This window comes from Amia ocellicauda, chromosome 3 (assembly GCF_036373705.1).
Source record: "Amia ocellicauda isolate fAmiCal2 chromosome 3, fAmiCal2.hap1, whole genome shotgun sequence".
Classification (NCBI taxonomy): Eukaryota; Metazoa; Chordata; class Actinopteri; order Amiiformes; family Amiidae; genus Amia; species Amia ocellicauda.
This window is the reverse complement of record NC_089852.1, coordinates 30,190,233-30,312,408: the sequence shown is the minus strand read 5'-3', so window position 1 is coordinate 30,312,408 and position 122,176 is coordinate 30,190,233. Positions and strand designations below refer to the sequence as shown.

Below are 122,176 nucleotides of genomic sequence, written 5' to 3'. Positions count from 1 at the left end.
TGGGTGCCTTTCGATCTCACTCCAAAGCCCCCCGATGAACGGCCACCTATGCAGAGCAACCTGGAAGCAACGAGCTGCTGCGATCTGAGATCTGCTGAGCTGCTGACATTGCAGCAGCTCCTTGCTTCCAGGACATCTGGACACGAAGGGGTATCTGACAGCATGTGTGCCTGAGCTGTGCCCTTATAGGATCCCTGAGGGGTGGGGGTCTGGGCTGGGGGGGATCCAGCAGTCAGGGAGTGACTTTATTCCTCACAGTGTTGGAAAAGAAGAGGGGAATGACTGAGGGAGTCTTAAAAACCCAATGTACCTGCTTGTGCTTCCTTCCACAACACTCTCCTGTTTCTGACAGTTAACAAGCAGCATTGCTCACAAAGACTGGCTTTTGTTTATGATATTCTATTATAAAATTAAATTGTTCAAAGTTGGGGACACCAGTAGCGGTCCAAGTCACCCCTTCAGTTTGGAAGTGCTGCGTTATCAGTTTCTTTGAATACATTAAACAATCATCTCACCACATCCACTCAGATCCTGGCTAGTGTACCGAGATCAGAGGATGAAAGCCCGGCTCAATGTCAGAAGCTTCGTGACTCCAGAACCCCATTGTTATGGAGAGGCCAGCTCACTCCCCCTTGGGGTTCGCCGCTCCTCTGTGGTTCTCCCCAGCTGGGAGGGAGTCTGAGCCTGGAGAGCCCGCCCCCCTTCAACCTGAGCCTGGCCGAGGATCTCCTTGTTGACAGTGAGGAGGGACGGCTCCTCTACCACACTGAGCTCGCAGGAGAGACACAAAGAGACGTGTCTGTCTGAGGGGAGCTGTGCCGAAATGGATGCATCCTCCTCTCTGTAGAACTGGAGTTCCTTGGCTCCCCGTCCCGGCCGTGTTCTTCCACCTCACTGATGCCAAACAATGACCGTATTCATGTGCTGAAGTGGTCCTTTGATAGCAGTGTATTGTGTGTGTGTGTGTGTGTGTGTGTGAAATATTCAATTGTCTCTGCAGCCAGGAGGAGGTGGAGGAGGAGGGGGAGGGCTGAAGGAGCATCCCATATCAAAATTCACGCAGCTGCGTTCTTTTCTGCATGTGTGTGTGGCGCTGCAGTGCGTCCAGTGCGCAGCTGGGACGTGCTTGTGACTGCGAGTGCGTTTACAGACAGCGCTGCCATGCTCTCTTGCTCCTCTTCTCTGTCTGCATGCAGGCAGTCTCAGCTGGGGGTAGTGGGGGGCACTGGCAGCGAGCTCCTCCAGAACTAGGTCACACACCGCCAAATCTGACCCCTTGTCATGCTGAGGCAATGTAAAATTAATCAAAATCATCCCACATTTTCAATGAACCATTTGAGGAAATTAAGCATGCATTAGAGCAGTGCCCCCCCACAATATATATTTCAGGGTTTAATGAGATCCCAGTGCTGAGCAGGATGGCAGGAGAAGCAGTCAGACACTTGATTTGATTTTCATTCAGGGGCAATGCTCTTTCACAGCACAGTGATTCCAGGACAGATTTCAATACCTCCGCTGGTGAATGTGCACAGAATGCAAAATCACCACCTGAACTGGGATTCTCCATTCTTGCACTGAACAGGAATCCGATCTCTCCCTAGTCTGCAGAGTGGAGTAAGGAGGTGGGGGGCTGCAGGGCCTCAGTAATGCTAGGTAGGCTAGGCAGAAGCCTGTCCCTAACAGAGACCCACTTCCCATTCCTGGCTGTGAATTTCTCAAATTCTGCATCTTTGTGAAGTGTTATCTTGCAGGCACCTATAAAAGCAGCTATTCTGTAGCCTAGGAGCTGTAGAGATCGATCTCTCTCAACCCCCATATAGTAATTACCTTCATAGACCCCGGGCTGACTGTCTCGGCTGTGATGAGCTGTGCTGATCTTCCTGGATTAGGCTGTCATGGCGGGGGGGCAACAGTAATGAAGACGTGAAGGGATTAACGACCCCCCTCTGCGTTTCGATCAGTGCAGAGCGGCAGCTTCAGTGGGGTCAGTCAGGGCTGGAATTAGGGTCTAGTTACTGTGTGGTGTTGTGAGTCTATAGTTACTGTAATACTTTTCAGTAAATATTTTTCTTGCTTTGTTAGGGGTTTTTTTTTCTTCCCCCACCCATCAAAAAAGGCTGTCCTGTGACAATTCATCACCATTTTTATTCCTCTCAACATTTTCAGTTGACAGTTTGTTCAACCTGAAATAAAGACAGAAAGAGAAAGAAAACAAGTAAAGGATGCAGAACAGTTTGGCTGCACTCCACACCGAGTTTCATCCCACGCACACAGTCCTGTAGAGCGAGGCAGGTCAGTGCCCCTGTGGGCGGGGGGGTACCACCACCCCCCAAAATCAGTCCTGCGTTGTAAGCCACGTGAGCCAGAGTAACAGGATACAGGATCTTACCATTGCCTGCGTCGCCCTGTGTCCCAAGGCTGCCTGCCTGCCTGCCCTTTGACATCCCTATTCGAGGGATGGCTGACAACACCGTGATCCCCCGTGACAGACATGTTCTTGGCATTGGCAATAGAGGAAAAGCAGGCCTGCACATTCACTGGTGTGCTGTGTAAAGACTTTGACAAAAAGATTGTTTCGTTGTACCTCCTTAGAGCCGCTGATTCCTTTTCCTGTGTGGGATTGTAGTTGTCGCAGTTCATAGGTCATACATGTGGCCGTGTACAGGTGGAAAACGCACTTCAGGTTGACCAAGGCATCATAATAAGGCAAAGCACTCCTAGTCCCTGACATATCTCTGTAGGATTTGGATTTTAATGCGCAATTCAAAACTCAAATTCAAGTGAAGCTTTTACTGTTGACAGACCAGTGCCGGTGCAGCACGAAACTGAGAAATGACCCCTGGCCAGCAGCTGCACATCTGGTGGCGGCAGCAACTGCGGGTCAGACAGGTAGTGAGGCAGCTGCAGATCGGTCTGGCTCGCTCAGTCAGACGGTGGTTTAGGTGACTCCTGGACCAGCCACAGGCCTTTCAGATCCACTTTGACTCCCAGGCCTCTCCAGTGTGGGGAAGAGTAATGCTACAATCTAAGAACATTAGAACAGATATGCACAAACAACAGAGGGGCCTCAGGGCTCCACGAGAAACACATACGAAGGCCACGTCTGTGAAGCACTATCCCTGGTCCTGTTAAGACCACTGGAGCGTCACATAGTGAAATAAGCAGCTAAAAGTTTAAGCACCGATCAGTTAAAACGCTGTTAATCAGACCTGCCTGGTCAATTATTAATGGGCCATCAGGCCGGGCTGATTCAATGCAGCTGTAGGAGATCGAATGTCAGAGCAACTTAATACTTTTGACTTTATTTTCTTCTAATTGGATAAAGTCTGCTAAATAAATTATTATTATTAATATCAGACCTGACAATCGTAGAAGTTTCCTGTCCAAACAGGAAGGGCATCGAGCCAGCCACAGCAGTGAGGCCCACTCGCTTGTTCAAGTCCACACCTCGAGGGAGGGCCAGAGCACGCCTGGTTATTCAGCCCACCCTGAGCTCTTAATTAGCTAATTGATTCACTTAACTGAAGCACTGCAACCCTCTCTCTTCCCCAGGTATTGATTTAAAGAGCTGTAGAAGATGTAGGTACTGATTTAAAGAGCGGTATAAGACCCTGCTGCAGGCCAGCCCCCTGTGGCGCATCAGCAGTACAATTATAGACCACCCCAAGTTCATTACCCACCTGTTCACCCTCCACCACCCTCCAGACTCAAATGGACGGGTTTGTTTGGTTTTGAACTACAAATTAAAACTGCTTAAACGCAAGAATGTAGAAACTTCCTTTAAACACAGATGTGCACATAATAATAATAAAAAATTACATTCTTCCAAGAAATCACATCTATGAAGCATTTAAAGCAACCTCAAAAAACAATGACAAAAACAACAAAACACAAAAATAGCACTTTTACAGCTATGGGCAGACATGGTGACAAGGGGAAGGCCGCACGAGTGGTATCCTAGGAGCCTGCTTTCATCCCGACCCCCCTGCACCCCCGGCCTGACTGGCACAGGACTCGCTCACTGCATCTCTCGAATGGCACACTGCTCCACTCCTGCAGTTGGGGAGGGGTGGGGTGTCACGTCTTCTTCCGAGCCACGTCGTCAAGGTTAGTTTACTGGTTTTCAAGAAGATATGGACCCTCCCACTCCTATCAATGACACCGACACTCGTCTGACTCTCAGTGGGCGGCTCTGTCCCCTCAGACACTTGGGAACAAAATTCCTCTCCTCACCCTTTTCTTTTTTGGTGCCTGCAAGGTCCTGTGCAGTGGACAGTTGACACAGGGCCAGGAGGACTCCGTGAGCAGCACTGTTATTACACAGACAGCCGCCAGACTGCTGCCACCCGCTGGACCGACTCTGCACACGCAACGCCCGGAAGCCATGAACGCCACAGTAAATGTAACGATTATCACATCAAGTATAAAACACAGAACTGCAAATTCATCCTGCCTCATGGTGTGCCAGCTGAGCACACAGGGTACCTGCAAATGAGACGGGGTGAGTTTTACTCCTGGCAGAGCCTGCGCACCGCTCCTGGCGTGCTACGAGATGCCTCGGTGCCAAATCGCTGCTTGCGTGTTTAAAATTTTCCTTTTTTTTTTTTTTTTTTGCATATTCTAATTTATTAATTGAATATATACATATAGATTTAAACTGCTCTAAGTGCAATCGATAGATTAGCTCATTCATTCACTCATTCCTGCTAATAATGGTTCAGTAACAAAGTGATTTCTGTGGTATAAACACTTCCACCCCGCTGCAGAAAGCCTCCCTCAGGATTGCACGCCGTGGCTGACAGACCTCCCTGCATCCCCCTCCCTACCGCCCACTCCATCCTGGGGTGTCCAGTGTGCGTCTGTCCTCAGTGAGGGGGTCCGGGCAGCCCCAGCAGTGCGGACCACTAGCAGGTCATCTTTGCCACCCCGAGCTCCAGGCTGACCAGCTGGGGCTCCTGCTTCGCAAAGGGCTGCTGGAGCTCACTGTAGCCGTTCTCCGAGCTGCTGCTGCCCTCCACTGTCCGCTCGCCCCCGCTGCCCGGCAGCCCGCCCTGGCCCCGGCGCTCCCCCGCCTCCTCGCCCTCCTCCTGCTCCTCCTTGCGGCTCAGCGGGGCGTCCAGGATTAGGGACTGCGGCCGGGCCAGGGGGTCGCTCTCCCGCGGGATGCTGTTCCCGTCCCCGGGCAGGCTGCTGAAGTCCAGCTGCTGCAGCTTCTGTGGAGCGAAAGCGGGATCAGAGTAGAAGGGGTTCGTGGGCCAAGTCTGTGTGCCCAGTAACAAACACCACCTGATGCTGTGTGCAGAGGCAGAGCAACGACAAAAACAAAACGTGTGTGTGTCTGTCACTGAGCACGACAGAGGTGCAGCTCCTTCTGACCCCTGACCTCCTGGTGGCTTTGCAAAACATAGATATGTACACTTATAAGCCCAGTGCTACAAGTACTGTATATAAGTAAAAACTAAATGTACCGCAGGAAACCGATACTCACAGCCTGCAGTGCCCTGGCTGTGCTTTCCAGCTCCTGGCTCTTCTCTCTCAGGGCCAACACCGTGTTCAGCACAGACTGGCGGGGGTGCATGGTCCGGTCGAACTGGTGGTACAGGTTCCTCCACAGCCTGGATCACACAGTACAGAGAGCAGAGAGAGGCCAGTTAGCGTCCATTCAACACAACGCCCACTCCCCTGCCCAGAGCTGCGCCATGCCAAGCAGGATTAACCCTCTCCCTCCCTTAGCCAGGCAGTCGGGACGGTCTCTATCTACAGGTGTGCACATTTAGATGACTCAGCGAGAGACGGGGAAAGTGAGAGAAGGAGAGACGGCAAGAGAGATGGGGAGAGAGGGAGAGACCGAGACCGAAGCAGAAGAGGGGGGGACAGAGACCGAGGCAGAGATGGGGACAGTCAGCGGCGAAGGGCTTACTTGAAGTGGAAGGGCAGGGTGCTGGGCTCCAGGACGGGGTGCGTCTCTGCGTACCCAGGGCAGTAGAAGGGGTTCAGGTAGTGGCTCTGGTCGTCCAGGAGGGCGGGCCACAGGGAGTGCGTCTTCTCCTTCAGCCTGCAGAGAGCAAGACCAATCAGACTCAACACCCTCAGTCCAGCTGCACCGAGACAGAGCAGGACAACCCTCCCGACATCACTGGCCAGCGCTGGAGCCCCCCGCCTACATCTATCCGTCATCCGGAGTCGGGGAGCACCAGGCTCAAGACCTGTTGTAGACCTGATGAGGTAGGACTCCAACACAAGCTCTTTCCCGGTCCCTCTCTCTCTCTGTAGTTCCTCGTCCCACTAACTCCCTCTCTTCCCCCCCCTCCCCATGGCATCACTCACTGCAGCTCCTCCCGCTCTCTCTGGCAGTTGCCCAGGAAGTTGCCGTACTGGCAGGAGTGCACGTGCTCGTGGATCTGGATGAGGAACCACTCGTTGTACTGGAAGGCCTGAGGAAACTGCTCGGTCAGCTGCCACACGCACTCCAGGAACTGCGTGAACACTGGGGACACCTCCTTAGGGTCCCCGTCCAGCTGGTCACACCTGGGGTGGAGGAAGAGAGAGGGAGAGAGAAAGAAGAGGGTGAGAGAGAGAGATAGGGGAGTTAATGGGGAACAAGAGAGGAGGGAAAGGTTTACACTTAACAACCCAGTGCACTCTCCATGTCCCAGACCTTTAACAGGCTTGAGAGAATATAGGATCACGATTTACCACACGTCCTAAATACGTTACTAAGAGTTACGAAGGAGCTGGAGTCAAACCCAAGCAATCCAGCAGGGCGTTCTGGGGAGACCACAGACAAGTACCCTGATCCTTCAATTTCAGGATCTTTTAATCGATCTTTTTTTCTCCTCTCTTGGTTCACCCATTGCTGTTTGCACACCAGCCTCCCATTCGGAGCCGTCGGCGCGGGGACACCCTACCTGTCGGCGAACTTGTGTCCGAACGAGATCCAGTCCTTTTCGATCAACACCTGAGAGGGGCACAGACAGAAGGAGAGTAAGGATTTAGTAATAGGGCAGATATAGTAAGGGCAGCTAATCCTGTGTGTGATTCAGCTGTTCAGAAGAATTCAAAATGCACTGCAATAGGACAGCTGTGAGAAATTAAATCAAGAACAAATACTGCTACTAAATGCTTCTACTAACACTACTGCAACTACTACTATTCATATTAGTAGTACTACTACTAATATCATCATTATTATCAACTCTTTTATCCGAGTGAGAGTAGTAGAGGCGCAGGGACGTACCATGAAGCCCTTAAGTGTGCGGTAGTAAGGGTCCATCAGCAGAGCCCCCAGGGAGCACACCTGCGCCGTGCGATCCCAGCCATCCGAGCAGTGCACCAGCACACTGGCCCCCTCCACGGTCACTGCCTGCAACACACACACACACACACACACACACTGTCACTGCCTGCAAAACACACACACACACACACACACTCACCGCCTGCAACACTGCCTGCAACACACTTCACACACTGTCACTGCCTGCAACACACCACACTCACATACACCCCATCCCTGCCTGTCACACACGTACTGTGTGAGCACTATACAGTAGGCCCTGAAACACAGGGAGCTGAAGAGAATGCAGCCAATAATGTGAGAACAGGGCCTTCAGTGAAAAGCCACCCATAAAGGAGATCAGGCTTCTACAGAGCCACGCTGCCCCCTGCAGGCCAGTCAGCACTGAAGCCAAGCATGGGACAAACTTTGTCAAGAATCTTGTCAGGGAAGATAAAGGACGCCTGGGCAGCACAGGTCCACACACACGGACCACCTCTGCTCTACTCGGCCATCAGGGCCAGACTGCTGCACTGATAGAGCCACTGGCCTCCTGCATCAGACGGAGGGGACTTACTTTAGTCAGGACCATGGCTGCATCCAGGACAGCTTTGACATGCCGCAGCCAGCCCGAGCTTTCCAGCCCCAGCAGGTAGTCAGTCACAGACAGGGCCCTGCTGCCCAGCACTGCGGAGCACAAGAGCCACAGACACACAGGGCTGTCACTGACACTCACCGCAGCCCGAATCCCCTCCCACTGACTGACTGATGCTCTGGCTGACTGACTTACCGATATGCTGATTGAGACATCGACTATATACTGAAGGACTGACTGCTACACTGCCTGACTGACTGACACTTGCTCGCTCCACTTCCAGGGCTCATCCCAGCTGATCTGTGTGTATCACTGTGTTGTTGTGATGCAATGTTTAATAATGCTTTTCTTTAAATTGCTGTGGCACAACTACTAATTTTGTCCAACCCTTTTGGAACTTTCAATTTAGAATTAGGAGTTTGGTATTTACAATCCGGCCCCGAGTTCAGCACTGAGTCACTGACCTTCCAGGAGCTTCTGCAGGCTGGCCCTCATGACGTGGATGTTCTCAATGCCCACGAACTGGAAGCGGATGTTGGAATAGTTGTCCTCGTTCTCGTACCCTTTACCTGCCGCCCTGTTGGCCAGCGCGTTGAGCTGCGGCCAAAAGCAAAGACAGCGTAACCTCTCTGCACAGTCGGCTGATGCAACACAACACATCACAGCAGAATACACTAAAGCACAACACAGCAGAGGTCAGCACAAGCAGGCTGATAGGATCCATTTATTTTATTTTCAACGGTTTCTTAATACAGATCACACACACTGATAAGCAGGTAGTAGTGTGTTTGTGTGTCTCCTGACTGAGACAACAGCCACGGGCAAGCTGCCATTGCACCAGGGTGACTGTGCTCTTGGTTCAGAGCAAAATGGGTCACAGAAAACAGGGACGCCTCTGTCTCTCTCTCCCCCTCCTTCCCCCTCTCTCCGAGATGGCAGCGATAATGTATTGTAGCATCCAGACACCCACTGTGTATGTACTAACCCCTCCCTAAAATCTCCCTCTTCCTCGCTCTCTCATTCTCTCTCTCTCTGAACTCTCTTGTCTCACTGATCTCTTTTGTCTCTCTGATGTCTCTCTGTCTCCCTCTCATATAACAGTCACCAGTGTCAGTGGGTGTGTGCATCACAAGGCACCCTAACTGTACCCCCCAATGGAAGTCTATATAATGACATGAACCAGTTCCTGGGGTCTGGACTAAAACTGAACTGAATCCATCATCATAGATTGCATTAGGACTGCGGTGGAAGATTTCCAATTGCATTTCATGGGAAACTGGCTGCAGCTGCTGCTGGCTCTGGACTCAGGTAGTCTGTAATGATAGGAGGCCAGCCTGCAGCCTTCACTCTCAATGTGCAGGACAGTCACCGGTCAGTCCAGGCATCCTAATGACAAAGTTTCCAGACGTTTGCTTTGTTGGAAATAACCCAACAGAAGCCCTGAGTGAGGGAAGTGATTCGAGGCCAAGAAAGAACAAAGCTGTGTGAAACCCTCAGACGGGCAGCCAGTGTTAATTTTGGCAGATTTTAGATTTAGTCTTACTCTTTTGACTAACATGATTATCAGTTTTAGTTACATTTTAGTAATTTCATATTTCATTAGTTTTAGTTGATATTAGTTGACGAAAACTCCTGTCATTTCAGTCTAGTTTTACTTCATTATTACCATTATGCCTGATGCCAGATGTTTACATCAATTAATGGATGGATGCAAAACAAACATATTGATTGACACAGCTATTGTAAACTTCATGGTCACATTTTTTAAGTCTGAAGTCTGTGAAAATGTGTGTAATAAAAAGTTCTATTACAGTATAGAAGCATATAGTGGACTTTATTCAAATGCATATGTAATCCCACAGTTGCATTTTCCATTTATGCACATGTTATTTAGGTTTATGGCTTTTGCATGAACATTTCATGTTCAAAGACTTGCCCCGCTGATACACAAAATATTGCATGTTTAAAGCGATATTAAAAGCATAAGCATATTGTTAAGCCCTACTGTAGCCAAGTGTGAATTACACTTCATGCTGTAAGCGCTAAACTTTACTTATAAGTTAACCAATTAGATTCTAACTTTATTAATTACAAGACCTGCACTTACCAGTCCTGTATACAAAAGAACAGGCGTTTAACTTCTCGTTAAGCCCAATACAGTAAACCACACCAAGCACGTTCAACGTTTAGCGAAACACAGGCTTGTGTACATTCGGGTAGCATCTGTTGAGCAGATTTTTGCGGTTCTGCCCAGATCTGCAGAATCCCACCGATCCTATTGGTTCAGCATTGCAGATCTGCACAGTATTGCGATAAGCATTTAAACTAACAAAAACACAACACAACACACACACCCTCTACCCTCACTATCACAGAAGGAGTGAGGGACAGAGCTGCAGCGAGGCCATGGCCATGTGCACACCTACCTTGGGCCGGGTGTCCATCACGTACATGAAGCGGCTGTTGGGGTTAGTCTTGCTGATGGCCTGCAGCATGTGCTCGTCCTCCAGACACCGGGCACTGAAGCCGGACAGGGGCTGGCTGCACCGACACACCGCCGCCTGGCAGAGAGAGGGGGCGCCACAGTCACGGCTCGTTACTTTCTTTTTTTTACAGCTACAGCTGCTGCTGCGTGATGTGTCAAGTCCACTATACGCCTCATATTAATAAGCAAACACTTTCCTGCACAGCTCCCTGCATTGTACACTCAGGTCTGTTTATCCTGAAAATCAGGGGCTGTTGGAATGTGTGTGTGAGCCTGACTGACAGGATTTTTTAATTGTGTGGTGATGTGCGGAAGAAAATAATGCAGGATATAAGGAGGATATAAGACGCCATGCCTGAATGAGGACAAACACGCTGCCTGACAAAACCGTGATGTGGCTTCGCCCTGAATGTCCCGGCGGCAGGAGCCATTAGGCAATAACACAACAAATCTGATAAGGAATAGTTTTGATGCTATAAAAAAAAAAAAAAAAGGATTGTGCGGACTCTGTCTTCAGCTGACTCACTGGGCTGACTCACTGGGCTGACTCACTGGGCTCCAGGAACAGCCGGGTGAGGGCCCAGCAGCAATCTGTACAAATTGAGGTGGGCCCAGCAGGAGCTCCCACCGAGTGCTCTGCTTTCTTTTTCATGTACCCCAGAGGACACGGCTAGGTAGCAGATAAAACACAATCTGGTGGTGAAAACCAAGGTGGGCCACCAAACAACAGACTGTCAGCGGCTTAAGATCAATACACGTGGAGGCGGCGGCTCAGCCTGGCGGGCACGGCCAACAGCAGTGGGAGAAAGGCTGGCAGCCGCATCCCAAATCCCAAACACAGCCCGGTTCCACCGCTGCCAGCTGGAGAGTCTAATCTAGAGCCCACTAGGCCGACCACCACGGTTGGAAAACTCAACGGTGGCAGTGCTGCACTCTCTATTTATATTCTCATTTCATTCTTTTTTTTACCTTCTTCTCCTGGTAGAAATAGGAAAGCACCGGGAAGCGCCCTTTGCTCCTAAATTTCGAGCTTCCCACGATGATGGGCTTGCTGGCCGAGATGGGCACGTACAGGTCTTGCGGATACGTCTCGCAGATCTGTGTGAAAAACAGAAAAGAAGAGTCACAGCACAGTGGGAACGCCACCTCAGCACAGCTTTGGCGAGGAGATTCCAGTGCATCAGGGTCATTGGAAGAGAAATACATTAATCAGTTTCAAGTAGTCTGCTCTCTCCTGCTGCATGTCCCTCCGGGCCAATAGGCCAGAAGAGCAGATGCAGAGCAACTCACGACAAGAGTGAAGTCCATCGCCCTGGCTGCCTTCCCTCTGATGTACACAATCGATGGCATACAGGGACTCAGCAGGGACAAACCTCGCTTCAGTCCCAGGGAGCGATAAACTCCAAGCTGTTACGTGTAACTACTGTGAGTAGTTATTGTGAGGCACGGCGGGGGAAGGGAGGATGGATGCAGCGGTGCATTTGTGGAACGCTGCGTCTCGCATTGATATCAGGACTGTGAACCACACCACCAACCCCTGCAGTGGCCCTGTGTGTCTCAGACTCCTCACCACCCCCACCTTGTAACCCCTGTTGGCATCTGTCAGCTGCCAGTGGTCGCAAGGCACCCCCATCCGCTCGAACTCCGATGCCAGGTCGATGAGCTGCCAGCCCTCCTCTCGCTGCTGCTCTTTCTGCTTGGGGTTGTAGGAGAAAGCGTAGAGATGGTTGAAGGACACTGGAAAACACACACACAGACAGAAACACACAGTCAGTAAACGCAGAAACAGTCTGTAGAAGTCACGCCAGGGCGCGCAAAGAGCTTGTGAACGCAAACCCGAAAACCACCTCCTGACATCACAGAACAAAAATAAACAACTTAAAAATGCTGTCCTTCCCATTCCAGCTGTGCTTCCAGAAAACCAGTTTTCATCTCCACACTGCCAGTGCTCCCAGCATGCCTTCTAACCAGTGCCACGCTGTGTCCGCTGTTCAGAGGTGGGCACAACCAGAACAGAAACAGAAAAGCAAACAATGTACCCCCTCTGCCCGTACCCGAGTTTGGGGGTTTAACTACCTTGACCCTGACCCCCACCCCATCCCCAGGACCTGGTCAGGGACCCTGGTACACCCCACGGATCGCCCTCCAGCCCCACCTGGGCGCAGCAGGCGCAGCAGTGAGCTGTAGACATCATGGCAGTCCCTCTCCCGCGGCACCACGAACTGCACCACCCGGAAGTTACGGCACTGGATGAGCAGGGGGCAGCCGCTCGTGGTCAGGGACAGCTTCTCCACTGAGGCAATGTGGTGGTGCAGGATCTGAAGGACAGAGAGAGAGAGAGAGAGAGAGAGATAAAGACAAAGACTCTGGGCCGGCCTAGTCCTGGCCTCCCAGGAAAGGGTTAAGCAGCCCAGCGTGTCTGATTGGTATTCAGCGCTGGCTGGAGACGCGGCCTACAGCCTCTCCATTCACAAGAGCTGGGCCCTGTCCCTGGGGTTTCCACGGTTACCCCACAGCAGCCGTCACATCTCCATTAGCCCCCACTGGGAGGAGCGCTCGGCACAAAGGCTGACTGCCGAGGGCCACGACACACACTGCCCGCCCTGTGAGCGCTAACCTCTGCATGGCAGCGAACCCTGGCAGTGAAGTCTGGCTCTACAGCGGGCATGAGGCTTCGTTACAAACGCTGCACAATGTGTGAACATGGTGAAGCGTTTTAAAAAAAACACCACCAACAACAACCTGCATACCTTTGTGTCCTTACATGTAAAGCATTGACATATATATTGATTGTACTGTACACTGGTATGTCTCTGCTGACAAAGGTGTCTTCAAAATGAATGAATAATTTATTATTATTAATAATAATAGTAGTAGATTCTTACCCATATCTCCTGCGCGTTGTTGTCACTGGCCTCTATGAAGAGCAGGTGGGTGGCAGTGAGGTACAGCGTTCCCGAGGTGAACTTGTTACTGAAGCGGTCCAACAGCTTCACCTGCTCCACCTGAAACACAACCGCACAGCACGGCCGGCCGTCACACAACCGCACAGCACGGCCGGCCGACACACAACCGCACAGCACGGCCGGCCGACACACAACCGCACAGCACGGCCTGCTGAACAGTGCTCTCTGAAAAAGGTTTCCATGGCATCACTGATTAATTGACGTATCACTGCCAGACAGCATCCCAACGCCCCGACCCCGTGTAGGAAGCTGCAGGCACTGCCCTACCTTCCTCACTGACTATGATCAGAAAGCATCAGCCAACAACAGCTGAGCGGCCCACCCTTGTCTTGGTAATTAATGACATCTAAGCAGATAAGGGGGCAATTTTATTATTGTAATTGTTATTGAGTAAATGAGAGGAGGACTCCAGGTTGTTTGGTTTTCTTCCCCCAGTACAATATCACTGCTGACCAACAGTGTGGGTTATTTTGGCTCATCAGTGGAATTCCTCCTCCCGCCCATCTCCTCTGGTTTTGTGGCTGCACATTTCCTGAGAGAGTGTCCTCTCGCAGAACAGGGCGACTGGAATGAGTGTCAGCCACAGACAAATACAACCAGCTCTGTAGCCCAGCAACAGGTCTGCAGCTCGGCAACAAGAGCGAGAGCAGCACGCACACAAACAAACAAACAGGCACACTGACACATACAGGCCGACCAGTTTGGCAGAACAGAACAATATGTCAGCTGAGAAATGCCAATCTGTCAAGCGCATTGCGCAGTAAAAGGCAGCCCTACAGCCTGGTTTAGTCCACTGTCTCTGTCTGTGCAGGCCAAGCTCTCATTCCAGCAAATTAAGTATATGCTGGTCCGTCCATCCCCATTTGCACAGAAAGATTACCTCCATCCTAATGGACCCTAAGTGATCATGCAGTGTAAGGGGAAGCTTTTAATGAGGAACATGAAACCAGGAGCAGCAAGCCACTGCTCCCAGAGAGGTTTATTATTTTGATTGGCAGCACTGTCCACAGATGGTCACAGAAGGAGGGTTAGGATGTGCTGCAGTTCCTGATGTCAGCAGATGACGCCACTTTCATGACTGCGTCTGCCCGGAGTCAGGAGTCAAAATAAGCTCAGCGGGATCTACAGCTGCCTGGGTGTTCGGTGTCCCCCAGGTGTTTTGCACTGTCAGAAAACAGACATGCTTTCCGGAAACACAAAGTGAAGAGAAAGTGAGCGGCCACAGAGAAGGCGGTGAACTCGAATGAGATGTTTTGATATGCCTGCTGGGGAGTTGGTGGCTGCTCTGTGGTGGGAGGTGTGCTTGCCTGACCCGTGCACCACCACACCCCGTGCTTTTAAAACTGCGTGTGCTCAGTACTGCACGCCAATATGATACGAGTGTGATGCACAAGAAACGAACCCGATCTTTGAAGGCGGCGGCGGGTGGGCTGACGGGTTCTACGAATGACGTCATCACGTTCCGAGCCACCGCTGCATGGGCGCTGTTCAGAGCTGTGGGCTTTTCTGACTGCAAACAGTGTTGCAAAACCAGGCCAACACCCCATGTGCTCTGGCTGGACTCTCTGGCCTTTTGTTATCCTGCTTCTTTCTCTTAGATTTAGTGCAGCTTAGTCTGTAGTTGACAATATATCATCAAATATAAGTATATGTTAAAAAATGCAAACTTACTACAGAGTTCGAATAAAGACTGCAGCCAAACGAAGACTAGTAATAGTAATAATAATAATAATAATAATAATAATAATAATGATAATAATAATAATAATAATAGTAGTTCAACGTCGTTAGGATTGGCACTTAACTATAATGCCTGTGAATATCCCGACAATATCATGACAACCACTAGAAAGTATATGCATGCATATATTCATACATACATACATACATACATACATACATACATACATACATACATACATACATACATAAATAAACTCCCCGGATCTATCGCCAAACGGCTCCAGTGCGGAGCAGCAGGTCTGTTTTTTCCACGGCTCATCCAAGCCCTGATCCCAGCCCTGATCCCAGCCCGGTTCCCGTCCGTACCTTCGGCGTCCGGATGTAGTCCATGCTCGGTTTCACGGCAGACGATGCGAATCAGCACAGGGTGACAAGCAGACAAGCCAGTCGCTTGGTTCCGGATGGTCCGAAGTGTACATATGCCACCTAATGATAACATACAGCTCCCACCACCTCCTTCTGCTATCCAGCTCTCTGCCGTGCTGGAGACTTCCTGCTTTGACGTCTCAGGAGAAAAGAAAAAACATGCCGCTAGGCACGCTGGGAGTTGTAGTTTTGTTAGGAAAACTTAAGTACTCAGTGCTGCGGGGATTTGTAACCCTGCAGCAAGTCTAAATAAAAGCAAACAGACAAGGCAGGTGCATCACACATTAACCTCCATTTCACTGCAATATGCTTTTTTGCACTGTATGCTCAGATTCTGTAACAGATTTTTTATAGATTCCACTAATAATATCAATCATAAAAATAACGGATTATACAGTGGAAATAGCCCCTATGACTAATTAAGCCGTTATAAAATCATAACTCCTTTATGCAAATACAAGCCCCAAAGGGAAAGAGAGATACTTATATGGGGTAGTATGTTGGTGTTTATGTGTGCATGTTCGCTAATATTGCTTTATTTATGTATTGTGTTGTACTGTATTGTCTTTACATCATGTGTTCCGAGCACTAGTGCGCTGTGATGTTACACTGCTGCTGTAATCGATCCGATGAAAAATAAAATAGACGAATGGTTCACGAACTGCAGCCCGCTCATGATAGGTCCTCCAGTATCCCAGCATGCCCCACCGGAAGTAGCTGTCGGCGCGGATACGCATAGTAACACTGTGGTTGCGTCCAGATTCGCCTTTTTTTTGTTTTTGTTTTCTCTCTCTTGTGAAATAAACATGTTTGCGTTTAGGTTAGCGCGTAGATAGCACACCGCGGCCTAGCTCTCCTCTCTTTCCCCGCAGAGAAGTCATCGCCGTGGGTTTTATCTCTGCCGAGTCTGTAAACGTGCACAGCCCCCCGGCCGGCGCCAAACCAATGTGGGCCTCCACGCCGCGGCCCGCATCGACTGTGAATCAGCCTGGCTGCTAATTTCGGTTATTTATTATTATTAAGGTTTGTTAGACATAGCTGCAATGTCCGGGTTTAACTTCGGAGCCGGAGCCGGAGCCGGAGCCTTGGGGGCGACTACAGCAGGGGGAGGGTTTTCCTTCGGAGCCACGACCAGGTAAGACGAGTTATCAAGTTCACTGTGTCGCTGTGAAGACCAGTATATTATAAATGCTAGATGTACCAGGACTGGCGATTCAGATCATTAAAAGTGTAGCAGAGTTACCGTTTACATTGGAGCTGCGTGGGTTATCCATCGCTGCGTATTATGGAAATACAGATTAATCGCACAATGCATCTCTGCAGTACTGAATTGAATAGACCAAAACCTACGATACGAAAATGCCTGTGCAATATCTGTATACTTCTGTGTGTTGCTCAGTCGGAGATCAGGGAAGCGTAGTGCGATGGTTATGTAGTATTGCCTACGTAGTGAAGTTGTCAGCCTGTCAGCACCCAAGCCGGAGGCAGAAGATGCTTGTTGTCCTGCAATGACGTGTGTCCAGGGAGCGACAGTGTCCACGCTTCTCCGTCTGCCGGACATCTGTGTCCAGTGTTGTTGCAAGCGGGGATTTTCTCAAACGTTGTGCATGATGTGTAAAGTTGTCAGCCTGTCTTGGCTGTGTATACGGTGGTCACGGTTTGTCATTGCCACAGTGCTACCTGTGGACAGTGGTCTTCCTTTACTGTGAGATATACCCACAGAATACTGACTATACTATATTGACATTGTCCCACCGCACTTCTGAATATGTGGCCCCACAGCTCTAACATAACCTGTGCAGCAGGTAACGGTACAGTTTCACATCTACAGGCCAACTTGTATCCAGCATGATACAATAAATCACTTATTTTATGATCCAATACTAAAAAAGATAAATATAATAAGGGTAAATGTTTATTCACTTCAGCTATGCACACGGGGGCTACACAACTAGTACAAAACCACACATTTTAAGGAGAAATTAAAAAAATGCACATATATTCCTTTGATGTATGGACAACACCTTATTCGGTTTATTTTCTATATTTAAAAGCATAATGCACGGACAGGTTTTCACATAGCATCTTAAAACGTTCACAACTGTTGAGTATTTTCACAAGACATCAGAGTTTTTGGATGTGTATTTAAAAGAAAAAATGCCAAGTAATTACCCAGGTGTTGATAACTTGCACGTATAACAAAGGAAGAGGTCTATACCTTCATTTCAAACATAGAATAAAAATCAACTTAAATTATTTAATCGTGATGAAAAATTAGTCAAACTCGTCGCATCCCATTTGAACAGCTTGCTGTTAAAGCACTCTTTAGTCTTGCTCTTTATTTGCTGTGTATTGCACACATTTTTGTTACTCCTCAGCAAGACACCTAATTGTTTTATTTATTGATATAGAAGTTTGCTGTGACAGTCTCCCTGTTGTCTTCCTGATGCTACTCTGTTGCAGTATTATACATTAGTTGTACAGGCTGTTTTTCCATTTTGTGGCTTAGTGTTACAGCTGTAGCAGGTACTGTTCTCCCTCTATCACAGTCTGTTTCACTGCCTCGATCACTCAGCATAGTCTGGGGCCTGGTGAGGACACAGGCCTGGCGCTCTTAGAGTGACTTGATTCCTGTAGCTATGCAGATGTGGTTATTTACTGATAAAGGGAGTGTGACTTCTCTGGTTGGGTTGTGTAATCATGTGGTTTCCGCCTGTGTTAGAGTGAGGGATACTAGATTGCAGTTAGGTGCTTCAGATCTTGTGTTTTCTCGTGTATTGTGTCTTGAGTGTGTGCATATGAAATCTGGTAGCTATCTTTTGCTGTGCATGCATTGATGGTGTTTATTATTTCTGTGCATGGTGTGAGCTCTGTGCTCTACTGCTTCTGTCTGTGCACGTTTCTCTCTATGTGGTCCCGCCTCTGTGTCCCCTCTGTGCAGGTGCCTGTCTCTGTCTGGTCCCTTCTGTGTCCTCTCTGCGTCCTCATGTTCTCACTCTCCATCTCATATTTCCTCTGGCACTGAATCTGGATGTTTATCTTTCTGTTGCAGTAACCCTGCGGCCACTGGTGGCTTCGCCATGGGAGGTATGGGCACAGGCACAGCTGTGGGCACTGCCACCACCACCACCACCTCCTCGCTGGGCCTGGGGGGCAGCCTCTTCGCACAGAAACCCACTGGCTTCTCCTTTGGGACCCCTACCGGCGGTAAGCCTCTCCTGTGAAACACAATTAGGAGGCTCCATTAATGCAGGTCCTGAGTCCTGTCAGTTCCCCCTGTGTGTGGTCTGTCTGTCTGCTAACTGAGAGTTTCTCTTGCAGGAACAGCAGCAGCAGCAGCCCCAGCCACAGGCCTGACGCTGGGTGAGTTCTCCTGTTGCCCATTTCTGTTGTTCGTTTTTAAAGGTTGGGCTCACGTGAAGTGTGAGGAATTGTTCATTCGTGCAGGATGATGCTGACTAATTGTTAACAGACATTTGGGGATATTCACCATTGCTAAAACTGGGGGAAAATAAAAGTCAAGCAGATTTAAAAATGCATGTATATGTTCAATGTTTTGCTGAAAATAGTATGATTGTACAATGTGTGCGGTTCTGCCTCGGCACTCTGCCTTGCCTGCACTGCCGGGCCGATGCAAACTCTCAGTTCTGACCAAGGCACTCTGCTCCCGACTGTCTGCAGGGGCTCCTGCCGCAGCAACCACCGCCTCCACCACTGGCTTCGCCCTGGGCTTCAACAAACCCGCTGCCTCTGCCACACCCTTCTCCCTCCCGGCATCCTCTGCCTCTGGGGGCCTCACTCTGGGGGCCACCCTTGCCTCCACAGCTCCTCAGGCCGGTACGCTGCCCCCTTTCCCCCTCAGCCACCCAGACTTGGGCCAGGCTGCTGTAAACACCCCCACCAGTGGACTAATGCAGACGCAAATTTATTATTATTAGGCCTAGTTTGTTTTCTGTACTTGATAGTTTGGCTTTTGGATTTTAATGTGGTTTAGCTGCAGTCAGTTTATTGCCTTGTCTGCCTGTCTTGTGCTGAGCGGCTCATGCTGTGCCTGCAGGTTCTACTGGCTTTGCCCTGAATCTGGGCAGTGCCATTGCTACGTCTGCTCCCGCCTCCACAGGCCTGACGCTGGGCTCCACGCTGACGGGGCTCGGCTCCACGCTGACGGGGCTCGGCTCCAGCCTGTTCCAAAACACAGCCGCTACAGGTCAGCATGGCCCGCCTTCGCCTCTACCTCTGTCCGTCTCTTCACAGTATGTGTATATGTATTCCTCCCCATTATACCACTTGCAAGAAAGTAAATGAGTGTGTTCTTGCAGGGCTGGGCCAGGCCTCCCAGGGTCTGTGGCTGGGCACTCTGGGCACCGTCACCACCAGCAATCCCACATCCTCTGCCAGCCTTGGCCTTGGGGGTGTCGACTTCAGCACGTCTTCTGAGAAGAAGAGTAAGAATCTTCCTCCTCCTCCTTCCAATCACTGCAGGTTTAAGTGTGTCTTATAAGGAGAAACATGTCCTGAGACCCTCTATGTGCACTGAACTTTGTCTGCTTTTAGAATAAACAGCGCCTTTATACGGGCGATACATTTTAATGACTGCAATTAAGTCTTGAAAGGAAAAATGTAAATGCTGATCTGCTTTTGTTATTTATCTTCTAAATAGGTGATAAGTCATCCGGCGCAAGACCTGAGTAAGTCAAACTCTTATTTTTGCCCACAGATTCCAGTGTTGCTCTGTCCTGGAAGGCTTGTTTTTAGTCTGAGACAGTGAGAGATGCTGTCATTGTAGCTCAGGTTGCTAGGATTGAGTAAATAATGCATGTTTGAGAGAGCAAAGATATTGGGAAAGATGCAGGGAGAGAGAGAGCGACTATTGTTGTAACAGAGCAGGGTGAGCATAGCTGACCACCTGCTTGTTCTGTTTTCCTTCCTGATCAGGGACAGTAAAGCCTTGAAGGATGAGAATCTTCCTCCAGTGATCTGTCAGGATGTGGACAACTTCCAGTAAGTGCTCGTGCCTGTTTTTTTTCCTTGTTGTATAGCAGGAATCGGGTGCTGCAGCATCTCCCATCCTCCGCGTTTCATCTGGGAGATTGACATGACTTTCTAGTACAGATGGGTGGGGGGTGGGCAACTAAATTGGATCACACTGAAACTAATCCTCTTTGACATTCAGAATCGCAGCGTCTCTCTTCTAAATGTAGTCCCCAGGCCGGCGTGTTTAACTCTTCTCTCTCTGCTCCCACTCCAGGAAGTTTGTGAAGGAGCAGAAGCAGCTGCAGGAGGAGATCAGCCGCATGTCCTCCAAGGCCATGCTGAAGGTGCAGGACGACATCAAGAGTCTGAAGCAGCTGCTGTCCGTGTCCGCCAGCGGGCTGCAGAGGAACGCGCTGGCCATCGACAAGCTGAAGGTGGAGACCGCCCAGGAGCTGAAGAACGCGGATATTGCGCTGCGCACACAGAAGACCCCCCCGGGCCTGCAGCACGAGAACTCGGCACCCACAGAGTGAGTGCGTCCGTATGTCCGTCTGTCCCGAGAGCACCGGTGTCGCTCTTCTGGTTCTCGGTTGGCTTGTTTTGTTTTTGTTTCAGTTTTTTGACTGACCTGCATTCCCTCTGACCTCCTCGCCAGTTACTTCCGGGGGCTGGTGGAGCAGTTTGAGCTGCAGCTGCAACAGTACCGTCAGCAGATCGAGGAGCTGGAGAACCACCTCACAACTCAGGCCAGCAGCTCCCACATCACACCTCAAGGTACCCCCCCCCCCCCCCCCACCTCATCCTGTTGTCCTGCACACCGGCCCCCTCAGCACAGGCCCAGTCTCTTTTTGTTATTCCAGCCAGGCAAGAGGTGCAGCTCTCTCTCCTCCCCTTTCCCTGGCTCCCTGTCAGAGAAGGCATGAGTGTCAGTGTTGCCTGAGGCTGTAGCATATCGTTGTTTTTGTTGCCATTGTACACATTCTGTGTGAGGGAATCACATCGGCCAACATGCTGTTCTCTGCGGTGTGAAGAGGGCCTGTGTTCTTGAGTTCCCAGGCTGTTTCCACACCTCTGCTCTCTGTGCCTCCGCAGATCTGTCCATGGCCATGCAGAAGCTGTATCAGACCTTCGTGGCTCTAGCTGCGCAACTGCAGTCGGTGCACGAGAATGTAAAGGTGAGTGAGACAGCGCTGACGTCTCCAGCTCTGCTCTGTTTAGCTGTCTTTGGGTGTCTGTGTGTTTAAGTAATTTCTGTACGTTGTTGTGGTGGTGTGTTGGTCTAGGGGTTGTGTCTGTCTGAGTGTGTGCTGAGCTGCCTGGTCTCCCTCTAAGTGGCACCGCTGTCCTCTCCTCTCCTCTCCTCCCCTCAGAACCTGAAGCACCAGTACCTGGGCTACAGGAAGGCCTTCCTGGAGGACTCAACGGACGTGTTCGAGTCCAAGCGGGCGGCCAATAAAAAGTGGGAGAGCGGCCCGCGCGTCACCACCGGACCCACGCCCTTCAGCAGCGTTCCGAACGCAGCGGCTGTAGCCATGGCTGCCACACTAACTCAGCAGCAACAGCCCGCTTCAGGTCTGAACGCATTCAAGTTCTAGATGGTTGCCGAGTCTGTGAGTAAGAGGCATAGTCAAACAGAACAAAACGAACAAGCAAACACAAACCATGCAGCTCTGCTTGAGTCAGCTGCACCCTACAGACCTCCCCCTGTATTTTCTGCTTTTCCTCTTTTCTTTAAAGTTTCTGTGATGGAAGTGAAGGGCTTGCTTTCTCTGTTTTCTTGAGTTAGTTCTTTCCCTTTCCCTCTCCCACTTCCCTTCTCCCTCTCACTCCCCCTCTCCCACTCCTCTGGCTGAGCCACTGGCAACCTGTCATAGTTTATTTTTATTTCCTTTATTATTTTTCCCCGCCTGTTGCCTATTCCTTTAGGATGCCTCTGCGCTGCCCGGCCTGAGTCTCGGGGCCCCTGTATTGAACACAACGTGCCGTGTCTTTGGTGCTTTTGGGCACGCCTAGTCCTGCGAGATGCCAGGTGCTGATGCACTGTAGGAGACCTGGTGCAGGGTAGGGACCCCAGGGCCACATTGAGGAGGAGACCTGCCAAAGCCCTGGCTTGTGCATGGCTACCCCTAGATTCCCAAATCAGTCATGGAGGTGGATGTCCAAATTGACTGATTCAGAGGGTTTTTTTTAATATATGTAGTTTTGCCTGCTGTGCACACCTGTACCCCCCTCACTGCCCACATGGGCCTTAGACGTATCTACTTGAGTTTTCACTAAAATTGTTATTTTTGTTATTTATTTTTTTCCTATGGAAATGCACTAATGGACAAACCCCAGAATGCGCAGTTTTGTCCAATCTGATAGCAGTATTGGCCAGGAAGACCGGGACATTTGTCTGCTGTGAGGTGGGTCCCGGGCACGGGGCTGTGTTCTGCTGTACTGCATCACCTCCCCCCTTGCTGCTCCGCACTCTGCACCCCGAATCCCCCTCTCAGTATTACATGCCAGCTGCTCTTCCCGTCACTCCTGGACTATCCTAGCTTCACTGTGTAGAGCTACTTTTTGCAACTCAAGCAGTCGCTGGGCGTTGAGCGACAGGGCGTTGAGAGCAGCGCATTTGTTCTCGATGTGGGACGTGCAGGGGTCTGAAGGCGTGGGCCAGGAACTCCTCCACAGGGAGGTGGACTGAGCAATAATGACTTATTACTTGACCTGAGCTTCTCTGTTGTCGAAAGCGAGACTCTACCCATGTAATGTGACCGGCTAGGAGAATTACAAGACTATGCACAATGCAGTTGTACTGGACAAATTGTGTAGCATATCATCATTTCAGCCACGGCACTTCATTGATCAGAATAGGAGTGGAAGACTAAAAAATAAAATTTAAAAATCCACTAATAATAATAATAGTAATAATGGGGCAAAGAAAACCCTCATAGTTTTAGGCTGTGATTATTTCCAAATTATAACCCAGGACACGGTGGTGTATTTTTTCTTCTAATGTGTGTAGAGAGAAGAAACCTCCAACACAGTCAACAGCCTCCGAGTCCAGGTTTGTGATTTGCGATTTCCAGGCCTTGTTGGGCCTCTTATTGAATCCCAGCCCGTCTGTTTACCTACTATAGTATGTAGCACACACTAGGATTTGAATTTTTGTATTATATTTTTTATTTGCACCTAAGAATTTAAAATGTACAGTATTGTACCTTACCAGGAGAGTGATCTTTTTACTCGTGCCATAAGTTCTGTATTATTTTGGTGCCCAGTGCGAGGGAGTGAAACGCTAAGTGCCAAGTGAGCACATCTCTCTGAGCTGGTGCTGGAGTTTGAATAATTGTGTTCATTTAGTACAATGAAGCAGCACTTACTGCAGCATCTGCACAGAAGGTATAACATTGTGAAAGCTGCCTGTAATTGTAAACCATTTATTTTCTCTTTTCTTCATGATTTTAATCCAGAAGAATCCCTTATCGTTCCTTAACCGAGAGGTGCTCTGGCAGTTTCTATCAGGAATATTAACTTTTTTTAAAACAAATGAGATGTTTATTCTCATATTGAAGAAAAGTGTTAGTTTGAAGTATCAGTCTGATTTAATGTAATCAGAAGAATATGAAATTAACCTTGCTTTTAGTGTTGGTAAGATGCGTATTTTTAAAAGTATTAAATCTTTCTTCTCAGACTTTAAAGACTTCACTGCTGTACTGTGAACTTTGAAAACAGTTGGGTTGAACATTTGAAATCTTAGCTGAAGGGTTGTTTTAAATCAGTTGCTGTTGGTTTGTTTCAATATGCAATCAGTAACATTTCTGGTGTAAGCATGACTTCCTAAATACATTCATTTTACCACAGCCTTTACGGAAAGTTTTTTGACAACTTTGTTTTTATGCCTACATTAATATATTTAGCAAATTATTATTTTTTGAAAAGGTTTTTAAGGTTGGAGGACAAATCTGCAGTAGAGTGCTGTTTAACTGAGCAGAGGGGGTATTTCCCAGGTCTGCTGAAGCTCTCGTCGTTCAACCTCCCTACTGACAGATTCAATCTATTATTATTACTATTACTACTACTACTATTATTATTGCTTGAATAATCATTCCTGCTCCAGCGATCGTTGCCATGGTGGATCAGGACAGTTGTTAATGGCATGTCCTGGGGCCTGCTGTTTGTGTGATTGATTGTAATGGGCAGCTGCTAGTAAAAGTCACTTAATGCATTAAGCTCAAATAAAAAACACACAAATGAATGTATTGGTTGAGTAAAGGGCCGAGGCCACAGTGTGGTGTGTAGCCCACAGTGTTTACAGCCAGAATCTCCGAGTGGAATGAACGGCTGCTTTTAAACCCCGACTGCGTCATCCATTCCCTGAAACTGGACTCGCTGAGAGCGTTCCTTTTGTTAGAATACAGCACACAGATCTGTACAGAGTGTTTTATCGTTTGCAGTGAAATTAGCAGTATTGAATGCATTTTTAAATCCATAGGATTGTGTGTCAGATGAATAAGTGTCCATTTATTTAGGTTGTTGCTGCTGCTTCTAAATTTAGTATTTATTTTCACTGGAGGAGAGCGTGAGCGCAGCAGTGTATGGCTGGCTCAGGTCAGGAGTTGGGCCGTGTGTTGTGCATGGCTTCTTAAACTGCTTCAGTCATGCCAGTCACAGGGCCCTGATATGAGGGAGAGGATGTCTTCACACTGTCTTTTTGCGGTGTAACCATATTAGAAGCACAGGGCTTGCAAGCCACTGTGGGAAGCCTGTCTCTGCTAACAAATCTGTGCTGTGTGTGTCGTCCTGCAGTCCGAGTCTGTATTAGTCCTTAGGCGAGGGGATGCAGGACAGGATGGAGACAGCTTTCGGGGCTGTTGCCTCTCGCATAGGTTTTCCCGCTTGCCCGGTTTCCTCTGGGTGAGTGTAAGTATTTCGGTGCTCATTCCTTTTCATGCACCCTTCTGTGAAGGACCGTCCTGTGGATATTCTCTCTTTCAGGCTAGCTTCCCTCCCCGTTTGCATTGTACACACTGCCCTGCGGCTTCTGACACGTGTGTGTATGTGTGTGCGCGTGCATACCCTGCAGATCACACAGTATGCGTGTTAGTTCGGTGCCTGTGTGACATTTCAAATGAAAATGGGTACTCCTCTGTGATTCTCTTTACAAAAACCCAGCAGAGAGGGGGGCAATCTTTTCTTGGCTTTGGAAAATCACAGGGGGCTGCATTTCTACGGTCAGCCTTTTAAAATTCCTTTACTGAAAAAATAAGGAAATAGCGAGTGTTGTAGCTATTGTTAGCTGTGGAATTATCTTCGCTCTTTCCCCACCCCATCCCGCCCATTTTCTATAGACCCTTTAAAGAGAATTTTTTTATTAAACCAAAAATATAATTGTGAGATCTGACAGCCAAGCTTTGAGTCATCCCTGCTGCGCGGCACCACTTCAGAAAGGTGTGCTATGCATACATGGGTCAGAGCCCTGGTCGCCCGTTCTGTGTCTTCTGACAAAAAAGAGGCTGCTGTCCTCCTGTCTGTGAGCGCAGGCCTGCCAGTGCAGTGACTGGGTTCTGATCCTGCTACGTTGCTTGCCTCTCTGTTTGCTTTGTTTATACTTTCATATCAGTAATGACAGCAAGGTACTGATTTTGAATTGCTGTATGCAAGTTGCATTGCACTGATCTATGGGAGCTGTCCCCTGTCAGTTCAGTTTAACCAACACTAGGCGTCTCAGTCAGCACTTGCTTCTGATGGGGAAGCAATGGTTGGTCAGATGAAACCGCAGTGTTTTTTGAATGAGCCTTTTCAGCTCATCGGTTCCCTGTGAGTGGCTCCACTCTGATCGCTCCTCCATATGGAAATCAAGTGTCATTTCTCAAGGGCCTGGAAGTGCCCTTGGCTCCGCAGGTCAGAGCAGTGCTGGGCTCTGAGATCTAGCAGTATCTAGCCTCCAGTACTCGAGTCTGTATGTCAAGACTAAGATACTACTGAGCCACAATGTACTATGGGTTTAATAGTTATGCATCTGTACAGTGACTCGTGAGGTTTAAATGCCTTTGAATCCTTACCTTAGTGTACATACAGAAAAGCGTAGTGACCAGGCAGAGGTATTTTATTTAAATTTAGTTTTTATATTTTTAATGGAGATGCAAAGTCTCTACAGCGTGCGAGTCTTCTCATTCCCCGGTGTGGGCAGGGTGTAGCAGGCGCCGGTCTTCATTCCCCAGTGTGGGCAGGGCGTGTCGGGTGAGCTCTGTGTATGGGATGCAATGTGTTGTGCTGTTTGCACTGGTATCTGATGCCAGGAGAGTGGAGGCCCTTGCCGTCTGTGTGGTTTCTGCTGCGTTTCCCCAGCTGTACCGTTCATGGCAGCGAAGTCCGATTTTATAGTTTTAGATTCCGTTTCATGTCAGAAAAAATGCACAAAGTGCGATGAATGATCTCAGAGGGCCACCCTCAAAGATTTTTTTTTTGTTGTTGCAGTTTTTCTAGAGTGCTGAAAGGGGAAGAGAAGTATGTACAGGGTTTAATTTAATTGGAGGCTCAGGTTTTTATAGACCGTTTAGTACAGTCATCTTTTCTTTTTTAAGAAACAAAAGACTCCCACTGGCATAGATGTTTTAATTTAATTTTAATTATTTTTCAATGCCTTCTTCCAACAGGGGGTTTCTTCAAAATACAGAATCCAATTTTAGATTAAATTCAGTGTCAAGGCCAAATAGCTATACAGTGTCCACCAGACCGTTGTGCCTCTGTGTGTTTGAAGATGAACAGTACTGAGACCAGGATCGATTTACAGAATCCTAAACTGAGGGGGGGTGGATTTTATTTTATTGGTTTTAATTCCCCCCTAAAATAGTTTTCATGGAACAAAAATCCCAATCCAAATGCGGATGTCTTGTCAGATCTGGTAGACACTGTTTGTGTAGACGAGTGTGACTGTATTAACCCTGTGCTTGTTGATGCATAGCTAAGGTGTGCCTTTAAACAAGCATATAACGAGATTGTTTGTAACTCAGTTTTGGCACAATTTCAGCTTCCAAAAACCTCCTGAATCACTGAACAATTAAAACATGTAATACAGTAGTAGAACATAGAATTTAACACAAGTTTTGTCTCAAGCTGTCTGTCATGTTTCATGTAATTTAAATTGACAATAAATCGATTAAAGAAAGCCATTGTCTTGTTTCTTTTTGACTCAAATTATTATTTTTTTATTTTTGCTAAATTGGATGAAAAAAATCTATTTGATGCAACTTAGTGTAGCTCGAGTTGCAGTCTTTAATTAATTAATTAATTAATGCATGAGTTTAATTCTGTTGGTTTCTGGTCCCTGTCATGCAGCAGCGGACCTTGACACAAACGTATTAAACTTATCTTTGACGTTCTGGCAAAAGGGGCTTTGATGAAAAACATGCAGGAGCTTAAAGCTGCTCTTAATTGTGTCTTTATATAGACTCCCCTCACCTCTCTGAAGACACGGCATAATCATACTAGGAGATTAGAAATAAATCAGCCCCCTTTTTCTGTCATTCCGCTGAACGCCAGGCACACTTCAGCGCTGTGCGTTGCGTTGGACCGCAGTGCCGGCGATGCATAGATAAAAAAACGTGACACAGATGCACACGCACAAAAGCCGATCGGTAAACGCCACAGAGAAAGTGCCAGTCTCATTATATGAAGTTTAAAGGTCGCCCTGTGTCTGTGTGGTCCCCAGTGCTGCCTGGCGCTGTGAGCGTTTGTGTGCTGGTCTCCAAGACGGGAGAGTGAGCCTGCTTTTCTGCTCTCTCTGTCCCAGGCTCGCAGCCCGCCCTGGGAGTTAGTTTTGCAGCTCCTTTTGGCTCAGCTTTGGGCACGGTCTTGCAGTCAAATGACTTCGGAGGTACTTTTTATCTTTCTTACGGTCTGTTCTTTATGCTCCCGATTTCTCTGTTCTGTGGTTGCGGTTGTTGTCGTCGTTGTTGTTGTTGCTGTTGTTAGTGGTGGTGTTGTGGATTTAAACAATACATCTACAGCAGTTTACCCCCCATACTCCCCTTACAAGTAATTCATTACAGAAGGTCTCGTCTCCCCAGTAATTGACGTTTTTCTGCACATTGCTTCCCATGTGTGAGGGAGGAGTGTTCCTTGTAACAGCTGCATCCATAAGCACCTGATAGAGCAGCTGCTTTAAACTACTCCCATAGTGTGTGTGTGTATGTGAGCATGCATGTACATGTATATTTATTTGTGTATGTGTGTGCATGTACATATATAATTATGTCAGTGTGACAGTGAGCGAGTGTGTTGACTGTGCTGCCTTCCTTGACTCGGCCCTTCCTGTCTGTCAGAGCTGTCCTCTGTGCGGTCCCTAGCGGGGGCTGTTTACTGACAGCTTTCCCCTCACCCACTGCAGCTCTGAGAGCAGGCCAGAGCCCAGAAACAAGGGGAACAGGCCGGCTCCCCCTCGGACGAGTAGGGTCTGCTAACAAAGCTGCTCCAGTGCACTGGGACGCTTACCAATACAAACAAGCAACTAAATGTACACCCCTAATGAGGACATTGTTTTAAGTGTCAGGGCCTTCCTCCTCTCCAGTTTTTGAAATCATAGAATCTGAAAAATCAGTTGTGCAGAATTGGTACGTTAATCAGCCGCTGACTGAAATCGAATCAAATTAAAAATCCGGCAGTCCCACAGCCTTGTAGGGGGTGCTGTTGGAGGGGTGTGCTGACGGCCCGCTGATGGTGCAGTGAGCGGAGCGGGTCTCTGTTCGCAGCTTTGGTGGTCTTGCCCGTTAGAGCGTAATTGAAGAGATGTGGGCTTCTGACAGCTCATTTCGCACAGCCCTGCACGTGAGCACCGGTGAGGTAGAGTCTCCGCAGGGAAATCACAGTGCCTAGCGCTCCGTGACCGGCGCTCTGGGATCGAGCGCCGCAGGGGGGGGGGGGAGACGGGGCCGGATGTTTAACACTGAGCGCTGCAGGGCCAGGCAGACGGTGTGAATCGCTCCACTGCGCTGCAGCTCCCCCGTCTCCTGTCCCTTCTCTACAGACCCTCTTTACAGAGAGAAAACGGGTGTGTTGGCAGTGCGAGTGTGTGCAGTGAGTGTTTCAGCGTGTTTGGGTGTGTGTAGATGTGGAGTGTGTCGTTTAACGGCCCTCTGTCTCTGCAGCGTTTGGCGGGGCCCCAGGCTTTGGAGTGGCCGGCGCGGGAGGGTCGTCCTTTGGTTTCGCTACAACCAACAAACCAACTGGGGGCAGCCTCAGCGCAGGTCAGACCAACTCCACACTCTCCCAGTCTCTCGGCCTCTCTCTCTCTCTGTCTCTGTCTCACTCGGTCCCGCTGTCCGTGGCTCTCTGATCCTCTCGCTCTCTCTCCTCTCTCCTCCCCATCTCTCTTAGTCAGGGTCGGAGATCAGCTGTAGTTCAGTCCAGATGTTCGCTTTGCAGATACTGTAAATATCTCTGGGGACACCACTGTAAACGAGCGATGTGCAGCTTGTATGGTACTTTCCGATAAATACAATTTAAATGGATGCTTTCCTGAGGAAACTTGATAGGTTCTCTTGCGTTGTGTTTGTTGTGTTTGTTGTGTGTGTTGTTTGTTGTTGGTGAGTGACTCTGTCTCTGTCTCCCCCGCTCTCCTAGGCTTCGGCAGCTCCAGCACCTCTGGGTTTAACTTCAGTAACCCCGGCATCACGGCCTCGGCGGGACTGACCTTCGGGGTGTCCAACACACCGGCCACGGGGTTCGGTGCGGGAGGGCCACTGCTGCAGCTCAAGAAGCCCCCCGCAGGCAACAAGAGGGGCAAGAGATAGAGCCCCTGGGGTAACTGGGGAAAAGGATAAAGCAGGGGGCTGAAGGCCAACCCCACGTTGTTACTGTTGAAGATATCTATTTTTATATTGGGGGTGCTGGGGAGGGGGGGCTGCACGATTTGGATCAGGTTTAGTGTAGTTCTTGGTTATTTTTTTTTTTGTATGTTTTTTCTTTTAATGTAATGTTCATTTTGTTTCTGTTAGTTTATTGTTAATATTATTTGGGGAATCTCTGCTGCAGATCCAGAGCTGGCTGCCAGGGACTTCACTGGCCTGTTATCTGGTTAATGGCGTAAAGGGTGCAAGTGTTTCAGTTTTGCCCGTTGTCGTTTTTTCTTCTCAATGGCTAACATCACACTTCTTTTTGGACAATTAATTTGTTGTTTCAAGGGGGTCAAGAAATCATGGAATATTCCCTAACATCAGTTTTGTTTTTGTGTTTGCTGGATGGCCCAAAGATCCAAAATCGTGAGTAGTGCCACAGGGGGGAGAGCTAAAGTGAATATTGTTATTTTCGCGCTGCACTTTTGTCTCGACGCAGGTAGTGTTGTAGCGAGAGCCTCTTGGTCTGTGTGTCGTAGTCCTGGGTGTGAGGTGTTGAGGTATCTGTTAGTTTTGTTTTTCTGAGTTTCTGTATTGTGAATCCCTCCCTCCTTTCTAAATGGAATAGTGTAAGAAAAAGGAAAGATTTTTCTTTTTCGTTTGTTTTTCTAAAATGTCTGTTTTTTTGTTTTGTTACCAAACTAAATAAAACATTTTGCTATACTTGTACCAGAATTTGTGTGTAAACATGTATTTTCCAACTTGAAAGAGCAAAGAAATTTAATAATAAAAAATAAGTGAAATTCATTTTCCAGATTGTTCGTCCGTCTGTTCCGTCTCTCTGGTTCTATCCATTTGTTCTGTCTGTGTTCTATCCATCTGTCTGTTCTGTCTGTCTTCTGTCTCATCTGTCTGTCTGTGTTCTATGTTGTCTGTGTTCTCTCTCTTATATCTGTGTTTCGTCTGTTTTCTATCTGTCTGTTCCGCCTGTGTTCTGTCTGTGTTCTGTCTCATCTGTCTGTCTGTGTTCTGTGTCTGTCTGTGTGCTCTATGGCATCAGCTGTATTTGTGTATGTGAGTCACTTCCTCCAGTGACCTGCAGAAAGGTTTACAGATGTAATTATTATTATGTGCTCCAGAGCTGGGAGGCTGCTTGTCTCTTCCCCAATTAATGTAGATTACTTCAAATTAGTAATCAAGCACACAGGTGAACTGGATAGCAGAAGCCTCAGAGGTACTGAATAGAACAAAGTCTAGATGGGCCAATCAAAACCTTTCATTTATGCATCTGAAACAGCTGCTGAACAGCGCACGGCCTGCTGGCAGGGTGGGTGATGCCCTGACGGTCAGCTGCCTGTAGGAAGCATTCCACTTTTCCCAGGGTGATTCATTCTGTCAAGGGGAAGACGAAGCACAAAGAGGTCAGGGGTCAGCCAGAAGCTTGAAGCTGGGGAACCCTCGCTGTCCACTACGGCCACAGTCCGGTCTCTCTCTACATCCCTGCCTTGCTCTAAATTGGTTAATTGGTTAGTGTTAGCTAGGAAACTGTCAATTAATTAATTGAGTCGTGGTCCTTTCGTGTCATTCTCTAACCAGGCTGCAGAGTTGTGTATTGCCGCCAGAGGGCGCATTACACAAGCAATGTACTGTATTTCACTGGACCTGGACTCGGACCTCAGTAGACCCAGTTTACTCGAAGCAGTTTTAAAACAGGACCATTTTTTTTTCTTTTTTTTTAAATACGATATTCCCTCTAGGCCAGTGCAGCCCAAACCCAGCCCTCGATGCCCCCTTTCCAACAGGTGTTATAGGTAGCCGTTTAATCGTCAGTTTCTTAACACCTGGAGCTATTTCACTGTGATCAATTAAGCAGGTGATTAGTGAAAGGACGTTATTTCGAGATGTGGCATAAAGAAAATGAACTTCCCTCTTCAGCCCTCAATAACCAGGATTCCCTTAATTGAACAAGTTAATTTGCTTAATTGATCAATCATTTCCATGTGGTCCCAGTCTGTTAAAATTAGCACCAAAACTTACTGGATAGGGCTCTCCAGGACTGTCTCGGCACCTCTTCTCTAGGCGATCAGTTATATATAACAAAATTGTTTTGCACCTTCGGCATGTTTACAGTAACGCAGCATTTCTTCCTGGCGTCTAGTTGCAGTTGGTTGTGTTTTCCAGCAGGTGGCGCTGGCCGCTATGCGATGGGCAGTCCAGGTGTTCCCAGAGCTCGCTGATCGGGATAAGGAAGAGCAGACAATAAAGAAACGCGTTTAACATCGTGGTGGTTTTTGACGCCAATGTCTTTTCAAGATGTGAGCGTGTTGGACACATTTTCCTTCAATTAACTTAAAAATGAATATATAATCATGCTATTATTATTATTTATTGCAGCGAGGCCCTGGGGCCAACCCTCCGTCCTTACAGTAATGATGGCGCACAGGAGAAGGGCCATCTTTACAGGTGATCTCTGCACACCAAGCCCTCTCCCTGCTCAGCGCTAAGCTGCATCGGAGCCCTTGGCCCGGGGTCTGTGCGTGGTGTGCGGTGATGCGAGTCCTGTGTACGCATGGGTCCCCGGGGGCCGCCCTGAGCGCCGTGAGGGAGTGGGGGTCCTCCTCCTCTTAACTAAGCCCCTCGGCTGCCCTGCGTGCTCTCACAACGGGGCTCATTAGCGCACCACTGCAGGCCGGACCCCAGCCGAGCTAGAGGTGTGCAGCAGCAGCGGGTCGCATCACTGCGCAAGTGCAGCGCTGCCTGAAGCGCTCGGTTGAAAAGCGGAGCCCGGGCTCTCGCCAGCCACAGCGGCAGGGGGAGGGAGAGAGGCAGCGCTGCGCCAGGAGCCGGACACAGCAGAGGACCCGCGGCCGGGAGAGGGACGTTGATCCGCGGATGAGAGCTGGCTGTTGCTGTGCCAGAGCTGCGCTGATCCTCCGTGTGGGATCGGGCTTTCTCTTTCCACGAGTGGGCATCTCGCACTCCTCATGTGGATTAAACTACAGACGGGTTGCTTGGCTTGATGGAGACGAATGGGACGTGAACTGGGCTCGGCCGGTGCAGGGTGGGCACTGCGGACCCTCGGATGAAGTTCCGCTCAGAAGTGCGTCTCTCAGGCTCAGTGGCACCGGGAATTAAAATAGCAATACAACCTAAAACCACGCAGGGCATGTCTGACACGGGGGGAAATAATGAGCTGTCAGCAATCGCGGAGTCTCAGCCTCACCTTCTCTCCCCAGTCTGACTGTGGGGTCCCATTTACACACCGCATTTTAAATACAGGCGACAGATTACCATTGTAGTGGCGCTCCTTCTGCGTGTATCGGCGGCCTGCGGGGATTGTGACAAATGCCAGGACGGCACACACCTCCTACTTGACACTTGAACAAAACCATTGCGCTTCTGCAACCGAACAAGCGCGCAGAAGAGCCGGACACAGTGCGGCAGCGGGACAGGCGGCGCAGGGATGGGGGCTGAAAGTTTCCCGTTGCTGGTGGCGCTGATGGTCACCCTGCTGCTCACCATTATGGACGTGAAGGCGAACGGCGAGTATTGCCACGGCTGGCAGGACGGGCAGGGCGCCTGGCGAGAGGGCTTCCAGTGCCCGGAGCGCTTCGACGGCCAGGACGCCACCATCTGCTGCGGGAAGTGCGCCCTGCGGTACTGCTGCGCCAGCACGGAGGCGCGTCTGGACCAGGGCTCCTGCGACAACGACAGGCAGCTCCCCGGACCCGGCTCGGACAGCCCGGACAGCCCGGACAGCGCCGCAGGTAGGACCACCCCGCCTCCCTCCACACACACACTGTATAGTGTCTTCATCCAGGACAGATACTTTCACTAAGTGACACCAATAATACATGTGTGCGCATACTGCTACACACCGTGAAATACTGTAGCCTATGGTTTATGTCTCACACACACACATGATATGAACTTCTTAAAAGCTCTCTTTGCTTATGACTGACTCCAATCCGGAGAGCAGCGTGCCTGGCAGAGAGATGCCCAGCTCCCACTCACTCCTTGCCACTTCTATATGTATAATGTGATTTTAACTTTTTATTATTCTCCAGCTGCTCTAGGGACATCGTTATCTCCGTGCACGCCTGTCGCCTATAAAATGTTTAAATTGCGAATTCACCAAGTGCGCAAAGCCGGGTTGCGCTATAAATAGTCGGTCATGAATGCGAGCGGCGCCTGCTAAGAGCCCCGGCCGTCCCCAGGAGGCAGCCTTTGTCTGACAGGTCCCGCGGGTGGCAGCTCTGCGTTTAGGAAAGCGCCCCCGCACGCCCGCCTCGTCTGCAGCCTGTGGTCTGGTGTGCTCCAGAGAGCTGAAACAGCAACGTGCTGGGTTTGCATGAGTTGTGTAGGGCACGGCCATTGTGCTAATGACTAAAATGCGTGTCTACATGTCTATGGAGTAACATGCACCACGTTTGTCTAAGTTTGCTGCCACGTTGTCTGGGATTGCTGTTCATTCAAGTTTTCTCACACTTGGCTTTTCAGACGCATGCATTCAGCACAGGCACGAAAATGTGGCGGCTGGCATCTCCAGTTTGTAGAGAAACTAATTTTAACTGTGTGTGTGTGTGTGTGTAGCCTGTTGCTCCCCACACCCCACACAGGCGCACACGGATATTAAAACTCACCAATACTGAGGTGCTGAGGTCTGTATTGCTCAGCGCTATGCTCCATAAAGCAGTGGATTATGCAAACTGGAAAATGTGTAACCAGGCCGAAGGGAACAATAAAGCAAAAGTAATTCATGGAGTTACTCATTGTGTAGCTAAGGGTGGAATGTGTCTCGGTGCTTTGAATCACCAAGGTCCTGTTAGAGTTTCACACGTTACTGCCGGCGGGTCAAGAGCTGGCACTCCCTGCACATGGCCCTCAATGACGGGCGCCTGAATATTTTGGGAGGTGCGAGAGCTCAGTTTACCGTCCACAGAAAGTGACCCAGTCCGGAACAGACCGCTCACTGCAGAGACAGGGCGCCCGTTGGGGAGCAGAGTCTTCAGTGGGTCTCCAGCCCGGCCCCAGAGCCCTGACTGATACAGCTGTGGGGCCCAGCACTGGTCTTGATCTCCAGCTCTCTTTAAATCATCAGACGCTGACCACATTTTACAGCCCTGGTCATTTTGACCAATTTAGCCCACAAACTGAATCAAGTCAATAATTAACAGGTTCAGATAAATCAGAAAACAGAAATCACTGTTTTGCTCTCAAGGACCACAATTGGCCAGCCCTGTTATAAACGCTTCATTCTGATCAATTAAACATTTTATTTTTTGTAAAATCAGTCTCCCCCCCCCCCACTCAGTCTCCCGCTGATTGATTATCTCTCTGGCTGGGAGCACCGGCCCCCACACATTCCTCCCCCCACTCCATCCACACCCCAGCCATTCTGCTGCTCCGTTTCCTTGTGTTTCATGGACGTGTGGAAATAAAAAACAAGAAAGTAGCCAAGCAGACAAATGTCAGTTTAGATTGATAATAATGGATAAAATAACAATTAAACAATAATAAAATACTCCATGAACAAAGGCGCTCTTAGGGAGTCCAGTTCCGGGAAATGCATGATGCAGTCGGGGTTTAAAAGAAGCCGTTGGTTTCCACTGGGAGACTTCTGTTGTGTGGTCACTGTGGGCTCCACACCGCGCTGTGGTCAACATGCATTAACAGTGACTTTTACTAGTTGCTGCTCATTAAAATCAATCACACAAACGGCAGGCCCCAGGACATGCCATTAACAACTGTCCTGAGCAACCATGGCACCGAGCTCAAGCAATAATAATAATAAAATCGCTGTTGCGTAATTAGTTATTTTCTGTCTTTTCTAGTCACGGAGTCCCCCAGCTCCTCTGTGCTGCCATGGTCATTAATCTATTAACTTTCTTCAAATGCTGAAATATTATCACGGTGAAACCACGAACTCCCCATTGTCCTCCGCTTGCAGGGAAGGGCAGGAATGTTTAGACTGTAACAGAATATCCTATCTTTTCTGCAGGGGGTGGATGGGAAAATAAGTTTGCGTGTATCACTTCTCGGAGAGGCTGCATCCAGTCAGTCAGGCGTTGCAGCAGCAGTAGTCTCAAGGCCGTGTCCGTTGTCATCTGGCTGCTCTGTGTCTCTGAGAGAGAGAGGGAGAGGTGTTTTGGTGGAGAAAGCGTGTTCTGACCCAGAGCAAAAATCACATGACTGATCAGTAAGGAGGGATAAAAAAATGACCAAAACAAAGTAATTCGCAGTACAATGTTGCTACGGGCCGCCTGCTGGTTTTGGTACTCGGTGCCGACGCACTCGGGTTCAGAGGCGAGAGAGGCTGCTGCTGTTGGGATCATTTTCACCTTCAGAAAATCACCCCACTCCCCTGCCCTGGGGCCCCGGTGGCACGGAGAGGGACCCGCCCTGTGCAGTAACGGGGGTTTCAGGAGCAAACCGCACGCTCTGTGTGTCAGTACTTCACCGGCCTGCTATTTTTAAACCCAGCATGTTGGAGGGTCTTCTGTCTGCGCTGCAGCCCCCCCTCCCCCACGCAACACCTCTTATCTGCTCTTATCGCCCTGCTGGCGGCTCACCCGTGTGAACGAGACGCGGTTGGGCTTCATGAGGAATTCTGGGATTGCTATTGTGGCACCTTGGTCCTCAGTGAGCTGCGAGCTGTCAGCAGCTGTGGAGTCGCCTGCACCGTCTCTGAAGGAGAAGGGTCTGTGCTTGTATTGCAGTCCTTATACTGTATATAATCATATATATATACCTATAGTTATATAGTAATCGTAAATTAATTAGAAAACTGATTCCACAGGGCTGGACTGCACTAATCTCTTTGCCTCCATCGCCTTCCTTTCCCCCTCTCCACAGTGCCCATCTACGTGCCCTTCTTGATCGTGGGCTCTGTGTTCGTGGCGTTCATCATCCTTGGGTCCCTGGTGGCCGTCTGCTGCTGCCGCTGCCTGCGCCCCAAACAGGAGCCGCAGTCAGGCCGGGCACTGGGGGGTGGCGGTGCTGGAGGGGGCGGCGGGGGTCCGCGTCTGATGGAGACCATCCCCATGATCGCCAGCACCTCCCGGGGCTCCTCCTCGCGCCAGTCCAGCACGGCCACCAGCTCCAGCTCCAGCGCCACCTCCGCCGCCCGGCCCCCCATGCTGCGCACGCAGGCCAACTGCTGCCTGCCCCCCGACGCGGGCCTGAGCAACGTCTACGTCAACATGCCCACCAACTTCTCCGTGCTGAACTGCCAGCAGGCCACGCAGATCATGCCTCACCAGGGCCAGTTCCTGCACCCACAGTACCTGGGGTACGCCGTGCACCACGAGCCCATGTCCATGACCCCTGCGCCCGCCTTCCTGGATGGCTCACAGGCCGGATACAGGCCCCTGCAGTCCCCCTTCCCCCCCAACACACACCCTGAACAGAAGTTCCCTGCCGTCACTGTGTGAGACTGAGGGGGGAACGGGCGACGGAGAGGAAAGACAATGGAATTTAAAATATATATATCTCTATAAAAAGCAGCAACTTGGTGTGTTTTGTAAAAATAAACAGGAGAGCTGGAGGGGCTGCTGGGGAGAGCGGGGCGGCAGTGATACAGTGGCGGAGCTCAGCTACGAAACATACGGACAAACACAAATAGGAAAAGACATCTTCACTTCTACACTGTTGGAGGACTGAGTGCTGCTCAGGATAAGAAGGAGCTTGAAGCCCTGAGCTGGCAGTGTGGGGCAGGACTCTTGTGTCTCTTCTAAATTCTCAATTTTACTTTATTTTGTATTTTTCTGTTGCTGTTCATGCGCTCTCCCGTAGCCTGCTGTTCTGTGTGGTGCTCTGATCTGTCCAGCGACCAGGTGGAAATACGATAATTGGTGCATCTGGCTTTGTCACAGGGAGACGGGCGGCACCCAGCGCCCTGCAGAGACCTGCAGCCTGTGGGAGTTTGGGGAGAGTGGGGTGCAGTGTGACAGATTGTGTGGGGAGACGATCTATCTTTTGTGGGCTGTGTGCACTGGTGGTCAGGTCTCCGTTCATTAGCGCCCTTACACACACCTGTAAAGAGGTCACAGTGTGGCGCGGCAGCAGGGCACGGCCAACATTCATTTCGGGCTTCAAAGCTTTCCGGTCAAGATCAACAATTCAGTAACGCAGTCTGTCAGAATTAGAGTGCATACATATACACAATAAATATCCCGGGTGATGTTGGCCTCCACTAGCCCTTGCATATTTCTCCTGTCAACACGGGCTATTAAAATGTTGACTTATGTATGAGAACAGCAGTGCAGTAAATCTCATTTATAGATTTCTCTTCCTGTAGGCACCTGCTGCCGTCCCATCAGCACGGCCGTGCAAGAGTGACCTTCATTGTGCATGTAGGGGCATCAACAGGTGGAGGAGAGTTTCCAAACTGGCTGCTGTTATTGGAAAACCAAAGAGTGCGTCTTGTGTCTGTGTGAGCTGGGCAGTGCGTCTGCTGATAATGCCGTTAAACAAAACCAAACCATGAGTAAAGACATAATGAAATGTATATATTAAGGGTTTGTATTTATTTTAAACTTGAACAGGATTTTCTTGAGACAGGAAACACACGGGGTAATAATTTCGTTTTCAGTGATACAACCTGGGGGATTTCTGTAAGAACCGGATCCCTTTGCTCTGTGTGTCTGCATCCAGGCCGAGAAAATAATCTCCTGAATGGAACATTAATTATAATCATATGTTTCCTCAGTGGAAACAATTGGCTGTGTGTGCGCGACACAGCGCCGCGTAACGTCTAACGCAGGTGCTTGGGGATGTGAAAACCAGCCGCTGCTCGGGTCCGGCGCTCCCCTGAACATGAAACAGTGTCGGGCGGATTGTGACGCAATGGTGACACCTCCTTCATCTGGCTGTAATTGCAAGGGAGCGCTCAACCCCATTGCGCTTGTAGGCCAGCACCTCTGTCTTAACACGCACACGCACACGCCTAAAAACGTTATAACCATGTGCCACACAAAAGAAGGAGGGCCCAGACTCCTGCTGTGATTGGCACACCTCTGTGGCAAACTGACAACTGACAACGTGCTGCACCTCAGATTTCATTCCTTATCTTTAAAATGTGAAAGTATTTTTAGGTTTCCAGAATGTAATTCTTAATTTCGTTTTTTTTTTTTAAAGAATAGAAAATCCAAACCTCAGGCAGCTAATAGACCAGCCCGGCTCACCCTGCCCAACTCCTGTTGCCTTGACCAGTGCCCGGTCCTGCAGAGCCACAGGTCCTCGGGTTTCATCGCTCTAAAGCAGCCGATTATGATCACTGTAAGGTTGGCTAATCAAGCCAATAACAGCTCCAGTTAAGTCATTGAGCGCTGGGAAGGAATGTAAACAAGGAAGACACTGTGTCTCTGCAGGACAAGGGCTGCTGCAGCTGGGATAATGTCAGGCTGCTGTTCCAAGCTTCTTGGCATTGTACATGTCTGGTCAAAAGGATGTGAAACTGCATTACATCGCCCTGAACCAGCGCATTGCCCCCCCAGTGGAGCGAAATTCTGGGAAATTCAGGGCATACAATCTCGAATGTTTACTTGCACAGACAATAAATATTGAAGCTTTAATTGTGTAGGAATGTAATTTGCAGCTGTAAAAAGTTTTCTTTCTTTTTTCTACAGATCTGTTGAAAGTGTTTTTTAAGTGTAAGATATGTCACTGTTATATGATGTTTCAGCTGGCGACAGTTCTAACCCCCCCAGAACGAACAGAGGTTTATATAAGAGATACAAATGTTTTTCATAATAAATATGCTATGGTGTGGAATTGCTGTGTGCGTATTGTTCAGTGTTGTTCACAACTGTCAATCGATGTGCACCATGTGACAAACGTATTTATTTACAAACTTATTTTTAATACCAGCTTCGGCGCCAAGTGCACTTTCTTAAAAAAAAAAAACTGGCTTGGTTATATATTTTAATATGTTTCCAGTTGAATGCGTGTCATGTCGAATGTTTTTCTTCTCCCTGCCAAATCTTTAGTCCTGGCAAAGGGACTCATTCTCACAGTGCGCACGTATTAAGAACAAAGAGACACAATTGGGGGAAAAAAAAAACATTCAACGACACACTGAAAAGCATTTAAAACATTCAGCTGAAACGCTCAATGCTCTTCTGAGATATCTGGGGACGGCTCAGTTGGGCCCGGCTCTTGGCACAGACCTTTCAAGGCAGCGGGCCTTGACATAATCGAGACGAACACAAAAAGGCTGCTGTGATGAATATCTTCAAGGTAAATCAATAGGTGTAGAGTGTCAGGTTCTGCGCTCAGGAGGAGCCCGATTCAGGACAGGAATGTGGCCCTTGGTTCTGTGAACAATAACGCCAAACAACACAACAAAACATTCGGGAACAAAGACATTAGCAAACAGGCATGATTATACCCCACTTCGAGATTCTTCAAGATAAATATCTCCTCAAGGCTCCTTCGGTATGTCACTATTGTGAAATTATTCATGCTTTTCTTTCTTTCGGTTCTTCTTTAAGAACAATATGTTCTGTCTATTGGAGTAAGGCGAGATGCTTTCCCATCCCCAGTAGTGGCGGTTGTGGGGCTCCTCCTCCGACGGCACGTTGACCTGGTGCGCGCCGGCCTCTCTGATCTCCGCTCGCACGCGGTGGGAACCAGGGCCCCTTTCTTCGGCTGCCCGAGTGAAAGTTTGCCATCGCGATTCTGCGCGTCCCCCCAGATGCGGACGCTCAAGGCCTGCTGCTGAATGCCGGCCACAAAAGGTTATTGTAAACACTGGGCTCTTTCATGCTGAAGGTCCCCCTGGTTTGTCACTCGCGGCAATTAAAATGTTCACTGCCTGTTCCGTGGGGCCAGCACTTGAAGGAAAGATTCACTTGAACAGATTTGTCCTGGGCTAATGAATTGTTTTCATTCACTTGGGACAAGATTCCCCGCTGAGCATTTATTCATCTGGAGGTGGTGGGGGATGGAGGGGGGGTTGCTGCTGGAAGTCAGAGCACCTCAGAGGAGAGAGAGATCTGTCTGTCCAATCACAAAAGAGGACTGCAGTTTGTGTGTGTGTGTGTGTGTGTGTGTGTTTTTTTTGGGGTGGGGGTGGGGGGGGGGGTGGGTCTGTTGAAGTGCCAAAGAAGGACGCTGCAAACACAAGCAACTGCAATGTGCAGGGGGGGGTGATAAGGGACCGAGGCAGAAGGTATTTGGTTTCACCATTCCTACAAAATCGTTGATCTCTGTGTGAAAGCCTGTTTGTGTGCCTGGAAGTTAAATACATGTGGATAGTTCTATAATCCTTTATTATATAACTGGGACTGAAAAGTAAGAAGGGAGTTGAAACCTCTCCAGTATAGACCAACGCTCCACAGGCACCAGTACGGATAAATCTGCCCTCCAAGCTGAACGGCCAATTTCAATAAATAAATCAATATCTCAGAGTCTAAGAATTTGCATGTCAGCTATTGTTGCCAAACCAAAGCAAATCAATTGTTGGTGCGCAGCCTGGGCTGAGGCTCCTGAAACCTGTGGAGTCCGGGCCTGTCCTCCTACTCACTGTTGCGACTGGCGGACTTTATAAAGATAGAAAGTAAGAAAAAGACAGACCGCTAGAGAGACAGAGGGACGATAAAAAACACAGACCTTAGAATATTGGAAGTTGTTGTTTTCTAGGTCCTCGAACCCTAACCCTGGACTGAGCTTTACACTTCAGTTCTTGGCTGGACCGGCCCAGCTGCTGCCCACACAGTCTCACGCAGGGCTGCAGAGAAACACACCGTCCTCGAAAAGCACAGGAGACCCTCTGTGAAATCCAGGACCATGAAAGAGGCTCTTTCTGTCTTTTCCTTTTTCCAATTCACGATTTTCAGGGATAAATGATCCTTCTGGAGCTATTATATTAATACATATATGTGTGTGTGTGTGTAAATGTTCCAGAAGGCAAACGCAGTAAATCAGCAGACTCTCATTGTGGCGTTGTACATCTCTTTATTACAGGCTTTTTGCATTCACCCCTCCCCCGCCATATCTGGTGAAGTCTACTTGTCTCGCCAGCTCCACTTCACTCCACCTTGGCTACACTGCTCTCTCGCCACGTTTCCATTCGCGTTTCGGATACACGGTAACAAAAATATATATATTAAAAAAAAAAATGCAAACAAATTGAATAGAGATGAACACATTCACAAGAAATAACACAAAACAACAAGTTACCCAAGGAGGTGCTTATCACCGGCACAGGAGTGCATGCTCCACACCACATACAAGGAATCTCAACACAACCCACTGAGCACACCCTTGAGTGGATGTTGTGGTTTATTCATGCATTGAGCGGCTCTCTCTGGCCTCACGCACACACAGAACCCTATCTCTCTGGGCTCTCATGGGCAACACGATATCAATATCATAACATCTTGGATTTTTTATAGCGCCTTTTGTCCCAATGGAGCCCCAAGAAGTAGTATTCTATTCCTTCTGCAGTTTGATGTAGTCCGCAGACCATAAGCCAAGCTAAACTAAACACTGGGTGCGCACAGATTTCTTGTGTGGGAGTTTAATTTAAAATAACGCACCTCTGTGACAAATTCTGTTGTAAAATATTTCATACATAAAGATATCCAAAATTAAGGGGATGGGGGGGTGGGTAGCTACTGACGTGGGAGTTGATGTGGAAGTGGGCCGACAGACATGCGCTTTTGGGTGCAAAGTGAGTGAGAATAACCATTTTGTCGCCCCCTTATATCTACATTCACCTCAAAAAACATTTAATGTAGAAATTCAAAACATAACAAAAAGTGTATGATACAGATTATTACTACTATTACTCCTACTGTAAAGCTGCAAAGAGCCATTCTACAGAGTTCAAATGAGGAGCTGCGATTCATTTTAATATCTGTTGTCAATTTGAATTGTTAATATATTATTTGTCCTTGACGCTGCCAGTTAGTGCTGCCGGGACAGGACAGGACAGGACAGGACAGGACAGGACGGGTGTCTTCTCTCACTGTGTGACGTGGTGCCAGGCCTTTTTTAGCAGGATTGTGCTAAATCACTACAAGCTTTGCAGATATGTATACTTTTTACTCACACGTCACATTCACTTGTAGTCTAGTCGCAACATCGAAGAGCACGGCGCAAGAAACAAATCAAAATTCACAGACAAAACCAAAACCGAAAACCAATTTTTAGACAGCGCTGCAACCATGACACTTACGAAACCCAAACACAGACAATACGGTTCAAAAGAGGCACTGGATTAATATTAATATCATTATTATTAGGATGAATATATATTTTTCACTCTGACCGCATGCGATTAGGCATCCAGGCATTGCTGCGCTCCGTCTGGTCTGCAGAGGGACGTCTCCAGCCCCACGAGGGAACCGGGCGTGTTTCCCAGCAGCTAGCAGGGCTGCAGCTCTGTTTGCTTTGGCTGAAGGTGCCAGTTCGTTTCACAGCGGAGTCGGGCAGGAAGAGGAGGTATAAGCACCAGTCCGGCACAGCGATGGGGGCAGCTCGGCTCCTGCCAGAGACTCGTCCGCACCGCATCTTTGACTACCTGACTGCAGCTCGTCCTGGGCAGAGATCCAGGGGGTGTTTTCCCATGTCTGCTACTGCTCTGCCTCTCCCAGGGTCTGTTGGCTCGATCGTGTGATTGGGACATATCCGGAGTCTGCTGTATCTAAGTCTTTGTTTGGGCTATACAAGGCCCACCCATTCTGCCCCCCTACACCCCCAGCCCACCCAAAACAAAACCAGGGGGAAAAAAAGTGTTTCTCTGAAAATAATTTCTCGCAGGCGTTGTTTGTGTTGATTTTAAAACCGCGTCTCTCCCTCTCGGTCTCTCTTTCTCTCCCTCCCTCCGTCTCTCTCTCTATCCCTCTCTCGATGACAGGCATGTTAAACCCTTGGCTTACCTGAAGTGAAAACTAAAAGAGGAAAAGAAAACAGAGCAGGAAGATGTTTGCAAACAGACTTCCCAGCGGGCGAGCCAGTCGACAGATTACCAAAGCCTGGGTCAAAACATCACCCCTCTGTGTCCACACCCTGGGTCCAGCTGAACCTCCGAGAGATATCTGTGAGGGCTTTGGGGTTTCATGCAGGATTTGTCAGGACCAGGCCGAGCCAGTCAGGCCGGACCCCAGGCGGCTCCACTGCGCTCACACAGACAGCTCGCCCTCAGATGCAATCTTACTGTCCCTGGCAAGCCTGCACAGTGCAGCGGGGGTGTATATGACTCTGTACATATGACCATGCATAGCTCCCCCTCTCCCTCTTCAATCCTGAGCCCCTCTCACCACCATGGCGCTTGGGCAGGAGTCAAGAATGAAGGGGAACCGCAGTGCAGAGAGAGAGGGGGCTTCCCAGGATACCCTGCAAGGGGCGCACGTGGGAACACAAGGACACGATGGAGGGTTATAGAGCAGAGGAGACCACCTTGCCTGGCTTACCTTAATCAAGCAACTCATCTATCCAAGAATTTCCACTCAAAATAAATAAATAACCTGTTTAGCTTTCTACATCTGAGGCTTGTCCCCAACCGTACGTCTCCTAGATAAGCCAAGATTCAAGAAAATACCACCAAAAAACGGGTTTGGTCTACAAAAACAGAGCTCAGGCAATGAGGTCTAGAGCAGCGACGTGGTATCCGAGTGGACCCTCGCCCTGCTGGAGGTGCACAGATCCAGACGGAGGGGGGGAGTGGGCAGGGGGCCGCAGTCAGCCCACCCCACTGGAGCTGTCTGGGAAATGCTCAGCGGCAACGACACAGAACAGACAACCGAAATCAAGCATTCAGCCAGAACATCGAGCCAGGGAGGGTTCAGTCTGAGAGGAGTTTAATCAGGTATTCCACAGGATGGCTAAGGCCACAAATATTTGCATGTCAAATCTGTTTTATTTTCCTCTGGGGTGAGTTAGTGAAGCCCTACCAGCTCTCCTCTTAGTCCTGTGGCCGGTGTCTCTAGGTGGGCGGGTGATGTGGGTTGGGGTGGTAGTGGCCACTGGCTGAGGTTGGAGAGGAGTGAGGGAGTGGGGGGGTGTTGGGGGATTGGGGTCGTTATTCCACTTCAGAGCGCTTCCGGGTCGTGTCATAGGAACGTACAACTTGAGACTGTGACACCACACCATGCTCCTCCTGAGAGAAGGCGTAGCCATCTGGAAACAAGAGGAATATACTGAGGACAGAGTCACCCTGCTCTCCCCGGGCTCAGAGTCAGTCGATAAAATAGCAAGTGTGTGAAAATATGATAATAATATTAATAATAACAATAGTAATAGCGATAATAATAGTAGCAGTAATAATTGTAGTAATAAAGATACCGGCCCTGTCATACTCACGGGACACTGTTTGCTGGACTGAGTTGGAGCGGACAAGGCTGGATGGCGTTTTCTTAAAGACTCGAGTCAGCAGGTGGGCACGCTCGTTAAGACTGAGGGAGAGAGAGAGAGAGAGAGAGAGGGGGGAAGGGGGGTAAGTGAGAGAGATTTGGCTCCCATCTATTCCTGGAGCAGATGCCTTTAAAAGCGGCCCAGCTGACGGACGGAGCCCCGTGTGGGAAACACGAGCTCGACGATGTAGAGGGACAGTTTCCAATTAGATAGATTTTTTTTTTTTTAAATGTCCCAGAATCCTGCTGCCCTTGGGCTGATTACAAGACTGGTATTCATCATACACATTAGCACACGCACCGTACATGGAGAACGGCTCACACACGCCCGCGCACACACACACGCATGCATATTCACAAGCACGCAATATGCAATTAGTCAAACATAATTATTCTCCATTATCCAATTTGAACAGTCCATTTCGCCTTCAATAACACCGGGAGGGCTGTGGCGAGCCTTCTGTTTCCGATTAGTTCCATTAAAATTTGATTAGATAAAACATGAATAACACAAATACATGAATAAATACAATATATATATATATATATATATATATATATATACATACATACATACATATACACACACACACACAAGCACACATTTTATATATATATATATATATATATATATATATATATATATATATATATATATATTATATTATATTATATATATATAAATTCAAACAGAGACACAATAATGTCTTTCAGCGCCCCAGGAGGCCAGAGGAAGAGGAAGTGGTGTGTTTGGGAAGGGACCCGGGGTCAGGCAGGGCCCAGAGGAGCTCTCCTGTGTTCAGCCCTGCTCACATCTGGCCCTGGCCATTCAAATCAGGCCCCTACCCAAACAAACAGAATTATTCAGGGCAGGGTACGAGGCCGGCCACCCCTCTCATAGAACTAATTACAAAAAGATGAGCTGCTCCAAAACAGATGGAGAGAGGAAAAAAAAAAAACTGCTAACGAGCCCCAATTATTCCAGCAGACAACGGGTTCCCGCTCCAACTGGAGGGCGCAGTCCTTAACGATCCTGTAATTGGTCAGACACCAGCTAAACAGGGCTAACAAGGCTAACGAGATTAAGGCGAGACGGAGGCAGAGTATTAAACTGTCCCCTTGGAAAAGAAGCGAGGGAGTGCTGAATTCCACTCTGCAAAAATAATAACAGAACAGAGGACAGAAGAAGCACAGCCAGCAGGTCCTGTTAATGACAGGGGGTCGCAGCTGTGCAGAGAAGGGCTGCCCAGGACAGAGTCCCGACACTGGGGCTGCACCTGGGCTCCTCTGTGCCAAGACCAGAGACCAGTCAGCCTGCGTAAGAGACCGGGTGTGTGTGCAGGAGGGCTGGAGGCAGGTGAGGTGTCCTCCTGCCCCTCACCACTGAGCCTGACAGGACCGACGCGCTCTGCTTGGATAGCCCCTCTCAGGTCATTCCTCTTCTTCTTTCTGTTTCAGGTAGCAGGACAGGTATAACATTGAGAAGCAGCCACAGTGGCCATAGTGTTACTGGCTGTACACAAACCCAGATGCTCACGGAGGCAGCGCCTCTGCTCCCTGGTGCACAGCGGACAAGAGGAAAAGGACTAACACACACTCACAGACACACTCTCACATACAACCACACACCCACACTCACACACACTGCCAATATCCCAGGCCTATGTGTGGGAGGTGTCCAGGGACCCCAGAGCTAAGGCCCTTGGGTTCTGCCCCTCAACCAACCCCAACCAGGGGCCAACATAATGAGCAGCAGGGGAATTCTGCATGTGGCTCCAGGAATGCTCTCTGTCTCTCCGTCATTCTTAATTTTTCCATCTTCTCTTTATGCAGCACTGCTCTGGCTGCCAAGTCTCAGTGGCGCGTGGGTCTGAGCCACTCCCTGCCTGACCTGAGTGTCGCAGAGGAAAACGGTCTGCGCAGCTTCCTACACCCACTGCCCCCCCTGGCCCCCGCACTTTTCACTTGTATCCCATTATCAATTGTTCTGCCGCCAAACAACATTCCCCAACAGCTGTGTTGAGGTGGAAGAGACAGAAACCCAGCTGAGGTTTCCTCCTGCTAGAACTGACCTCTGACTGTGAGTGAGTGAATCCCATGATGGCAGAGGGCCGGGCAGGTGAGCTGCCATAGCAGTCATGAGCGAGAGCGACTGGGGCTGTACGAACTGTCAGCCCTTTCAGGCCCGGGAACGACTTCAATCAGAACAGAAGGGATTAAGAGTGTTCAAAGGCCCAGCTGTAATTAACCGGTCATTAGTGCGGGAGCTGGGAGGGGGCAGAGTCGCGGAACAGGCCCTTCTGAGAGCAGGGTCATAGCACAGCAGCTCAGCCAATCAGGGTAAAGCCCCCGATGGCCGATCTCAGTTTCCCTGCGGTGATGAGGAGCCCGGAGTGGGTCAAGATCCAGGGATCCAGATTGTGCCAACTCTCTGTGTAAAGAAGTGTCTCCTGTCCCCGTCTTAAATGCCTTGAACACCCAATTTCCATTAGTGTCCCTGGGTCTGTGTGTCCCTGCTGATCTGGAAAAGCTCCTCTGGTTTGATGTGGTCGATGCCTTTCATGATTTTGAAGACTTGGATCAAGTCCCCACGTAGTCTCCTCTGTTCCAGGGTGAAAAGGTTCAGTTCCTCAGTCTCTCAGTAGGACTTTCCCTTCAGACCTGGAATAAGTCTGGTTGCTCTCTAAAATCTACACTTTTGACAATATACCCTAACATCCTGTTTGCTTTTTTTATTGCTTCCGCACATTGTTTGGATGAGGAAAGTGAGGAATCCACATAGACTCCTAGGTCTTTCTCGTGCATTACTATATCATCCCGGCAGGTGTGCCACCTCTTTCATTATTATTATTATTGTCTGAGTTTCTTAAGATGAGAAACAAACACTGACGGGCTCGGACTAAAAGACCCCAGAAAGACAGGTGCTGAGTAAGCTGGACCGTGGGTTCCACAGCACTGAGCCCTGATGCATTTCTCTGGTCTTTATTGAGGGCCGGTGGGGCTGCGGCATCTGAGGAGGAGGGAGTCTCCGGCCCAAAGTGACTAATCCGGAGCAAGCGTGATTGAAACGCCAAGCCCAGCTGACACGCAGACAGCGACGTCACGGGTGATCCGCTCCGGCCCGGCAGCCTGAGCTCCCACACAGCAGTTTATTGTGCTTACAATTGCATGGTAATTGCTGTAATTAGTAACAAATGGAGGTTGTTTATGGCAGCCCAGAGACGGTCACAGTGGAAATCGGGCCGTGTGTCTGGGGCCCAGGGGCCGCTGCAGCACGGCCCAGCGGGGGGATCTGAGTAAACACACACAGACACACGCACACTCATAATCACACAATGCTACATACACTCTCATTAACACACTGCTTTATACACAATCTGACACTGCTACGCACGTTGACAATGACACCACAAGCATCGATACCAACAGCTCTAGCCCCTGGGACAGGACAGCCCTGTTGCGCCACCAGGCCCATGAAAGAGGCACCAGCCAGACTGTTGTGTTTGAGGCTCTTCTGCCCTGTGCTTGGTGTTGTGTCACACACATAGGGCTGCTCATTTTGATCCAGCAGGGCTCTGAGGTTCACACAACACAACACAACACAACACAACACACCACACAAGACAAGACACAACAAGCTGTAATGGACGTGTGAAATACTATCTGGTATCTATTCCACAGGTGGACCACCCACTCTCCCTGGGAAGGACTGGTTACAGGGAGAGTCCAGGACAATTGGGAGGGAGGGGTGACAGCTCAAACTGAACCTCTTACATGATCTCCATGCAAGCATGTCATCACTCAGGGCAATCTGTGCAGAGGAATGTGGACGAAGAGAAAGAGATGGCAATGAAAACATGACACGGATATAAAGGAGAAGGAAAACAGGAAAAAAAAAGAAAGCAAACTAATAAGAAATAATAATCAAAGATTAAACGAGCGGCAAAAACCAATCACAGCAAACTCCCAGGAGGGGTCGAAGGTCACACCAGGCCTGTCAAAACCAGCCGATACCTTTCTGTTTCTCTCTTTTGTTCCTCGTCTCTCTCTCTCTTTTCTTTCTGTCTTTTATTCTAAGAAACTGTCTCCTTTTCCCTGGAAAAAACCCCACCCCACCAAAAAAGGCAGGGTGATATTAGTGAGGCAATCTGCAGAAAAGCACACCTTCAGACAGCCTGGCATTCATTTCACCAGCTGGCTTAATTCTTAAGGCGGGCCATGACAGTCCTAAATCCAAGGGTGCTGAGTTCTGTCCAGCGGGCAAAGCAGGCCTGACAGCTGTGCGTAAAGCTGAGTTAAAATAAATAAATACAAATGTTAACCTTTAAGACCAGTTAAATTTACTCCAAAAAAATGTACTGCAGTTTTCTCTACTGGGCCTTTTCAACCTTGACACTAATGTATTTATTTATATATATTTAACTTAGTTCTAAAATAACAGGAGTTAATCAATTAAACACGACTGGTAGCTGAAGTGAGACGTAGCGATATTTTATCGAGTGAGAAGAAAGACTGTGCAAATAAGCTCTGGCAGCTTTGAACAGCTGTGCACGGTTTGTGCGCGGGTCGGCAGCCCAGCCCAGCGTAGAGTCAACACCAGCGCACCAGGGAGGGCCACAGTGTTCATTTGTACTTCTTTCCATCCCATTGTACTGTACATTACCCATGTTTTCAGCCGTTAAGAGATCAAGGGAGACGCACGCAGAACAACTGTACTCTGGGGAGCGAGTGGGGGCGTGTGCTAAAGGTTACCAGCTGCTGGCACTGGGTCTATGGCCGTGGGCTGTGGGGGAGCTGGTGTACCCCAAGGGCAGGCTGCTCTCACTGGCACAGACACAGAGCGCCTGTCTGACAGCAGTAGGGGCCTGTGTGCCGTGTCATTCACTCATTCACTCCATCCCTGTGGGGGAGAGGAGGCTCTTTGCTCCTCTCCAGCTCCAAGGAGAAGAGGATTACAAACAGATTAGCCAGTTTACTGGGTTACTGCCTGTTGCCGTCCTTTCCTGGTAACATGCAGTAACCCAATAAAGTCACTCGAATGTCCTTTCCCTTCTGCTAATTGTCCCTGAGAGTTGGGCATGTTATTACTTCATTTTTCTTCCCCATGCCTCTTTCTCCTTGTCCCCCCTCCCACCCCATGTTCCTCCTTCTCTCTCATTCTCTCTCTGTCTCTATGCCTCTTCCTCCCCCTGTTCCCTTTCCTCCATTTCCCTGTCCCTCCTTCTCCTTCTCCAAATTTTCCCTCTCCTCTCCCTCTCTTCCTCCCCTTTCCTCCTTCTCTCCCTCCTTCTCTCACCTGCGTCCGTTGACGTCTCTCAGCACGGCTGCCCCCGGGTCCTGCGCCCGCGCCTCCAGCTCCTGAACCTCCTCCAGCAGAGACTTCCTGTAGGTGTGTCTGGCCCTGCAGAGACAGCCCACAGGTCAGGGGTCAGGGGTCAGATATTAAAACCAACATTGTCATTCTGTCAAGCAGTGAATCAGTCACTAAGTGAAATGGTCAGATAGTCACCTGGTCACTCTATAACTCAGTCAGTCAGTTAGTAATGCATAAGGCCAGCCAGTCAGTGGACAGGTTAGTGGTCAGTGCCCCTGCTGGGAAAATACTCACGCTGTCCAGGCTATGTCCTTCAGTAAGCAGGCGATGGGAACAAGAACCAGACCCAGCCAGAAGCTCCAGCATTTCATCACCATGCCAGCCTGCAAAACAGACACCCTGTCACTGCCATGCCCCCTGCCCACTATGCAGCCCCCCACCACCACCAGTCCTGTGTGCCAGGAGGTAAATCACAGCAGGGTTGGGCCCCCCTGTGTCTCAGACAGACCACCCACCCACCAATCAGTACCAGAGCTCTGCTTCAATCCAACAGCCTGCCTGCCTGTCTGCCTCCTCACACACAAAACCTCCCAGTCACCGTCCCAAGCCTCTCGAAGTGCAGCACCGATGGTTTCTGATGAAGAGCTCAGCCCATAAGTTGCACAACCTCTTGTGGATAACTTTTAAAATTGTGTTTTTTCAGTTAAAATCTGTTAATTGGAAACTCATGGGAGCCTTTTAGATACCTGGGGTCAGGGCAGAGTTAGGATGGGGTGGAAAATGACTGAAGAAAACCACTGCCACTGGACGGCACCCCGCTCACTCCCCAGTCCCGACCCTGCGCCCAGCCCTTATGTGCCAGCGATGGTGCCCTTCAGGCTGCTGACCTGCACCTGCAAGGCACTGACTCCGGCCACCGGAAGCCGCAAGAGCCGGCAAAGCACAGCCACTTCCCCTCTGAAACTCTGCCAGCCCTCCCTCTCTCTCCCCTTCTGTGTTCATTTGCATTAAACAGTATCTACTGCAACATCTGTTCTTGCAGCATCAAGGACAGCTCTTGCACTGTATGCGACATGCATATGCAAAAATATGTAAAGCGTGCAAAATAGTGTATTGCATGAATGCCAAATAAATTGTGAGCTGTAATAATGTCTCCTGACAACAGTGTCCATGATGCTCAGAGGACACGGTGTGGAAGCCAGAGCCCCCCCCCCCCCCACAGGGGCTGGTAATGAGGAGACGTCAGCCCTGCTGTGTTTGCATGTTTTATGCAGAACAACAGTAAAGAGCATCACAGTGAAGGAACAGGTAGAGTGAGTGTCTGTCAGGCACCCCAGGACTGCACAGCTGCACGTCTGCTGCAGTGCCACTGTGGGGGAGACACTGTCCCACACAGAGCTGCAGCAGGGAGTGTAGCCACACCATTAGTGGAAGCTGACCTAGCTGTGCACTGCTCTCTGCCTGGGACAGAAATAGGCCAAAAGGCTTGAACCATGACCATGGGAGTGGATGTTCAACCCCACCCCCGGGCCCCATACCCCCGCCACCACCCACCACAACCCCAGCTCAAATGACTCCTCATTAACTAGAGCAAGAGAGAAAGAGATAGAGGCAGAGAGAGCAGGAGAGGAGAGGGAGAGGGGCAGGGTGTTAAGTCAGAGCTGGCGATGGAGGCCAGTGCGCAGGGCCGGGCAGGGCGTCTGCTGTCACTCTTGGAGGAGCGCACTGTCTGCCCCATCTCCGTCAGTGCTCTGCTCTCAGCGCTGAATGGCAGACTCTGTGCCGAGAGCCGCAGCCCCCCCCCACCTCCTGCTCTCCACAGAGACGCAGACGGAAAAACAAACACAGCACTACAGTACCTGGAGACACCAGAACTGCCTGGACACTATTTTTACATTATTTTTTTTTCGTAGTTTTGATATTTTTAGCTTTTTTAAAATGTTTTTGCACTTGCCTGTCCTCTCTGTCTCTCCTGATGGTGACGCAAGCTCTCTGTTTGTGCGTGTCTGTGTGTTTTTGTGTGTGTGTGAGCGTGCTGGCCCCTGCAGACAGTCCCTGGGCAGGCTGTGTTTATGACTACTGGAGATGCTGTCTGCAAGGCTGTGATTCTTGAGTGTGCCTCCTGATATCACTGTCCATGGGGCACTGAGAGCAGGCAGAGCTGACACTTTATGAACGGGGAGCGATGAAGGAGGGAAAATGATTCTCCAGTCACAAGCCTTGCTGCTCTTTCTGCAGGAAAAGGGCTCCGGGCGAGTGTGTGTGGATAACGAGTCGCCCCTCCTCCACCACAGCTCTGTGCTGCATATGAACGCTCGCCACAGGCCGCGGAACTGTGCCGCCATGCTGCCCTGAGTAAGAGTCGCAGACGCTGACCAGACTCTGGACACTCCTTTATTATCTGTGCCAGCCCCACGATTCCTGTCTTTGCAGGATAACTCGTTCCAGTATCTCTGCTTCCCAGGAGGAAAGATCCAGAGACTGTGCTGACTAAGGATAAGCCCCCTTCAGACTCCACAATGACTGGGGAAAAACACCAACCCCGCTACAATGCATTCCCTCGTGGCTATAACCACTGCATTCCCACGGTTCTCCTGCCAGACCTCAGCCCCCGGTCTTTAATTTCATACCCCCAGCGGCTCACATGGTACAGTCGAGCTGGTAGAGATAGAGGGGTAGCAATGGTTGCTCAACATCCCTGAAGGGGATTTCAGTTTGATTTGATTTCAGTTCCCTGTTGGTGTCTGAACATTTCACTGAGTCACCTTTCACTGACTTTCAGCAGTGAGTGACAGTGAGGTAACCCCCCGAGCGACCAGCGCGTCTGACAGAGTTATTTTCATCTATTTCCAAATGTCCGGTGCTAAGACCAGCTCGGTAAACTCCATGTGCTCAATGCCAGGTGAGATGCAGTGAGAGAAACCTGCGAATAAACACGCCTCAGCACAAATCCAGCAGTGCAGCAGGATGTCCTACAAGGGACCGCGAGTCCCTCGTCCAGACAGAGATGCTCCAGATCAGTAGAATTAAATTAAATTCAACCAGGTCCACATATTTACCAAACAGTGCCAGTCAAGAAGCGCTGGTATCTGATTGGACTTTCATGTCTCTGTTGGGCGATGGGTGTGTCATTGTTTTGTTCAACAATTAATCTGTTAAAAAAACAACCAACAAACACCAAGGCTGTACTGCTCAGGTGTGTGGAGGCTGAGCATCAGTCATGAAGCCCAAACTTGAAGATAAATATTATTTGGAGGAATTAGAAAACCATCAGTTCATATTCCCAAGTATATAGAGTCTCTGGGGCTAAAGGCACACACAGAGACACACACTCACACACCATTACTGACCCCCCCACCCCTGCAGCAGTGAGAGCAGAGACGGCCTCAGCACAGAGCTGTCTCAGCCGGGTCAAGGCCTCCCTGTAAGACTGCGCCCAGGAGCTGCAGCCTGGGGAGCTGAGAGGAGGCCGCACAGCTGGGACCCGAGGCTCGGAGCTCTGGAGAACCCTAGGGGGGCTGCAGGCTGTGCCCCCTAGGTTGTGCTCACCTGTACCATAAAATGCAGATGTGATATCTTAATGCAGTTGCCTGACCTTCCCCCTCCTCCTCCAATCCCCTCTACTAACATTATTATATTATAATAGCTTATTAAAAAGTGAGATGTGTGTTTCTTGAGCTTTTCTTACTAAACATAATAAAATAACTCAAAGTATATATCACAAAGCTTCACACATTGAGAGTTGTCACAATCTGGAATAAACTACCCAGCGATGTGGTAGAAGCTGAAAGTTTGGGAACATTTAAAAACAGACTGGATAGGATCCTTGGATCACTTAGTTATTAATGGACACCAAACGAGCACAATGGGGCGAATGGCCTCCTCTCGATTGTAAACTTTCTTATGTTCTTATATGTCTAATAATTAAGTACAAAGCTGTGAAAGTATGTTCTGCAAGATGCTTTTCTCTCTCACCAAGACCCCTCCACTCCCCTTCACACCCACTGTAAACAGACAGTTTATCTGACCGCTGGGAGATAATGCTGAAATTGAAATTGATCGGTGGAAAAGAAGAGAACAACATGCAAACAATCAAAACACCACCAACAACAAGAGCACAGAACGCCTCAGGGTTCGATTTAAACACATCTGTGTCGCCACAGGAACCCAGGCAGACACACACAGCACCAGCACGCCTGCAGCCCCCTGCGCAGAGAGGAAGGTACGTACTGAGGCAATGAAGGGGGGTAGAGCGAGGGAGAGGGGAAGGGCAAGGAAGAGAGAGAGAGGAGGGTTGCAAGGAAGCAAGAGAGAGAGAGGAGAGCAAGGAATAGAGAAGGGGAGAAGGAGAGGGGGAGGACTATCTGCTGGCCCCCACATTCCTGCCAAAGGCCTGCAGGACTGGAGCCCGGCAGCTGGCAAGTTAACACACACATTCCCACACAAATTGAATTAATGAGGCTAACTGAGCTCAGCCCGTGTCGTCCGCGGGCTCGGCGTGGCAGCGCCGGTCTCTCTTCCCCCCAAACTTTCTCTCTCTCCTTATTTCATTCTCTCTCTCTCTCTCTCTCTCTCTCTCTCTCTCTCTCTCTCTCCTTCCCCTTCCCCATTTCCATTTCTCTCCCACTCTCTTGCTCTACACTATCTCTACACCTCTACTGATTTATCTCTCTCTCCCTCTCTCTCTCCCTCTCTGTCCACAACTGGTCATGCCCCGAGTTACAGTCGGCGCATTTTAATCCTCGCTGTTAAGCAGCCATTAAGCACAAGGTAGTTAGTCACAAACGTAATATAAATGGATAAATTCTGGTTGTCCTGTTGAGATGAAAGCTGTACTCGACTCCTGAGAGTGTGTGATAGTGTGCATGAGTAGGTGTGTGTGTGTGTGAGAGAGTTTGAGTGTATGAATGTTGCTGTGTGAGTGTGTGTGTGTGTGTGTGTATGAGCTATAACCCACAGGCCACCAACACTCCCTCCCTGAGTATACAGACACAGAGCTGACTAAACACGCCGTGAAGCAGGCAGGGTCCTGGCAGGGCCAGTGGGGGGTGGGGGCGGCAGGTGGAGGGTGCTGCGTGGACAGGACCGCACTCCACAGGGAAGAAGAGCTGGGGTATAAATCACCCCCGCACCAGGAGGCCTCCCCAGCAACAACACTCAGTGTGTGAGTGGGGTGGGGGGGGGGGAGCGTGGAGACACTAGGGCGTCTGGGGGGGGCAGTGGAGAGGTGGGGGTTGTCAACAGCTGCTCATGGTTCTGGCTGCAACCCTGTCCTCACCCTCTGTCAGGGAGCTCAGGTTCCCACACCACACTCATTCTGACACCCCCTACCCCACCCTCTGGAGTCAGGAGTGGGAACACAACCCCTGACACTCAGGCCCCCCAGCACTCACACCACACAGCCCAGAGGGGCCCGTCCCCAGAGCACAGAGCACAGAGCACAGCGCTGAGACCCTTGTCAGCTTAACCCTAAACCGCTGATAGCACCTCCTGACTCCTAGGAGTGCAGTCTTGTTGGGCTCAATAGCACCACAATCTGCAATCAACGCCCTCTTAACTGGAGAATTAACCCCATGAGCCGGGCAGGTGAGTCTGGAGGAGGTTAGCAAGACAACACTAAGACGGCAAACAATAGAAATGACAAAGGAGCAGCTGTGTCTTTCTGCAGCCTTATCACAATCGCACAGAAATCTCAAATTCAGCCCATGCTGATACTGAGGTACCTATTCCTGCATTGCGCTACTATAACTGTAAGATCAGCCACCGAGCCTGCTTGGCACGCAATTTGTTTGTTTGTGCGACTCCTGTATCGCTCTCTGGGTAAGGGCGTCTGCTAAGAAATCAACAGAAAAAATACAACCATAACAAAGAAACCAAAATCTGCATATTGAATGCAGCTGCCTGGGCCCTCACTCCCAGAGTGCTCTGCTCCCCCACTGCTGAGACACGGGACAGCAGCCCCTGTCAGTCTGCCAACAGGTGACCGCAGCCCGCAGCTGTCAGTCTCCCTCTGTCCTCTCTGTCTCCTCTCCTTACAGAGGAGCCCCCCTGGAAACAGGCTGGGTTACCATCACAAACACTGGCGGTGGAGGGGAGTGTGGCTCCCCCTGCTTTCAAACCCAGAACTGGACAGAATTGTGCAACACAGACACACAAAGACACACACAGGACACGCAGAAACACACACAGGACACACAAAGACACACAGACACAAAGACACACACAGGACTGACTCACAGGCAGGGTCCACAGGCCATTTCTCTGACAGACTGCAAGGCACTGAGAGCCCCTTGCATAGCATGACTGAATCTGAACACACACTGCTATAGAGGAAGGGCTGGAAATATTAGATAGATAGATAGATAGATAGATAGATAGATAGATAGATAGATAGATAGATAGATAGAGACAGTGTCTGTGTGTGAGGAAGACTGACCTGTCCCAGCATGTCCGGCGCGATGGGGATGGAGGGCCAGATGGCCGAGTACACGGCGAAGAACACCATCCACAGCAGCATGCTGCCCCACACTGCCAGGTGGCTAAACTGCGGGGAGAGGGGGACACGTCACTGCACTGCACACTGCGCCGAACACTGAGCACACTGAGCACTGAACACTGTACACACTGCACACAATGTACAGGCAGCCCAGCTGTGTTCACTCTCGCGGAGTAAAAGGACTCATTCAAGCTCGGCCAAGAAGAAAGGGTCAGAGGTCACGGGGGAAACTGAAGATCAGCTGTGTTCAGGGCTGAGAACAGAGAGCGCCAGGGGGGAGACCTGCCTGATTGGTGACTCTGGGCCTGATTGGCTACCAATGACTGATGCAGCGCCATGCGAAACCCTGCTTACTGATATTATCAAGGTATGCTCCCTCTCTTTGTCTCTCTGTCTCTCTCTCCATCTCTCTCTGTCTCTGTCTCCTTGATCATTTCTTTGTGTCTCTCTCCGTCTTTGTCTCTCTCTCGCAGAGCAACACTACCCTCTTCATTAAGCCTGCTGTGTAGAGAGTTTAAATTAACATTCATTAGCAGCTCATTAGATACAACATAAAAAAACACTGAGAACTGAGTTTTAAAATGTAAGTAAAAAAATACCCTAGTCCCCTGCACCCCCCTCCCCCTCCCAACTCTCTCCAACCACAACAAAAGCTGTGCCGTCCCGCCCCCCCCCCCATGGAGGATGCAGAACGGGACTGGGGTTCGAGGGTTCACTGCTCACACAAACTCCTGTTTCTCATCAGAGTCCTTTGAGTCACAGCTAATTACGGTGCAACTGGCCAAGTTTACTCGGTTCAGCGCAGAGGAAGAGAGGGAGAGGAACATCTGCACTGATGAGAGAGAGAGAGGGAGACAGAGAGAGAGAGAGGAGAGAGGGAGAGAGGAGTGCAGCAGTGCAGCAGTTTCAATTTTTGTATCTCTTCATTCATTTCAAGGGTCTCTTCAGCAGCCAGAGTAAATGGTCAGACATTGCGCTGCTGCTCTATTCAGTATCACACACTCAACCCAATTCATCACATCCAACTGCTTGGAGTGTAAGAGTGTGTGAGACAGAGTGTGAGTGTGAGGGACTGGAGAGAAGCTGCTCTATTCATCTTTAAAGGGAACTGCTTTGCTAGACAGTCCTGAGAAAGTCTTTTAACAACTGTCTGGATTTATTACTTTACACCGTGTGTAGGTTACGTACAGTTTAATTAGCTTTCTGGAAAATATGATATGTATATGTATGTATATACGTATATATATATATATATACGTATATATATACAGTGAGGGAAAAAGGTATTTGATCCCCTGCTGATTCTGTACGTTTGCCCACTGACAAAGAAATGATCAGTCTATAATTTTAATGGTAGGTGTATTTTAACAGTGAGAGACAGAATAACAACAAAACAATCCAGAATAAACGCATTTCAAAAAAGTTATAAATTGATTTGCATGTTAATGAAGGAAATAAGTATTTGATCCCCTATCAATCAGCAAGATTTCTGGCTCCCAGGTGTCTTTTATACAGGTAACGAGCTGAGATTAGGAGCACTCTCTTAAAGGGACTCTCCTAATCTCAGCTCGTTACCTGTATAAAAGACACCTGTCCACAGAAGCAATCAATCAATCAGATTCCAAACTCTCCACCATGGCCAAGACCAAAGAGCTGTCCAAGGATGTCAGGGACAAGATTGTAGACCTACACAAGGCTGGAATGGGCTACAAGACCATCGCCAAGCAGCTTGGTGAGAAGGTGACAGCAGTTGGTGCGATTATTCGCAAATGGAAGAAACACAAAATAACTGTCAGTCTCCCTCGGTCTGGGGCTCCATGCAAGATCTCACCTCGTGGAGTTTCAATGATCATGAGAACGGTGAGGAATCAGCCCAGAACTACACGGGAGGATCTTGTTAATGATCTCAAGGCAGCTGGGACAATAGTCACCAAGAGAACAATTGGCAACACACTACGCCGTGAAGGACTGAAATCCTGCAGCGCCCGCAAGGTCCCCCTGCTCAAGAAAGCACATGTACAGGCCCATCTGAAGTTTGCCAATGAACATCTGAATGATTCAGAGGAGAACTGGGTGAAAGTGTTGTGGTCAGATGAGACCAAAAATCGAGCTCTTTGGCATCAACTCAACTCGCCGTGTTTGGAGGAGGAGGAATGACCTTAAGAACACCATCCCCACCGTCAAACATGGAGGTGGAAACATTATGCTTTGGGGGTGTTTTTCTGCTAAGGGGACAGGACAACTGCACCGCATCAAAGGGACGATGGACGGGGCCATGTACCGTCAAATCTTGGGTGAGAACCTCCTTCCCTCAGCCAGGGCATTGAAAATGGGTCGTGGATGGGTATTCCAGCATGACAATGCCCGAGACAAGGGGAGATGAACAGATGAACAGCCGTTTGTGATGCAGGGGAATGAGTGACAGTGCCTGTACAATTAAACTCACACATACATATTTAAATGAGTCATATGTAACTAATTTACATATTCTTCAAGAGATTATCTTACTTTCTTGGTTGTGATTTCAACATTTCCCCTTAAACATCATTATTGTCCACTGTTCAGCACTGTGAGGCATGCGGTGTGTGAATAATGACTGACTTGTGGAGCGGACTATTCCGTATCTGCTCTGGCGCTTCTCCCAGTACAAGCCCTGATACCCCCCCATGGCCCCGCCATGCCTCAGCGCATCTCCCCTGCCCGCGTCTCCGAGCCGGGCCTGTGTAAGAGGACACTGTTTGAATTCCAAAGCCTCTCTGCCTCATTACAGCGGCTGCGGGTCTGAAGACAGCTGAACGAGAGGCAGCGAGGCGGGGGCCAACTGCCGGCGATAACGCTGTCCTCTGGGACACCCTCCCCCACTCCGTCTCTCACAGCTCTGAGATTCACCTGCTCCCCGACTGCCGTCTCTCGGACCCCACGGGCTCCACAGGGCCCGGCTCGCTGCAAGAATGCGTCCGCTAATGGCCAAGGGGGATCATAAACAGTGCGTTCGGCTGGTCCCTCGGGGCTCCTGTAAGTGGCACTGCAAACACATTCAGAGTGTGAAGGAGGATGCTACTCCCACAGCAAGGCCAGGCAGAGGCGACGGGGGCTGTGTGTTCTCCGCCTGGCCCCTGCTCATAAAGCCGCCGAACCCCGCCACCTCTCCACAGCCTGAACGTCATGTCAGCGCACTGTCAGGTGTCCTAATCAAGCCCTAGATGTAAGCCCTACATTTCTATTAACCTGGCCCAGCCTCTGGCTCCCATCTCATTGAATAATCTCTTAATGCCCTGATTTTACGTCTTTGTTTTATTTTATTTTGTTTTTATGCGCAGGGGAAATTAGTTACACATCCAAGAGTTTAATTAAAACGAGGACCTTAATTATCGCTGTGCTCTTTGATCCTAGTTTCAAGCGTGAATCTTAAATTGTACCGAGAAGTAGCAAACAGGGGCGGCACATAATGTCTAAGGACATGAGTTTAAAAAAAACCCATGTAATTCATTATAACATTCAGACTACCTCTTATAGTTTCCTAAAACGGGCCTGTGTGCTCAAAGTAACACAAAGAAAATATACAAAGAAACTTTTTTTTTTTTTTTTTTTTTTACAAAAGACAAAGCAAACATGTCCGGTCACAAGTGGTTTGACCTCGGCAGGCATGGGAGCTGGCTGTGTGTGGAATGTGATATCTAATGGACGGTAGCGTCTGAGTGCAGACTGGGAAGCCCCCAATGTGTCCCATCACAAGCTGCACGGCTCCCCCACACCGACCCGCTCTTGAGCCGGGGCCCAGCTGGACCCCACAGTGCCCCCGACCAGAAGCCCTGCTGAGCTCGTGCCTCCCAGCTGCGCGAGGAGGTGTAAACAACAGGCCCGTGCGATCGCCAGGCTGCCGTTGTTGTCTGCTGCCTGTCGGGGGGCAGCCAAGGGGATGGGGTGAGTGAGGAGAAACACACAGGCTCGTCCATTTACCCTGGAATGCAGCTCGGCGCTCGGCAAGCGGCCGGTAAAACGATCGCTTAAGAGGCAGGCGCGGCGGCGGCAGACACAATATTTAGTTAAACGAAGTATGGGAGCACTCACTCTGGTCCAGGCTGTTGTCTCCAGGCCAGCTTTCAAACAGACGGTCACCACCACATACTGCAGGGCAGAGAACACACAACATGTCAGACTCAAGGCAAGAACCGCACCCCACCACTGAACTGTGCTGTGCTATATAGGAAATCAAGATATTAACAATAGAAAAGGGCCTGAATATTGACTGTGCTAAACCTCTATCAGGAATGCGATTAATCTGTGATGTCAGGCTGTCGTGAGGATGCGCAGAGCTGATTGGCTGTCATGTGCGGGACTTACCGTATAGACAATGTTCCCGACGAACAAGTAATCGGTGGCGTGACCGTTATCGAACACGGAGTCTGAAACAGAGGGAAACACACAGTCAGTGAACACAACTGCCCAGCAGGCTTCCCTGTTGGCCGCTGGGTAAAGGTCAGTTGATCTGTTCCTCAGTGTGGTCTCCTGCTTTTCTGCATTTCATTTTTCACGCACTCTGAGCTGCCCTGACAACACGAGACGAACACAGAACACGCAAAGGAAAACATACAGAATAAAATGAAAAATGAGAAAGACGGGCTCTGGCGTCACAGTCGGCGCTTTTTCATTTTCTGCTGAAACTCTCAAAGACTGCCAGGCCGGAGTGCCCAGACCCAGACAGACGGTGCCCGGGAGGCTGCCAGCCCCGCTCTGATCCAGCCCAGCCCACAATAAATGGGCCCCTCTGTGTCTGCTCTCATAAACACACACTTAATACCGATCAATCAGGACTTAAAAGGTAGGTGGGGGGGGTCAGCAATCCAAACAGGCAGTTGGCAAAACCACAGGCTGGACCTGGCTGGGAGTGTGTCAGGACTATTTGCTTTAACTTGCGGAGAAGCTGGGTCTCAGTAACGCCTGGCTGTTGACTTTCCTCTGAAGGCTTCCTGTGAATTCCATCAGGGGGTTTGGGTCTGGCGCAAGAAGTCAAAGTTGGGTCATTGTTAGTGGATTTCTTCTTCTTCGTCTTCTTAATTTGGTATTTTATTTAACCGACAAATAAAGAGACGCTAATTACAGACGTATCCAATTCCACCCCCGGCCTGCCTGCGGACGAGGACCATATTACAATTAGGAGAAAGGAGGAAGGAAAGAAAGAGAACAGAAAAAAAGTCCCCGCACCGCCCGAGCGCAGCAGTGAGTGAAGTGCTCGGCCCGTATAATCTTACAGACTTAATTTAAAGACATTGATGAATTGGTTAAGCCCAGGCAGACATATAGTCACTGGGCCGGCCTGCAGACAAAGCAGGGGATAAAGTGACACAGTTAAGTGACAAAGTTAATTGTTTCCCTTTTACTTTCATGTACACTCCAGTAACATGATCGGCCCCTTCTGTGAGAAAGACTCGGAGACTGCAAATATTCGGGCTCCGCTCCGCGCCCGCCCCTCCCCCACGCGCACGGGTGAGCAGCGGGGCTAGTGAGGGGGAGAGTGAGGCAGAGGGAAGGCGCTGTGCCGTCTATGAGACAGGACCCCTCTCTGCTGCAACACTGTGTGGCAGCCCAACATCATGCTACACGGGCAGCAGTGTGGAGTCATGGTTAGGGCTCGAGTAGAGGGTTGTGGGTTCAGTCCACAAGAGTACCTTACCTAGATTTCTCCAGTAAAAACCTGGCTATATATACTGGTAATTGTATGTAACAATATATTGTAACAATGGGTGACGTCACCCTGGATGAGGCCATCTGCAAAAATACATTTAATAATAATATACAGCAGCCATTATGTTTTGGAGTTACATAAATAACTAAATAAATAAATAAATAAACAACAGCAGTGTGATAGATTTATTTGTCATTTTTGAGTTGTTGTGCTTGAGTGTGGTGAATCTGCTGGGTGGAATGGAAAGTTAGCTCAGACAGGGACAGGGTGAGAGGGTCAGAGTGAACAACAGTGAGATGGAGTGCACATTGTTCCTGTTGTATTGCATACACTAAAATTGCTGTATTTCCCTAGAAAGTGTCTTGCTTGCATTTCAGCCCCCGTCTGTTATGTTTTGCCTTCGAGGGGCAGCTTTTGCTTCTGAAAATGCCCCCTGCGACTCAAGAAAATCTCCACACCTCCCTCCAGAGAGCACAGAGCACAGGCCCTGAACGCACCGCTGTCGTAAACGTCACAGTCCTTTGTATAATGAGGGGCAGCTTCATTTTCATTTTTTCACGATCGCAGGGCCTAAACGATCCGACAACCCCTTCAAATGCTCCCCCCCCCACACAGACACATGAGAACCAGCTCTCGTGGCCGGGGGAGGAGGGGGAAGGTAACAATCAAGAGTGCAGGAGCCCCATCTCTCTTCTCCGGGGGCTCACGGTGAGAAAGGAAAAACTTAACTTCACAAGACAAAATAGCAGTTAAAGCCGAGTATTAAAAGACAGAGAGAGAGGGAGAGAGAGTCTCAGATTGAATGCAGTGTACTTGTTAAAACGAGGCCTGCAGTCAGAATGTGTCTGGCAGAGACAGCTGCATCTTGCCAGGGTTGTCATTCACCCCCAGCGCTCCCCAGCCCAGTGGGAAGTCAGTGGTGGGGGGGGGCTCGTGTGTTGAGTGCACGAGTGGCTCGGGAGGCTGCAGTGTAAGTGCGGAGCAGGGGTGTGATTACCGTGGTCCAGCACTTTCAAGGGAAACCAGAAGAGAATGATGGAGTGGACCAAGGCGTTGATGCAGTGACCCCAGAACACCTGTATTAAAGAGAACGAGGGAGAGAGAGAGAGAGGGAGAGAGAGACAGAGAGGGAGAGACCAGCGGAGTCAGGAAGCTGCCAACAAACACACAGCCAAAGCCACCCCCCCTTCAAAACAAGCCCTGCAGTGTTCCCCAGGCCCTGCTGAGCCCCCCACACTCCCAGCCCCCCCGCCTGACAGACTGCTCTTAAATGAATAATTTCCTTATTCTCCCCTGCTGAATCTCATTATAATCGTCATGGTTACTGCAAGGATCTGCCGCCTGTCTGCCTGCGTGTGTGTGTGTGTGTCTCTTCCCCAGCCAGAGGAGGAAGACTTCTCGTGGGTAAATACAAAATACACATAAATCCCCCATCAAGAAATCAAGAAAAAATAAATGATATCCAGCCACTGGAAGATAGATAGTGTGTCTGTGAATGTGTGTGCATCTGTGTGCGACTATGTGTGTGTGTGCATGTCTGTGTACCTGTGTGTGTATCTGTGTGTGTCTGCGTATGCCTGTGCATGTGTGTGTGCGTGTGTTTGCGCGTGTTTGTGTGTGTGTGTGTGAGTGTGTGTGTGTGCATGCGTGCGTCCTGCAGGGCTGACCTTGGTGTTGAAGCCGTCTGCGTTCTGGGTGATGCGGTACAGCTGGGGGAAGCGTAGCATGCTACCCTGACTGCAGGGCCGGTCGAAGATGCCCAGGGTGAAGGGTGGCAGCGCAGTGAAGATCTGGGGACACAGAGGACACACACACACTGAGACAGGGCAATGAGGATCTGGACACACACACACACACACACACACACTGGAGACACAGAGCAACAGAGCACTGAGGATCTAGTCAGAGAGCACGCACACACACACACACACACACACGCACACACTGAGACACAGAGCAGTGAGGATCTAGTCAGAGAGCACGCACACACACACATACGCACACACACACGCACACACACACACACTGAGACACAGAGACACAGAACAACCTTTAAACTTTGACAGTGTCTGCTCAGGGAGCAGCACTGCTGACAGTCAGACAACAGCCAGGCAGGGGGATTCATCCGAACAACTCCTCAAAACTACATACAGGGAAGTGAGGTCTGGCTTTACTTTAAATGCCTGTTTTTCAGGAGGATGTTGTCTCTTTATGGTTGATTGGACCTGAAGCTTTTCCAAACTCCTTTAATCAGCAGGATAGCCCAGTCATGGTGGCGCAGCCTGGAGCAGTGTGGGCGAATGGCTGTGGCCCAGTGTGTCACGCGTGACGGGGAGCAGAGTGAGGGGCTGTGGGCCGGGTTCCAGGTCCCACAAAGAGCACAGACCCCACTACAGGTTGTGTGTGTGTTTGTGTGTGTGTGTGTATGTATCTGTGTGTGAATGTATGTTTGTGTGGATCTATGAATGAGAGTATGAATATATGTATTTTTTTCATGGAGCTCAATTCTGTTTCTATCCCCTCGGCTGTTTTGATTTGTAAGTGTGTCAAAGTGCGCCAATACTAACACCGAGTGCAGTGCAGTCCCGGCCCGGCCCGGCCTGGAGAGCGCACACACAGCAGTACTCACCACGTTGTACAGCCCAATGCACCACCTCTCAAACAGAATCTGACCAGAAAATCCATTAACGAATGCAAACCACAGCTGGAACACAAGAGGGGGAACAGGGAAGAGCAGAGGATTAATGTCTTTTTTTTTTCTCCTCACAGCGTTCAGTGATCTGGACAGGAACTAGGGGAAGCCATGACAGCTGCTCCAGGAATGCACGCCGTGATCCAGCCTCCTCCTCGCTCGGAGCAGAAACAATTAGCGCAACCCAGGGAACCAATTTTTCATATCTAACAAGTCATGACTGCGCTGGCTGACCAGATGCCCTCTGCTGCTCTTCAGTCATAAAACATGTTTTCTTTAGTTGTTGATAAATAGTGGGAGAGCAATCCGCCCCCCCCCCACCACAACGGCTGCCAAAAAATATAAGGAAAAGAGATCAGGCAGCACACACCACAGTCACAACCTCACAGGGCAACAGGTTGTGTGTGTGGATGGACACGATGCACATTAGACAAAAGACAAAACAAATGAACAAAACAAATCTAATCTAGTCTGCATTTACAGATCCCACTCTGGCTGTTCCCCTCTCACAGTAGAAATCAACTCTGAAGTAGCAATGGATCTGACGAAGTAAAACAGTTCCAATCCACTGTTCTACCAACCAGGACGCACAAACCCCACTCAATCCAATAGCCAAACATGGCTGTGGACACCCCCTCGGCCCCTGCTGAGGCCGTGCGTCAAGATTTTAAAAGCAGTGCCCAGCATCAGTCCACACTCTGCAGATCACAGCTGGACCAGCTGCTGGGACTGTTCTAGTGTTTCTTCACCTCCACACCTGTGGAAACCCAAATTGTGTGTCCATCACTGCTGGCAGAGGGTTCCTTCAGGGCTGGGGCTGGGGAGCTTCTGTCAGCAATGCAGCCTGGTATATGGGCAGCTAGCACACACTCTCTCACACTTTCATACACTCTCTCACACTAACATACACTCACATACACTCACACACACTCATATACACTCATATACACTCATATACACTCATATACACTCATATACACTCATATACACTCATATACACTCATATACACTCACATTAATGGGGTGTTGACAGTAAATTGACCTAGATTAACTAAAATTGTTATAACTGCATTGTTATAGTTCCCTCCTCAAATTGACGGGTCTGATCTGTCGGGTTTTTTTTTATGTGTGGATTTTTTTTTGCACAATCCCACAGCCAGCGGGGACATGTGTAAAGATCTGCGAAAACAAGAACATCCCCTTCAGGATATACAGTTACTGCGGCCTTAAATGCTCAGCTTACAGTGATCTGGCACAGGGGAATCAGCGGCAGCCTTCAGCACAGAGCACGCTTTGTTTTTCAAATAAAATATTTACCATCTCTCTCTCTCTCTCTCTCTCTCTCCCTCCCTCCCTCTCTTTCTCTCCAACAAGTGTCGGGCCTGTGTTTCAGGGCACCCATCCTGCGGTGAGGCCTGCAGACGTCAGTGTGGTGCAGACTGAAGCCTGGAAGCCTGCACAAACCTGGGGCTTCAGCAGAGACTCACGTCAAACTACACTTGTTCAACCAACAATGGCAAATCAGCCCCCCACCTCCCCAGCACCACCACCTTCTCCCCTCCAGCTGAGAAAGCCACAGCAGACCGTCTATTGTTGCTTCCTTCTCGTATTCCCTTTCGGGAGAGAGAGAGAGAGAGAGAGTGCGGGAACACCATGGAGAGGAAAAATAAAATAAAAAGAAAGAAACATAGCCACAGGCTGAGTTCTTTGTGGAACCGGCATTCAAAGCAGCAGACAAAGGGTGATTGTGACTCTGGCAGGCCAGCGAGCAATAACAGTGACTGTAGAGTGATAAGGCAGGCACCTTGGTGTGGGCTCTGGCACTATGCGTAGGAGTTATCAGTCCTGAGGATACACTATCGACCCGCACCGCGCACACAGCACCGGCTGATTTGTGGGGGCAATAAGCAAACGACAGACTAATTGTCTTAAAAGCACGTCCTGCTCAGTGGACACCCTATGGGCATGCGGTAACTATGGTATTATTTTGAGAGTGCAGATAAGTGAGCTCTGAGCACGGCGGCCTGCAGAGCTGTCCATGAGGCGGTGAGAAGCACCAGGCTGTACAGTGCAAACTCAGCTCTGCATTCACAGCCCCCCCGCCCCCCCCAACACACACGCACGACACTGTTGTTGACATTACTCATGCATGTCACCCCCCTCCCCTCAGCCCCCGCTGTGTACAAAACGCAGGCTCTGACCTTTCACCCCTGGTGGTCAGCTTCCCTGCCTGCCGCTAATCCCCCGGCCAGCATGGGAGAGGTCAGAGGTCACGGGCAGGGGCAGAGCTCTCTCCGGCTGGTGCTGAAGCCCTCCTATCAGGAGCAGGCTGTTCCCTCTGTGCATTGTTTCCATTTTTACTGTGTTTCTAGGTCCCAACACAGCTCAGGGTCTCTGCCACGGGCTCAGACACACAGCTCCCGCGCGCCGGTGTCGTTGCAAATGTCACAGTGCTGCCACCCCTCTCTGAGATGGGCACGGTGTTCACACTGGGGTGTCGCTCTGCTGGTGAGGCTGTGTGGGCCAGATCGGTGTGGGGAGGTGTGTCTGAGGTGGCAGTCTGCATCGAAGTGGGGGCTCTGAACCCACAGGCCATTGTGTTGTGGAGAGGTGTGAAAAACACAGTATGAATCTCCCTCTTCATTCACACTGTGTTTTACAGTACAGATACAATAATACAGCTCTCACTGCTTTGACACCATATATTGGACTGCATGACTGACTATGCTGTGTAGTGTGTGTGGAGGGGCTGCCTGCCCTGCCCTGCCCTGCCCTTTCCCTGCAGGCTAGGGGGCAGCTGTGCTGGGCTCTGAGAGTGCCAGGCCATAGGACTCCCGCCACCAGCGCCTCTGTCCTGCTTCAGGTTACAGGCAGCAGCTCTGAAGTGATCCTCTGACAGGATCTGTCAGGAGGCCCTGGCACTGACACACAGAGCTCGTACTACAGCAGTGGTGCCAGCCAAATGTGGGTGGCACGTGTGTGTGACTGTGATTGTGCGAGTGTGTGTAGTGTGTGGGTATAGTTGGTCCAGGCCGTAAATAAGCCTCAGTAGTTCTTGCTTGTGGAGGGGGTGCTGTGGAGCTGTGCGTCACTGGGGGGATTACCCAGGCAGGCCAGTGTGAACGCGGACGGCTGCTCCCTGATGCCGCTTACATTGTGATGACATCTGTCGACAGCCCTCACAAACCCTGCCAGATGGGCAGGATAGCCGCGCCCCGCACAAATTGCTCACATGACAGAGAGGTCAGCGGCTTTCGACACTGCTGACACGAACAGCAAACAGCAGCGACGCAGTGTGAGGACAGCAGACTGTACCAGAGGTGAGAACGCCCGCAACACACTCCTTATGATACACAAAACAGGGACGGGCAGAGAGCTACCAGCAGAATTACTGCCAGCAGTCTGGCCATCACTGCGGATGAGTACAGGCCGGACAGAAGTGCCGAGGGCCACAGTTTGATTGAAGCGCTTATTTCTGAACACAATTAAAAGATGCCGCTCTGCTCACCAGCCCTCCACAGAGATCAACTCAATCGGCTGGCGTGTCTCCCAGGTCACTCTAGACACAGCCAAGCGAAGATGCGGCACTTTATGTACTCTTACACTCACTGACATTTTCAAGATGGACACAAGCCAGTGAAACAGAAACTCATCACAAGGCTGCTGCCCAGCACTCCAGTTCACTGCACCGGCCCTCAGCGCAGACCTTCTCCAGAGCACTGTGCTGCTACACGCCGTTACAATGAGAACGCACTCCAAGAATTAATCTGTAAATAACCATCATCATCATCATAATAACGATAATAATAATTGTTTGGAACAGGTAGTGACCGATTGGTTCTGTGAGCGGAGTTGCTTTCAAAGACATTTCTCCCGTATTTACCAACACACCGTTAACAGCGATTCACAGAACACTTTTCCCAGATCATCGTTCACATCGAGGCTGACGTCTCTTCAGTGCAGCTGCAATAAAAAAAGAAATAAAAGAACAAGAGCGGTGTTTCCATTCAGGAGGCCGGTGGCTATACAGGGAACTGATCTAGCAGCAGCCTACCAGAGAGAGGTCAAAGGTCACCAGATTGCATGGCAGCTCCACTAATCAGGATTACCTCCCCTCTTGCTCTTAGCATACCACACAGTCACAGAGCGGCCTAGCACGGAGCTTGGCAAATAGAGAGAGAGAGAGAGAGAGAGAGAGAGAGAGAGACAGAGAGTACAGAAAGAAGCTCACCTCAATGATGTACAGAACCACGTTCTTGTAGAAGCAGTAGAGGATGCACTTGGTCACTCTGTTGTAACTCCACGCTCCATGGACCAGCAGCAGCTTCTCCAGGTAGCAAAACTTCAGGTGAAAACAGTCACACACGAAACGTTATTCTCCACAGAACTTCTGCCTCACTGTGGAAAGCACTGCGTTTGCATGTCCGTGTGTGTATGTGTGTGTCCGTGTATGTGTGTGTGGCCTGTGTGGGTCTGTCTTGAGTTCAATCTCTCTACAAGCCTTCCTGGGTAACCTGTCCTCATGAGCACGCCGGCCGCGGCACGGGACTGGCCTCAGACACATGGAAGTCATTTAGGTGGGGGAAAAAAACACAATGCTATTGTCTGGGACTCCAGATGTCTGGGGGGCAAATTATTACACAGGGATATGAGGAAGCAATTAGCCAGGAATGATCCCTGTGGCCAGGCGGGCCGTTCCTCTGTACAGATACAGCATGCTGCTGCGGATCAGCTTACCTACTGTTGTTGTTGTTTCTTTAAATATTGTTAAATAAAATGGGAATTAAACTGCATGAATAATCATAACTGGTCCAGGGCCAGCACTTAAAGAAACAGCCCCGAGCGCAGGAACCGGAGCCTGGCCTTGCTGCAGGTCGCTGAGCCGGCTGGCTGCTCTGGGAATATTGGCGGTGTTGCGGAGCGGGGCGGGGCCGAATGGAATACAGTATAATGAATTAATGCTCATGTTTCGGAAGCAAGTCAGAGCAGTGTAAAAAGAATATATACTGCCAGGCCGTGCAGAGCACTGCAACCTTTGACCTCTGACCTGAGCGATGGAGTAGTCAGAGGAGTTGGTGGCCTGCATGCCCTCGTTGCCGCTGATGCCCACGCCCACGTGCGCCGTCTGGATCATGCCCACGTCGTTGGCGCCGTCCCCGATGGCCAGAGTGATGGCGTTCACGTGCTTCTTCACCATGTCCACTATCTCGGACTTCTGCAGCGGAGACACCCTGGAGGCGGGGAGGGAGGAGGAGAGAGGACTGTAAGAGAGAGGTCCTGGCCTGCTGTGGTAACAGTTTGCTTCACAACCACCCAGACGATACTAAATAAATAATGAGTTGTAATATTCATAACATTTAGTAACTGTTTACAGCACCATTATCAATAGCTACATTCTCTGCATGTGAGTTCTGCCCAACTGGGGCATCCTCTACCCAGAAGAAAACCTGCCCCAGCGCCGCAGTGACGGCATCAGCAACACTTGGGAAGCCCACAGGCCAGAGGACATCTAGAATTAGTCAAACACCTTCACAGCCTCGCGTTTAAGACACAGGAAGAAAGAGGAGCTACACGAACAAGCAAGTCAACATGGGGCCGGGGTCAACCTGGGAAGTTTAGTTTCTCCGACACCGAAGGCCAGCGCAGCAGCAGCCACAGGGGGCGCCGATTGGTGCGGACAGACGCGCAACCGAGGCAACTCTGCGCTGTGAAGGAGGAGGAAGCGAGAGAGCTGCGGGGAAGGTAAGGAGTCTCCAGGGTGGAGCAAGCAACAGACAGGCATAAAATATAATTGGCACCCATGGGCTGGATGCTGCAATAAATATTTGTTTTCTTTGCCCTAATTGAGTCATTTCCGTTTTTTTCCACTGCAGTAATTTTACAGCCCTCCAGTGCACAGTGTGAGCACAGGAGGGGGGGTGAGCTCTACAGCCTTGGAGAAAACGAGGGAGGAGGGAGGCTGAGGAGGGGGCTCTATCTATTGTTACTGTGTGTAATATACCGCCGGTCCCTGTGCAGAGCTGGCTTTTATTATGATCTAAATCATCTGCGCCGCAAGCACTCAGCTGAAGAGTCGGCCCGGCACGAACCCAGCGCTGGATTGTTACTCCGAACCTCTGCAGGCTTGTTTCTCTGGCCAGGGAGGGAGAAGGCAAAGCAAGGAATAAATCACTTGTGCCGCAGCTGCATGGGAAAACATAATGGGAGGATCGGGAGTAAAGTTGCTCGATCTCCGAGTTTTATCTTGCAAATCAAAAAATAAATAAGCTTTGTCCGAAGCTGTTACACAACTCACAACGGCTAACAGAGTTTCATGGCCTCACTCTCGGTTTGCCCAGAGCACACAATTTACAGGCCTGATCCACTGTAAACCTGCAAACCCGACCCTGAGGCACACCCTGGGGGTGTCTACATCACTCTTCCAGGCTCCTCCAGGAAATACAGAGGCTGATCTCAGTGCTGGCTGCATTGATATGCAGCTATACAAAGTGGACGAAGCCTCCTTTGCCATGAAGGAAATAAAATAACCTTCTCACTGTGGGGAGCCGAAGGGTGCATCTGAGATTTAATTTCACAAAACCCCTTCCACACAGAAAGCCGCACGACGGCGCCTTCCCACCGAGCATCGTCGCGGAAGAGGACTGGGGCAGTTTTCACGCTGGGGTTTGGAGTCCGACAGCGTCTCTCTGGTTCAGACTGGAAACCCAAGAGAGGCAGCCACCCCACACCGCCTGGCCAAAAGCTAGACAGGAACAGCCCGCCCCCCCTACACTCACCGACCGGAGAAACCCCAGCCCCTGTCCAGAACGGCTGGGAAAAAACGCACGGAGCCCTGAGTGGCCCAGACCAGAGTGCAGCCATACATCACTGTCACTGGGGCAGGGAGGCCTGTCAGCGCGCCAGGCCCATCTGCGAGGGCAGGAGCCTCATTGTTTCCTCCGCCCTCCGCCCACTCTGGGATGAGACCCAGATAGGGAACCAGGACCCCACCGCCCCACTCTACCTGCCGGCAGCCGATCCCCGTACTGAACAGCAGTGCCTGCCCCCTGGCTTCCCGAAAACTCTGTCCTCACAGCGCTCAGCAGAAACACAACCAATATTAAGACCTGAAAGTGGTGTACGTGCCTGATGACCGAAACCAGGCTTAAAAGAAAGAGAAGAAAACTGCACAGGGGGCTCAGAGTTTAAAGACGGATCAAGGCTTCTCCTCAGCCAGCAGGAGCAACCTCTCCTCCAGAAGATCCCCGAGGTGGGGCAACACCCAAAGCCGGCTTTCTCAATGTGTCCGAGACAGCCTGCCCTACACCATCACTGACCGTCCTGGCGTCTGACAACCCCGGTTCTCCGTAACAAAATACTAAATAATAAAAAGTCTGATGTCACTGGGCAGTGACACCCTGTCAGACCTGCCGTAAATCACTGCATCTGAGTGGAGAGAAATGTTTTCCAATTTTCATTAATTTTTGTAACATTTTCCACAGAACAAGACTCGTGCAGAGCAGAGCTAACCGTGGGTGGTCACCGAAAAAGAACAAAGATGTGGAAAGTTCACACCCCAACGCCCCCAGAGTGGATCGCTGGGTTCACTGGAAAATCATTTTTTTTTTTTTTTTTTTTTTTTTACGCACTGAAGTGCAGCCAGGAGGACCGCCATGCTCCCTTCAAAGGTCTGAGAGGCTCCTCCTCCTGCTCCCTGCTTGGTCCTGGCTCCACAGTCCGCCCTATCTCAGTCCCCTCAGTTTCTGCGAGGGGTTCAAACGGGTTTCCATATATCTGGCTGTGAGCCACCATTACAGCCTGGGCTCCCATTACACTCTGTGTCGGGCCGACTGCGTGCCAGTGTTCAGCAGGGCTGTAACTCGTACCGAGTGACCGAGAGCCGCTTCTCCTGCCAAGACTGAGTGCCCGGCCTGTGTTCGGCCTATCATAGATATATAAACTGTTAATGGAAGAACAAGGAGGCAGCTGGTGTGAGAATGTGTGTTTATGTGTGTGAGAGTGAGTATCTGTGTATGCGTGAGTGCATGTGTGTGTGTGGGGGGGGGGGAGGGAACTGTGTGTGAAAGACTGAGAGGGACTCTTCCTTTAAACTTTTGGCTTTTTTTTTAATTTTTCCTCCTCAGAAACAAACACAATAATGGAATCTGCAGGCCTTCAGCGAGGCCTCCTTCCCGGCTCTGCGTTCTGCCGTCTCACAGCTTTCTTGGTACACCAACTCCTCGAGCACAGCTCACACACTGCCAGCCTGGAGTCTCCCGAATGGTTTGCAATCCCCCAGAGAAAAACTCTGGCAGGCCGGCCCTGAAACCAGCTCCCTCTGACAGCGGCGCACAATCGCCCCACACACGCAGCCCGGCGATTTACACAGTGCGAGCCCGGGGCGCCTTTCAGCCAATATTTACAGTGGAGGTATTACCCCAATGAAGATCATTGTTGTGTGTCATATTAGAACAAAACCACACAGCTTGGGAATCAAGGGGGGCTTTAACTGAAACCCTGAAGACCCTTTCAGGATGCTTTCAGCAGTTCTACGCACAGGGCTTTGCTGGGGATTTATACTGTGGATGCTGTGCAGCTCCTGGGCCGAGGCCTGCAGAGGACACGCTTGGAATTCGGCAGAAAATCACTGCGGCCTGACCAAAGGATAAGGCTCCGAAAACAAACAACGAATTACTGGGGAAACTGGACCCCATTGACGAGCATGCTCTGTAGGAACTGCTGCCCCCCCCCCCAACACTCCCCCCCCAGTGTCCTAACCCCCACACCCAATCCCACTCTGCAGCCACAGGGAGCTGGCCGCGTGCGAACAGCTCTGCGAAACTGAGAGGTCTGTTTTCCTTTCCTGAAGCCGTGAAGGACGGACACTCGGCATGGAACCTGTGCGCTGGAAGGCCAGCAGGAAGTGCGATATTAGACACAGGGCTCGGTTTAATTGTTTTTGACTGGAAACACAGGTCGGCGCAGCAGGGGGACATTACTGTGGCTGGTATTACCACACTCACACATGTACACATTTTCTCTAACCCCCCCCCAACACACACACACAGACACACACATACATATATAAAGTAGTACATAAATCACGTTCACAAAACCACTTTTAAGCAGCGTATAAAGAGAGGGCAGTTCTAACTGACACCACGGGGAGAGAAAACGCTCTCGTCCGGCTATCTGTGCTGACAAGAGACCCAGGCGGCTTGATGGAGCTACAGAGACCGACCCTACCCCACTGCGAGGGCGAGAGGCTCCCGTTCTGTCCAGGTCTGGACCAGGAGAGATGGGGCGGGGGAGGGCGCAAGGGTGAGGGGAGGGGGTGGGTCTGCAGGGACCCACCACTGTACAGTCAGCTTTCCGCCTCACATCCTGTCAAAGCCGCAGGGGCCCGGGCTGATCTCATTAACATGCACCGCAAGAATGTGTTTCAGGGCAGCATATTGCTTTACCTTATGGAGCCGGCCCCACTGCAGCCTGTCCCATGTACTACAGCCTACAGCACCCCCCTCTCGCCCCTTCTACACACACACACACACACACACACCCCTCCCCGGACTGGGCTCCAGTGAAGAAAGCCCGTCTCTGCTGCGCGGGACAGCACAAAACTCCTCGCTGCACTGTCTCTCTATCTGCAGCCGGGCTGATTAGGAGTCTGGCGAATGTCAGGGGTACCTGCAAGATTAAAGCCCCCCATCACCTCTCCGCAGCCTGCTGCACAGCTGGCTGATAGCTCACCGCAACTCCGGCAGGCAGGGGGGAGTGTTGGGGGAGCAGTGCACTCAGCTTTCATCAATTTCAGGTACAAGTGGTTTAGTTTATGACTTAATTTATTCATTCATCTATGCATCTTCTTATTTTCCTGTTTATTTATTCAATTCTAGCTGTATTGGCCTGACTAAGTGCTAAAGCCCTGACAGAGAGGTATTGGAATGATTTTCCTGTGTATCTCTAGATCTAGTTACTGTGTCGGTCTGCTGTGAGTTCTTTTTCCCCAATTCAGTGGTGTGGTGGGAGGCTGGAGTCAGTCAGATACAGCACACAGTGTGAGAGTGACCAGCAACACTGACCGACAGAGTGTGACAGAGGGCGGAGCTGCGTGGAGAGGATACAGAAACAGCTGTGCTCCCTCAGCTGAGCTCTCTGTCTCTCTCTCTCTCTCTCTCTCTTTGCCTGTCAATCTCTCTCTCTCTCTCTGGCTGATATCTCTCTCTGTATCTATCTCTCTCTCTTTGTCACACTCTGTCTCTGTTTCTATCTCTTCCTGATTACAGATCCCCCTCTCCTTCGTCCTCCCCATCCCCATCCCCATCCCCTTCCCCCTTCCCCCCTCCCCCCTCTCTCTCTCCCTTGGGGGGTCGTACCTGCAGCAGATAACGGCCTTGCAGGACAGGGCGAGGTCCAGGAAGGACTGGCGCACCTCAAAGGACAGGGCGTACTTCAACGTCTGCCCGTCGATGATCAGAGCCAGCTCGTTCTCCTTGCCCAGGGACTCCCCCAGCGACACACACTGCGCCGTCAGATTTGCCCTCGTGCCCTTGGGAGACAGGAGAGACACAATGAGGACAGGAAAGGAACACAGGGGGAGAGAGTGAGGAGAGAGGGACACACACACTGGAAGAGAGAGACTACCAGATGTCAACAGCAATATTGGGGACAGGAGAACGTCCATAATGATCCTTATTTCCCTTCCAGACACACCCCAGCTCCTGCGATAAGACTGCCAGTCACAACACGGGCTGCGGACGCCCATGCCTTTTGTCTGAGCCCGGTGGTGGATCGCCGTTCTGGAGAGATGACCAGATATGGGGCGGGTGCACCAGCATGTGCCCAGGCAGTTGTGAGGCTTCTGTGTGTTTGCTCAGTAACCCACAGAGCTCCGACCAGGAAAACAGGAAGCGTCACGCTGGAATTGTTGTTTTTATGTTTTCTTGCTCTGCAGGATCTCCGTCACAGGAGGAAGAGAGTGAGGGGATGATCAATAAAAAACTTGCGTTGATAAAGAGAAAATTGATCTATATAAGCTTATGTGTGTAAGTGCCTGTGTTTCCTGTAGTATATTTCCCTCTTTAAATGCTATGGCCAGATTGGACACTGCACTGTCCCCTGGGGTCAGTCCTGCTGCCCAGATGTACCAAGAACTGCAGCTGTACTGAAGCTTTTCCAACTGACGGCGCCAAGGAAGGAACAAGCAGCAGCGGAAGAGGGGCACAGCTGGGCGCCCTCATGTCATCGCTGTTTATAAATAGGAGTTTAACATTAACTGAGTGAGTACAGTCAGTGACTCTGCAGAGTGCTGTCCTCAGGATGAACAGCAGGGAAACATGGGGATTTTTTCAGTAGGCCTCTCACCGTGAGCCGAGTGGGAGTCCACTGAGGGCCAGCCCGAGGTGGAGGGTTGTCCAATCATGGCAGAAATAAAGGCTGGTTGGCTGTTTAACGGATTTACTACTGATTAATCAATACACGACAAGGTACGGGCTGGTGTTTTGGGATTCGTGAATCCAGATCCTGTGCCTGGTAGACTTGGGCTTTGCCTTCTGGGTTTGTGTCACATTAACCTTTTGGTTTCCAAATTTTTTGTATGTTTTTTTTTGTGTTTTGTATTTTCCGTGCTCGTTCACAGTTTCGCAGGCGGCCGTTTCTGGGACTTTGCAAGCGAAGGTGGAAAATCGTGCGCCTGGAAAGTTCTGGAAAATCTGAGTTAATGTTCTTTAAACCGAAGCGTGAAGCTGGTGCTGAATCGAGGGAGGGAGGAGCTGTGTGTTGAGCCAGGAGATGGTGCCCAGAGTGAGTTGCACACTGGGGCTCAGCTGCCCATCTGTGCCACCCGCTCTGGACACGTGAACAGAGAATAAAAGAAACGGGCACAACCCAAGAAGCAGGGGATGGGCACTGCCACAGCAGAATAGCACAGAGAAGATTATTACAGCTCCAACAACCAAGTAAGCACACACCTGTACCAGGGCTTCAGGAGAAACGCAAACTGGGATTTTTATGTATAAATGTATTTATTTGATTCTCCTCAGAATAACTAAATAAATAAAGAGAAAATGCATAGCAAACCAATGAAAAGAGGAGGGTGGAAAAAGTAGAAGATGAGCGAAGTGAAGGGCTTGCCAGTCTGGGGTGTTTCAGTCACCCTGTATCAGGACAGGCTGGGATGGTCTTTCAGCTGGGTGGTCAGGAGGTCAGTGATCAGTACATTCCTGCTCTAAAACAAACAGCACCACATGTGTTTTTTAAATAGTGTGTCAAACAGTTCCACTCTGACAGCTACAAATAGAGCAATCTGCGCAATTATCATACCATCGAGCCTTGATCCTCCCAGAGGGACTCGAAATTGCATCTAATTCGCGTGGTTAACTCTGAGGAAGCTTGAATTGGTGCGTTTCTGCAACGCACAGAAAGCTGCTGACCGGGGGGGGGCAGAGAGAGAAGAAGAAAAAAGACTAACACTAAAGACATAGACGAGGGGACAGAGTTCTCTTGCCACGGGGTGAGAGTCTACTGGGAGAGCACAGACTGCCCCAGGGTGGTGTGCCAGCGGTGACACATACAGCTCCTCTCTGCCCCAACACACAGAGCCCTGACACACAATATCTTGTTAGAAGCCACTTTCTACTATTTAAAAATCAAAATCCGATCGGATACAACTTTGTTTAAGACTTGCAAGTGTGTCGAAGTCTTGATGTGGTCCTGCCCTTGGTCGTGTGTGTGACGTCACTCGCAGCTGCTGGAAAAGCCCTCATTTCTCCAGCTGTGACTTTCCCCCCCCGCCGGTCTCGTGCTCAAACGCTCTGGGAATCTCAGCCCCCTAACCTGCTAAGCTGTCCGCCATCCACCTCGTACGTCTCCATTACAGCCTGGACCGAGAACCTGCACTAAGGGCCGCCACTAAGCCCTGCTGACACACTTTTGCCGGGCTTCACGCACGGCCACTGCCATGAAAAGGGGCCATGATGGAGTGATTAGTGGGCCCTCAGCGGCTCCTTGGCCACAGAGCGTCAGGCAGTTCAGGCCCATCTCCACACCAAGAAGCCCCTCAGGGACGGTGAGTCAGAGCGCAGATGGACAGCTCTGTGCACCCCCGACAGGGCTACACGCACACACAGCAGCACTGATCACAAAAGCAGGCACCAGTGCATTACACTGACAGTCTCGACAACCCCCGCGACCGGCAGCCAGAGAGGGGGTTTTGTGTTTGATTTTAGTTCATTCACTGAGAGCAGTGATTTGCAGGGCTTTTGAGAGACGTCATAGAAATAATAATAATAATAATCATAGATGAAGAATCCAGAAAACAAATTTTTCAACATCTGCCTGAGTGGGCCTGAGAGAGTCGGGAGAGCGCCATAACCAGACCGCTGATCAGCAAGATGGCCTAAAAAGTAAGCTAACGAATCCCCTCACACGCGGACGGGAAGCCACTTTCCTCCACAGCTGCTGGTCTGGCCACTGTTGAGGGATGTAGGAGTGTGTGTGTGTGTGTGGGGGGAGAATGGAGGGGGCAGGGCTTCACCTCCTGGGGCAGCTGGGGGCAGTGCCACCTCCTGCTGTGTCTGACCCCCCAGCCCCGGCCTGCCCCTCGCCCTGTCCACCATCAATCTGTTGGCCATTCTGTCCCTCCCTCACTCTTAGCCCTTGACCGCTGCCTCAGTGCTCATCTGACCTGCCCCCCTCACCCCCCAGCGCCAGAGGTCACCTGTCACACCCCAGCAGACAAGTGAAATAAGACATGCTTGACCTCCGACACACTGCCGTCGCTGTGCGTGGGTTCACAGGGCAGTGCCACGGGAAGTCCACTCCCAGCTGTGTTCACTCTCTCGATCCCTCCCTCACTCGCTTGCTCACTGCCCTCAGCCAGTCGGTGGTGTCTCTGCTGCAGGTTCGACACACTTTCAGACGTAAAAGTCAAATAAAGAAAAAGAAACCTACAGCTCCAACATGCTCTGGCTGTGCGGCCCGGGGGGAGAGAGGACAGCTTAGATCAACAAAGTTCCCCCCCACCCAGCTCCATCCACACCACCTCCCACTCAGGCCCCTGTGTCCCTGTGGTACAGACCCCACACGGCTCCAGGAGGATCGCATTCTGATAAGTTTAAAAACAAAAATAAGTAACTGTGATTTACAGGCCCTGCGGGGGGTGGAGCTAGACAGAAGTCAACAGCAGCTTGCACATCCCAGTCCTCTAGCCCTGGTGTCCAGTACCGCTCAGCTCAGGTCACTCCTGAAATAGCCCCCTCAGCTGGCTCTGCACAGCACAGACAGCGGCGTGAAATTCCAGCGCGCTGTTTGGCACATTCCCATCATCCTTCCTGGCCCGGCGCTGCACCGACTGGCCTTGCAGAGCCGAGACAGGAATAACTCACCGGTGCCTCACAACCACCGAGACACAGACAGGGCTGCAGCCCACGTTCTAGTCTCTCCTGTTTTTCCTATTTTCATTTTCTTGCTTTTGTAACCCTGGAGACAATCCCTGCTAGTTTTTGTTGACAGCACACTCAGGGCTCTTAGTCAGGGGAGCGCCAGGATCAGACTACTCGAACCCGAGCTCTGGCAACAACCTGATGGGAAGCGGCTCAGCTCGGGGGCTCACCTCACTGAGAAACCCACCGGACGCCCGCGACTGAGAGAGAGAGAGAGAATCATAACTGGCAAAAGTATGAGAAACCGAGACAGAGGAAGAGAGAGAAAAGAGAGAGAGTGAGAGCGTGAGAGAGAGAGAGGGGCACTGAATAACTTCTTCATCAAGGCAGGGAAGTGTAAAGGGAGAATCAGATTTAAATACCCTCACAGGGAGCCCGTATGTCGCTCTCGGTAGTCAGCGCGGGGGCAGAGGTCCGTCTGCCTTTTGTAATGGAAATTCCTGCCCAGCCGCCTCAGCCCGGCTCTGCCTAATTAACGGGACATCTTTCCAAATGGAAACCTGCCGGCTGCCCAGTGGAGGTGCTCGATTTCACTAATTATGAGACCCAGTGCTGCAGAGTGCTCCAGACCCCTGGCACCTCCCCTGCTGGAGAGGGGTCATGGGGGGTGTGGGGTAGGGGAGTCCCCTGTTGGCTTGATAACCTCCAGCTCCTTGCTCCGCTGGCACGAGGCCTAGTGCATAATGTGTGCCTTTGACTGGGCCTTCCCATGCCCCTCTCCTCCCTCAGTGACCCCATCACACGCGACGCCCGGAGCCCAAGGCTGTGCTGACTGCGCTGGGTTTAACCTGCCACTGCGCTGTGCTGTCAGCTTTTCTTACTTTTCTTTCTTCCGTTTCCCACTTTTTTTTTTAATCAAGTGTTCAGAACGTTCCTCTCCCAGATGGACCCCCAGGGCCACCCCCCCCCGCCCGATCAGAGGTCGAGTGGGGTCACAGACAGCACTTTCCCGTCCCTCTCGGAATGAAAACCCCAGTCTAATTAGCAATGACGGACACGTCAGAAGAACAGCACCCCCCCACCACCCCCGGAATGAATACCGAGGTCGATCTCATCTAATTGCTTTTGCAGGATCTGGATAGCGGTGCTGTTACTCACTGTTGTGTAAAATATAAAAAACCAAAAGAAAAATACAGAAGTGAGTCTCATCTCATATTTGTGGTTCCTCAGGGCAGGCTGAGAGACGAGCCTCCGTCCCACTGGGCAGAGAAAGGCACCTATGTGACTCCCAAACGAAAAAAACAAACGACTGAGATGACCTTGAGCTGCAGCCGGGCCGGGCATCAGAGGCCACAACCTCCCCGAGCACAGCAGCTGTGTCAGCGAGTGGGAGTGGCTTCAGTAAGGCTGCTGGGGGCGGGTCATTCCTGTGGTTACCCCACAACCAGCCCCGCTCCCCCAGCTGCCCCCTGACTCAAGTGTCCCGGCCTACGCTGTGCAGCCGTGGCGTCAGTGAGGCGGAGGGGCAGCAGAGCCAGGCGCACCCACAGGGGACTGGCAGGCTGAGTGTGGCAGTGCCAAAGTGCCCATATCAGGAGGCAGCTGGGCGGGCGTACCACCCCCTGCCTCCAGCTGAAGAGACCAGCAGGCAGTGAGCGGCAGTGGTGAGGGATGCACTCACTATGCCCTGGCAGCTAGGCCGAGTGCCACCCTCCCAGCACACTGTGCCACAGGTCAGGGGTCAGGGGTCAGGGGCAGGGCAGCGCAGGGGGGGCAGGGCAGCGCAGGGGGGGCAGGCGGTGGGGGTTGCGAGTCACATTCGGTTTGCCTCTGCTCTGATCGCAGAACCCCAGGGCTGGCCCAGCTCAGCCCCCCCACTGCGTTGGCTATTTCCCCAGCAATAAAGTGCTCATTACAGCCCATCAGCATGACATGCTCGGCCCCATTTGAAAGCTCTCTCCCAAGGCAAGACAACAAAGACACAGGGAGAGAGAGGGGTGAATAAAAAAGGAAAAAAGAGAAAAAATACTTTTGTCTTTTGTCTGCTTCCAAGCTGGTGTTACCTCTCAATTAGGCAGCCATTGAGGGGGCCTGTCTGCCTGCCACCTCTCGTTAGGAGTCCCCTGGATGCAGGACCATTAGGAGCCAGCGGGGGAGGGGAGGCGAGCTGTGTGTCTGTGTGTGAGAGAGAGAGAGCGTATACAGATCTGAGTGAGAGTGTGTGTGTGTGTGAGTGTATGAGTTTGTTGGCCAGGACCTGCCCACCACCTTCTCCCTGCACAAAACTGCACTGTCCCTTAACTGTAACATGTTCATCCACCTGTGGACCTGCTCTTGCACTCCTGAGCACCTCCCCTGCTGGTAGAAACAACTGCTCTCTGTCTCTCTATCTCTGTCTCTTCATCTCTCTCTCTCTCTCTACATCGTCTCAGGACACGCACGGACACGAAGCCGCCCGGCACAGATCCGGCGACTCAATGAAACCTTTATTCACGAAGTGCCAAGGTGGAACGATTACAATCAGTCACAACAGGATTACTCCTTATAGGTTGTTTTTCAGCTTAGCTTGAACACACCTAGAACGGGCTGCATCACTCTCTCGCTAGCGGAAGGTGTTAGTCAGACGTCCACAACACTAATGCGCAGTGACAGACGTGCAGCGAGACCCACAGTCATTTCAGCCAGATCAATGCAGTGATATTCAAGTCTTCCCTCTTTCCACAGAACAACTGGGATACCGTCAGTGGGATTGCATCGAGGGAGGTTTTTCTTGCGTTTTTTTCCACACACCTTCCCAGAAAACAAACTCTTGGAAGCAAGAAACTCCCAGCAGGATTCTTGGACCGACTGAAACACAGCTATGCTCCTCTCCCACCCTGAACATATCCCACCATCCACCAAGGCCCGGCTGTTGGCCAGCCATCGCAGACTCAACTACTTCCTGTCCTGTCCTCCATCATCGCTGCCTCATGTTCTTACTGTAAATGAATAAGCCTCCACACATCCTCCTCAAGGTCTTTATTACACCAGCGCCAACACACAAAACATTTTACTTCAGTAGGGATTGTGCTTTCTCGTTCTTACGACATTATGTTTCTTTAAATATGCATATTTGAGGAACACTACTTCTTCTACTAATAAAATATTACAGGAATAGCTGGACTGTGTGCTGCTCAGAGAGGTCAGGGACACAAAACACAAAAAGATCATCGCAGACTGGGGCCGGCCCTGTCAGGTCCTGGGAGAGAGGCACACCAACCGCCACAGTGCTCCCTGCCTGCACACCCAGAGCTGCTCCGCAGTGGGGAGAGTTTATGACACGGAAGTCAGCACGGCAGGAATGTTGATCTGCTTCCTATTAGGATGCAAATCTCCATGAGGGGAGAGTACAGTGCACCGCTCCTCGCTGCAGGGAGCCGGTCAGACAGTGTGACAATACCCAGTTGTACCGTTTTGAATCGATCTATGTTTTGCTGGGGGGGAAACATTTCCATAGGAAACGGCTCTGCTGCAGCCCGCTGCTTATACAGAGTAGACGCTGTCGGGGACAGCTAACCCAGCCCAGTGCACAGCCCAGCATAGAGCGCACTGGCAGCACTGGAAGCCTGGCAATGCGGAGACACATAGCCATCATTAACAGATCTCCACCCTGGCCTGTGCACCTCCCGCAAACAAATACGCAGGCAGAGTGTTAGCTGAGTGCAGGCTGGGAGTGAGGGAGCGCGGACGGCTTCTTGGCTGCTGTGGTGATTAATAGGACGTGCAGTATGAGTGTTTGTATTAGAATTGTAATCCGGGGCAGTTAAGATATTACAGGGGGGGGCGAAGGGGGATTTATGAAATATGAAAGTGCCAACAAGGACAGGGAACGCACCCCCCCCCCATTCTGCCTTTCCTCACCACTCCGGTGTGCTGCTAATGGCTGCGTCGCATTCCTGCTTTCACAAAGATGGGAAAAAGCATTGCGCTATAATTCAATCCATGTTAAACCTTAAGCAGCAGCATTAAATTTGACTTCTTTAAGTGCGGCACTTAATTTACAGTCCTGAAGTCCCTATACAAATGCACACACTCACACACACATTTACACAGACATGCACACACAAAAAGTGTATTTGTTGTACAGTTGTGTGGAGCGGTCTGTGCAGCGTCCGAGTGAGGGTCTGTCTGTGATTCGTGTGAGCCGTGTATGAGAGCTGAAAGTGCGGACGCGGCCCCCGGCACAGCCACAGCAGAGCCACACAAAGCGGCAACCGGGTCTGTGGAGCGCGGTGCCTCTGCTGGGATTGGTTATGGTGTCTCGCTTTCTCTCTCTCTCTCCCTGAAACGGCCGCAGGAGGCAGGGGATCACGTTTCCAAACTTCAGTCATCGCTCTTCAGATTGCTTTCCGCGTCTCCCAAAAAAACATCACAACTCAACTGCACGGAGAGCCCCAGGGAAAACAAACAACAACAGAAAAAGAAAAGAAATTTGCACACATGGGCACTGTACTTTGCTCTGCGTTCCTCAGGGGAAATGCCTCTGTGCTCTTTTAACAGCTTCAATTTACACAATCAAACTGGCGGCTGACAACAAAAAGCCCCCTTCTAGCTAAAAGGTTCGCATGCACTCCCCTCCAGCCGGTAGGACTCCGCTTAATTAGTTTCAACTTGAATTAAGACGTCTGCGCGTTCGCAGGGAGAAAGCTTTCTTTTCTCATGGAAAGGAATTCCAGTTGTGTTTTTGTTTCCTTCACAAGACATTCAGCTCAAGTCCAGCTCCTGGGTTCCTGGAGATCCCTCCAAGGCCAAGAAAGCCCCTCGCTGGAAAGAGTCTCGCAGCCTCATGGTTGATGCACGTCTGGCTGCATCTGCGCTAATAGCTGAGATATAGTGCTGACAGCCAGGCCGCTGTGACGCACTGGGCTGTTCTCCTGCTCTCATGTCCACGCAGCCACATGAAACACACACTTCACCGAGGGGTTTCCGAACACACAGACCTTTACATGTGGGTAGCTGGGTGGGTTTAATTCTGTTTTACAGATTATCGCTGTACGGATGAGGGTACTAAAGATGCCCTTGTGCTCAGACAGACAGAGAGACACACACACGACTATCAGCAAACAGCAGTCATCTCGGCTCCCACACCCAGCCCAGCCTCCGCACCTCAATGCAGCTGTGTTTCAAAATCGAGGGATAGACAATACCTGTGTGTGTGCGTGTGCAAGTATCCGAATGAGTTAAAAGTGCACCAAACCACTGATTGACTGGAAATTCATCCAAAGTGTTTGTGAGGCATGAAATGAATTAGTGACCTTGAAGCTCATTTAGCTTTTAGCTGTGGGCAATGCTTATAAATGGAGTAAACAGACACACAGTCATTTCTCACTTCATGAAGCAAGCCAGAGGGAGGGGTGTGTGTGTGTGTGCGTGCGTGCGTGCGTGCGTGTGTAAGTGCGTGTGTGTGTTTGCGTACATCTCCCCTGGCTGAAGAAACAGGACCGGATTGCAGTTTGGACTGGCTGTGTGCAGAAGGGAGAGGGGAGGCCCTGTTTGAACAGTCTGAGCTCAGTGCTCGGCCGCACCGGCGCCACACCTGCTCACCTAGCCGCGCCGGCAGCACCCACGGACCGAACCATGCACCCCCTGTACTGAGCTCAGTGCCACATCCCCGCAGACAGCCCCACTGCCCTGTGCTCTTCCCTTCAGTCCCGGTCAAGGGTAAACAAAACCCCCCAAAGACATGTTCAACAGGGGAGGGAAGTTAGCCTCTGGGAAGCAGAATGTGCTATTTTTACAGCTGCGTTACATTTTGGTTGTTTTGGGGTTTCTTAGGAAAGACACAAAGGAGCAGGTGTATGGGTCGCAAGGCGGAGAGTGTCAACTGACAAGAGTGCGTTAACACACCAGCCAGATTGTGCAATTGTGGGTACAGGCCTGCATCTGTCGGCACTTCATTAAAACGCCAAGGAAACAGAGAGGAAAAGAATAAAGTCCAATAGGTGTGGCTGTGGAACTTGCGAATCATCGAAGCCCTGCTGCTCAGAAGGGCTTCTAAGAGCACGGTCAAGTATTTAAACAGTCTTTTCTTTTCTTCTACAACATATCCGTTTTCCTTTCCCGCAGCCCCAGCCGATCAGAGCTGGTCTCCCGCCCTGTGTGTACCTTCGTCAGGGGGTAGTAGACCATTTTAGGAGTGAGCCGGCTCTATTAATATGTGTGAGAATGCTTTGTTGCCGCAATAAAAAAAAAAAGCTGCTATTTTAAGTGGGCTCAGAGAAAAGCCTATTATCTATCAAATTCTTCCGTGCTTGGCATCTGTTGAACTATGCTTTCATCTCCGGCGCTTGAAAAAAAAAAATTACACTAAACTCCCCCTTGTCACCCAGCTCAGCGGCCCTTGAAAACGTCGGCCCTGCCAGCACAAAAGCCCTGTTGAATTACACTGCGCAGCTCCCCCTGTCTGTCTTCTGCCTTATCTCCCTCAGCATCAAACACCGTTAATGGAAAGCTTGCTCTCAATCTTTAAGGGCTGTGTCCGCCAAGCAGATCAGAGCTCTGCCTTTCACATCGTGTAGGAGTCGCCAGCGTGTGATTGTGCCGCAGAAATCACTGTGTTTGTTTTGTTTTCCGTTTACTTTTCATTCCCAGAGAAATTCTGGGGTGTTATTGAACGAATGTGTGATAACCTCCCCTGAGTCTGGACGTTAAATACAGCCCCGTCGGCCTGGGAATGGGAGCTCTGAGGAGAACAAATAAATAATGGGAAGGAAGTGGCTTCTGCATCTCCCTCTAATCTGATACGAGAGGCCGGGCTTTGCTGGAAGATTATTTACAAAGTGGGTGATTAAAAAACGAAAGAGCTGCTTTAAAAGCTGAGTCAACAGACTAAATCATAGGCAAACAAAGGGCAAATGCGATTGGCTAAAGGGGCAGCAAGTTATTCAGGGCTTTTTGCAGCGAGGTTTACCTAGTCTGGCGCTGTAGCATGGGCAGACCTTGCCCTTTCACGGCCAGCCTTCATCCTGCAGTCATGAAACCAAACATTTCTCAATCCAGTGCCACGGGATTGTTTCTGGCTCGGTATTTTTCAGAAAGAGGGGAGAGTTTTGAGGCTTCGCAGATTGGGAGTGTCTCAGCTCGGGGTCAAAGCTGCCCCATGACATGGAAGTGGTTGCAGAGCTCTCCTAATCCCTGCTGGGGAAGCCAGGCCTGGACCATTAATTAACCCGTCTGCACAATAGCTGCCTGCCTCCCCCGGTCCCCTGCCTGCTAGCATCCTGCCCCATGTTTTATCATTCTCTCTTTATAATATATCTATATATATTATATTTTTTTTCCCCCAAGATCAAAAACCAGGGGCTTCAGCAGGTCTGGCCCCGAGCCACACACACTCTCCATCTCTCCTTATCAGCGCCAGTCAGCCCACTCATCATCCGAGCTGGAGACATTAGATCACTGTGTAGTGAGAGAGGGAGGACTAAGCTAGTAAATGAAAACCAGCAGTGAGCCGCCGCAGTGGTCACCCCGGGCAGACCAGGCTCAGCCCCCCGCCGGCATGGATCTGCGGCTGCACCGAGAACACACTGAGCCGAGGGGGGCTGCATTGGGAAACCACAGGCACCCGGGGGGCAGGGGACGAAAACTAAAACACGCCTCGTTGCTGGAGGCCTGGCAGCAACCACAGCAGCTGGGAGTCAGGGGGCTGGCAGGAGCTGACAATCCCCATCGGTGAACACACAAGGAGAGTGACACAGGAGTGGAGGTGTCCAGGCCTGTGCAGCTCAGTGCGTGTGTGTGTGCGTTTTCTGAAGGAGTACTTCTCAGTGCCGTAATGTAAACCAGGCTTTCATGTCTATTGACCAGACGTGTGCTACCTTTCACCTTCGATTCCAGCTGAGAGGTGCACAGAGGAAATGGGCAGGGCTGTTTCCGTACGCTGGGGAACCAACCCACACTGCACCACACGCAGCCCTCTTCCCGAGACTACTTTCCCCAAATTACCATTGCCTTCTTGCGCTCCCGGCTGGGGCACAGAGGACCCTCAATTCTCTCCATGCCAGCCACCCATTCCGGGGGAGCACCTTGGATTTTGCTCTGGCCTGCAAATGTGTTTGGTGTTTTTCTTCTTTGTAAACGTATCAGGTTTCTATTCATTGGCGTACCTCGCGGGATTCAATTAAGTGCTCCCTTTATTGTATCTCCCACACAAGCCTGATGAAACCCTGTTCTCCCTCTGCCTCTCTCTCTCTCTCTCTCTCTCTCTGTGATTAATGCACAGACCCAAGCTGTAACAAGACTCTTGGCATGCAGGGCTGTGACATAACGTCCTGCTAACTAGGTGTTATGACTGGAGCGCAGCAATGCTTTCTGAGGCTGCTTGGTGAAGAAACAGAAAATGACAAACACATCAGAGAGCTGGGCTTGAGTAACTACACGCGGTGCTGCTGAGCCACTGGGAGCGCCACACCCCGCCCCCCACAGTCACTGTGCCAGTGTGCCTGCCATAAACGTAAAAACTGTTTTGAATGAACGAATGCAGAAAGAAAGAAAGAGGGACAGAACTTGTTTAAAGTTCCCTGAAAAATCTAAATCGGGAACCCTGGGAGTGAGTCTTCAGCGCAGGCAGCTCCTGGTTGCGGTTGCTGTGCAGAAGAAGAAGCTGTCCTGTGTCAATCCCTCCAGTGTGCAGCTACTGAACAGCAGCCTCCCTGAACCCGGCCCCCAGCCCCCCTGCCTGCAGGGACACAGCCAGCTCGCCGAGCAGGGCCCGCAGACTGGCTCAGAGCGGTTTGCTTACACTGCTCAGATGCTATCGCTGCAGACAGCGGCCTTCAGAAGCAGTAAACACCAGGGATGTAAACAGCTGTAATGGGCCCGGCCACCCTGAAGTCGGCAGAATGTCCCGCTCCCCACAGCGCTGTGGAGAGGAGAGCAGGGGCGAGCACGGCCATTTAAGGCCCTTCCTCGACACAATCGAACTGTGGGAAGTATAGTGCTGGTACCCCTCTTCTTTCTGTCTGAGCCCGATTCTGCCCAGTGCATTGACACACACGGCCGCCCCGTGCGAGACGACAGTGACGCAGACACCTGGCTACCTCTGGCAGCAGCCTGTCTGGCTCTGGGGAAAGTGCCCTCCAGTGTAACCACGGGGCAGCCACAGGGCAGAGTGGGGAAAGCACAGCACCGTGAAGCACAGAGAGGCAGTGAGCCACAAGACAAACCAGGGGAAGACCCGGGGAGAAGAAAAAAACAGAGATCAGATCATCAAGAGAGGAAAATTAAACTGTCAGACTACTGTGGGAGAGACCCAGAGAGGGCAGGAGAGAAACGGAGAGAGCAGGGGGTTCTTTTCCAAACATCCCACAAGAACAGTAGAGTTCAGGCAGGGCTGGACTGGTACCCAGGCAGAGGCAACAGTTGTCCACAGTGCTGGCAGAGGCTGTAACCGAACACACCCAGCCCACATTTCCGAGCTCGACCCAGCTCAAACTGATTATCCTGGGGAAAGGGGCCTAGGAACAGCCCTCAGCTGCCAGACCTGGTCAGGATACCACCCTTGGGTTACCGAAGCAGACAAGGAGAAACAGAGACAGAGAGACGGAGGGAGAGGGAGGAAACGAGGGAGACAGGTGTCCTGCAGCATCGCTCAGCACAGGCAGAGCTGTCTCTCTCTCTGTTCGGCACATATATCCCACTGGAGTGGCATGCCTTTTGTAGGACAGGGTGTCTCCTGGGCTGCTGCTGGTGGGGGGGAGGTGAAGGCAACAGTTTTGTTAACATTAAAAAATAACAGGAAAGGCGTGTATTTACACTGCCAGTAAACACCAATCCTCCCCTGTACTGTGGGGCACGGCGCCATGGACCGGACTGGACAGGACTGAGTCCGAGCACAAGGCCTTGGTGCTGTGCAAAACTCACGCCAACACTCTACTCTGTCTGCAGTTGACGCATGCCGCACAATCCACCAACTGCATATGAGACACTCAGCTTATTAACATGGAGGAAAACAGCCATTATAATGTGCTGGGCCTCTTCTCTCTCCCCTCTCTCCCCTCCTCTCTGCTGACCAGTCAAAGGTTACAAGCCCAGAAGGACAGTGAGCAGCCTGGCTCTCGCCCAAACTAGAGGAATTTCAGATTTATTACATTTTAAATGTGACTCTTGACACAAAGGAAAAACAAATGAGAAATGTCTCCTCTCTTCCCCAGCTCTCCTGATCTAATACTCAGTCACAGAGGAGCGACTGTTTCCGTCTCAAAGCTTCATATTCATACACAGCCATCATGAGGCCGAGGAATGTGCGAGATTTAATCAAGCAATAAACATATTTTCCAAAAATCAAAACCTGTGTGTGTGTGTGCGTGCGTGTGTGTGTGTCTGCCTGCCAAGGCCAGGCACAACCCCTGCAGAAGCACAGTGGTAACACACTGCGACTCAAAGACCTCTGCAGTAAAGGTGTAATTTCCAGGGCGTTTAGTTACGGATACAGATTACAAACAATAGGGACAGGATGGCCAGCAGCTTTAGTGGGGCACTATTGGTTTACAGCATGGCAAAAACAGTAGTAAAAACTGCAGTAGACACAGGCAGAGCTACAGGTAAACCATGCTGACCACAGTTTTAAAACTGCAGCAGCAAACATCATTATTATAATTATTATTATTATTATTACGGACACCCACTTCAGAGTCCTGCGCTTTCTGCAGCTCTTAAAACCCCCACAATGGCTGCAGTGATGAGGGAGGTCTGACAGCACCGGGGCCTGACCGCTGTGTGAGTGAGAGAGGCCAGTGGAAAGTGGAAAATAACATCGGAGGAAAGGGTGAGTGTGTGTGTGTGCGCAAGTGTGTTAGACACTTCCAGGGTGATCTCCTCACACAATACACACATCTCAGTCACCCCAGAGCCCACAGAGAGGCACCCACATCCAGAACACCCCCAGCAAGCCAGCAAAGAGAGGGGTAGAGAGGAAGAGAGAAAAAATAGGGAGAGAGAGCGTGAGAGAGGGAGAGAAATAGAGGAAAAGAGAGAGAGGAGAGGAGAGAGAGTGGGGGAAAGAGGGAGTGAGGGATAAATAAAAAGAGAGAGAGAGGGACAAGAGAGCGGGAGAGAGGAAATATGAATATTGCAAAATAAACAGTGAGAGGGATCTTGTTTCGTCCTGCGTGTGGGGCGGGCAGCCGGCTGGCAGCTGCTCGTTGTGCGATGTTGTGTGTGTTCGGAGATGAAAGTGCACTCGGAGCAGAGCGGGGGGGGGGGGGGGCTGTTGAGGGGTAGTCAAGGAGTGGGGCGGGGGGGTTGGGCCCTCTTCACATAATGACACCTTTCATTCCGGCATTAAACCCGGGCTGATTTATTTTCATCGCCGGACGCGCAGTTCAACAGCTCTGCCCGAACAGCAGCGGAGGAAGCCGATTACCACAGAGGTAATAACACTAAACGATTCGCAGCCTGCGCCTCAGTTTCCTGGAAAAACACACTGCAGGGGGGGGACCACCCCAGCCCTGCCCCTCTGCCCCCCCCCGAGCCCCGCTTTCACATCTGTCTGCCAGTCAGGTTGTAACTGAAGAGGGCAGGGGGAGGGGAGATTTAAACCAGGGCAACAAATGGGACTCCGCTCAAGTGTTTCAGCTCGCGTCCCCTCAGGTTGCCTTGCGGCGGGCGGCTCTGGCAGGTCTCTGGTGGGTGTGTGGCTGTGCGTGGGCGAGGCCACTCCCTGTTTCGACACTGGAGACTCCGGAGGTCGCACTAGACACAAGGACCGGTTCTCAGGCCATTGTTCAGGGAGAGAACCCCTGCGCAGCTCGGTTTCCGCTGCCCTGGGAACCTGAGAGCTGGCTGAGCGGGGATTCCAAAGAACATACCTCTGTGCTAACAGGTCTTCCAAAAATCATCTCCGGCCCACCCTGCAGCTGTGTCTCATCAACCCAGGGTGCTCTGGGATTATGCACTGTGTCATTGCACAGGAGAGACCGTGACAGCCAGCCCGATAACCCCTCCCCCCCCGCCAACACCACACATTTACACCTGAACAACAGTTGCTGTGCTCCAGGGAGTCCACACCTTCCAGAGCCCCTCCAGCAACGAAGCACGCAAAGCCGGGTGCAGAGCCAGGGCCTGACACACTGGCAACAGCTGAGCAGGGCTCCTGGAGGGGGCCCCATTATCAGCATTTTAAAATGAACTGTCCTGCCCCAGTTTAAACATCACAGCCCTCCCGCAGCCCGGGCTATGAGGCAGTTCCCAGGGAGATGCCCGTGTCTGCTCTGGCCCCCCGGCAGCTTTGAGGGAAGAATTGTAGAGAGGTATGTGCTTATTCAACTGAATCACTGGCATCTGAGCGGCGGGGAAACTGTATCTGTGGACGAGCCTGAGTGGCACCTCGATGAAGATGAGGACGATGACAGTGTGTACTCACATCCAGCGTGTCCTCGTTCACGATGATCAGGGACATGCCATGGGCCACCAGTTTGCAGGAGTACCCTGGGGAGAGGGACAGAAAAGAGGGTCACAATGTGAACTCTGACCTCTGACCCCTGGACACAGTCACTCGGGTGCAAAGGAGAAACCACTGTCAATACTGCTGGGGTCTCTCTCTGTATGTGTGCGTGTCACTGAAGAGCCCCCCCATCCCTACTGGAGCCGCCTGTGGAGCCCAGCCCAGAGTGGGATTACTGCCCTTCACATGCGCAGGGAGATCTGACAGTGAGCTCGGGCACCAGGCCAGCACTGCACCTCCTGTGCATTTCCATCTTTTATCAGACCCAATGATCCTCACCGACAACAGTGTGTGTGTGTGTGTGTGTGTGTGTGTGTGTGTCAAACCCCTGCAGCCCCCTGCCTCCAGATCTCCACACAGACGCACTCAGCAGAGGGGGCTATCCCACCCCCGCACCCCTCAGAGAGAAACTCCATACTGGGTGGGCCTTGGGTTTGCCCCTGTTTATACATAAATCTGTTTATTTTCATCTTGTTATCCCCTGTTCCTTCAATGAGGCCATTGTTGCCTTTCCAGGAACTGCAGGACGATCCCTTGCTTCCCAAGGCTTTTTCTTTCTGTATGGACTGTCTTGTGCCAAAGCATTTATGTTTATCAATCTGCCCAAACTGCTTACTGAGCAAAAACACAAAGCACATCCTCTCAGTCAACTGCTTTTAACTGACTGGACCTGGAGTCTCTGGGAAGTCAGGTCCCGTTGCCACAGGGCACTCTCCTTCTCTCTCTCTCTCTCTACCTCTCTCTACCTCTCTCTACCTCTCTCTACCTCTCTCTACCTCTCTCTACCTCTCTCTACCTCTCTCTACCTCTCTCTACCTCTCTCTACCTCTCCACACACACATCCCTGGCTCTACTAGTCCATGCCAGTGCAACACTTTGATCCAAACAACATTAGTAAGCCCTTAATTGATCCGTAATTACTTTATTGGTGCTGCAGTTCGAACACGTCATGGATGGGACGGGACTAGAGGAGCTCGGCCTGCCTTCTCCTGCTTTAAATCAAGCAAAGACATCTGGAGAGTCCTGCGGTTAAACCGCTTTGAAACCATCTCTGTAAACAGTGAGAGTGAATGTGACTGAATACGCGGAGCAAGGGAAGCTACTGTCTGGACACTCCCAGCAGCTGCCTGTGTGGAGAGAGAGGCTGAATATGCATCTGTGTGCATCTCTCTGTGAGTGTATGTGTGTCTGTGTGTATCTATCTGTCTGTGTAGGTGTGTGTGTGTGTATAGGTCTCTGTGTGTGTCTCTACATATGTCTCTCTCATGGTCTGCCTATCTGTCTGTGGGTCTCTGTTTTTGTGTGTGCATCTATCTGTCTCTCTAGGTCTCTCTGTCTGCGAGTGTGTGTCTCTTTGTGTCTGTGTGTGTGAGTGTGCTCCTCTGTGTGTGCATCTCTCTGTCTCTCTATGCCTCTCTGTCTGCGAGTGTGTGTGCCTCTCTCTGTGTGTCTCTGTGTGCGTGAGTGTGAGATAGAGGGTGAGTGTGTGTGTGTGTGTCTCTCTGCGTGACTCCAGACTATCAGGCCAGCAGCAGGAATCCACAGAGAAGCAGGCCTGTCTGCGCAGGGAGCGTCACCACGTCACTCCCAACACACAGAGCCTTGTCTTTATAACTGTCTTGTATTACACATTTATTAATAATGCATGTGTAACCTTTTGTTATTGTTGTTTTTTTGTGTGTGCGGCTATTTTGGAAAATGGAAATAGGTATTATTTAAATGAAGGGAACAATACCGGTACAAGAAAGTGAAAATAAATATTACATATTTAAAAATGAAGGAATGAGATTGTTGTAGGCTGGATAATTGCAGGTTTAAAATGTCTCCTGAATCCAAGTGATGGGGACGCGGAGGCAGGGTGTCCTGTACAGACAGGTCTCCGCGCCCGCAGTACTGAGAGAGGAGAGAGTGTGCCACACAGCCTGCGGCCCAATCGTTTAAAAATTCGGCTCAAATATCCTGGCGATTTAACCCTGCCAGCTCCCCCTGACACAGACGAGATCCTATCAAGTCCCCCTCATCTCAGGGCTGCCCTGCTCTGCCGTGTGTGTGTGTGTGTGTGAGTTTAAGTGTGTGTTACACTCCTTACACATCCCACCTTCATAACCCATAAAACTGTCCTGGAATATTTAAACTGGATATGTTTTCCTTGTAAAAATTATCTCCACTCCGACTCTGTTACTGATGGGATCAGGCTGTCTGAAATTAATTTCCACCGCACAGCCTTTCCCCACCAGCTGTGGCACATTTTTGAATATCTTTTTTTTCCTCCTGAATCCAAGAACCTGAATCATCTGACACTGCTGTGCTGTCAGCGATCAACCTCCCCACCACCAGCAAACAGCAGCCCTGTGCAAAATAAGTCACTCCAAGACACAGGGAGCTGAGGAACCCTCAACACAACAGACACCCGCCACAACACCCTGCACCTCCCCCTCCTCACCGATGTTGATGGCCGTCTCTTGCTTGTCTCCAGTCAGGACCCAGATCTTGATGTTGGCCCTTATCAGAGTGGATATGGTCTCGGGGACCCCAGCCTGGAGTCGGTCCTCGATGGCCGTGGCTCCCAGCAGGAGGAGGTTCTGAGGAAAGAGAGAAGGTCAGATGACACGCAAGGGGACAGGGTGTCCCCACACACCCACACCCAGGCCAGGAAAGCCAGAGGGCCACACCGTCCCTGCTGGAAATCTGACATCGCACACCGCCGGGGCACACACTTGGCTGATCAGTTTGTCACCATATTCCTGTTTTATGCAACAGCTTTTCCACCGTCGTAGTGACAGTAGAGGGGCCAGCGACACACTGTGTGGAGTGGGGGAGTCCCACAGAGGTCACCCAGGGGTTACACCCACCAGCCAGACAGCCAGCGGTCAGTCCTCAGCTCCTCCCAGCCCCCTCGCCTCTGACACACATTCCTCAGCAATACCCTCATCAGTGGGGTAATTGCCACCTTGGTGCCACTTTACCCAGCTTAATGAGCCCCATTGGCAGGCAGGCGCTGAAGATTCACACTGTGGTCAGTCCCAACTCTTCTGCCCTGTTCATGACTGGTGTAATACTGATGCTTATGCCCCCTGCCTGCCCCTCTGCACACATCGGGGGCTGCAACCCAGACTGTGTACTGTACTTGTTTGTTTTTTTGCTGTGCCCATCCCTGGGGGTTTCTCTGTTGGTTTTCCCCTTCAAGTCTGTAAGGATCTTCGGTAAGAATCTGCAGAGGTCTCTCCTGTCTGCCGGCCCCCCGGCCGTGTTCCACAGGACAAACTCTCCCTACAACAGCCTCAGAGGCACAGGGACCAGCAGAGATCCCACAGCCCACACTGCCCCCTGCTGGCCGGCACATATACAGCCCTAGTTATATTAATTTGATCAATGATCAAACGGACTCAGGTCAAGGCTTATTGTGGGAGTGATCACTTTTCCATCAGCATTGTTAGGCCAGTGTGTCTAATATTGCATAAGGACTGCATTTCTGGGGATGATACAACCCCCACAGTGTATGATTAGAACTAGAATTTAAAGGATCTGCATTTGGGTGAAGAAAAAACAGAATAACTCCAGTTAGGTTTAGTGGATCCACTCAAAAAGAATAAGCCACAAAACACAAGTTTCCCATTTATGCTTAAAAACTGCAGCAGAAGAAGCCACTCTAACAATCAGACGAGAAGAAGAAGAAAAGGAAGAAAGCCATGCAGACTTAATAATAAAGATCTTGCAAGAGAACAAGACTGAACTTATGAGTCTATTTGTGAGACATGCAAAGGTCGTGTGAGGTGTCTCTCTTATTGTGTAAAAGATGTAATCTCTCGTGCAATGTGGGCAAGAGGACCGCAGCGAAGCCGAGCTGCATACTACCACACAAATCCTCTATCGTGCAGAAGGTACTGTCACATGCAGACCGTGTGTCTTCAGATACTTCAGATTCTAGTGATGGTGATGATGATATTATTAGTTATTACTACCTTCTCCATGGCCTCGTAGCACTCCTCCAGCAACTGGGCGCGGTCTTTCAGCACAGTGCTGATGCGTGTATAGTCCCTCAGCCACTCCTGATACGCACTCTCCGACAGATCCACATAGGCAAAGCACAGTGTGCGCAGACCTGGGGAGGGCAGGGGGCAAACTGTGAGACTGAGGGAGGGAGGGAGAGAGCGTGGTGGGGGATAGATGCAGATTACGCAGGGGAGAAGTGAAGCAGAGAGGCAGCAAGAGAGAGGCTGAGGGGACGGGGTCAGGCCTGGCATACCTTCAGTGGCAAACTGCTCCAGGTGTGAGATGGTGAGGTCTCTGTACTCGGATGCCTCAGCCAGCCGCTCGAAGATCACATTGTCCTGGAACACACACAGGGCACACTGGCACAAGGAGACTAACTGGCATACACTCACTCTAAGACACTGACACGTTTACACAAAGATACTCTGGCATACTGACACACTGACACACTCCACACAAACAAACACTCAACTGAAATGAGAATGTGCAGGATTTGATTGCTCTTATGAGTACAAGTACTAATTGGTAACGTTGGCGCTGTGTGCAGTTTGCCTGTGCCAGGCAGCCCTGTTGTGTGTGTGTCGGTGCGGTTGTGCTCACCGCGCCCTTGCAGTACAGACGCAGTCTCCCCGATGGCGTTCTCACGATCACGGACATCCTCTTGCGGTTACTGTGGGAGACACAATGCTGTCACTCCACCGCTGGCACAGCGCAGTGAGTCTGTTTCTGTGTCTGTCTCTCTGTCTCTCCGTCCCCCCCATTGCGTCTTGATTGTGAGTGACCCTTCCCTACCAAGCATCTACACAGTGGTAGCTGCAGGGTGATCTGGGGCAGGGGGTGGAGTGTCTGGGGTGGAGTGTGTGGTAACAGCGGGGCAGGCAGTGCACAGTCTGGGCCCTCCTCAGGGCTTCAGTACCTGGAGAACTCCAGCACATTCAGCAGCTCGAAGCTCTGCTCCTTCCCCCTCTGGAACACAAGAGATCCACAGAGACAGTCAGCGGGCAGCTCCCTACAGGCATCCTCTCCCACAGTCCTGCCAGGCTCACACTGCGCCCTGCTGAGCTGCCCCAAAACTCTGTCCTCAGCTATGGGTTAAACACCATCCCTCCGCTAGAACACCCACAGCCTGCCTGGTGCCCATGGAGCACTGTGGTGTTAGAGCCTGCTCCCTCACATGCCTGTGTGTGTCCTGCTCACTGGCTTACACAGCGTAGTGGCAGGGATCTGAGCAGTGTGCTGTAGCCTGGCCTCCGTCGCCCCAGCATGCTGGCACACACAACCATCCTGTAGTTATTAAATGAGTGGTTAGGCTTGTCGCTAATCATGAAGCAGCCCCCCCTGCCTGACTGCCACCCTCAGGATGTCCCTAGAGCTGACCACACTGTATACCCTCCGCCCTGCCCTCGCCCCTGTGGGAGACCCTCACCGCGTCAATGATGACAGAGCTCGGCGTCCTGGCAGTAAACGCAAAGCCCAGGCCTTTTGCTCCTTTCACCAGCGCGCCCTCATCTGCAAAACACAGGAGGAAGGTCAGGGCCTCTCTCTCCACCTTCGCTTGTCACCCACACACCACAGAGTACTGTTCAAACTGCCCGTCAGTGTGAGAGTGAGGGAGAGAACTGCTGTGATGCACTGTGTTGGGTTGGGCTGTGTTGGGTTGTGTTGGGCTGTGTTGGGCTGGGCTGTGTTGGGCTGTGTTGAGCTGGGCTGTGTTGGGTTGGGTTGGGCTGGGCTGTGCATGGCAATCAGTGGGGGGTGCCGGTGAAGGGGCTGACCTGGAGAAGACGCCTGGTAGATGATCTGCTCCCCATCCCTCTCAGGAACCACAGTGTGACACACAGCCATCATGGTGAGGAACTCACAGATCTGAGGAGCTGTGGTCTGCACAGAGGGAGAGAGAGGGGGGTGGGGGAGAGAGAGGGAGAAGTGGAGGGAGAGAAGAAGAGAGAGAGGGATTGGGGGAGAGAGAGAGAAGGGAGATGAAGAAGAAGAGAAGGAGAAAGGCAGGGACAGAGAGACAGAAACAATGGGCGGGAGAGAGAGAGAGACATGGTCTGAAGGGACAAGCACAAGCGAAGACATCATAGTTTTAGTTTTCTCGAGTGAAACACATCTATGACATTTAAAGGCGTAAATGCAGCAGCATACGTGATTCTTTTCGATGTTCTGTATGAGCGCCGGGTCGTCGAACTCCGTGGAGTTGTGGCTGCTTGATGGGAGGTGGCTGGAGAGAGAGAGAGAGAGAGAGTTTATAAATATGTACAAATAGACTAAATAACTATCATTTCATAATTGTTGTTAAAAATGTTAGTTTATTGATATTTGTTCTTATTGTTTTCTGTTATTTCACCACAAATGACACACATGTGCTGTGTTTTGAAAATGCGTTCATTTACCATCAGACGCTGGCATATACAGGGCCTGTGCTCCTCGACCTTCGGGCCCAAGAGCACAGCCCCGGATTTCATTGAGAGCATTGAACACTGTGCCATCATACAGATGGGCTCCATACAGCACAGAGGAATTTAATAAAGCAACTAGTTCAAGCAAAATTACTAATTTAATTAACACCTTCCTAAACACACAGTACCAGCTAAATGTGACAGGGCTATATCTGGCAGTTGCACACATCAACACAGTTTTTGATCAGGCTGCTATAATGGCAAAATTAAAACCAACCAAATCAAAACAACAGAATAAACACAGACACACTGATAAACGGTTTGATGAAGAATGCAAAATAATATGGACAGATTTAAGAAATGCATCTAATCAGAAACATCATCAACCACAAAACACAGATTTACACTTAAGTTACTGTGACACTAAAACACTACAAACACTCTATCATACTAAAACCCACCAACAGAACCCTTTTAGACATAGAAAACTCTACCAATCACAACCAGTTCTGGGAAATGTGGAATTATCTGTGGAATAACACAGCAGAAAAACAAGAGCCACCAATTCAAAATGAAACAATCTGGAAAAACTATTTTGCTGACCTCTGTACAGACATCCAAGAAAAAGATCTAACTCAAGATCAAAACCAAATTAATACAAAACTTAAACTCTTAGAACAATAAATTAAAAACAACCAAAACACAACTGACTTTCCAATTTCCTTGCAAGAGCTAACTGGCAAACTCCAGACACTCAAACCCACCTGTGGACCTGTGGACCTGATAGCATCAGCCCTGAGATGCTCAAACACAGCAGCCCAAGCTGCAGGAAGCTGTGCTTAAATAATTCAACATAGTTCTGCATTCAGGCTGCTTCCCTGACATCTGGAACCAGGGGCTGATCACCCCAATATACAAGAGTGGAGACGAATTTGACCCCAACAACTACCAGGGTATCAGTGTGAGCAGTAACCTGGGGAAGGTGTTCTGCAGTATCATTAACGCCTGGATACTGGCCTTCCTTACCAAGCACAGTGTCCTGAGTAAGAGTCAGATTGGCCTCCTTTGCACTACTAATCATATTTACACCCTACACACCCTCATAGACAAACATGTAAAACAAAAAAGCAAAGGAAAAATATTTGCCTGTTTCATTGACTTCAGAAAAGCTTTTGATTCCATTTGGCATGAAGGACTATATTAGAGATTACTTTAAATTGGTGTAGGGGGTAACGATTATGATGTAATAATGTACACAGAAAACAAGTGCAGAATAAGGATTGGCTACAAAAGGACTGAATTCTTCACCCAGGGGCACAGGGTAAAACAGGGCTGCAGTCTGAGTCCAACACTGTTCAACATCTATATCAATGAGTTCGCCACAGTGTTGGGGTGGTTTGCAGCTCCTGGCCTCACCCTATACGATGAGGAGATCTCCTCTACGCAGATGACCTGGTGCTGCTGTCGCCCATAGAACAGGGGCTTCGGCAGCAGCTGACACTGTACTGCCATTCCTGGGCCCTGGCGGTAAACATGAAAAAGACTAAAATAACGACCTTCCCAAAAAAGCCCAGATGTCAGGAGAGCAGATACCGCTTCACTCTAGACAACACGGCCCTAGAAAACACCCTGAGCTACGATTACCTCGGACTAAAGAGAAAGCCCGAAGAGCTTTTTATGCCATCAAAAGAAAACTATATAAAATAAACATCCCCATTAGAATGTGGACCAAGATCTTTGACAGTGTCATTCTGCCCATTGCGCTGTACAGCAGTGAGATATGGGCTCCACTCAGTGAGCAGGACTACACTAAATGGGACACCCAACAGAGACACTGCAGGCAGAGTTCTGCAAAAACATCCTACAGGTGCAGAGAAACACCCCCAATCTTGCATGCAGGGCCGAACTGGGCCGCTACCCACTGCTCATCCCCATCCAGAAGAGAGCACTGAAATTCTGGATGCATCTCCAGACAAGTCCCCCAGAGTCACTGCAACACAAAGCCTGAGAGCCCAAGAAAGCGCCCCCTCAGTCAGCTGGCCCTGAGGCTCACTGCCCCTAACCCCACTAACACCACCCAGCCTCAGACAAGCACTGCTCACCAGCTGCCCATTAGAGTCAAACTTACTGAACAAACTAGAACCTCCTATCTGGAACACTGGGACACAGAAACTAAATCCCAAAGTAAACTGGATTGCTATCGGGCCCTAAACAGAGAATACACCCTGGCAGAGTATCTCTTCACTGACAGAGATACGAAGCAGAGACGGATCCTGACCAAGTACAGGCTCAGTGCCCACAGCCTGGGCAGAGAGACGGGCCGACACGGGCAGAGCCGGCTGCCCAGAGAGGAGCGGCGCTGTGTCACTGCGAGACAGGAGAGGTCGAGACAGAGATGCACTTCCTCCTGCACTGCAGTAAATATGCCCAGATAAGGGACACATTCTTTAATAAAATAATAAATCTTTGATAAAACTGATAAAAAAGAAAAAAAGTCAGTCCTCCTGGGGGAGGGACACACAGCCCTCCTGTCTGCCTAATATGTCACTCCCTGCCACAGCCTGAGGGGCACAGAGACACACGAGCACCAGCTGTAGAGGAAGTGTAAATACTCGTCTGTAATGTATGTCCTTGTATTTGTGTGTTTGAAAAGTAATCTGTAAATAGTACATCTAATTTCTTTGTATAAATGTATAAAAGATCATTTCGATTTTATTTTATTTTGTTTTTCTGTACTTTAATACATCTTATAAGGTATTGTGATTTATAATTATATTATTTATTTTCCATGTATGTATGTTCAATTGCTTTGACAATACAAATGTGTTTGTCATGGCAATAAAGCACCTTGAATTGAATTGACAATTGAGAGAGAGAAGAGGAACACAATCACAGTGCCAGTAACTCCAGCAGCGCTGCACTCAGAATAAAGTTCACAGCAGTTTACTGTTAACAAACATTCGAAAACATTTGGAAAGGTGCTGCTAAAGTAGAGGGCAATACCACCTTCACAAGGCAGGTGGCAGGCTAACCCCAGCTGCCTGCTCATTCACTTGCAGGTACAAAGACCTGCTTTCTGCCATGCTATGGTGCCCCCTGTTCCTTCCCAAGTGAGATGACACCCTAGTGCTTGCAAAAGGCACTCGCACACCACCTCTCAATGTGTAGTAAAGGTGTTTCAGGCCAAATAGAGAAATTCCTGGCAAAGAAATGTTCTGAGTTGAGCCCTGACAAAAATAAATGACACTAACGACGGGCAGGGTCAGGTGCGTCGTACACATAGGTCTGCTATGGCACTGTGGGGCTGGCTGGCCCCTGGTTTGTGACTGGGCCCTGGGAGGCATGTCAGTGACAGGGGCCTGACTGCTGACGTACCTGAAGTCTTCCATGGAGGGGTCGCAGTCCAAGTCAGGGAAGTGCCTGAAAACACACAGAGGTCAGAGGTCAGAGGCCCTTCCTTAAATGGAGGAGGGATTCTAGAGGATGCACATTACAAACTGGACCCCCAGTCACCGCTTCGTTATGTTGCAAGAAACTAAGTCCACTCCTTAAAATAAACAAGACAGGGTTCAGATCCGTGATTTGTGAGTCATTGTGGTAGGCCGGAGTTTGGACCTGGTCTTGGCCTTATGTCTTAATGCCATATGTGAAGCTGTCTAAAGCATCCCTTACTGCAGGCACCCCTGTGAGCTGCCCACTGTGCATGTGCGTGTGTGTGTCTGTGCTGCAGTCCCCACTCACCCGTATGTGATCCCGGCGATGGTGCATTTCTTAAAGTGCATGACGTTGCAGGTTAGGGTCCCTGTCTTGTCTGAGAAGAGGTACTTCACCTGGGAGGGGAGCAGGCGTGAAACAGTTCTAATTTGGCAAAGTGCTGCGTCTTACACACAGAGGAGCCCCTGACCCCCTCCAAGAAACATGCAATTAAGATCCAGCTCCTAATTCTGAACAGTGACAGCACGGCACAGCCCAGCACGGACCCACCTGGCCCAGTTCCTCGTTGAGGTTGGATGTCCTCGCCATGGCGGGGGTATCAGTCTCAGCGTAGTACATCTCCGTGTCCTGAGAGCAAACACACGTTGGACAAAAGTCAATGTCCAGTGTCCAGCCACAAGGACATCCAGTATCACTTGTTGAACCCCCAGCATTAGAATTCACGTGGCTGATTAACTCAGCGCTCAAGGTGAGGTTACACCCAGGAAAGCCATTTTTCTTTCATGTACTGAATTAAAGTATAATGTCCAGCACAGCCAGGTGTGCAGTATATTACCCAAGCCCTACTGTCCCATCGCCTAGTTGCTCCGGGTCTCAGTACTCACCCAGTTGATGAAGAGAGCCTGTGTGAACTTCACCACCTCCAGAGTGACCAGCAGGCTGATGGGGATCAGGTTGTTGTAGAGGATGATGAAGGTCAGCAGGTTGTACCAGAAGTTGGTGGAGATGTCAGCTGTGGGCAGAGACACACAGAGAGACTGAGTCCTGAGTCTGTGTGTGTAACGAGACGGTCTGTGTGTCTGAGGTCCTGCGATGGGGTCTCACCTGTCCTGGACAGGTACCAGCAGGTCTGCTCAGTGTGCTGTTTGTTCCAGATGGCCGCGCCCACCGAGCTCACCAGTGCCATCACCAGGAGGATGCAGAACAGCACCAGGATCTGCATGTTGGTGACCCGCTCCACGTTCGAGCGCTTCAGGGGGGCCTTGGTGGAGTTCTGTCAGGAGAGCAACATCATCAGTGCATCCCCCAGACACCAGGGGCACTGGCACTGGGGGCACCCCACTGCAAGGCTGGCACGGGGAAGACCGAGGCAGGCAGGTCTGTCCTCCCAGCGGTTTGTTCTCAAAGCATCACAGATGAAAGCTCTATTACACATTTGAATATGGGACAGGTTTGAGGCCTCTGGACAGAAGAGCTACTCAAGGACCCAGGTTACTGTGTATGAGGCGCTGTGACTGACCTGCATGAGTTTGGAATCGTGTCCAGTGTAAACTACAATTCCCACAACCCACTGGGTGTTCCGCAGCTGTGCCCCCCGCAGCAGAACCTGGTCTGGACCCAGCGGGACCGGACTGGAACAAAGCAGATACACTTGAGTTAAATCACTCCCATCTTTACACTGTTCATAATGCACTTTGCTAATACAACTTAAATGGGTAATTGCACTGTTATTAACACTGTGAGAGAGGGAGAGAGTGGAGGAGGCAGAGGGGCAGGGAAGGGAGGGTGTGTCAGGTCATACTTGTGGTTGTCGAGTCGCAGGGTGCCGGTGAAGTCGTACAGGTGCCGGTTGGGCCCCTCGCACTCCAGCCGCCCGGCGATGGACATCAGGTCCTCCTGAGACTGGGCACCAGCAGTCAGGGGCAGACCCTGCCAGCCAGAGAGGACACGGCAACATCACACTTCAGCACTGCCCACTGAGGGAGGGTCAGGGTCAGCACCTGCGGGGTGGAGAAGCCTGCTTACCTGGCGTATCTTCAGGTTGGTCTCCCCGTCCAGGTTGGAGGTCTCTGTGTAGCACATCGCTTGGGGCTCACTGCAGGAGGGACAGAGTCACAGACAGACACAGTCACACAGATGGACGGACAGGCCACTCCCACAGCACAGGGCGGCGCTCGTTTGCACTCGAATGCACTTCACCGCACTCTCGGTCACTGCAGTTCAAACGGGGGGGGAAACCCAGCATCGCATTCAGTGTGAGAGGAGCCGAGCTGGTCTTGCCTTCGGTGCATCTCCCCCGAACCCCAGTGCGCCATGTTACGCTGGCAAGGCACCTGACCGGCACAGAGCAGAGGACAACTCCGAACACCACAAGGGGCAGCAGAGAGCACTCACTGTGACAGGATCAGCGTGTCAAAGAACCCGTCACAGCGGCGTCACTCCCCGGGTAGTGTGAGTAATTGTGCTAAATGTGCTTTTAAATAAAGTGTAAAAATGTAGGGTTAGAGTCCACAATAAATACAGGCTCTGTTAAGGGTGGGATTACTTTTTTACCGATTCTACTGGATGGGGTCTAGAGTCGTGCGGGCCTTGTTTGACATTTTAGTGTCAGCTAGGGTTGAGGTGATGACCCTTAAAACGGAGCCGGTCTCCTACAGATGTGTGTGTATTGCGTTTAATAAGTCTCACAGTTCAGAATAACAGTTCTGTTCATTATTTTAATGTTACATTAAAGTAATAATTTTCTGTGAGAAGTGAAAATTTCGATGTTTAAGGTGGGCAGCTTATTGATGCAGTACAACCAGGCCAATCGACTTCATGTACATGATTTTAGTTTAATTCTACCAGGGACATATTTATGTTAATTAAAGGAGTTCCTTTTTTTATCTTGCTTATTTTTTCATCTTATTTGTTTGCTGACTCACAGGCACAGTCACACACAGCTCTGGGGCCACTCAGAGAGCTGGCAGCTGTGAGTTTGCTGTGATGGCTCTAGGCCCAGCATCGGCCCCCAGAGAGAGGGAGAGAGAGGAGGTCGTGGTGCGCTTCGGCCTGGTCTTCAGCCCGCTAATCTGGGTGCTCTTCATGTCTGATCTTCACTTTGATCACAGTCCGACATGTGTCAAGACAGACCTCACAGCTATTGACACACACACACACACACACACACACACACACTTGTGCAGGAATGCATCCAAACATCCACACATGCACACACTCACTCCCACACTGTGCACAGGCTGCAGCCAACGGACGGGTGACACACAGGCCCACAGGAGCAGTGCAGTCCCAGGCCAGGTAGTGTCGGAACCACACTGTGTTGCCGGGTGCCTCTGAGGGCCTGGCTTAGCGCACAGCACAGAGCACGACAGGCCCCCTGCCCAGCAAACACACACGAACAGCAGCACCTGCTCTGGCCAGCAGGGGGAGACATGCACCGAGCCATGCACACAGCAGAGTCTGACCTGGACGACACTATGACCATGTCAGCGGGTAGATGCTGTCCATTGGTGACCTTCACAAAGTCTCCCACTGCCACCTAACGCACCAGGGGCAGCATTGTGACAGCATGGAGTCAGAGAGAGAGAACGAGAGAAAAATACAGAGAGAGAGAGAGAGAGAGGGAGAGATGGAGAGAGAGGGAAGGACAGTGTAGAACGGGGTTAGTACAGAGTTAGTACAACACCCAGAAGGGGTAAAAATGACTTTTGTTAACCAGCAGAAACAGCTGAGGGGACTGGCTTCCCTACAGCAGTGGTTTTAAATTCTCAGCAGGGGTTTTTAAATCCTGTGAGTCTCAACTGGAAACCGAAACAAACAAGATTGTGTAAACCTGCTGCTTAACCTTCGATTGTCCTCGTTTTGGACACATGGTGTGTGGGAGACGATCAGGCGTGGGACAGGGAGAATAACAGACATGAGGACCGGGGGGGAGTAATGGCTGAAATGTTTTTTTTGTATTTTTTACTGGACTCATATTTCCAGCTGGAGGTTATATGTGGCGGTCAGTCACCCCCCTTGCCCCCTCACACCCAAGCTACATAACTGTGGTCTTCACACAGCTGCTCTGGGGGGAGGGAAGGGGCTGGGGGTGACTAATCACTTTACACCACTCAGGGGTGCCCTTGAGGAGAAACAAAAGTGTCACTGAAATTAATTCTCCTTCCCATTCTTCATTGGCAAACCCCCCCAGCCCGGCACAAGCAGCAAAGCCGGAGCTCAGCTCCCTGTGTCCGAGCCAGCGCCTGCTCCTATCCTGCCCTCGGCCACACTGTGCCCCCTGCAAGCCGGAGTGGGCACTGCAGGGCAACGCAGCACAGACACATACCTGCTTCCATATGACGGTCTGCCAGGTGCCATTGCGTAACACTGAGGAGGGAGAGAGAATTCAATCAGTGCTGAAGAGATGGACATTCTGCACAAAGAAGAGCAATCAGTACACTGCTGTCATCTCTGTCTGTCTGTCTGTCTGAGTTCTGGGGTTCCCAGTCTCTTACCAATCGCCTTCTTCTTGTTGACCGTGTTGTCTGCCTTGTGCCGCTTCTGCAGGGAAATCAAGAGCAGTGTGAACACACGAGACGCACTCAGTGCTCACAACACACACAACACTCACACACTCACACATACACAACACACTCAGCACTCACAACACTCACACACACAGGACACAGGTTTTATGTCTTTCATTGCTCCATCTTTCTTAAGCCTTTTTCTATTGGCCAGTCACTCTATCCTGTACCAAAGAGGCTCTGCACTGCTTCCTCATACAGCTATGACCAGTGCCCAGCTCAGAACACAGGGCCAGCACAGGGCCCGTAACCAGGCACGCTCACATAGTCCTCAATGATCTCCTTGATTCCCGCCACAGTCAGGATGAAGATGAGGGGCACCAGGGTGGTATAGCGGCCAGTGGGAGACACGTCCGGGATTTGCTGGAGAAAATAAAGATTTATTTATGATAACATTATTATAATTTACTACTGCTGTGGAAGCACAGAGGTGCTCCTGGGCCCCACGATCGATTCCTGCCTGGGGTGTGTGTAAGAGTTGCCCTGTAACTCCTGTCCTGTCCGGGGTGCACCCTGCCTTGTACTGTGAACTGAAAAACAGAGGAATGGATGGACAGAGGGATGGGCAGCTGCAGACCTGGAGGGGTCCAGTGTTCGCTCCACCCCAGACGTCCATCACTGTCCTTCGCTAAGCACATGGATAACAAGCCGGTTCACCTGTCTGCCGATTTACAGATATGTCGGAAGCCTGCAGGAGTCCCACTGCCACTGAGCGGAGGGTACAATCACAGCAGCCCTAACACGAGCTCTTCACACTGCGCCAATCTATCAGGGTCCCCCAGCTCAGCACTGTGCTCTAGGGGAGGGGGAGTAAGCGCTCCCCCAGGCTGTGTTATCTCTTGGGCGCACTGAGTGTTTGCACAATACAATCGTGGTCGTATTTCTTCCAGAAGAATGTCTGCCTGTGTGTCCTGTTTGCATCAGTGAGCCTGTGTATAAATAAGGCTATTTATTTTGTTCCTTATTGTCTTAGCAACAGTTTTTAACAGCGGGAACACATTCCTGGATCCCCAGCCCCGAGTCTAAACACTCGCTGGGAAAACAGAACCCTGTGCAACGCAGCTCCGGGGTGAGTAGCATGTGTGTGTGCGCCCTACAGCCGGGCTCTCACTCCGGCAATCCTCAGGAGAGCGAAGTGCCATCTACGCCGTCCTGTTTTGAGCATCATCGTCAGCAAACCGCTTCTCAGAAGGAACCCAAAACCCAAAAGTGCACAGGAGGGGAAGAGAATGCACATTGCGCAGGTTCTCACGTACCCATCCGGTGCACACAGCGGGCTTTAAAAGAAAAAAAAAAAACGCTGGGTTACCTGCAGTAAGGCGATGAACAGGAAGAAGGCGTTGGCCGCTCTCCTGATCTGCTCGTACAGGAAGCGCGGGAGGAAGGTCAGGAAACCATACTTCGCCGTGCTGCAGAGACAGGGACAGGGAGAGAGGGGGAGAAAGAGAGAGAAGGAGAGATGTGCTGTTACATTAATACATTCAACCCAAAAAATACGTAATAAATCGTGAAACAATAAAACTCCCTCTCATCACAGCACTAGCATGACTGACCAAAGCCAAATAACTGCGTTTCGTTTTCCAAAAGGGAATACATACTATAAACCACCCTGTGCAGACGTCTCTCTTTGCCATCCCTACAGTGTGTCATACTAGATTTGTGGCTTTATTCAGAGCAGCTGGGGGACAGTGACCGCTGCAGTGGAAAACAAATATTGCATTGTTCCTGAGACAGATATATATGAGGCATCAGTCCTCAGGGAGCAGGGCGGCTGTGTTGTCACACCTATAGCCAGCAAAGACAACAAACAATAGGAGCCGTGGCAATCCCACTGTTAAGCTTTAGGTACACCTCCATTCAAACCAATGAAGAAAAGCTGCACCGTCATGACAGCTCCATCAGTGTTGGCAGAGCACTGACACACAGATCCAGTGCTCGGGAACAGGGCAACGGGGAACAATAGACACACTAATACTGTGTCTCCTTAACACGTAAATAGTAAATAAGGATCTGACACCAGGGAAGAGACACCGAGCTGTGATGCGATCGTGAATAAAACACCAGAGACAAGGCAAGACTGCAACATCATTTCCTGGAAGCCCCGCCTGCGTGCCTGCCATCAATAAGGAGGGGACACGCACTCACTCCCTCACACACACACACACACACACAGGATCCTGGAAGCAGCAAGAGTCCTAAATCTTTCATGAGGGCAGAGAATGTCTGGCACACAGATCAGGAGAAACCTGACCTCACGCTGCAGAAATCTCCCAAATGAAATCCAGTCAGCAGGCACGATGGTGCCCAGTGCTGAGGATCAATATCGGTGTACTGGGGGGGGGCACTCAAGAACACATTAATAAAATACATTTCTAAAGAGAGAAATTACTTGAGACAGTAATTAATCATTTTTGAGAGGAACCCGAACTGGCACAGCAAGTCAAGCTACTGCTGCCCAGCGTCTACAGTTTTCAGCATCACAGTCTAACCCAGGGAAGTAAGTCCACCCCCTCAAAAAACATGATTAAATTAACTTGTTCTCTTTCTGAATTCTGCCTGGTATCGGACTCTAAATGTCAGATTATTACCTGACCAAAGGAGACAAGGACAAACGGGCTCCAAGTGATCGGTGGTTGGGGGCAAAGAAGGCATTCAGGGCCCCTCACAATGAGGAGTGCGAGTGTGTGAGTGTGTGTGTGTGATCAGATGGGCGGCAACAACACAAGGTTCTGCCCTGCCCCCAGCGGGAATGTAGAAGATGGTGCAGGGACCCACAGTGGTCAGGAGTGGGCCTCACCGTGCTGTGACTCAAGACGCACACGCACTCCTGCACAACATACAGCAGCTCGCTTCACATCCCAGAGGATCTCCCACCACAGGAGGAACCTGCACACCAAACCCACCCTGGGTCAGGGCTTCAGGAAATGCATCTGACATCCAAGAGCTTCCAAGAGAGGCCCTTAGCCATCACTGATGGCTTATCACTGCACTGATTGAGTACAAATTAAGTAACAGTGCTGTTATTGATACTTTACTGCTTCATAATGGCCTAGAAATTAGTCTTTGATTACACATGGGGAGAGTGAGGGGGGAGGGAGAGTCACACTCACACACTCTTACACACGTGCACTTATATACACACGTACACACACTCACACTTACATACACAATTACATACACACACACTCAGCAGCGAGGCAGGTGGCTGTGTTACTCATCACCAGGAAAAGAGAGTGAAAGAGAAAGAGAAAAAGGCCAGCAGCAGAGCTTCGTTTCCGTTCCAGTTTTCTTATGGATAACAACGTTTACGCTGCTTGCATAGATCATCTTAACTCGGCGCATCCCAAAGCTAAACGCTAAATAAAAAAACAGACAGCAGATTCAGAGGGCAATTGCCATGCCATGGTGTCGATCGCGCCGGGCCCTTACATCAGGTAATTGATCAAAACTAATTAAAAAAGTGCACAGGCTGGCAATAACCTGCAGGTTCCTGGTGAGCCAGGAGGAAAGAGGCACATTAGGGCCATAAATAAAACATGGAGGGAGGAGAGGGGGATCAAGCGGCAGCGTTCTGCTTTGTTAGAGGAAAACAAGCCCTTTAATCTCAGGATCGAGTCAATAGTCTCTTAAGCAGAGTTAAAATGGCAAACAAATAAACACAACAAGGCAGCAAACAGAGGCCCAGACACAAGGAAGCCTAAGAGCTTCTGCTAATGGATCTCAGAACCACACAGACAGCTAAGTGTCAATCCAGATGAGCCTTTAAGACAGTGTTAAAAACTGGAAAGCAGAAATATATTTATATATATATATATATATATATATATAAATATATAAGAGAATGCTTAACTTTATTTCAGGATGTTAAGTACTGAAATATATATATATATATATATATATATATAGAGCTCTAATTACAATAGAGGAAAGCATTACATCAAAAGGGCAATGTCTGTCTTGACTCTACACTTGACATTAGTTGTCATTTAATTAGCAATTCCGAATCATTTAAAAATAAATGTAAAATAAAATGTAGTCAACTAATAGTGTTACAGACCAGTAGCAGAACTTGCAATTCTATCCCATTTCTTTTCAAGCCGGCAGCAGTTCAAATAGAAATGCGAGTCATTTCAATATACTAATGTTTTTATTTATTGAATGAGAAAAAATAAAAAAAGCACATGGAGAGAAGATCAAGCAATGTTTATAAAAGGCAATGCAAGTGGAGTGGTTTGAAAACCATCACTGGATGTGGTCTGGTGGAAGTCAGTATAATGGAAGTGGAGGAAGCTGTGGCACTGTACCCGACTTGTGGAAACAGTCGTTAATTACCCCAGTCCCTAAAGTCCCAAAGCCCACTGGTCTATACAACTCCAGGCCAGTTGCTCTCACCTACCTCCCAATGAACTGGTTTGAGCAGGTGATAAAATGTGTTTAAAATCAACAATCACCGCTCCAGAACCATCCAGCCCAACACCAGGGCCCCCCAAGGCTGTGTTCTGCCCCCAATATGATTCACCCTTTACACCAGTGATTAAAGACACAACAATGCATGCAAAGGGGCGGACGAGAGCCGCTACATCAGACAGGTGGACTGCTTAGTTAATAATGCGAGGACCATTGTCTCTCACTGAATGTCAGTAAGACCAAAGAAACAGTCTTTGACTTCCGGAAACTCAACTGGAACATAAATACAAACAAGATCTATTGCAAAGCCAACCAGCGCCTGTACTTTTTATGCAAACTCAGGCTTTTCAAGGTGGACAAGGACATTATGCTGGGATTTTATTGTAGAGTAGTGCGGTCTGTCATCAACTTCAGTGCCATCGCCTGGACTGGCAACCTCACAAAGCTTCATCTTAAAAAATCTATGAGTTGCCAGGCAGGTTGCTAAGATCGTTGGACCTGGTGAGTGTGTGTCAGAGGACCATGCTGGAGAAGTTGGAAAATATCTCACTAGATGCCAACCACCCTCTAAATGTTTCATTTACATACAGAAGCACAGGCAGGCTGTTGGCTTTGAGGACTCACACAAATCTGTCCAGAGACTTTATTTAATCAGAGACATTTCCTATAAACACAATCATTGAAATTGTTTGAATTGATTACATATGTGGTTATGTTACCGTGACAGTGCTTATGTTACCATGTTTTACTGTTATTGCTGTTTTAATACATTTTTTAAATGCACTAAGTAGACAAAATTAATGTTTCTTTTGACATAACTACAGAGAAAACCTTGAACCAACAAAAATGATGTAACCAACAAGTATGGAAATTAAAAAATGGGAAAACGAGATCAGTGCGTACTTCTAATTTTAGGGAGGGTTCCCAAAATTGCCGATCCAGTTGCCTACCGTTTAGTAATTTCACATCAGACTTTCACTGTCAATAAAAAGTAGTTTTTTGCACAGTTAAAAGCACAGAATCTGCAGTTCAGCAGTCAGGAACAAACGCACGGTTTGTAACTATCAAGCATAATAAAATCACATGCGATGCGTGGCTGTGTAGGTGGGTTGGCTTGATCACCACTGCGTGCGGACACCGAGCTGCGCCTTTGTGATCGTGTCAGACTGTGTCAAGAGCGTAACCCAATCCTTACATTTGACCTTATTATGGATTATTAATGTATTGCATTTAGCAGAAACGGGGCACGAATAAGAAACCCAACATTTTAAAAAGTGAATCAACAAAATCGTAGTAGAGGAAGAAGACCATTTCCAAACTCCTAAACTAAAAGCGCAAACAAACGCCAGCCTATAGGCAAGAGCCCGGGTACAGCGCAGCCCAGGCTGGAGGACCAGGCTCTAGTCTCTTACCTGACATGGTTGTCGCAGAACTTGGTGACCTGCGCCTGGTTCAGCAGGATGGTCCTGGCGGTGGCATCGAGCAGGTCCGCCTGAGAGGTGGTGCCAGACATCTCATCATCCGCCTTCTGGTAGCCCGAGGACGAACAAGCGGGTCCTGCGCAGAGACGCGGCGTTAGAGACAGAGAGGAAGAGGAGGAGGAGGAGGAACAGGGGCGTCCTCACCTCACTGGCTCTGCCTCGCATCAACACGCCTTTTTCATTGAAAGCCTCATCGCCAGTGATGGGGGGCATGCACGACTGCTGCTCTCCCCCTCCCCCTGCTGAGGACACACGACACACCTGCGCCCAGGCTGTGCCGTTATTGATGGATTTCATTTAATGGCATTATCACGAGTCTGCGCCCGGCTCCCCGTAGCGCCTCTGCGGCTCCCGTGTTAATGTGTTTTATTCACTTTGCGTTTATAATGCATCGGATGTGTTTGCCGTCTCCCTGCACTCACTCGGGCATCATCCGTCTCGGAGTCAGAATCGGGGGGCGGGGATGTGTGGGGTGGGAGGAGGTGGTCTGAGCATCTGGAGCAAGATCATACGGAGCATCAAATCCTGCAATCCCTCCACGTCGTCTTTTAACCTCGTCTGTCTTTCGCTTTTCTCCCGATTGCTTTAATTCTGTCTGTCCTTTAATGCTTTTCCTGGCGGTGATTAATAATGGAAACGCTATAGATCTGAACCGGATCGGCAGGATCCAGCTCCCCTCGGCAGTCCTACCGAGCCCAGCCGAGGCCCCGCCGGCTCCGCCCGCTCCGCCGCACACCGTCTCCCGCAGGCGGCGCTGGATGGCGACTCGCACGGAGACCGAGCTGCTTCCCAGGCGGTGTGTCTTCTCACCGACACCCCCGGGCCTCGGGCCTGCCCTCGCCATGAAAGAGACAGGGCTCTCATGCATTATGCATCAGCGTCAGGAATCCCCTGCCGCCAGACCGTGCTTTCTTTGTACGCGTCCGTTCATTTTTCTAACCCAAATCGTCGTCCTTTGATTGATTGATTGATTGATTTGTTGCGTGTGTTTAAAGACATGCTTTCCGCCGCTTCATTGCCTGGGGTAATTGCTCGTGACGTCACAGGGATGCTAGTAAACATGTGTGCGATTTTAATGGCTATAATACAATAGAACCTGTGGAACCTTCCCTTTAACCATAATTACAACTCTTTCAAAATGCTGCACTAGTTTAAATGGGGGGGGGGGGTCCTTTCCCTGTTGCCTGAAATGTACAACGCAAGTCTGCGGAGGCTGAGGGGTTACATGTTAAACAGCAGCCTGTCACATTCATAATTGATAGGAGTAATAATAGAAGAGTTACACACAGCACAATCGCTTTAAATTACAGGGACCGGTACTTAAAGTAACGAAGCCCAGTTTGACCATCCTGCTCTTTCTGAGGAAGCCATTTACAATCCCGGGGATTAGATCTGATCCTATATATTTAGGGTTCAGTTGTTTCGGTATATACACTACTGTTCAAAAGACTGGGGTCACTTCGGAATTTCCCTTTTTTCGAAAGAAAAGCTAATTTATCAGAAATGCAGTGTAGACATTGTTAATCTTGTAAAAGACTGTTGTAGCTGGAAACGGCTGATTAGTAATGGAATATCTACATAGGCGTACAGAGGCCCATCATCAGCAACCATCAGCCCTGTGCTCCAATGGCACATTGTGTTTGCTAAGTTTATCATTTTAAAAGGCTAATTGATCATTAGAAAACCCTTTTGCAATTATGTTTTGCAAACTTGTGCTGATTAAAGAAGCAATAAAACTGGCCTTCTTTAGACTAGTTGAGTATCTGGAGCATCAGCAATTGTGGGTTCGATTACAGGCTCAAAATGTCCAGAAACGAAGAACTTTCTTCTGAAACTCGTCAGTCTATTCTAATGAAGGCTATCCCATGCCAGAAATTGTCAAGAAGAATTGTGAGAAACAGACGCCTCACAGGTCCTCAACTGGCAGCTTCATTCAATAGCCCCCGCAAAACACCAGACTCAACGTCAACAGTGAAGAGGCGACTCTGGGATGCTGGCCTTCTAGGCAGAGTTGCAAAGAAAAAGCCATATCTCAGGCTGGCCAATAAAAAGAAAAGATTAAGATGGGCAAAAGAACACAGACACTGGACAGAGGAAGCTCGGAAAAAAACTGTTATGGACAGACTAATGTAAGTTTGAGGTGTTCGGATCACAAAGAAGAACATTTGTGAGACGCAGACCAAATGAAAAGATGCTGGAGGAGTGCTTGACGCAATCTGTCAAGCATGGTGGGGCAATGTGATGATCTGGGGCTGCTTTGGTGGTGGTAAAGTGGGAGATTTGTACAGGGTAAAAGGGATCTTGAATAAGGAAGGCTATCACTCAATTTTGCAACGCCATGCCATGGATGGCGATTGCTTGGAGCTCGTTTCCTCCTACAACAGGACAATGACCCAAAGCACAGCTCCAAACTATGCAAGAACTATTTAGGGAAGAAGCAGTCAGCTGGTATTCTGTCTATAATGGAGTGGCCAGCACAGTCACCGGATCTCAACCCTATTGAGCTGTTGTGGGAGCAGCTTGACTGTATTGTATGTAAGAAGTGCCCTTCAAGCCAATCCAGCTTTTGGGAGGTGCTTCAGGATGCATGAGGTGAAATCTTGACAAATTGACAACTAGAATGCCAAAGGTCTGCAAGGCTGTAATTCCTGCAAATGGAGGATTCTTTGATGAAAGCAAAGTTTGAAGAACACATTATTTCAATTAAAAATAATTATTTCTAACCTTGTCAATGACTATATTTCCTATTCAAACTCATTTCATGTATGTTTTCATGGAAAACAAGGACATTTCTAAGTGACCCCAAACCTTTGAATGGTAGTGTGTGTGTATGTGTATATATATATATATACTTCTGTGACGTCACTGTTTACTGTGCCCCAGGAGATATATTTTAAATGGAGTCTTGTATTATTTAGTTCATTTGTTCAGGATATTATCATTGAGGTCATATGATAGGCTGTAGGCAACTTATTCTTGTACTCCTTTTGTTTCTGTGTGCTTTAGTGTTTGATTGGCTGGGTCAGGATTGTAGCTGTCTCTACACAACACTTCACTGACACCTGACCCTGCGCCGCTTGGACATCGGTTTCAGTTATTCCAGTCAGAGTACTGCCATCTGAAGAGCTGACTCCTGCCTATTGAAACCCTGGCCACATGTCCAATCCCATGTCCCTTGGCTATCCCAAACAACATGCCCCAATTTCATAAATATGTTAGGCAATCCTCTATATGGAAGTGGTTACCGAGGCAACTATGATTCTGTTTGAAGCAAAGAAACCCCTCCTGGGTTTGCCATATACAACATATATGTATACATATCATCATCATCAGCCTATACTCTAAAATGTTCATGCTTTCAGTGATGTCTCATATTTTTGTTTGTTCTTGGATCCATTAATCCTCTTCTTTTTATTCCTAGCATACATAAATATATATATGCTGTTTCCAAGCATACATATATATATATGCTTGGAAACAGTGAAAGAGTTGAAATATTGAAAGAGTGAAACTGTTAATATGGCAATGGACTGGACATGTTGCAAGAAGAGCAGATCAAAGATGGACAAAGGAAGCTATAGAATGGATCCCAAGAGATGAAAAGAAACCTAGAAGACGACCAGATAAAGATGGGAAGATGAAATCATACATTTTGCAGGCGTGACATGGGAAAGAGAAGCTGTAATAGAATTGTCTTCACCCAGCAGTGGATCAATATAGGCTGATGGTGATATGCAGAACCAAAACCCAGATCTTAAAGGTTGAATGATTCAATAATTATGGACAAGACCAATGATAATGCAACCCTCCTCATGCTTCTTACATGCCTGAATCATGCTTTACAACACAGAGGAGTCAGCCCACATGCAGACAATGCCCCCCCCTCAGATACGGCTGCCCTGCAGACTGGGCTTTTCACAGAGGGCTGCCCCCCGCCCTGCCAAACCACAGACCTCCACCAGCCTGCCTGTAGCGCTCAGTGTGGATCAGACCTGCATGCAGAGAACAGCGCACACACACACACACACACACACACACACACACACAGTAGTGATAAGAATGCACTATGCCAATACCAGACTCAGATAAGTGCATTAGACAGTCCGTCATGTCAACAGGCACTATACAGCTGAGCAGCGCTCTCTTAGACCTAAACCAGACAGCTGAGATGTGAAATAGGCCCCGTCTCTTACAGCTGTCTGACAGAAGCCAAACTGTCAATAAAACCCACAAACAAATACACAAACAGACAACAATCAACCACACAACAACAGAAATAAAAGCCTCAGATCTCTCACACTGCGTCTCTGCCATCAGACGAGACATCCTCAGCAGTCCAGGCCCCATATGTGTAGAACAGCGTCAAGACACCGGAGACAGAGCAAGCTTCAAAACACACAGTACCTCCACAGAACTCTCTGGGCCTAAATATAACCCTTTTGATGTGCATAAGCGCACCCTGGAAGCACAGGGAGCACAATAGACTGTGACCCCGAGGGCCTGCGATTCTGCGACGGTGCGTGGGGAAGGGGGAGCGGGGCCGGGCCGCACAGATAAGCGCTCTGGGGCCGGCTGCTTTGTTGCTGAACCTGTTTGATGACAGGGAGACACAATGCGCTGAAAGCTGCTTCAACAGAAACAGGGCCAAGTGTGGACCGACAGGCCGCGCAGCTGTGTGCCTGAGCCCAGCACATCTGTCAGCAGCAGCCCTGTTAACAGAGCCCCCCCACCTATGCACACAAGAGCGCGGCACGGCCTTGAAACTAGAGCGCCGTAAAGCCGTCAGCTTCTCTGTTGAAAGAGCTGTGGCTGAACACCATGGATCCCTGAATGCCACGAATCCCTGAACACTGCAGATCCCCATCCACAGGGCTGGTGAGAGGAGCCCCTTCCAGCTGCATCTGTGAGGGAGAGAGCAGCCAAGACTTTCTCCACATGATAGAGAGGAACCCAGGGGAGCCAGATGTCTGCGTGGCTCCTCCTGCTGTCTGGGAGTCCAGACTCTGGGCTCCGCAGGGCACGGCTGGACATGTGAACTCCTATAGTGCGTAAATACGACACAGTCAAACATTTTAAACTGAAGATACGTATTACTCTCACTCACCAGCCACCCCCACACCCCAGTAACACAACCCACCAGCACCCCCAACTCCCCGATAACACAGCACACCACCCCCCCCACTGCATAGTAACACAGCCCCCCCACTACTCAGCTCTCCCATTCACTTCTAATGAGCAGCTGCAGTAAAAAGCAACAGAGACTGGATGACGACCCAGTGCAGAACAACACAGCACAGTCCTGCACATCACAGAACATGAAGCTGTGCAGTACAGGACAGTTAAACACAGCAGCACAGCACAGCACAGCTCACTACACTACAGCACAGTATGACACAGTGAAAAATGCACAGCTCGGACACTTTCTGGCAGAAGAAGTGAAGAAGCCCTACACACAGGATTAGTGTGAGCACAGAGAGTCATCCCTCGCCCTGCTGATAGCTCCCCCTCGCCCAGCCTGTGCTGCGCCGACAGTCCGCACTGGTTACCTATGGAGCCCCTTCTCCTCACACGCGCACCCGCCCGTGGCATGACGAGCTCCGGTTGGTTGGTCGTCGGTCAGCCGGTCGGTCAGTCAGTCGCCCCCTCGCACTCGGCCTCTCCGCGGTAGGGAGAGCCTGGGAAGCGGATTAGAGCGCAGTCCTAATCCCCACTGTGTGTACTCGGCACTTCCAGAGCCCTGCCTCTAATCCAACGCAGGCAGGTGCCGAGGACTGGCCCCGTCTCCCAGAGGGGCCCGTCTGGCCTGGGAGGAAGACAGGAGGGCAGGGATGCAGAGACTGGGAGCCCCCAGTGACCCCCCAGGGGCAAAGGGAGTGAGAGTGGACTCCACTTGGCTTCAGCTCCCAGCCTTCCCCCTGAGTGCAAGGTGCCCTCTGGATCCATGCAGGGTGGCAGAGCAGGACCGAGGCTGCTATAGGATGGCCTGCTTATCACCCCCTTCCCTGGGAGATGATGGGCCCAAGCTGTGAGCTGGCTCACCGGCCACACCCCAACATCCCTCTCCACAGCCCCTCCTGGTGTGCAAAGTGCACGACTGAATCAATACCCTTGACACACTTCACTCATGGGCTCCACAGACTTCCTGGTTCTAAGCAAGGCCACATCTGAAGGTCAGCGATTCAATCCCAGATTTGCTTTTCTTCAGGAAGTGCTGGTCAATCTGCAGCAGCTGTCCAGCAATCGGGGAAAACAACGGCAAGCCCCCTGAATTCAAAGCACATAATCACCACAACAACAACAACAAAAAGCCGTGAGTGAGGTTGCAGCACATTACAACACAATCAGCCCGGCTGCCATGGGAGACCATACCAAACAAACAAAGAGAGAGAGAAACACAAGCACTTTGTCCCAGAGGAGCCCAAACAGGAGTCGCAGGGACACCTCTGGGCCAGAGCCACTCCTGACCACTTCTGACCCCCAGGGAGCCAAGGCACAGAACTCCTGACTGAGAAACACCAACCCGAGAGCAGCTTTCATACAGACAGTCGCTGTGCCGTATCCAGGCACATGGGCTACAAGCAAGGTGCGTTCTCGCATGCCACCAGAGCAGAAGCAGACCCCCCACATGCACTGGCACCACTCATGCAGCCACTGAAAGAAAAAGCCCAACGTTTGAGTAAGCAGTTCTGGGATGCCACCTTTCCCAACCCACAACCTGGCTCTGAGGCATGCTAAACTACCAGCAGGAAGCAAGAGCAGCTGTCAGTCAAGGGGAGGGGAACGCTGTGGACAGGGCACACACCTCCACACACAGAGCCCAGATGTCAGTGTACATGGGTAGTGTGCCACCGCGGTACCAGCAGGACAGGACAGCTGGGCAGCCCTGGTTCTGGGGGGTCTGGGTATTCTGAGGTGTTTGTTGTATCTCGGGTCTCAGTGGGCTTGGTGCTGTGCTGTGCTGCCCAGCCCTGGCCCTGGAGGAACACCTGCATCTGTGGGTTTTCATATCAACTGGAGCTCTTCGTTGAACTCTTGCACTGGGCGGTCAGGTCAGTGGGTGACAGCAGAGTGAAAACCAGCTGATACACACAGGGTGTCCTCAGGCCCCAGGGCTGGGAAACAGTGGGTTTAGTGGAAAATTTTACTCACAGCTCAATGGGACCAGTTCAGTTCAGTATTGTTTCCCAGTGTAGACAGCAGGTGAAGGGGATTTACGGAGACCTACCTGCACCAACCTAGGAACCAGGGCTGCACCACTGTGAGCCGCGACAGGACCTCACTGCCCGTCTCATGCAGGGGGTGAGGTGGCCCGGCAGAGACGTGCTGCTCTACAGTGGAGCGGAGAGAGGGGACAGGGGCGGGGGCTCATGCAGTTCCAGTATCAATCAGTGCCGCCGGCCAAGATCCACACTGAGACTCACTTTTCTCGAACGTCCGGGGAATGCGCTTATCTGACAGCCTTGAGCAAATCCGGGCCTCCACACCCTCGTCATCGCTTTGGGGAGAGAGGCAAGTTGTGTCCTTGCTAATTTCACTCATTACTAATTGCTCTGAAAAGGGAAAACGAAGCCACAACGTAAAAAAATAGAAAAAATAAAGACAAAATTGACAGGAAGAAGAAGAAAAAAAAAGGGAAAAAGTCAGTCAGTCAGCCTGATGGCTTTAATGGACACTCAGAAGAATAACCTTGTGCCGTCTAAGGAACCGAGGATACTGCTAAATGCATTCCAAATATAGGCTCCTTTGCAGCAAGGCCATCGTCCTGACAGGCTGCGTGAAAACTGTCAGCTGGCTTCCATCCACTCAATAAACCAGATGCGTGTTTAAGCGCGCTACATGCAAATGAACCAGATGCATGTTTAAAAGCATTTTACACAATCTCTATCTCAAGTGCCTCGGTCTCGTATCGGATGTTGCGCTAGAATCGATGCTGTTACAGCTGGTACATAGCTACAGACATCTTATTGTACATATATTTGTGCAATTAATAATAATCCCGACTATTGCTTTTATTCATGATTAATGATGTGCGCTAATGTAAAGGTTCATGTTTTGTGCAAAGAGCAACGGTAAAACACAGAGCACAAGATTAGACAGGACAAGAACTGTCCCTAGCAGCAGATGCACAACCTGATTTTTCTGAGTAGATGTTATTCCTGGAACAATACAACCTGGACCTGACCTTATCCATCTCTGTACGTGGTTCCAAGAATAACAGCCACACAGCAAAAGCAGGTTATACAGAGGGAGATCACATAACACAGCCAGGGTTTAATGACAGTCCTGTATTACAGGCTGCGTGTCCCCCTGCTCCGGCTGCGTTCTTCGTCACATTATTAATCGTATTGCAGGGGAGAATGTGAGCAGGGAGTTTAAGACAGGGACTCAGGGCCTCACACACAAGACGTTTGTTGCAACAAAGGGTTAACCGGTAATCTCACCCTTTAAAGTGAAATGCAAACGCACGCCGCACTCCTTCTCCAACACTCTGAATTGTCAGCAATCCTCTGCTTATTCATAGAGGCTATTAACACTTAAAAAAGCATATTAAGTCCCGGCTTACTTCTGGAAGCCTCACTGAAGTATAAATCCCTGCTCCAGTTAAGTAAGGGCTGTGATAATGGAGGCTACCATCTTTTGGGAAACAGGACACCCAGCCTCCTCACCATTAACTGCTAACCTTTATTGTGGGGAGAGTGGCCCACATGCAGTCACTCTGCCCCCTGCTGGACAGCTTGGGGCTCTGCTCCTCAGCCAGGTTTTCGCGGAGTCAGAGCTGTGATCTGTGCTGTGCGGAGAAGTCTGCGGGTGTCTGGCCCTGAGAGGCAGCAGGTCAGACACTCACACACGCATGCAGACACACAGACATGAAAGTACACACACAAACACACACAAATATACTCACACAGATACACTGACACACATGTTATGTAGATACACACACACACACACACCCACGCTCCTCTCATCTGCACAGTGCACAACACAGCAATGGTAAGAGTTATGTGCTTTTTGTCTTGACTAATGAGACTAATGTCTGGAGTTCTCTCACCCGTTAGCTAAGAAGAACAGAACAGGACAGCGGTGAGAGTCCCAGAGCAGGGCAGGGACAGTACAGATGGAAATAAACTCTGAGCTGATGTCCCCAGAGCTGCTGTGTGGCCCTCTGTCCCAGTCTACGACACATGACTGTGTTCACATGGGGCCGAGGATCAGCAGGACACACACACACACACACACACACACACACATAAAAGACAACTAGCTCAAACAGCT

General features: G+C 50.2%; 4 protein-coding genes across 8 annotated transcripts; 2 read left to right on the top strand and 2 right to left on the bottom strand.

The window, feature by feature from the left end:
* Positions 1 to 3,766: 3,766 nt before the first annotated feature.
* On the bottom strand, positions 3,767 to 15,573 carry mtmr6 (myotubularin related protein 6). 2 transcript variants are annotated; one of them, XM_066698994.1, is made up of 15 exons: positions 15,372 to 15,573; positions 14,725 to 14,937; positions 13,242 to 13,361; positions 12,512 to 12,674; positions 11,936 to 12,093; positions 11,326 to 11,454; positions 10,298 to 10,432; positions 8,336 to 8,468; positions 7,854 to 7,963; positions 7,238 to 7,363; positions 6,909 to 6,958; positions 6,328 to 6,528; positions 5,921 to 6,055; positions 5,489 to 5,615; positions 3,767 to 5,213 (listed from the first exon to the last, which is right to left on the bottom strand). In XM_066698994.1, exons 2-15 carry the CDS (start codon positions 14,776 to 14,778, stop codon positions 4,905 to 4,907), a joined length of 1,950 nt encoding a protein of 649 aa, XP_066555091.1. In that variant the 5' UTR covers positions 14,779 to 14,937; positions 15,372 to 15,573; the 3' UTR covers positions 3,767 to 4,904. The 2 variants fall into 2 exon arrangements, with proteins under 2 accessions (XP_066555091.1, XP_066555092.1); XM_066698995.1 differs by lacking the exon at positions 14,725 to 14,937 and having other exon boundaries at positions 15,372 to 15,572.
* A 553-nt stretch (positions 15,574 to 16,126) lies between these two features.
* nup58 (nucleoporin 58) lies at positions 16,127 to 31,033 on the top strand. Of its 3 annotated transcripts, XM_066698997.1 has the most exons (15): positions 16,127 to 16,566; positions 18,484 to 18,638; positions 18,753 to 18,794; positions 19,113 to 19,268; positions 19,489 to 19,638; positions 19,751 to 19,876; positions 20,092 to 20,119; positions 20,367 to 20,432; positions 20,680 to 20,934; positions 21,061 to 21,179; positions 21,498 to 21,580; positions 21,776 to 21,977; positions 28,186 to 28,269; positions 29,540 to 29,638; positions 30,015 to 31,033. In XM_066698997.1, the coding sequence occupies exons 1-15, from the start codon at positions 16,475 to 16,477 to the stop codon at positions 30,182 to 30,184; spliced, it is 1,827 nt and encodes a 608-aa protein (XP_066555094.1). In that variant the 5' UTR covers positions 16,127 to 16,474; the 3' UTR covers positions 30,185 to 31,033. The 3 variants fall into 3 exon arrangements, with proteins under 3 accessions (XP_066555094.1, XP_066555095.1, XP_066555096.1); XM_066698998.1 differs by lacking the exon at positions 28,186 to 28,269 and having other exon boundaries at positions 16,128 to 16,566; XM_066698999.1 differs by lacking the exons at positions 28,186 to 28,269; positions 29,540 to 29,638 and having other exon boundaries at positions 16,128 to 16,566.
* A 1,457-nt stretch (positions 31,034 to 32,490) lies between these two features.
* Positions 32,491 to 40,000, top strand: shisa2b (shisa family member 2b). The gene is made up of 2 exons (XM_066698993.1): positions 32,491 to 33,993; positions 37,082 to 40,000. The coding sequence occupies exons 1-2, from the start codon at positions 33,690 to 33,692 to the stop codon at positions 37,657 to 37,659; spliced, it is 882 nt and encodes a 293-aa protein (XP_066555090.1). The 5' UTR covers positions 32,491 to 33,689; the 3' UTR covers positions 37,660 to 40,000.
* A 5,016-nt stretch (positions 40,001 to 45,016) lies between these two features.
* atp8a2 (ATPase phospholipid transporting 8A2) lies at positions 45,017 to 120,446 on the bottom strand. Of its 2 annotated transcripts, XM_066698991.1 has the most exons (37): positions 120,322 to 120,446; positions 112,832 to 112,976; positions 108,322 to 108,421; positions 107,277 to 107,375; positions 106,941 to 106,986; positions 106,772 to 106,812; positions 105,909 to 105,982; positions 104,470 to 104,539; positions 104,246 to 104,373; positions 103,964 to 104,075; positions 103,549 to 103,717; positions 103,329 to 103,456; positions 102,994 to 103,071; positions 102,751 to 102,839; positions 102,385 to 102,429; positions 98,756 to 98,831; positions 98,383 to 98,488; positions 98,034 to 98,116; positions 97,524 to 97,573; positions 97,208 to 97,277; positions 96,861 to 96,945; positions 96,577 to 96,716; positions 95,058 to 95,196; positions 92,534 to 92,598; positions 76,129 to 76,301; positions 70,821 to 71,004; positions 70,005 to 70,115; positions 65,711 to 65,785; positions 64,749 to 64,871; positions 64,079 to 64,157; positions 61,740 to 61,801; positions 61,467 to 61,523; positions 57,336 to 57,443; positions 51,194 to 51,282; positions 50,882 to 50,986; positions 45,536 to 45,627; positions 45,017 to 45,352 (listed from the first exon to the last, which is right to left on the bottom strand). In XM_066698991.1, exons 1-37 carry the CDS (start codon positions 120,437 to 120,439, stop codon positions 45,255 to 45,257), a joined length of 3,612 nt encoding a protein of 1,203 aa, XP_066555088.1. In that variant the 5' UTR covers positions 120,440 to 120,446; the 3' UTR covers positions 45,017 to 45,254. The 2 variants fall into 2 exon arrangements, with proteins under 2 accessions (XP_066555088.1, XP_066555089.1); XM_066698992.1 differs by lacking the exons at positions 105,909 to 105,982; positions 108,322 to 108,421; positions 112,832 to 112,976; positions 120,322 to 120,446 and having other exon boundaries at positions 107,277 to 107,318.
* Positions 120,447 to 122,176: the final 1,730 nt, after the last annotated feature.

What these genes read in the sequence shown, in the direction of transcription:
- nup58 (XM_066698997.1), top strand. Translation starts at nt 16,475, where the DNA reads ATGTCCGGGTTTAACTTCGGAGCCGGAGCCGGAGCCGGAGCCTTGGGG. An exon ending in CTCCCACATCACACCTCAAG is followed by an intron (nt 21,180 to 21,497) that starts GTACCCCCCCCC and finishes GTGCCTCCGCAG; the next exon opens with ATCTGTCCATGGCCATGCAG. An exon ending in TGGGGGCAGCCTCAGCGCAG is followed by an intron (nt 29,639 to 30,014) that starts GTCAGACCAACT and finishes CCGCTCTCCTAG; the next exon opens with GCTTCGGCAGCTCCAGCACC.
- atp8a2 (XM_066698991.1), bottom strand. Translation starts at nt 120,439, where the DNA reads ATGAGTGAAATTAGCAAGGACACAACTTGCCTCTCTCCCCAAAGCGAT. An exon ending in TCAACGAGGAACTGGGCCAG is followed by an intron (nt 102,840 to 102,993) that starts GTGGGTCCGTGC and finishes CTCCCCTCCCAG; the next exon opens with GTGAAGTACCTCTTCTCAGA. An exon ending in CCCTCCATGGAAGACTTCAG is followed by an intron (nt 98,832 to 102,384) that starts GTACGTCAGCAG and finishes CTCTCTCTCCAG; the next exon opens with CCACCTCCCATCAAGCAGCC.
- shisa2b (XM_066698993.1), top strand. Translation starts at nt 33,690, where the DNA reads ATGGGGGCTGAAAGTTTCCCGTTGCTGGTGGCGCTGATGGTCACCCTG. An exon ending in CAGCCCGGACAGCGCCGCAG is followed by an intron (nt 33,994 to 37,081) that starts GTAGGACCACCC and finishes CCCTCTCCACAG; the next exon opens with TGCCCATCTACGTGCCCTTC.
- mtmr6 (XM_066698994.1), bottom strand. Translation starts at nt 14,778, where the DNA reads ATGACGTCATTCGTAGAACCCGTCAGCCCACCCGCCGCCGCCTTCAAA. An exon ending in CCGCCGCCTTCAAAGATCGG is followed by an intron (nt 13,362 to 14,724) that starts GTTCGTTTCTTG and finishes GTTGTGTTTCAG; the next exon opens with GTGGAGCAGGTGAAGCTGTT. An exon ending in ACCCTGCCCTTCCACTTCAA is followed by an intron (nt 5,616 to 5,920) that starts GTAAGCCCTTCG and finishes TGTGTGATCCAG; the next exon opens with GCTGTGGAGGAACCTGTACC.